Here is a 126,051-nt window from a genome sequence, read left to right on the forward strand (position 1 = left end):
GTGGTTTTCACAGCTGATGTACGTGTATCCCTAAACGTCTGCGCACCATGAGTGTCCGTGCAGATAAATATGCAAGTGTGTTTGTTTAAGAGAGTGAAGTGCATGACTCAGCCTGAGGTAGGCAGGCAGCTCATGTTTCTTCTGCTTGGCAGGCAGCACAGATAAGATCGAACTGAGCTGACCATTTAAGAAGCCCTGGGCTTTACCTCTGCCAAAAAACAAACACGGCCGACTCAGAAATCCTTATCTGCAAATGTTTAACTCCCCTGTGACTGGTTTGATTAAGTATCAGTTCACAGATTCAGATGAACTCAACCAAAAAAATATATATACAGATATACGGACAGATAGATACTACAGTGAGACCATGGCACTGTCATCAGTCTACCAAGTCAGATTTCACCACTGATGATGATGTCACATTGTTTTCTGGCTGGCACAGCCATGCCCTTGCAAAATTTGTAACTTTTGTGGTTTTAGGTTCAAGGAAACTCAGGCAGAGGCTTTCCCGGATAAGTGAATCCATTACTGAAAGCTGGTTACTATTAAGTTTCCCCCTGAAAAACCTGCTTGGTTAATGCTGCCATCTGGGCCCAGGGCACTCTTGCAAAATAGTTTTTGGTTATTTGCGTTATCTATGGTACAAGAATAGCATAAGAATAGCCATAGTGCTAAAGGCAGGTGGTTCCAGCTTGTTGGTTGGCTGGGTGGAGTATATAGATACGTCAACTGGTGACTCAGAATTGGTTGTAGGTGCGGGAAGTTGTGTGTCAGCTGTTACAATTGACACATAACCTCTTCCGTTTGTAGTCTTGTTGTCACTTACTCATTGTCAGTTAGTATGAGGGAGTGGATAATTGATGCAACCTAGTAGCTCAGTGATAAATTGTCAAGCTATTAAGGTGACAGTGTGTTTAAGTCAGTATTCGTTTTCCTTTATTGCAGAGATAATGGATTGATGCTGCTCTCATCTTTGCATGCTAAACATGAAGCTACAGGCAGCAAGCAGTTTGCGTTTCTTAATATATCAACAAGAAGCAGGGAGAAACAGCTCAGCAAAAGTTCACTAATTAGCTAGCACATTATGGCTTGTTTGTTTGGAGGATTAAATCATCTGTTACTTACTCTGCTCAGCGTGCTGGTAGGTTGATTTTTATTACCTTTTGGATGGAGCCAGGCTTTTTCTTATTCAATGTTTATGCTAAGCTAAGCTAACTGCCTGCTGGCTTTAGTCTTCTTTCATTTCAGGAGAGAAGTGTTTGATCAAGAGCAACCTCCAGGGCTGAAAAAAAGAACCACTGCTGAAGTCCCAAAACAACTGCAATTCGTCAAATGTGCACTTGAGGCTGACAAAAATCCCTATTCAGTCCATTATATTGTAAACTGCCAAACTTTACAGCAGAAATAATCATGAGTAAAATCTATTATATATATACATATATATATACATATATATATATATACATATATGTGTGTATATATATATATAACACCCAGCGCGCCCCTGAACTACCTCCAGATCAACACCAGTAAAACCAAGGAGCTGGTGGTAGACTTCCGCAGGCACAAGCATCCTCCACTGCAACCACTGAACATCCAAGGTATGGACATTGAGGCTGTGGACAGCTACAGGTACCTTGGTGTTCATCTGAACAACAAACTGGACTGGACTCATAACTCAGACGCCCTCTACAGGAAAGGGCAGAGCAGGCTGTACCTGCTACGGAGACTCAGGTCGTTTGGAGTAGAGGGCCCACTCCTGAAGACCTTCTATGACTCTGTGGTGGCCTCAGCCATCTTTTATGGTGTGGTCTGCTGGGGCGGCAGCATCTCTGCTGGGGACAGGAAGAGACTGAACAGGCTGATCCGAAGGGCCAGCTCTGTTCTAGGATGCCCTCTGGACCCAGTGGAGGTGGTGAGTGACAGGAAAATGGCGGCTAAGCTGTCATCCCTGTTGGACAACATCTCCCACCCCATGCAAGAGACTCTGACAGCACTGAGCAGCTCCTTCAGTGGCAGGCTGCGGCACCCACGGTGTGGGACGGAGAGATTTCGCAGGTCTTTCCTCCCCACTGCTGTCAGACTCCACAACAAAGACTTTTGCAGCTGATCAAACACACAAACCCACACATGTGCAATAAGACTGCTATATGTGCAATTCTTTTTCTGACAAAGTTGTACTTTTGTATTCTCCTACTCAGTTGTATATAGCATTTGTATTCTATTTATTCTATTGTACATATTATTTTATTTTATTCTATTGTATATAGTATTTTATTTTATTGCATTGCATTCCAGTGTTTTCTAATTTCTGCTACATAACTTTGCACTTTTGCTGTAACAAAACAAATTTCCCACCTGTGGACTAATAAAGGCCATCTCATCTTATCTTATCTTATATATATATATACACACACATATAAATATATATATATATACATATATATGTACATATATACATATAAATATATATATATACACACATATATATGTACATATATATATATATATATATATATACATATGTATGTAAAAAAAACACCCATCTCGCCCCTGCGGGCGGTTTATCCTTCAAACTCAGGCCCTCTACCAGAGGCCTGGGAGCTTGAGGGTCCTGCGCAGTATCTTAGCTGTTCACAGGACTGCGCTCTTCTGGACAGAGATGTCTGATGTTGTTCCCGGGATCTGCTGGAGCCACTCGCCTAGCTTGGGAGTCACCGCACCTAGTGCTCCGATTACCACGGGGACCACCGTCACCTTCACCCTCCACATCCTCTCGAGCTCTTCTCTGAGCCCTTGGTATTTCTCCAGCTTCTCGTGTTCCTTCTTCCTGATATTGCTGTCGTTCGGAATCGCTACATCGATCACTACGGCCGTCTTCTTCTGTTTGTCTACCACCACTATGTCCGGTTGGTTAGCCACCACCATTTTGTCTGTCTGTATCTGGAAGTCCCACAGGATCTTAGCTTGGTCATTCTCCATCACCCTTGGGGGCATCTCCCATTTTGACCTCGGGACTTCCAGGGTATACTCGGCACAGATGTTCCTTTACACTATGCCGGCCACTTGGTTATGGCGTTCCATGTATGCCTTGCCTGCTAGCATCTTGCACCCTGCTGTTATGTGCTGGATTGTCTCAGGGGCATCTTTACACAGCCTGCACCTGGGGTCTTGCCTGGTGTGATAGACCCCAGCCTCTATGGATCTTGTACTCAGAGCTTGTTCTTGTGCTGCCATGATTAGCGCCTCTGTGCTGTCTTTCAGTCCATCTTTGTCCAGCCACTGGTGGGATTTCTGGATATCAGCCACCTCCTCTATCTGCCGGTGGTACATACCGTGCAGGGGATGTGTGTGTGTGTGTGTGTGTGTGTATATATATATATATATATATATATATATATATATATATATATATATATATATATATATATATATAGGTGCAAGATGCTAGCAGGCAAGGCATACATGGGCGCCATAACCAAGTGGCGGCATAGTGTACAGGAACATCTGTGCCGAGTATAACCTGGAAGTCCCGAGGTCAAAATGGGAGATGCCCCCAAGGGTGATGGAGAATGACCGAGCTAAGATCCTGTGGGACTTCCAGATGCAGACGGACAAAATGGTGGTGGCTAACCAACCGGACATAGTGGTGGTAGACAAACAGAAGAAGACGGCCGTAGTGATCGATGTAGCGATTCGAATGACAGCAATATCAGGAAGAAGGAACACGAGAAGCTGGAGAAATACCAAGGGCTCAGAGAAGAGCTCGAGAGGATGTGGAGGGTGAAGGTGACGGTGGTCCCCGTGGTAATCGGAGCACTAGGTGCGGTGACTCCCAAGCTAGGCGAGTGGCTCCAGCAGATCCCGGGAACAACATCGAGATCTCTGTCCAGAAGAGCGCAGTCCTGGGAACAGCTAAGATATTGCGCGCAGGACCCTCAAGCTCCCAGGCCTCTGGTAGAGGACCCGAGCTTGAAGGATAAACCGCCCGCAGGTTCGTGCTGGGTGTAGATATATATATATATATATATATATATATATATATATATATATATATATATATATATATATATATATATATATATATATATATATATATACATAAATATATATATATACATTCTGCTATAAGATATAGTAGGCATGATTTTGTTTTATTTGTGTTGCTGGATCATTTTAATGCAATTATCAAATGCTGAAGCAACAGCCCATCTGCAAAGTCTCCTTCAGTAGTGAAACACTTGTATTTATACTAAGCACTAATTAGCGGCTATCTGTGTCTGAGCCATGCACCTCTCTAAAACACTTGCTAGCATTGGTTTTGATAACTTGAGCCACCTCAGGCTTAAAACGTTCATTGTTGACAAGGTTTATAGCTAGTCCTGGATTAGATGGCCCTGAAGCACCCTTTAATTTGCTGCTATAGGCTTAGGCTGCAGGTGGACCTCCCAGGAAGCACTGAACACTTCTCCTGTTTTCCACTCCTCAGTTATCAGATGCCACTACTGAATGTCATTCAGTTTTGCTTTCTCTCTCACACAGTTTGCATTTTAACTTGTTGTCTTTCTGTGCTCCTCTGCCTTTTGTTTCTCTTCACCACCCAACCAGTTGTATTAAGCTACAGACACAGTAGGGAAAACAGTGGTTATATACCAAAGCACAACCATATGCAATCCAATCACCTAGAGACCGAACATGGTTCAATTGTTGTGCTGACCAGTCAGTCAACACAGCTGCTACTCAGTCTACTACTAACAGCAAAAAGTTCAACACATTTACTCCCCTACAACCAGTTTATCTTGGTCACATGCAGGTTGCTGTTTTTAATCGGACGTAGGTCTTTGATAGCTGTTTCTGCCGGGGAACTTCTTCCTCCACACCACAACCCCAGTGATCCAAACCTCATACTTGGATTGTTGGAGTTCCCTTTTTAATATTGCCTTTCACATAGAATTAAAAAAAAATGCCTTAAGATTATATTGTCGCTAACTCACATTATATAAGTTGAAAATAAAGAAATAAAGCTTAATTAATTAAAAAAATTAATTAAACCACTCATCAAAATATCATCCCTTATTGCACGTTACATACAGCATGGCAGTGGCAAATATGCTAATATGCTTTTCTCAGTGGCTACATGGGATCTTTTAAATGCAGTGGGTTTGATTCCCAGCCATTGTGTCTCTTAGTACTTTGATGGACTGAAAATTTGACTGGAAAAAAAAATCACAGGCAATGAATGCCAGAATTGGTTGCACCGCCCTTATAATACAAACAGGTATTAAACATGTGGCAAAATAACGATACCGACCTGAAAGCATGCTGTTTGAGACAGAAGTAATCGCCATTTCACACTCACCAATTACATGCCAGCTTGCTATGACATAATTAGTACTTAATGTTCCTGCTGTCAAATTAACCCCTTAAACCACTTTCATGCGCAGACCCTTTATTTAACACAGGATTATTTGAAACCAATTTGACCAATTTACCAATGAAACTGCTGTCAAGGGTAGGCGACATTACTCTAATGCCCACCATTGTTCCATAGAGATAATTACACACAATTCCCATACCTCTACCAAAGTGTTCAGCCAGTTAACACTGAGTGCTGCAATTTTATTTCTTAGATATTTGTAAGAATTACTTTATTCTTTTCATCTGTTAAAAAAGGCCTCTAAAAACCTGTTAAAATATGCAAGAGAACAGTAACAATTATGGTTTAGATGACCAGCAGCAGACTAATAGCCTGAAGGTAGAAGTGCTGCTCTGGTAAGCACATATTAATCCCATAATTATTGTTTTAACATGTGTTAGCACCTTTTCATTAAAAGTAAAACAGTGTTAAATGCATTCAATGCCCAATATGTTAATATTAGAATGAGTTGTTCGTTGTGAGACATTCAGATATTATTAGAAATCCTAAATCTGACTGCTACTTCTCCAACAACTCTGAAGAATAACCTGCAGTGTACATACAATTTATTGCTTGGTTTATACTGAATGTAGGTAGTAAACACAATATAGAGTAAAGGTAAATGATACATGTGAATGCAGCTCTCAGGATGATCCTCAGTGTCTATAAAAATTAATAACATTTTGCATGGAGTGCTGCTCCTTTGTTACCAGCTTGGATAATGATGTGATTCAGTAATCTGGTGCTGTATTAACTCTGCCTCCAAAAGCCTTTATTGCCCACATGCTTTCTCTTCCAGCCATGAGTCATGTCAGTTTTACATGGGTTGTGCGGTGTGAATGAGTTACCTTGCTCTGCAAAGCAAATGCTCCAGTAAATGTGACCATGACGAGCAAATAATGTTTTGTAGCCTGGAGTTGATAGATAGCATCTGCCTTTGTTGCTGTTACCCAACAGCAAAAAAAAAAAAAAAGAAAAAGAAAAAGGACAAGTCTGTACCTGCGAGGGATGATGATGAAACGCGTGTGTTGTTGTGTAATGTCGTTGGTGTTTTGGGGCGTAAAGTCCAATGATTTCCCGAGCTCACCTTGATGCTCCTGCCTTCATGAGCTATTCCCTGAGAATATCTCGCCTGTGTGTGCCTCAGTTTGTGTGTGTGTGTGTGTGTGTGTGTGTGTGTGTGTGTGTGTGTGTGTGTGTGTGTGTGTGTGTGTGTGTGTGTGTGTGTGTGTGCATAAGAGAGAGACGGGCATGAACCAATGAATAATGCATGACATTCATCTGTGTTTGCATGTTGGGCAACACCCACATAATCAAGAAGAGAAAGAAAGACAAAGACAGACAGAGAGAAGAGAAGAGATGAATGCAACACAAATGCATGAAGCCTACTACAATTACTTTTAATGAAGATCCCAGAAAAAAAAGAGTTCTGCTGCCTGCATTGAAGAACGAGTGTGCACAGCTGTCCTTCATTGAGACACAGGAGGATTTTTTTTTTTATCCACACTGCTGCCAGAAACTACCGTAATTGTATTTGACTTGTTCTGCTGCTGACAATGTGTGTATGTGAACACCTGGTGTAACACTGTGTAATTTTACCTACAGACTAGTCTAGCCAGGCTGGGTGAAAGCATCTACTGTGGTGTCCAAGGATTTGTTCATTTTATCAATAACAATCACGATTCATATTTAACTATATATATATATATATATATATATGTATGTATGTATATAGTGCTCCGATTACCACTGGGACCACCGTTACCTTCACCCTCCACATCTTCTCGAGCTCGTCTCTGAGCCCTTGGTATTTCTCGAGTTTCTCGTGTTCCTTCTTCCTGATGTTGCTGTCATTGGGAATCGCTACATCTATCACTACGGCCATCTTCTTCTGTTTGTCTACCACCACTATGTCCGGTTCGTCAGCCACCACCGTTTTATCCCTCTGTATCTGGAAGTCCCACAGGATCTTAGCTCGGTCATTCTCCACCACCCTTGGGGTCGTCTCCCATTTTGACCTCGGGACTTCCAGGCCATATTCGGCACAGATGTTTCTGCATACTATGCTTGGTTATGACGTTCCATGTATGCCCTGCCAGCTAGCATCTTGCACCCTGCTGTTATGTGCTGGATTGTCTTGGGGACATCTTTACACAGCCTGCACTAATCATGGCAGCACAGGAACAAGCTCTGAGCACAAGATCCATAGCTTGTTCCTGTGCTGCCATGATTAGTGCCTCTGTGCTGTCTTTCAGTCCAGCTTTGACCAGCCACTGGTAGGATTTCTGGATATCAGCCACCTACTCTATCTGCCGGTGGTACATACCACGCAGGGGCTTGTCCTTCCATGATGGTGCCTTCTCTTTCTTGGGTTTCTGCTGCCTGAGGTATTCACTGAGCACACGGTTGGTTGGAGCCATCTTGCTGATGTATTCATGGATGTTCACTGCGTCATCCTGGACTGTGGTACTGACACTCACTAGTCCCCGGCCTTCTTCCTTCAGCTTCGCATACAGACTCAGGGTGCTGGACTTGGGGTGAAACCCTCCATGCATGGTCAGGAGTTTCTTGGTCTTGATCTCAGTGGCTTCTATCTCCTCCTTTGGCCAACTTACTATCCCAGCAGGGTACCTGATCATGGGCAGGGTGTAGGCGTTGATAGGCGTTGATCAGGACTTGCCTGACCCTCTGCAGGTACTTGGTGGTTGCAGAACAGAACCACCTGCAAAGGTAAAGAGTGGATGGTTCCACTCTATTATAGTAATTACTACAAAAACCCATGTGCCCCTGCGAACCTGTGTTCACCCAAGCAAGCATGTTCATAAGAAAATGAACACTCATTCTAACACACGTATAAGCACCAGTACATATTATCAAGCAATCATGGCAATCAAAGCAAGTGTAAAGAAGCGAGGACATAAAGTCCCACAAGGAGAATGCAGCAAGGGAGGGAAATAGTCTAAGAAAGCTGAGGGATGGAAAAGGAGACACAGACAGATAGAAGGCCCAAAAAAATTGGTAGCTTGACAGTCATTTCATATTAATACTCTACATTAAGAGCCCCTATGATGAATAATTAATCTGCTGGAAAATGTAGTGATTTGTGCTCCTGGCAGGCTAATGCAATGTAAAATAAAGCCCTATGACTGAGTCTGTGGATGTACACAGAATAAGTTTGATGAGTATTAAGTTTGAGCATGAGGCTGTATATTTGCAGACCTTAGCTTGATATAAAAAAATAAATAAGTCATGCATTACATTTGGTTTATAACACAAAGGTAAAATTACATCTTTAACTGCACCAGTCACTGCGTAGTATAATAACAGGTTATCTGACAAAGCAGTATGCAATCTTTCAAGCCGATGTGAAGTGTGGCATGAGAAATTGGGTAGTATTACTTTGACTGTGCAGTGACTCAACCCACATTAAATCCAACATGGAAGAGTGGCACTTGAATCTAACTGTTTTGACCAAACTGGAGAGCTTATCCCCCTTTTTTCCTCACTTGAACCTGGGAGCCAAATATTACAAAGCATTCTTTTTAAAAAAATTTTTGGCATACGAAATGTTAGAGAGCACTTTCTCTGTTTATCTTTCCCTCGATCTTAACCCATCTGGATTATTTCCCCATTCCCCTTCTGCCTCGCTCGTTGTCTCTGTCTCGTTCCTCTTAGGGAAGCCTCTCAAAATAATTATAAGCAGAAGTAGTTTCAAAAGTTTACTGCACTTGCTTTCTGACTCCATCAGCACTTTTTTCCTCCCCCCATTCCCATTTATGTCAAAGATCATTTAGGTAACCAGATTCAGTGTATCCTCTGTGTACCCCATATTACAGTCAGGATTCATCAGCAAGTTGGGTGGGTGCACATCTGATTCCATGCTAGTATGGGACTCCTCTTTTCAAATGCAAGTTTATTATCTCAAAAAGCAGCTTTCTTCTGTAATTTAAAGCGACACCAACGTCTGCGCGCCTGCATTTCCATTAAAAGGATCCAAATGTTTGCACGCACGTGTGTGAGTGAACTGCCTCTTTACACTATCATCTGTGTAATACTGACGCATTCGTATGATGCAGTAGGAAAAAAAATGCTCGGAGAAACCTAATAAATCATTCATATATTTTCGAGACGTTGTATGAAAATGTGAGTATGATGAAATAAGTGAACAAAACTCCCTCGTTCCCCACAATGTGCCTCCCAGCTATACGACGTAACCTTGCTGACACCAGCTCAATGGATAACGCCACAGGGTACTGAAATAGTAAGTCCATAATAATAAAAGTAATAATAAGTGGGCCTGTACAAGTGTCAAACAGTGCGGAACAACTGAAAGATACTAATGAGAAAGCTGTGGCTCTCAAGGCATCATCTATAAGGGCCCTGTTATGAAGTACACATAATGCAGACTTCTCTGTTTCCATGGAGACCTATTGTGATCCCTAGCACATACTATACTCAACATGCCCCTCAAGCTTTTATTCTTCTATAAGCATGTGTTCGACAGTTGTGAAAACAGGTGCAATTGGGTCAAAGGTGAACTCGTCTTTAGCGCTGACATAATGCTAGGCTCAAACAATGCTACTCTGGCTTTTAGCTGCCTGCCTGTACAAAAACGTGGCCTCACTTGGCTGTGCAATAAGGGCTCTGCAGAGAACTGAGCTAATTTTAAGTGTGGAGCAAAAATGTAGATCAGGAGTAACACACATGCCCTACCTAGCAGGCTCTGTTTGGATGTGCATTAACGCAGCAGCACTGGACCTGGACAGACCTTTGGAAAAGCTGAAGCAGTAGTCCACATGCTTCATAGCGGTGTCTAATCCCATTCTCACTTACATTTTCTTGGCAGCAGCGTCTGCTAAAGCCTTTGTTTGCTCTATAAGCACTCTAAAAGATGTCTCTTTTTTCCCTCTTAATGCCATGACACAGTTTAGACAGAGGGAGAGACAAATAGAAGTATTCTTCCCATTAAACTCTTGTCTTTTAGATGTCATGTTGCGGTTTATTGACGCACTTGTGTTCTGTAAACATCTCTCTCTCTCTGGCTGTTGTTCAGGGCCCACACCCGTGTCACTGGTTGTTCGTTAAGTTTCATTTGAGCTCAAATCCAAGGCGAAAGGAGAAGAGAATCATTTTTACTGCTTTCCAAAAAAAAAGGTTTTCATGTTGCATTCAGGCGGTTTCGGAACTTGCAATTCCCAGCTGATGAAGAAAATAACAGATGGGTCCACTGCAATTGCATTTTTTTTTGTACGCACATGCAAAAGGCCTGCTCATTTATTTATGTGCTACACAGGAGGGAGCTTAGAGTTTTACTAAGTTAGAGCTTTTTGGGCTTTTCAATTCAATTTTTCAGAGAGCAGCTCTCTCACTTCACAGCTTCTCACCCGAGCAGTTTTATTCCACTTGTGCTATTTTCTGTCTCCCAGCAAACTCCCATTCACCCTGTCTATTTTAGATCCTGCTAATAATGCAGCAGCGTCACGAAAATCAATAAATCTGTGCTTATGTCAAAGCGATGCGTGGTTTATGTTCTCATAATCTGATTCAAAGAGGGATGGAGTTTCAACCTATGAAAGGTGAACTGCGTTTTTTTCTCAGATATTTTTCTGCAGTTCCCAACCAGAGTGGCACCTCATTATGTTGATTGCCAGTTGTGTGTAACGCAGGTGGTGTATGGAGAAGTGGGGTGAGGGTACAAAATCTGTCTATAACACGCAGACTGCTTTGTAAATTATACATGAGAAGGCGACATTTGTGATCGGCGCAAAATAAACAAACACCATCAAAGAATAGCCTGATATTTTATTTTTCAAGTGATAATCATGCGTTTAATATGCAGTAAACAGATGTTGCGCGAACAATTCGTGTCTGCCTCAAAAAAGTGGTTGAACTCTACCCTGCAAATAAAAAGCTTGGAAAAGCTAGCTTAAGGGGCTTAATTGCCCTCCACTCCGATTAACCTATTCAATCTATCAACGGCCTGCCCTAGAATTTCAATAAACAAATGCAAATGCGTCCTTGTCCCACTGCACCCCAGACCCACACGGCCGGGGCGTGGTTTTAGGGGTGGAGCAAGGCAGCACGCTTTCAAGTTTTCAAACTGGCAAAGTGCTTGGTCAGGCAGAAAACAAGGAAATAACCTCCAGAGAGGACAAGCAACGGGTTGGGTCGTTTCTTTCTGGGGATGAATTGTCTCATTTGTTTGAGCTCGTAAAACCTTTTAATAATCTTGTCAAGATTTAGACGCATAGTGTCTGAAATTAGGACACAATGCCCACTTGAATTGGCAATAACAACTTCAAATCACTTATTTTGGATTAGAGTATTGTGATCAATCTGATGTTGGTTTTTTATACAGAGTATAAAGCCTTGCTTGCCTCATCTGGAGCGCCCGCCCATTGGGCTTTCTGCGGAGCGATAGTGGAGAGATTGATTATAAGGTCTACGGGATTTGTCGTGGAAAAAACAGAGCCTGCTTGGACTGCTTGCTCGTGATTTTGTGCTCCCATCAGTGAAGGAGAAGGAAAATTATCCGGGACTTATTCCAGTCTGACTCCCAAAACCGTCAGCACTCCCCGCCCCCCTTCGGGTATCCAGATACGCAGGAGTCACGCCGGACTTTTAGTTTTTACTGAGGAGGCTGCGAGTGCGAATCGCCTCCGCAGTCTCGGATGCGTAGTGAGCCGGTGCTGCGAGTGAGTGGGTTGGGTCGCCTAGGCGCCGGGCATACGCACACTTCATCGTCAGCGATAAAAGCAGATAGGTGAGGGTAAAGGCGAGAGGAAACGACATCCAAGGCTTTTATTTTTTATTTTTTTTAAACAGAAGGACGTTGTAGAGAGGTGGGTCGCACATTTGGAAAGCCGCCGGCTGTGGATTTGACTCTCAAGGAAGCTTTTTTTTTCTTCCTCTTGCCTCCAGGGTTTTGTAGACCTCCTTATTTTCTGATTCAGGACCAGCAGCTGACCACACTGTCAGACTCCACCGGCTTCTCATCTAAAAGGAGGGGATATTAAAAGTGGATCAGCGGAGCAACACACACACATACAATGGCAACCGGTGCGCTCCTTCTAGTCTGTGCGCTGCTTGGTAAGTCATCTGAAAAAAGAAGGGGGAAAAAAGCTTCCAGACTGCGTTTGTTATCTGATTTTATATTTATTTATTTATTTTTATCAGTGCTCAGATTTCCGAGATAATATCGGCATCTGCTGTTTCTCTGTCAAGGCACACCTGTAAGAGACATGTCAATCAAACGGCTTTGCAGGCAGAGGAACTGGGCTAGTAGTCATTCTGAGTCAGGTGGAAGTAGACTACATCGGTTAAATCGCTGCAATAATAACAGATGCCCGTGAACAGCTGTGTGTGTGTGTGTGTGTGTGTGTGTGTGTGTGTGTGTGTGTGTGTGTGTACGCGGTGAACTAGGTTAATGTGATATTTGGTCTTTAGTTAGAGACTAAGCTTATACAGTCCTGTAGTGTTAAATGGATTGATCATATAGGCAACCAGCTGCTGTTGCCACACACACGTGTATCAATACATCCCGTATAGATGCACATAATATAGGCACACCTGGATCTGTGCATAATAGATTCTGATGTCACCCAGTGCCTGCTCTGCTGTACAGTAAGTCATCATCATAAAACCCATTTGTCACTTAACGTAATTTATGAGACCTTCCTGCAAATGCAAGTTTAGACACATTGATGACACACACACCACACACACATTGATGACACACACACCACACACACACTGACACAAACATTCATGCAGACATCACTGCTGACACACACATATACATTTCATCCTGCCTGTGAACTGTCCCAAACAAACACCAGATGGCTTTTCTGTTCCTGGACTGGGTGGCCTGTCAGCACTGCTGAGGGGGGGCACAGAGGAGGGGGCGGGCGGGAGTGGGAGTGGAAGTCGGCCTGCTGGAGGCCCCCACTTGGCCAAGAGGATTACCAGCCTGTGCCTTGCTTCTCTTCCCCCTTCAGCACATCGTGAGTCACTTTCACTAGGATCGGGTCTCTGTGGAGGTTTTCCCAATTCGAATGCGAGATGCGTTGGCCTTCACATGGTCACAGTACAGATGAGATATCGGTGGTAAAGAGGGATAAGAGAGGGGTTTTCATGTAGCATAATCATGATTCAATTTGGAAGCTCTTCAAGGTGGCGAAGAAGCTTTTGGGTGCAAGGAGAGAGACTGTAAAATGTAACAACTGTCTGTGTGGCTCCTGTTGAAGTAACAGTGTTTAACATGATACTAATGCTATTATTGCCAACATGATCAGTAATGTGAACTTGACAATTGGGACATAGTCCAAACCAAAGGCAGGAAATCACCACAACTGAAAAATTATAGACTCAGAGTAAATTATCTGGAACCAGTGTGTTAACAAAAATTCTCTGGCTCTGGCTCTTTAAATTGGAGTCTTTTCAGACTATTCTGATTGTTCTGTAAACAATGTCTGTGGGATTAGACTGCTAGTCAAACAAAAGCATGACATGTCGTTAGGCTTTGGTAACTTGTGATTGGTATTTTTCACTGTTAGCTGACATTATAAACCAATCCCCCTCGAGAAGACAGAAAAAAAATATTGGGGTGGCAATCAACCGGCAAGCAGTCAAGTTCAGTTATTCCAAAATAGAAGTGGTAATTTAAATCAGCATGATGGCATCAGGAACTTTTTTTTATTTTCCTACTTGGATCATCTCTGTTCACAGTGATTTCAAATTCTATACCTGTCCTGCACTTTGAGAGCCATCAGAGCCATGAACTAAGTAACTAAATAACGTGTCTGAAGGAAATATATGCTTATATTTCATATGAGCAGTACTGGTATTGCTATATTGATAATGCATCACTAGCATATGCACTGCCATGTACTTTCATATCATTTGTCTGTCTGCCATCTACTTGCATACACAAGCAGCTGTGGTAGGTTAGAGGTACTTGTCTGGCGGTGTGTGATCAGCTGTGTGATTCATTTGCAGTGTGTCAGCAAGCACATGTTTGCACTTACTTTTTTTATGTTTTTGTGTTTGTTTGTGTGTGTGTGATAAAGAAGAACATAATAAAGGTGGCTGACAGCTGTGATAGATGAAGGCTGTATCAGTCATTATTAAAGACAGAGGTGCCACTTACACATTTTTTTGGCAGGCAAATCTTATATTGGCTTATTTATGCTGCTGAGTTTGCAACCAGGTGTGTGTGTGTGTGTGTGTGTGTGTGTGTGTGTGTGTGTGTGTGTGTGTGTGTGTGTGTGTGTGTGTGTGTTTATTTGTGGCACCAGGGTATATGATATAAAGCTTATAAAAGGAGTCGCCTGAAGGAGTGAATATTTATTAGCTTTACAAACAGAATGTCTTCCTTCTCTCCTACAGAGAGCGAGAAAGATGTCATGCTTTTGGTGTGGTGTAAGAGTGTGTGCGCTTTGTGCGGGCGTTCTTCTGTTTGTGTGAGTATGTTTGAAACCGGGCAGCCAACTTGGTATCCAAGATGTTCCAGTTTATGTAACTAAACTGAAAGTGTGATATGTGCGAGGCTGGCTAGTTTAACTGCGAAATGCCTCAGTGGTTTCCGTTTACTGGGTTGATAGAAGAGCGGCCAGTGGATGCTCAGGTTCTGATGAGCTGCCATTGGTTCTGTTGAGCTGGTCTAAGAGCAGCTTCACACTGTTCAGAGCAAAATCCTGACGCCTGTGTGTGTGTTTCACATTTTGTGTCTCTGTATTTGTCGAATATCTCTTCCAACTTGCGTAACAAGATCTGCTTTTACCTTGTTCACATGATCCCTAAACATGTTATGAATTTTGCATAAACCTGCATGAGACGGTTAGTTATGGGGATGGGAAGGGAGTGATACAGGTTTTTCATGTGTAGTATACCTAGTATAGCTATGTCCGGGTCTCACATCAGGCACTACAAACTCCATACCAGCGATTTATGTTTTAGCTCACCCCCTACAAACTATGAAGAAGTGGATCTATAGTGTAGTGGTTTAAACATTTGTGGTTTACACATTGGCCTATCAAGTGTGCTATATATCTCAGATATGCTGATCTAGCCACTGCGGTGGGCCCTTAAGAGGGAGCACTTGAATGTAACTTGCTTCACAACATTAAACGTATAACCCTGCTGTAGCATCACAGTTTTGTGACTTTGGTGTTTTTTCTTTTTATGTCTTTCTTCTCATTTTAATTTTTTTCCCCTAACATATTGGCATGCTAATCATGTATTATCTGCATTCATTTTTAAACACGGAAAAGTAGCTTTTCAGGTCTGACTACAGTAAATTCTCCTTACTGGACTGTAATAATGGGGGTTCATTCACTCAACAGTCACTTCCTTCTGCTATTAGCATTGTAAGGAAAATAAATTCAAAAAGCAGAAATGGTATCCTTTGGGAAAAAGGTCAGCAGAAATATGAAGTTTTAGTGGAGGAAGTAAAACTTTCAAAAGTGATGGTATGATGGTGGTGTGTGTGGCGGCTGTTTTCTTTTTTCCTTTGAGCCATCTTCCTTCTTCTCTTGTGAGGATTTTGATGCTATTTTTTGATCACTTGTTTCAAGTCGGTAGAGAAAATGAAACCATAGCCTGTTATCCAGGCTCATTACAGTGCTATTGATTGAAAAGAGAAAAGTTTTAAGTACTTGTTGTAACACCATCAAACTTTGTGCTTATCAGCCGACTCTTTATCAAGCTGGCCCTCTAAAACCAGCCCAATCAAAGAACATGAAGGTACTTATAAGCTCATTATCAGTTTAGACATATCTAATGTGTAGTGTTCCTTTTTTTCCCCCCCTGTGTTTTTAACAGTAATAGGAGGGCGGTACTTGCAGCCATTCAAGTGCAGATTTGATTGTCCATATGGTGCCGTGACAATTGTCGCAAATGCTTGAAAGTAGTTCTACTTTGATCTCATTTTTCATTCCAGACAAGCTCATTACAATGTTTGCATTTCTTAATGTGAACAAACTGTATAATTAACAGAGAAAGAAATTAGGAATCTTGCATATGAAATTGACTCATCAAGACAATTGCACATAACTGTTATAAGTGATATTATGATGCAGGTTTCAAAGGGACCCATTACTTTCTTTTCCAGAATCTTTGCGTCATTTTAAATCATACGTCTTCAGAGTCATCCTCCCTGTTAAGCCAACTTTATTCAGATTGGCTGCCTCTTGCAAATAAAAGATTTGAACAGCAGATACATTACTGTGCAAAAGTCTCAAGTCATCATTCATTTCTCTATATGGAGTCATGAAGCCAGACTTCCTGTAGATTTTTAAGGTGTTCTTGAGCAATTGTTCACCAGACTTTCTGAAGGAATTTCAAAGTTTTTCTATGGACATTGGCTGTGTTTTCACTAATTTCAGTCCAATTATTGTGCCTGTGTTGACTTTCAAGCTTGTAAGAATTATACCAACTTGTTTATGGCTTTACATGTAGTATTTCCATTGCATGTTTCAATAAATTGCCTGTTTATTTCCCATCTTTGAAATTAGTTTCCACAAAGTTGGCCTCTGAACCTGACCAAAAATGGGTGTCTTGTATCAAAAGTTTTTTTTTTTTTTTTTCATGACATAGTTGTTAAAGTCATCTTCCAAAACCTATAACATTGCCATTTCAACTTTCACTGAACTGCGACCAAGATACACATTCATACATGAGGCCAACATGTTCAGATGCCAGATTAATGGGAAGAAGTACATGTCCCAAAGAGGATGTCGACATCATGCAGGTCAAAGAGCAGAAAATAAATCTGCTGTAAACTGAACATTTAAATTAGTCTAAAGCTTGAGCTTTTGACTCATATGGCCTACTTATACATAATGCTGACCTCATTATTTGAAACCCTGGCCTTGTTTACTATAAGCATCCATCATTACAACAGTATATATGTAAATAATGGGTTCCCTTTGAGGAGAAGTAAGATGCTACGTCATTGCATCATTAACTGTTTACAAATAATATGATTGAACCGCATTGTCAAAAACAAAAGTTGTCAGAGGAATACTTGATTTACTGAAAAAAGTTTCTTTTTAGTAGAAAAATTGATGAAACCACAAAATGTTTCATTTTCTTTTCTGTTTGTAACCATCTCAACCATCTATATTAAGAGCAAAAAGAAAAGTCCTTGGATATTCATCTTTTATTCTTGATTCATTCAAACTATCCTTACAGAAGCAGTATTGTTACATTATTAATCATCATCATCAATTAATAGCAGTGCTTTTCATGAAAAATGGACACATTTGAAAGTAATCCTTGATCATATAACTATATTTTAACAACACATCTTTTGCAAATGTAATCTTCTCTCATTAAACAGATTATACACACTGAATGTGATCCATTATACTCCCATGCTTTCAAGGACCGTGCTAATGCCACTGATGCTGACTCAGGCATTTCAAATTTTGTTGGGATTCAAAGTTTGCCGTGCCACTCCCTGATGCCCACCCCGCCTCTCCTCTGTCCCGAATAAGAACAACAGCTGAAAGCCCCCCCACCCGAAAATTACGCGCATTACAGCCCGTTTGCGGTCAAACCAGTGCGTCCTCATGCTGAGCACCTTGAGTCAGCTGTTACAGCACGGGGGAATGCATTTCATGTGTGTTTAAGCCTCAGCTGACACAAGAGACAGTGGTGTCTAGACACTGAGGCAGAAAGCAATAACTCATCGGCTAGCTGTTTGCATAGCTGATCTATGTTTATGGTATGGGAATTTTTGGTGCGAGTCCCAAGATTTGTTCCTCATTATTATTTTTTTCCCTGCTGTTGTCGCCAGAGTCAGAGGACCAATTTCTCTGTTAGGGGGAATACGAGCTTGTGCAGCTGTCTGATTGCAGTGCTGTTTGCTCCCCTTGTTATTTTCTGTGCCTGCTGTATTCTGTAGTTGCACGCACGCTTGTTTGCATCATAAACACCAGACCCATCTCTTTGTGTATACCCATGACAGGATGCCTTTTGTGCTATTGTTTTTTCATATCATAACATTGTTGACTCGACAGAGGGGGAAAAAAAAAAACTACCAAAGCAAAAACAAGACTGACAGCTTGGCTATCATCCACAAACTGTGTGATAAGTTCCCAGTAAATATTCATTAAAGTTGGGATGTATAATGAAAACAGAAGCTATTCGTCGGTCAACATTATGACTGAGATGTCTCATTAGGCATGGATCAATAGAGCTGCATGAGTGGTGTGATTCTGCCAGTATGGAAATGTTTTGTCTTCTGGGAACTTCCTGTGTCATGTGTACCTAAAAGCAAGTCAGATACTGGCTGGTATGCATGTCCTCAGGCCAAGGAATTGTTGCCCTGTAATAGACTCCACAGTCTACTACCCATTTGCTCGCACCCAATTGTGACCACAGTTTTCCTACAACATCAATGTTGTCTGTTGTCATTCGCCCTCCTCTGTCTGCATCGTCTGAGTGGTGAAAAGCTGCAATTAAACTCATGTTTCCTTCTAAGGGAACATTAGAAAGACATCAGGAAACTGCACAAACTTTTAGTGCTCACAATACATTTAAAACAAAAGTTCCCTATACGTACCCCCACCTCCCCGTGACCCACATCTGAGTTGTCTCTCTCCAACATGGGGAGATAAGTGACTGAAGACAACCAGAGTTCTTGTGGGAGACTTCCTGCCTGCCACAGTGAATGAGGAAAGTGGCTGGAGCTGGAGACAGAGCAGAGGCAGCGTCTGCTTTGTGTCTGATCTTAACTCTGCTGCAGTATCTCTGGTAAACTGTCAGGCTTTTCCTTACATCATAACTCTGCCACATTCTCATTGCCGGGCCTGTTCGCTTTTTCACGCCTCAGATCCAATCTCGTGCTTTGCGATAACATCCCAGCAACACCCCTTTAGCCATTCAGTTTGTAAACTGTTTAAGTGTTCTTTGGGGCTGATTTGCATACGTGCATCTCTGCTTTTCCTCACTCACACGCTTAAAAGGTACTCCAGCTGCCTCCCCCTCCTCCTCCTCCTGCTCCTCCTCCTCCTCCAGTGAATAGCCCCTGACCTCCATCCCCCACTCCATTTTAAACAATACTGTGCCCAGCCCACCCCTTCTTCAAAGAGCACTAATTAGAAACTGCCCTCAAGTGTGATCCAAACCAGATATTTATCTTTGGAGTTTCAGGGGAAGGTGCTATGTTTAACAATCGCATTTACGTGGGTCTATTTACATGCACCATTCTTGCTTAGTTATAAAACCAACAAACCCCCACCCCAAATCCCTGGGGGTTTTGCCGGCTCCTCCCGTTTTGCGATTCTGTGTGAGGAGTCATGATGACTGGTTGACAAGAGGATTCCACTTCACTCCTGCACACACACACACACACACACACACACACACACACACACACACACACACACACACACACACACACACACACACACACACACACACACACACACACACACACACGTACGTACAAGTACAAGTACCCACAGTACTGAGTTGCTGTCCTTCCATGCTGCTACACTCTCCTGCTCCCTGCTTGATCCTCCACCCGAGCAGATCCCACGCGGGTGGGATGCACACCAGGCGGTGTAACTATGGCGACCGCTCCCCATGCAACCCCCCCCCCCCCCCCCACCACGTCCTCATCGTCTGACAGACACTCATCTCTATGCCCGCGTTTAAAGAAGCACGTGCGCATAATTAAATGTCTATATGAACGTTTCTTTGCCTTCAACATTCCCCCCGCCTAATAATGAAGAGCGCTTGACTCCCTTTGCCGCTATGTTCTGTTACGGCGCTCGCTTTTACACATAAAACCAAAGATGTGCTGGCGTGTGTATGTGTGTTTGTGTGTCTAATTGCTTATACATAAATGCATGAATTTACAAGCGCATGTCTTTCATTGCCTGAGAGGCAAAATGACTGACAATGGCAGAAAAAGTCTGTTTGAAGTAGAGTAATTAATAGTTAATTAGTTTTCTTTCCAATCTGCGGCTTAATGCACAAACGTGGGAACTGATAGCAAGTTGCCAGTCATACAAAAAAAAAAACTAACCAGTGTACATAAAGTAGACGCAGCTGTCAGGCATAATTGTACACAAGTACAAGATGGATAATGACCAGAGATAGCTGTGCGGTTTTTATAGATACATTTTCTTTTGCGACAATTAACGCAAACATTCGACTCTTCTGTAAAAGTTAGTCACGACTGCATATATTGTGTACAGCTTTATTATTATTTTATATATTTCCTTTAGTCTTATTTTTGGAGGAATAGCTTGGTTTGGGCGTAGGTCTGAGACCACAATGCTTTGTCATTCAGACCGGGTGGGGGAGGTGTGTGTGTGTGTGTGTGTGTGTCTGTGTGTGTGTGTGTGTCTGTGGGAGGAGGGAATCAGGTTGGTTATGACTGGGGGGTTGGGGAAGAGGAGGTTAGTGTGGTAGCAGGTGTCCACATAGAGTTAATGCATTTGGGGTGGGGTGTAGATGGAAGCACTAAGTGCACTGAAGGTGTGTTTGTGTGTGTACACGTAGATATGAATGGCCCAGACAGACTACCTCTGTCCCCTGTCCAGACGCCTTTGTCTTCCTCACAGTGACAAACAGTAGTTGGAATTATGGCTGTATTTGCCATGGAAAAATTGTCATTTTCAGCTATTAATGTAGACACCTCAATGTGGCACAGACGGCCCTGCTTCAAGTTCTGTTCATCAGTCTACACTGACTGTAGCCATCTGTTACACTGTATGTGTTTACCCTGCCTTTCACTAACCAGGATTCCATAATTCAGGAGTTGCACATTTCCAGAAGAGCATTTCAAACACCTGATGTGGACCTGTTATATTTATATCATTTCCAACAGCATATTTTTATTCTTAGACTCTGCTTGCATTATTTAAAGTTTAAAAAAATCCATCTTTATCCCATTCTGGGCCTTGTTGCAGCCCCTTTCCCCCCTCTTTTTCAAGTTAACTGCCTTCTGATTGGCTTTCCCTCATAAACAGCAGATTTGAACCAAGATGACCATATTAGGACGCTCTCTGTCATCATCTCTGAGCCAAGAGTAGGAAAAAATAAGGGGAACCAAGCATTTAGGGAAGTTTGAAGCTTTTGGGTCACAGGGATTGCTTGTACATAGGCTGGTGTGAGTAACTGATCCTTTGACCACATTAAACACCATCATCACCAGTAATTACATGTTACAGCAATCATGTCATGAGATAGTGTTAAAAATCCAACTTCCTTCTCTTTTTTTGGTGATATAAATCATAAATCATAGAGCAAAGACACCTTGACTCATTAGCGATTCGTGAGTCACTGGTAAACAATGCTTTGGCGGGGAAAGAGTTTATGTGAGCATCCACTATTATAAAGGTTTATGACAGAAATTAGGAAATGCATGCATAATAGGTTCCTTTGAATTTACTGTAGCCTTGGCTGGAGAGTGGAAGAGAAAGCATTACTAGCCAGCTCTGTTTTTAATCATTATGCACCGGTGTTAAGGAATGACCTTCACGCACACGTTTAAGGTTTTAATTAAATTTATATGTCAAGCTGCTGCTCTAGCTGTGTATGTCACAGTAGTGACGGTGTGTTGATTATCCGTTCCGTATGATCTCTCTGGATAAAACAATAAAACTTAAAAGCTCTTTTTCCGATGTGGTCCAACAAGAAGGCGAAGCAGCTGAGGGTGTAGGAGGGAGGATGAAGAGGCAGCTGTTCTGTCGAGAAGGATAGATTGTGATCTGCTCTGCGCTGTTGACACTACTGACGAATAATGCCAGCACCGGAAATGGAGAGGAGAAAATATGAATCAGCCCACACACTGAAAAATTACATTTCAGCTAAGCAGGCCTATCCTTAATGCTTGGTTCCATTTATAGTGTAGTGGCCACTCACACTTCGAGCATTCAGTACCATATTGTAGGAAAAAAAAAAGAAGTAGGAATTAGGAACCCCCCCCCCCGGCTTCCATCCTGGTCTCACCAGCTGTTACGAGCAACGGCGCAGGTGGGGTCATGACTGCTACAGCCCAGGAGGCCCATAAATTAGAACTAGTTAGCATAGTGAGGCGCGAGGACAGCATGACCCAGGTGTGATTCAAAGCAGGAGTCCTAGTTTACACCGAGATTTGAGATTTGGATGGGAGTTGCATGATTGATTTGAATGCAGTGAGACTTGAATGGCATAAGAAAAAAATCGATTGTCTTAAAATCGTTGTCTTTGAATCCGGATACAAGATTGGATCCAGTGGCTATTTGTCTAGGCAATGCATAGCAGATAACTTTGTTAGTGGTGAATTAATTCTATGTTTCATCTCCACAATAATAATAATAATAATAATAATAATGATAATAATAATAATAATACAAGGTTTTGAATTCTACTACCAGATATATATATTTTTTTAAATAAAGGATGTAACACAACTTTCTGGAAAACTGCAATTTGGGCTTCTTTTGTGATGCGTTGGTCTGAAGGATGTAACTTGTTTTTATTTGTGAGCTTTATTTGTTGTTATAACCGAACAGTCAGACTAACCTAACTGGCTGCTGCCTGCGATCTTATGCTCACCACATTTACCTCAGGTCTCCTGAAAGAGCAGGAAAGCAAATAAGTATTCATTCACACACGGACATATTTGTATTTCACGAAATGTCAAACAATTTCTCGCAAAAATTGGCTCCGTCTCACTTGTGTTTCCCCCCTGCAAAAAAACCCAAACATATATACAAAATAAAAATAGAACTAAACAAGACTACACAAGATACTTGCCTGTGAAGTCTTTCCGCGCAAAGTTTAGAGGGAGCATAAATGCGTACACAGAATTGAAGTGCACACTTATTCACTTACATATATACAAAAATGTGCAAGTTAGTTTACGTCTGATCCTCTTCTTGCCCTCTGGCTTTGTTTTCTCCCATTTAACACATCTACCCCTCAGTGAATTCGGCCCTGTGTATCTGTTATTTATTATTGGTCTTTTCTTTCTTTTTTAAATCTTGCAGTCATTTCTTATGTACTACTAACATCACCTCTGTCTCTTTACTTGACACATACAAAGACAAGATGGTGACATACAGTTGAACTGCTGTTCTACCAACCCCGTGAACATCCTGCACTCTGTCGTTCTCGCTGTGATTAGAAGTGTGTGGGTGTAATGGGCAGTTGTTGTAGCTGTTTGTCAGCAGTTGGATTGACCAGCCGGCCTATGTAACTGACCTCTCGTGGAAGACGTAACACTTGCTTTTTCTTTCTTCATTTTTTTTTTATTTGCCATCTCTCCCTGTCACTCAGATGTTTGTTCGACAGTGCCTTGAGGGAAAACATTTAGTTTTTCACTTAAGTACAAAAGAAAAGACGCTCCCTCTTCTGTCATTAAAAAAAAAAAAGTCCCACTTAATAAATGAGGCTGTCAATATTAAAGATTCTGAAGCTGGAACAAGGGTCAGAGGTTGTTAATAACAGCCCTGCTGCAGCGATTTCTACAATCTGACACACGCCATGATTATCACTGCAGGAACGACACGGATGGCAAGAGGAGTAAGAGGACGAGGCCTGAATTGCAATATTTGATGCTGTCTAGAGCCTCTCCGATACGATGAGAAAACTATAGGAAATAAAGTCGGGTATTGTCATCAATCTATTGCTGGGTTTACATTTGGATGATTACATAGTGCCATGTGGAAAGCCTGACAAGCCGAATGCAGAGGCAACGGGAAGAATTTTAGTCTGTTAAATCACATTTCTTTTGCACAGACACTATTACAAAAATACAATTCGTGCTCTTTGCGGCGCACAATATGATTTAGCATGTAAAGGTTTATTTTGTTGGACAGTTTTGGGAAAGAGGGAAGAATTTGTATTGTAAGATGATCGTACCCTTACTGACTGCTAATGTACCCCTCTTGCATTAAAAAAAATCTCTCTTCATTGATCTTCTTTCCTTCTGTTTTGCCTCATCTTGGAATCTCTCTGTGTCTTTGGCACTCTTGCTGTCTCTGGTAATGATGTTAACAGGGTCAAATGCTTTCAGGGGCCTAGAGGGAGAAATATACAGAGTGATTTTGGAGTATGGTTAATGAGTGCAGGGAAGAGTGGACAGGAAAATATTCGTCATCGCTCTTTGGTCTTTATTTCTTTCTGTAAGCACATTATTTAGCAGCATGCCTACACACTCACTGGCCACTTTGTTAGGTACACCTGTTCAACTGCAGGTTAATGCAGATATTTAAGTAGCCAATTGCATGGCAGCATTTAGGCCATGCGTTTAAGCATGTGCACAATGGTAAGATGACCTGATGAAGTTCATGAACGCATCAGAACGGGAAAGAAAGGTGATTTAAGCGACCTTGAATGGCATGGTTGTTAGGATCAGATGGGCTCGTTTGAGTCTGAAATTGCTGATCTACTGGGATTTTCCTGCACCACCATCTCTAGGGCTTACAGAGAATGGTCTGAAAATGAGAAAATCTCAAGTGAGCAGCAGTTCTCTGGATGAAAATGCCTTGTTGATGCCAAAGCAACATGGCTAGACTGCTTCAAGCTGATAGGAAGGCAACGGCAACTCAAATAACCACTTGTTAAAACCAATGTATGCAGAAGAGAATCTTTGAATGCAAAAAGTGATGAACCTTGAAACAGACAGACTACCACAGCGGAAGACTACACCAGACGCCTCGCCTATCAGCTAAGAACAGGAAACTAAGGCTAAACTCACCAAAACTGGCCATTAGACGATTGGAAAAATGTTGCCTGGTCAGATTAGTCTCGATTTCTCCTACAATGTTCAGATGGTCTGATCAGAATTAGGCATTAAAACATGAAAGTATAGCTCCACAGTGTACCCACCCTCTGAATGCTATTTCCATCAGGATATTGCATCATGTCACAAAGCTCAAACCATCTAAAACTGCTTTCTTCAACATGACAATGAGTTCACTGTACTCAAATGGCCTCCACAGTCACCAGATCTCAATCTAATTGAGCACCTTTGGGATGTTGTCGAACAGAAGATTTACATCATCAGCTCCTGAGGCAAAAGGGGGTCCAAACCCCAAGGTGTACTTAATAAAATATATATTCAAAAGCTTTGTGAACTTCCCTTGGGCAAACTGGACACTGATGTATTCCACTTTTTTATATGTAGCATGTTCATATGTTTAAGTCGTATTTCGCTGAATCGTTAGACGGTCCCCTGTTCAACTTTCCTAAATAGTTTTTGCCGAAAAGCATTAAGGTGAAGTTTAAGGGCCGGCAGTATCTCAAACACTGGCTATAATCCCAGTTTAAGATTCAAACCACTGTGCGCTAAACTAAAATAGTCACAGAACTTATTTAGTTTTATGCATTGCGTATCTCCCTGTAATATTAATAATTCATGCTAAGTTGCAACCTTATTAGTCAATATTTCATGATTTCTTGTGGTGGAGATTACCAAATGATTGAAGGTGAAGTAAACACAAGTAAACCAACTTGCTGTGAAGAAAAACAAGGAACTCACATAGGGGAAACAGCAGTCAGTGGGGGGAGAAGCTAATCAGAGAACTGAGAAGTTCAACTGACACGTTATTAAAATTAATTAATAATAATACATAAAGTCATTGATGCAGTGGTGCAAAGGGTAAAAAATACATTTTTGCCTTTTTTGAGGCTGTTTTTTACTCCTTCAGTTATAGAGATGATTTTCTTGCAGTGAATACAGAATCAGTGTGTTGTGATGTCATCATTATTGTGGACATATATTACTATTGTTACGTCTTGATTTCTATCTCTACTGAAGAACAACAAAAAAGTCTTCTGTCTGCATCAAGAAATGATTGGAGCTATATGGTGGGATTGTGGTAGAGTGGAGTTTACATGTTCTCTCTGCGCCTCTGTGGGCTCTGAGTAGGTTAGTTTAACTGGTGATTCTAAAGTGGCTATAGGTACGAATGTGAGCGTGAATGATTGTCTGTCTCTATGTGTTAGCCCTGTAATCAACTAGCAACCTATCCAGGGTGTACTCTGCCTTTTGTCTGATGACAGCTGAAATAGGCTCCCGCCCCTATGCGACATAGAATTGAATAACCGGTTAAGAAAATGGATGGATGGATGGATGTTTGGAGTTGTGACCACGTTTTTCCACCTGAAAAACAAAAAAACTCTTAACAAAACAAACAACACAGAAATATAAAAACCTCTCATGTGAAAAAGCCAGAGCTTTTATTCTAGCTGAGAAAATCTGATAGTATCTACTCACTCAGAATAAGGCAATTGAATAAATGCATTTAAAAGGAGTCTAATCTACTTTTTTGTATTAGAGCAGTTTATCAAGTGTTATGAATTCACAATAATTTAGCCTCATATATTATATTAGTAAAGCAAGGCTGATGCCTCACCTTTATATCATAAACAGAGACATACTTTATTCAGTCCCACACTGGGGAAATTCACTTGTTACAGCAGCAAAAGGGAAAGGAAGAACAGGTGAATTGGAGATGCAGATGGTTACTACATACAGTAAAATACACCAAGATTTTTCTTTTTGATATAAACGTAAAGTGCAGTGGGAGTGATAATAATATACATCATTTTTAAACAGTATTTATACTGCGTGGGTATTGTACAGCCTGACTGCGGTTGGGATAAAGGAACTACGATAGGTTGATCATTGTTAGGTTGCTTAAACTTTTTATGGGCGTCCTTGGGTGCACATATAGAATATAATCTGTATTTACACGTGTGGGTATGTAATTAAAAATGGAAGCAAAGTGAGAATCGTTGATGGACAGCTCGGTTCTCTACATTAGCATGTGTTTGCACCGCTGTGAAAATGCCCTCTACATTACTTACGCCCTACAGTGTTTTTTATTATACACCTTTCAAGGTGTATAATTATCATGTGTCATAGAAGAGTGATGATGTGAGGTGTAGGTATGAATGAATGCGAGTGGCCTCACTGCTGTTTCCGCTGAGAATAAGACACTGGCCACGAATGATTGGATTAGTGTTTAACCCCCCCTTCTTCTTAGCTTAATCCTCTTTGCAGCTTTCTCTCTCTCTCTCCCTCTCTCTCTCTCTCTGTGTGTGTGTGTGTGTGTGTGTGTGTGTGTGTGTGTGTGTGTGTGTGTGTGTGTGTGTGTGTGTGTGTGTGTGTGTGTGTGTGTGTGTGTGTGTGTGTGTGTGTGTGTGTGTGTGTGTGTGTGTGTGTGTGTGTGTGCGCATTTGCAATCATTTGCTCCCATTTGCTGTATCCTCCAACCGATCAACAGGAAGGTCAGCTTGCTTGTGGTCATTCTTCATCACCTGACATGGGACACATGTTTCTGCTTGCACCAAAGTTGTGTAGGAAGCAATGGGCCAGCTATGATGAGGGATGAGATGCAGGAAAGGAATACCAGAGAAGGAAAAAGGTAGCAAAGCAGGACATCTGCGGTATGCAGAGATGGAGATGAGCGTTAATAATAGAATATCTGAGGCCTTGTTGAACAAATATGGGCACTTGGAGATCAAGGCAGCGCAGCCAGAGGTGAAAAAGTTGGGAGGTGGGGGGGAGGTTGCGGGCTCAGGATTACTGTGGAAGGGTGGTGGAATAGAGCGATCAGTTGAAGGTCTGCAGGGTTTGGTTTGTCATTGTCAGCCTTTCTAAACAGCCTGCAGAGCGATGGGCACTTTGAAGTTTCACAGAGCTGCTTAAATCCTGCTTGAAAAGATGCAGAGAAGCGTGAGGCACAGAAAAGAGACAGGAATATCCAGAGAAAGAGAGACTGCAGGGGCAGGACGAAGGGGAGGATTGATGATTGGTGAAACATGGAGGAAGGGAGTGAGCGTAATCAGAAATGAGGAGAAGCTTGTTTCATGAGGATGACAGGAGACAGGCAAGTGGAGGAAAGCTCTTAGTGCACCAACACAGTATGAGTCGTATGGTTTTTTTTTTTCCTCCTTCTTTTTCTGGATGTATGAGTAATATCTTTCCAGCAGTTCTAGGTGAGAAGCTGCAGCGTGAGGAGCACTAATGCAGCAGTACAGACTTGGATTTGGGTAGACCGGGTGCCGCCAGATTAGCACACTGACATCACAGCAAAGAAACACTGGGGGAACCAAGGTCTGAGTCATTACTGATGGCTCCTGCTCTTACATACTACATTCCATGCTGTGGTCAGCCAGATTTTGTCAGCACATTTCATTGTAGACGCTCTGTCTTGTTTAAGTCTTCAGTGCTTAATGCTTTCTCTCTGTAGAAACATTTTTATATCAAGTAAAAGTCAGTTGCCAAATTTCTAACAGGTTATGGTTATGATTCATTGCAGTCTGGTACAGCAGTATGTGCAGGTCCAAAAAGATGTGCAAAGCTGGCAGATTAGCAGAAAAAAGCTGACGGCACAGATTGCATACAAATTGGATAAACAAGTATGCAAGTTTATCAACGAAAATATAATAAATAATAAATGAAAACATGTTGAATTCCCTATCTGACTGGTGTGCGCGGTTTATTAATCCATTCCCGTGAATCCTCATCTAATTATTTTTCTTCTACCACATGACCCCCAGGGGGGCTCCACAGAAATCCGGGGATAAATATTTTGCTTAGTGACTTTTTAATTTTTTTTTTAATTCCTTTCCATTTCCATGTTCAAACAAAAGATGACTTGCCTAAATGGGTTGTGTGTTATTGATTGAATGTGTAAATAAATCATTGTCGATGTGTTATGAAAAATGACTCAAGACCGCATTCAAAATGTCAATATGATTATGACCCCCACAAACACTGCTTACGAGTGCAGCATTATTAAGAGTGGAATTGGAACACTAGTTTGTCATTTCAAGTCTTGTATAGTATTTCTATAATATTCGCACAGGAACGTAGCAAAGGCTTGGTGACCTTACCGGAAGCTACAATGAGATTCAGAACTTTTATCTTGTTTCTATAGTAACACAATAATATCACAACATAATTGTGCTGTTTGAACAATTAAACTTGAGTTTTTTTGCGTTTTGTTTTTCATTTCTCTTTAAAGAAAAGGTCAACCTATCTACAGTGGCTGCTTTCATAATTATGAAGGCATACAATGTTGAAATCCTTGCCTTGAGGAACGATTATTTTAATCAGTTTTCCCTTCAGTCTAACTGATTTCATAGAGTAATAAAGTGAGGGACTCACAATAATAGATTTGTAAAACTTGTTCATTTGTGGAATGTGCTCAGGAATCTCAGGAAGCAAGGAAAACAAAACAACACACGAGCTCCTCGCATAGATAACGATGCTTGCTCCGACTCTGAAAGTATTCTCCTACAGCAAAATCATCGTAACTTTTCCTCCCGTTCGTCTACGTTTCGCAGACTCTGCGAGCACGATTTGCAAAAGGACCTTTGTTTTTCTACAAGATTGACCTTTTTGTCGCGAGGCGTGCTCAGTGGATCACTTGGATAGGCAAACATGGGTGTTAATGGTCCCGCGCTAACAGTGAATGAAAGGACGGGTGTAGTGCAAGTGTGAGAGAAAGTTACTATGGTAAGAGTGAGGATGTTAAAGTTAAAAAGCTGTTCTAGTGAATTATTAATGCTGAGCATTGTGCCTACAGACACAGCCTCTTACAGAGTTTCTTTCTTACATGCCCACACACACATACACTCACATGCACCCACACACGAAAACACAGCTGCAATCCCCAGTTGCTTGTGCAGACAGGAAACAGCGTACTTGTCACTCTGTCTGGATTTGGGGGTATGTGTAAATGCTCTGTTGTCTCTGGCCCCAATGAGAGGGATGTTTGTAGTTGTTCCCTGAATGGCGAATGTTCTGTGTGTGTGTCTGCTATGTGTGGTTGTGTGTGTGTGTGTGTGTGTGTGTGTGTGTGTGCATGTAGGTGTATAAGGAGTTAAGGCAAACTTCACATATGCTGTACACCTAAATATAGGCTACAAAGAGTGATAATAATCGGTCTTGACAAGGGCTTGGTTTGCTCGCAGTTTGTTGCAGTCCTCGGTGCCCTGTGATGGTTTAGTTCACTAATTATTTTTGTTTTAAATGAGAGCAGTGTGTCGCCAGGGGGGAGATGTTTTAAAGCTACCTTCTTAGCAAATGACAGGCTAGTAGAATAACATGGTGAACAGTGTTGGTACTGGATAAATCTTGTATGATTTGACCTCAGACATTTCAATGTTAATGTGTGTAATTAATATACACTTTATGAAACTTAATTAATGTCAGTGAAAACGTTCATGATTCAAAGTAATGGCCACGTATATATTTTGCAGGATATAAAATGCTTAGTTACTCACAGAGAGTTTAAAGACTTGAGCAGCATTGTACATAAACATAAAACACCAGGTTATAATCCCCGCCCCCTAGTGAGTGAGAATTACTGTTTCAGCTTTATTTCTATCGGTGCTTTCTGGTGGAGGAACTACTAAATGTAACGACATCTATTTTCTAAATAGTTTATTTGGCGTTCCTGTATTAAAATTTCTTGCAACCACTGTATCCATGGATACCAATATGTTAATTATAATAAATTTGTTTGATCATATAAATTTATGATTTATGGGTTTGATTTTAATCCTTTTTCTGCTCACACCTCTACTCGTGATGTGGACTAAAGATTAGGGATGCATCAGGCCAACCAGTGTTTATTATCCATTTCAACCACAGCTGTAGTCTGTACAGCTTGACACGCATTTTACCAGCTCATACTGACCTCTGTCCTGACTCCCAGATGGCCGCCTCTCACCACAGTGTAGTACAGCTGCGGTGCTGTCCTTGTGGGGAAGGGTTAACAGGCGAGTGTGTGTGATTGCCGTGAGCGTGATTAGATTATAGCTGTGAGCTACTGTGATTTTTCTTTTTCTTTTTTCTAAGTGGTAACTGGTGTTCAAAACTTGTTCGGGTGAGTCTGTGTGCACACCTCGACCTTGGTAAGCACACCCGTGAATGCTTAGTTGCACATGTCACACTGTTTCTGTATTCCTGGGAGATGTGGGGGGCATAAACTCTGTTAATGCTAAATATTTAAAGTGCAGTTTTGTAACCCATGCGCTCTCTTTTCTCTCCCTGCCTTCACCCCGTCCACTCCCCCCTTGCTCCCACTACCTCTCCATCTCTAGCCGGTGTTGCTGTGGCTCAGCGAGTGGTAACGGTGCAGAGTGGGCCGCTCGTACGGACTGAAGGCTCACACGTGACCATCTGGTGCAACGTGACGGGCTACAAAGAGGGGACGGAGCAGAACTTCGAGTGGTCCATGTACCTCCCTTCAGTACCAGACCGGGAGATTCGCATTGTGAGCACAGCTACGAAAAACTATGCCTATGCTGTATATTCCCAGAGGGTGACTAGTGGGGAGATCTTCGTGGAGAAGCTGAGCAGTGACTCAGCTGTGCTGCACATCACCAAAGTGCAGGCCAAGGACCAAGGTCTGTTTGAGTGTTACACACCCAATACAGACGGGCGGTACCTGGGATCCTACAGTGCACGCACCAACCTCACTGGTGAGTCGCTACGAGCGCACGTGTACACACAGAAACAGGCTTATGCACACACACACGCAGTCAAACCACATCTCGGTACCACAGGTACTAAAACTGTGTGTAGCTGAGCATGAGCATGCAGCTAATGTGACATCTGTGATACGCATACAGCAACATAATAGGAAGATTTTATACTGAATTAGCATTCAGCTTAGGCAGAGGAGGTTTGCTTTGCACCTTTCAAACAGAGGTTCATTAGCACTAATCTAACCTTTGCAGCAGTGCAGTTTATGTGCCACTTCACAGATATACAGTACTGTGCAGAAGTCTTGAGTCACCCCTCATTTCTTTATATTTTGCTAGGAAATTGGGAACTAGATGCAGCGATTTATTGAAACGTGTGCACATAACATCTTGAAAGTCAGTATTTGGCATGGTATCAACTTTATTCTTCAACACAGCCTTTCTCGTCATTTCTTTAAATAATCTTCAACAATAGTTCTCAAGGCATTCTTGAGACATTCAAGGCTCTTCTTTGGCTGCCTTCTGTTTCCATTTCCTGTCAAGATGATCTCGAACTGCTTCACTAATGTAGTGCTCTAGGGAGGCTAGCCCATCGATGAACATGATGGATGATTTCATCCTTTGTGTTAGGTGCCTTTTTAATGCTTGAATGATTCGTAGGTCAGTTTTGAGTGGCTTAACAAACAAAAAAAAGCATTCCCCTGAAAATGATCAGGTACAAGAACTGGATGGAAAATTGGTGAAAAGGCTGGAGAAGAAAGTGTGATACCATGGGACCCAAATATAAAGACGTGGAGTGGCTTAAGACTTTTTCACATTACTGTATATTCTACTGCTTATGATGTTTACATATGAGAGACTTAACTGCTAGCAGAAATTTGAAAACTTTAATTTATTAAATCAAATTAGCTAAAAAAAAAAGCAACAAAAAAATCATCCATTTTGGCGTAATGATATAACAGTTTGATCAGTGACTGTTGGGATAATCATAATGGTAAAAAAAGCACCTGCGCACACTGAAACATGCATTGAAAGATTTTCCCCTCCACTACATTGTCATACATTTCCCACCTGTTTTGAACAGGGGGAAAACCAAGACGCATCCACACAGGTATTCCCACACCACCCATTTATCTATTGCCGTGGGCTCTTTCAGTGTACTGGCAGAATGCGAGACTGTAGCAGTCAGTAGTTTCCCCTCTCCCGCTCCTTATTTTCCAGAGTCATACACACATCTACCCAAAAGGCAGTACTGAAGACACAGCTGTCACTCCATTCCCCCCATAACTTCATGCCTTTATTTCTCTCACGACTGACCTTCCTTTTAAGGTCAAAGCAGATTCCGATGGGATGAAAGCACAGTATCACTGCGAGCTGAGAAATGCAAATATTTGCATACTTTTTGAGTCACCATTGCAAAGACATTGTTTGCCTAGAAGATCAATGGTTAGTTTAGCTTTCTTTTTCACTAAATAAGTTATTATTAGGACTTCAGTGGTTTGTATTTTCTAACATGAGCAGTATGATGTGAATGTGGGGCAGGGCTCAGTTGCAGGGCACTGTGAAACAGCAGTGCTGATAGCACACAGTATTTATAGATCAGTGTGTGAGAGAGAGCTAGACAGAGTATGTGAGCGGAGGTGTTGAGGGACTGTTATCTGAGCCTCTTTCTGTGTCTCTAACCTCTTAACCCAGTTTCTAGGGTCAGGGGTACGCAGCAGGGTCTCCATTTTTTTCCCTTTCCTCTGCTGTGCTTTTGAGTCCCTGTGTATTCCCCTGGCAGCTGCTTACCTCCCTGGACCGCTGTGAGCAAACAATACCTTGCTCTCCCTCCTCTTACCCTCCTATTTCTCTTCTATAGCACATTCGTCTGGCTTTCATATTGTCACGTGTCTGTTTCTATTCATCATCAACCCCGGCCCCTTTCTCTAATTTGCTCTCCCTCTGATGTATTTAAAAAACCCCTTTGCTGATGGTGCCTTTGAGGAATTGTGTTTCAAGGGTTGTGTCAAAGGATGATCGTAAGCAGGGAGTATTATGAAAGACATATAGGCATGTAGGAAGTGGGAGACAGAAGGGATATGCCTGTGTGAGTGTCTGGCAGTGGGGTGGCTGGGTTAATTGTAGGGTATGAAGGCTGCACAGTAATCTGTGCCCTGAGTACTGTATTAAGTCTTAGTCAAGGTGATATGTTTCATCCACTGTCATCTTTCTGTACAAAGAGCAGGGAAGGGTTTTAATGTGGAACTTAATACCTGCTGCCTAAAGGGAAGTAGTTTCAGTCATGAACCTGGACATTATTCCGCACGATACTGTGACCTTTTGTTTAACATCTTGTATTGTCTGTCAGATGGATACAACAACTGTGTGTTATTGACTACTTGAAATGTGATACCTGCTTCTCTTTTTATCTGAAAGGGGTTGTTTCTTTTTTTATGGAGGGGGTAGATAGAAAGTTTGTGACTTTTTTATCCTCCATGAAGGTAAAGCAATTAATCAACTGAAAAGGTTTCTCTGCTTGGTCCCAAAAGACCAATATTTCACCTGTGCAAATGATAATTAGCCACCACTGCACACATTCTGGATTATATCCACTAAATTATGGAATGGCTCCAAACCGCAGGAAGATCCTTAGTATGTAGGAGAAAAGGTTAGATTTGACATTTTATTATTTTCCTCTGTGCAATTGGATTGGGAATGCAGCTTGACTTTGACAAGATAATGTTCTTTCACACCTTTGCTATTTAGAAGTTACGTTGAATTCAGACTCATTTTCCTCTTTGCGAAAAATGGTACCAGCACAACCGCATCATGGCCCTTTGGAGGAGGTGCTCTCGGTCTGGTTCCAGTTGAGCTCTAAAAGGGTTGGCTTACGTGATCTCGATCTGACCCAGCTCGGGCGTACACTACATATTTGAACTAAATAACTACCGCATCCTTGAACATACAGCAATCTGGCTGTTGGAAAAGTTCTATAGATGTACACAAACTGTAGCATGAAATAAATGTAGATTGTTAAATTTCTCCCGATTCTTTGATCTTTGGGCTGAAGGAAGGACACTACTCGGTGTATCAATGCTCAATCAACAATTATTTATTCCATACAATTCAACACTTTATGAGCATAAACCATCCGGATGGGGAGACATGCATGAAGAGGGTCACAGCAAATCTCAAACTGGTGGAGGGTTTCTCAAGCTCTTATAGCCTCTAGTGGCCCCCACCTAGTCGTAAAAGCCTAAACATTCACATTCTTTCTAACTCCTAGCGAGCCTGACTTATGGCCTTGGATACCTTGGCTCCCTGTTTTGTCTCCTCCTGATGAGATGGGGCAGAAAACCTCTCCGGTATGCTCTGTTCTCTTCTAATCAGACAAATAAGGCGATGACTTTCTGACAACAGTATTTCTTATAACTCAGCAGTATAATGCATCATAAAACAATGTCATTTATTCACAATAAATCAGCAGTCTAATGTAATACAAATGAATTTAACAAATGTAACAGTTATCACCTTCTTCTAATTCAGGAGAATAATGCAAACTAAAACTACATAATAATTTCACAACCTTTAATTAGGGGTATAACATGGCATAAGATATTATCACAATCTCACAAGATTTTCTGTTTATCCACTAATCAAAAACACAGCACAGTCTTCCTGTATTTACTTTTGTTGCTTATTTCTGAGACCCTTCTGGCCAGTAAGCAGACCGAGTGTACTTCTGTGGGACATTTGTTCACTTGGATTTGTCTTTCTGTGAAAGGATACGAAACCAAGAGGTTAAAGTGTGAAAACACCTTAAAAATATTTTTTAGCCTTTGTTAAACACACAAGCAGAAGGGGACTGTGATCTTGTTTTACATTTTATTTAATGAATTGGTGGTACACTCATCGCAGCTACCCAACTGTGTTAAAATTGTAGATTTTTTTTTTGTTGCAGGGTTGAAAATGTGTGTGGGATGTTTTAGAATTCTGTTTGTGAAATCAAATTTAGTAGTTTACTATTATGATTCGAGTATTTGCTCCTTTGTGTCACCAATATGAATTTACTAGAGTCATGGTTGAAACACCATCTGTGTCTTTCTATTCAAGCATGTTGCTTATGATTTTATCTCCTTTTTTAAAAATAAAAACCAACCATGCTTCTCTGTTTTTACCTTAGTCTGTCTTAGCCGGAGTGTTAAACTTAAGTACGTCTAAACACTTAAGGGTTTATTACAGAAGCTTAATCACAGCTGTCTGCATGCACTTCACAGTTGCTGCAGGTTCTCCCACATCTGTGATGAGGTAAATGATTTAGTTTCTCTCATCAGTTAAACAGGAGCGCTGCTCGTGTTGTTATATGTTGAATGCTCGCCTGCTGCTTCAAACCTTCAGCTTTCAGTGGGCAGCTCTGATGGGAAGTCTGGACAGCAGCAGATGTAAAGCTCCACATGACTGTTTGACAGAGCAGTAATTATGATTCACACCGCTTTACTAGATTAGAAAACTGGGTTGAGTGAACCACAATTTTGCTACAATGAAGGGTGTATGTCGCATATATGCGTCACCATTTTTCCTATTTTTCCGTTTTTTAATCATGTGCTCGTTGTTTATGCATGCTCCTCTGTCATTATCAAATATCACAATAAGGCGTGCATTTAACCTGAGTGATGTGAAGCTTTGTAAAGTCAAAGATCACCTGGCATTGCCCTCTGTACACCTCCATTCTCTTAAGTTGGAGGCTGACTAAGCTCAGTCTGTTTCACTTGGGTGTATGCTCTTGTGTGTGATTTTTTTTTTTTTCTATGTGTGTGTGTGTGCTTGTGCCTGTTTGACTTCCTCCTACACATCAGATTGCAGAAGAAAAGGACAACAGCCTGACATGGCCGTCACGGTTGTCCTTATCCTACGCACCAGCCTGTGTGTGAGCTTGTCCAACAACTAGCAGAACAACAAGCCCTCGCTGAGACACGCTGCTCTCCATATACCCTCACTGCCATAGAAAACACAGGAGTCATTGTGCTGGCACATATACAGATTCTAGCCTCCATGCTTGGCAGAAGCCAGGACTGTAGTAACAGAGTAAAAAAAGATGGATAATCAAAGCCATGGTAAGTTTATGAACAAATGGCTTTCGGTTATTTGCCTCCTGTCCTCTGTGTAACATCAGAAAAAAATACAGAAGTAAAAGTTTCGATGTATGGTGTTTTTAAAGAAAAATAAAATAAGAAAAAAAGGCAGACATGAGGAAATTGGAAAAGAGTGGGAACAGGGACAGAAGCAGGCAGTATTGGGAATAGGTAGTGAAGCGCTGCTGGAAAGACTGTGTGACCAATAAATGATGAGCTCTTCGTCTCACTCCGATGTGATTGGTTACGCCTCCTAGAGGCATTACCCACAATACAACTGGCGCTATAGGGGTGCGTTTTTAAATAGTCTCTGCCTGATGTGACTCCCGAGGTTAATGCAGTTACCAACCGCCATGCAACTTCTAAATGCAATTAGCCAGCACAAATTGAGGCGTCTGAGAAGGAAAGAGGAAAAAGTAAAAGACTAGAGCTGAGACCTTGGAGATTCCCATTATTCAAATACTGTTGGGCAAAAAAACAAAAAAAACAAATTCACAACAAACCACAGCAAAATACCCAATTTTTCCAGAGTTTTTATTTTGGTTATTTTTATGGCTCATATTTCATTTATTTAATTTCTTTATTTTTTCTTGTGTGTATTCTCTTACCCAGCTCATATTCTGTTCTCTGGCATAAAAATGAACATTATTAAAAAACAGTTAACCAGTATTTTAAAGCAAAATGAATAACTTTATAAGTTAAACCATGACTTGAACAAATATTAAAAAAAAGACTGCCAACATTGCATCTGTGTAAGTGAGTTCATAGGATGCTGAACACTTGTATTCTCTTTACTATCTTTGTGCGTATGTTGCAGGCTCATTTTTTATTTTCCCAGCTTAAAGTTACCAGTGTGTGTATTTGATGTTTTTCCTACATTGTTGAGTTTCCTTCAAGGCTATTTTAGCGTGGTGCAAAGCACAGGTGAATGTCGGTTATCATTACATGTCTGTTAGCCTGTTTCTATTAATCATAATTCCCTGTACACCGACCAGCCACAATAAACAGCTGATCTGTCACAGTATGGACACTTCTGAAGGCGCCCTGTGATATCAAATACCAAGGCAGTAGCAGCAGATGGTCCCCTTCAGATGCATGTCTGCCATTGTACACATTCTAGGAGTGGACGGGGTCACCACGGGTACTCTGATCAGTCTTGCGCTCATTAACTGTCACTTCCAGCAGTCTGTAGTCTTCTGCATGCTTTGCAGTCTTTTTCTCTCACAGCCAGAGTTTCTTTTTAGCAGTTTGTGATGTTAAAGCTCTTTGGTGGCATTCTCTGCCAATCATGGTCACAGTCACGGTCACCAGTTTACTGGTTGTTCTTCCTTGTACTATTTTTTGCAGGTACTGACCAAAGCATACTAGGAAGAGTCCACAAGACCTGCTGTTTGGAGATGTTTTGACCTACTTGTCTGGCTATAACCATTTATCCCTTTAATATCCTTCACAATTCCTCTTTAAACATGATTAACTTTGCTTCCTGATGTTTCCCAATCCTTGACAAGTACCATTGTATTAGAAATAATAGTTAGTGAGCAGTGATACAGGCACAGTTCAAATAATTAATTTATGCAATTATTGGTTTGCAGATTAAACTAATCTGCAAAAAAACATGTTCATGTCCATTGCATGTAGGTTCTGAAGGGGATTACCTCTTCCCCTTTGTTGATCTGGTAGTAAAAAATGTGCTTATGTAGTGAAGTGATGCCCAACAAAGGTCATAATGCAGTTATCTTTTCTGTGTAGGGAAAGGGGAAAAGAGGAGTGTAGATTTTTGGAAGCATTGCTGAGACTGTGCACTGCTAAAAACATACGTTCCCAATGAGAGTGGCGGGATCATGCCTGTGCTGAGCTCAGCACTGTGCACGTGTCTGATTTGTGCGTTTCCCCTGCCTTTCTCTTCGCAGAGGATTCAATGCTGCCAAGCTGCACTCCTCTGCACTTCACTTAATGGGATAGACAGAACAGGAAAATGTCATCTCACTATCTTTCGTACAAAGACACCCCCCCTCCTCCCCTGTTTTCCTGTTCTCTGTGCCGTCTCCCCATCTGAATCCCGCTCGCTCCATCAATCTACAGAGTCAATTCCTACTCCAGACTTCAGCCCCCCCAGCCCATGTTTGTCATGCAGGTATATGGTTTTGTCAATACAGCTGTTCACTGAGCTTTATCACAGGAGAAAGCCGTAAGGGTGATTGAAGCGCAAGATTGTGGAGGAAATCCGTGATTGAATAAAGGCTGATGAGGAAAAATGGGATGAAAAATATGAAGGGAGGAATTTCTTTTTCTTTTCTTTTTTTTAAAGGGAAAACGGGAAGATGAAGCCCTGTGTCGAAAATAAAAAAGAAGAGTAAAATGTTTGCCTGTTGGGGGGAAAGGGGCGAGTAGGGGAGAGAAAGAGAAGATGAATAGACAGGGGAAGCTGTATCTCTGTGTCTCTTGGTATTGATCGGGAGCGCAGGCCTGAATGTGACTGGAGCTTTTTATCTCTTTTGTCTCTCCTTGCAGTGACACCTAAATTTCTTTCCTTCCCCTCAGATTTGCCTTAACAGCCCTCTGTTTCTTTTTCTAATTAGATTTCCTTTTCTTCCATTTGTGCACGCCTCTTGCACTTATACAGATCTTCCGGTCTTTGTGCGAGTGAACCATCACAGTTAAGGCATTCCTTTTGTGACCTTCAAATGGCTTTTTTGGCGGGTTAAATTTGGTTTTCAGGCTAGTGCAAAGGTTGTCAAAGATTTGGCTAAAAAGTTAAAGGGGAAGAAGCTACGCATTCTGGCTAAGTGTGTTCAAAAACAGAGAAATGTGTGTATGTGTGCGTATGCATGCACAAACTGGCTCTAAGCTGCCGACCAGGCAGGACTCCAGATGGAAAGAGATTTTATCACTGTGGCTGGCTTGCAATTTCTTGCACATCTCATCCACTTTAGCGGACGGGGTTTCCTGCTCGATAACATTACTGCCACTCTTACCCACCATACGCAGACACATTTACGTATGCACGCTGGAAACACAAACACAGCCACAGTCACACACTGCAGTGAGCTGTCAGTCAGGACAGATGTCGCACCCATAATTGAGTCTGAGAGGGATGGTGCTGTAGTGCTCCCATTGGAGGACACACTTTCCACTGAACATCAGTGAAGAGGGCTTTAACAACCCGGTGGATCACCATGTTAGACAATACAACCACTGAATCGAACATGTAGCACTGAGTATAATAGTGCTGAATAGGATACCTTGATTCTCTGTAGTCATGTAGGACAAGTCGGACTTTATTGTATGTACATGTGCAAACTGTGTAATGGGTAGATAAAAATGATTCTGAAATTATATTTTCCTACCAATCTATGGCTCTAAAACTGTAGTTAAGCAACTACATTTTAAATTTATCTTCAGACCTTTCCCAAACAGTCAAGATCACACGTCTTTCTGACACTAGGTACCGCTCTAAGATGCCTCTTAGGTCCTGCCAACTGTCTGACACTCGAGTGACTTTGAAACACTGAATAGACACGTTCAGTTAGAAAGCAGTTTGGATATCGGACAAATTAATTGTGTACATTGCCAAAGTCACAGAAGACCAAACTAATGAGGTTGCAGTTCCAACAGTTCCGATATTTTAGACTCAAATGCAAGCGGCTCAAACACTGGAACCTGACTTCCATAACATTATTTTTAAAGAAGGGATCTAAAATTGGTACGGTCTAAATAAACAGGATAACAAACCTGACCCAAAATAGTGTCAAACAAACAAATAAGAAGAGAATAGCTGTTTAAAAAATACAATCATGTTTTCTGTACTCAAAGTTTGAAACAGCAATTTTATATTGGGAACATTATGATAGCTGGGCTCTGTTCACACCGCTCTACCCTATTACAGTGAGTAAGGTTTGGACCAAATCAGGTCTTGGATCATGTAAGGGACTTGCTGTACCTGTGAAAACTACTAAGGTGTAGGATGGGCCAGCTATTGCTGTTATAAAGCTGAAAACCATCATTGCCTACAGACACATTTTGAGACATTCACTGCCTTGCAGATTTTGACTGTAACACTTACAAAAATATTAACGATGTCAGTGGTGCTCTGCATTTAGCTCATTGCCCTACACCACTGAGTTTGGCAGATGAGAAAGGATTTCATGTGTCAACAAATTAGAAAACTACAAAATGCATGTTTGTATGCACACAAATGCATGTGCACATGGATGCACATACATTTGTGTGTATTAATGTTTATGTAATGGGCTCAAGATACTCCACCGTTCCTCTGGTTGATTTGATTAGCTTAGCTAAGCGCTAACCCTCAGGGGCCTGCTGCCTCCTCTGTGAGATTAACGGAGCACAGCCACCGTTTGAATATGAATTCACCATGAATATGGATGTGAATGAATTTGCTAACGAGTGGTTGCATTCACGTTGTTAAAATGTGTTGGTAAAGAGTGGAACTTCTAGTGTAATATCCTCCAGCAGTCACACGGTTCTGAGTGCGTTCCAGGATGCTTCTGCTCCATTGTTTAAAGTTGGCGGTTGTTGGAAGCCTCATCTGAGAATAAAGGGGGGGGAACTTTCTCACTTCAGTATCTGATAACCCCTTTTAATATGGATGCACACCACCATCCGAATGTATTTACACATTATTTTATGTACAAGAGCATACACAAATACTGGCACTTACGGCCTGCCATGTGGCAGGGCTTAACACTTACACAACTGTAAAAGACATACTGTGTCCTGTGTGTGCAATGGTAGAATAGTGGCATTGTTGAGTTACTCTTTACTCCACCCATACAAATTTTTCATGCTCTGCCAACTAATCTTTGGCAACGATCTTACCATTTGTGCAGCACAACTGGCTGTAGTAGCAAGCACAGAAGCTACACTTCACGTGACTGGGCGTCCATGCTGATGGCTCATACATAGCATCAAGTACGTGGAAGAAAGACCACGCAGGATAAGAAGCTGTAGATTATGTTAAGTATCAACTTAATCAAAAGGCTCTAAGAATGTTATCTGCACAGAGCAAGTTGACAAGGATGTTGCACTACTTTAAGTTTTCATGGGTAACCCTGTTGTTTATAGTGCTGTATACTCTTAGCAGTCCTTATTGACAGGCATATGCAAAGAACGGCTAAAGGAGATGGGGACTTCATGGATACCGGTTTAAAGATTACCATCACACCCACCTCATTAGCATGCTAATCACGGCCTCATTATTTGCAATGGGAAACAGAGATTTAGTTAAAATGTCTGATGTAGTGGATTTGAGTGTAGGATGAATGCCACGGGCTATTTTTTAAGTGCTGGTGTAGAAGTGAAAAATAAAAGTAGTGAAGCCCGGGAGGCTTAACTCAATTTAGTGAAGCAGCACCGAGGCAAGCAAGCTCATTGCCTTCAAATTCCAACTCAGGGACAAAACACTATCTTAAATCTGCTGTACAGATTCTAACAATGTACACACACACACACACACACACACACGCACGCACACACACTTGCAAGTATCTAAAAGCTTTTGTAAGTACGGACTGACGCTTCACACATGAACAGACAGAGGCAGTCGGTTTCTTCCTCTCAGTTGACCTCAGAGCAGACGACAAACATATGCTGCCACCTGTGCCCCGGTGCCTGGGTGGCCACCTTGGGATGTGTGCAGAAAGAAGTGGGTGTGAGCGTGTGGGTGTGTTGCATGTGGGTGAGAGAGAGCGAGAGGGGCAGGGCTGGCACATGCCTAATTTCCCTCAGTGCTGGCAGCTCATACAGACAGTTGCTCCCTCATCTGCTGCCCTGCTGGATGGGTGCCTAGTGATTGAGCACTGCCCACCTCCCTTTGTCACCCATCTCCTTCAGTGATACCATTTCTGAAATGGTAACACAACACATGTACAGTTGCTAAGACTTTTCACCACTAATAGACCCGGACTCTGTCTTTAGCTTGATTCAATGTGGTGATACAGGAGCCACAAAGGAAGAGCCAAGCAAAGGCTCTAGATGACTATTCCTGGACTTGTATGCCAGTATATGCTTTTTAAGTGAGAAGGAGTAAGGAACTGGCCAAAAAACAAGGCTTTGTAGTCTGATTAAAAAGCACTGATATCTCTTGCAAGGCTTATACGTGCACATACACACACTAGAAAACAGAAATGGTCAGATGGCTGGGGCTATAACTGGTTCTATCCTCAGGGAAGTCTTTAATTGGTCACAGTGCTTTACCATCTGGGGCTGGAGTGACGATGAAGGAAAATGGTGGGAGCTCCTGTAAGGCAGGAGTAGAAAAGACAGCTAGTGCAGGACAGGGATGGAGCCTATTAGTTTTAATACTTCCACCTCCAGTAATATTGCAATCATAATATGCTTGATGAAAGCCGCTTGTAGTGTGCAAGAGGAAAAGGTGCGTGAATAATTGCGCATGTTGTATTCCTTTGCCCGGGTGCACTCATGTGTGCCTGTAGGTAGACAGAGTATTGCGTGGCAGCATCTGTGTTTGTGTGTAGAAGTGCTCTTAATTCTGGGATGTTATTGGCCGTCAGAGCAAAAGCCTGCACATGTGCTAACAACCTTCAGGACAGTAGCAACGGATAAAAACTAACAAACCCTCACTGGGATGGTGTCTGTTTATATTTCTCGTTTTCTGGGTGCAGAGTGTTTGCTGTAATTCATGTTATTTGAATACATGGCCAGATGGAAGATATTAAAGGAAGCGTATGACAGATGGAAAGACATATAAAGTTGGTCTTTAGCTGATGAAGAAGAGAAACACGGAGAAAGCGGGGGGGAAAAAGAGGAGGTTGATACCGAATCGGGAAGGGGTGGGGTAGAAGGAATATTTCATGTGTTTAGGCATGATGAGTAAATCTTTGATGCTCTAAAGGATTTCAGTCAACGATAGCTTTGCACACAGCTCTTCTCAAACGCTCTTAGGAAGATTTGTCTTTCATACTCCCACCCCTCTTCAGACTACCCCTCCTCTCACGCCTTGCCTTTTAATCTCTTGCTTACTCTCCATCTTCCATACTCACTCACTCAGGCTCATTTCCTGGCTGGTCCTCAGTAAGAGGTAGTGTCATATTTTGTGCATATGTATGCGCTCGTGTGCCCGTGCGTGTTCCTGTGCATCTTAGTTAGTCTTAAATCCCCCTCTTCTGCCTTTGTGTAAACACCGTTTCGTATTTGAAAGCTTCGTCTCACCGTGGATCCCTTTCTTATCGCAAAATTCAGCCTTTTAACTCTACGTCACCATTCTCCCGCTACAATAACAAAGCCCACTCCTTCACTCACTGCCCGTCTTTCTTTTCTTCTCCCACTTTCTCCTTTTGTTATTCCACTCCCTCTATGCCCGTGCTCTACAGCTCAAGAAAGTGAACAAATTCACATAAAGCTCATAAAAGCAAACTAGCGAGATACACTGGTGAATTTATACCAGACAAAATTGAAGAAAGAACTTAAATAAATGAGCAGAGAAAGACAATGAACACAGATGATTCCACATAGGAGCCCACATGGTACAATTAAGCAGTTAACATTAATTCATGCTCTGTGGCACGTATAATAATCCCGAGCATGCCTTGTTGGTTCTGAGGAAAAGATCTAAGTGTCTTTGAAAGAGGGCTCACTGTTGGGTTGGGGTGCTTGGATTTTTTAAGGCCACCGTTTCAGTTCATTAAAAAGATCAAATTAAATTAAAAAAAATCTTTTTACCCCAGGCATAATCATTTGATCATTGCTGGATTGTAAGTTTAACTCCATAATTCTAATTATTATTTATATTGTTATTCATACATGATATTGTGGTTATATTTCCAGTTTAGTTGTTACCTGAGAAATCTTAAATACCACAGCTTTCACCAGACTACCAGTGCTGTGTTCCTTTCTTAGACAGTGTAAAACATGGATGCAGCTTCCAGCCAGCCAAAAAAAAAAAAAAAAAAAAAAAAGAGTCTGTAAGTGTCTTAAACCTGCAGTCTATCTGAAAGCCTCCGGGTGGCAATAGCTGTGGCTGCAAAAAGACTTCCGATGTTTATGGGAAAACAGCTTCCTGACTTGACCTCTGGAAACAATTTCCTGCTCAGTTTATTGGCCTGTTTACTCATTTTTGGGTTATATCATTGAAAATGTCTAACTGATTTGTAAATCCTGGGCATGCTGCCTTAAAAAGGTGCCTTATCTATTATAATATTCATGCACATATAGGCCAACAATTTGATTGATATAAACTAATGAGCAAGCAGTTTTACAGTGAGACCCGCTCCTCCTCCTCACATCTGTTTTTTCTTTTTGAAACTGCACTGGCAGAGGTTTGGGACTTCAGAAACCAGTGGATGATGTTTTTCTTCTACTGTCTGTGGAAGTAGAGCTGGGAGGGATGCTGTTTTAGTAGTAGTGGTAGTTGTAGTAGTAAACGGGAGTCTTTCAGCCATCACAGGTGCTAAACTTTTCCTCAGCACATTCACAAATAGAACTTTCTCGTTTCTGTCCTTATTTAGTCACACACCACAGCAGTGGTAGTACATATTACAAGTTCGACAGTTTTATTGGCCAACTGTTTACATTCACTGCTGCCGTCTTCAACTGTGAGGTCAGAGTGACCTTTTTCAGTGTGAATTTGGACTTTAAGGGGGAGATCAAGATGGAAATTCTGAGTGAGAACTCGAGATTTCTGATACATATAGATGCTAATTGCTATTTCTCAAATGCTATTACTCAACTTTTATGTACACACATGCTGTTTAACCAACAATATTGCAAGAGACTCATAGTTAAAAAGTGATCTGTTTCAACAAAAAGCAGATAACTTGTGCTCCTGCAGTTGGCTACCATTTGTTCCATTTTAGCCATAGCTGTTGCATAACCCTCCTCCTGATTTGTCTCTGTTAACATTCATACACCGAATTGCTGCTCTTAACTTTTACAAGGTGTGTATGTCCTGACTCCTCTATTAGTCATGTAATGGAAGCTCAACTCGAGGAGCAATGTGGAGGCAGCAGGTGGGGCAGAGGTGTAGGTAGAGGGTTATTACAAGAAGGGAAGACTACAACTCACAAGAGACCGTGGACGTTTGTATTGCACATTCTTGGTATCAGAACCCCTGTGGTTGTTGCACAGATGGCAGGACATTCATGCTTTTGGAAAGCAACTCATGGTATGAAGTACTCAATTTTGATATTAACTTACACTTTCTTCTAAATTTTTATGTTGATGAGCATCATGCCCGTTAGTGCTGTGCATGATTCAGTGACCCATCACTGCTGAGTCACAGCTCTGGAGGAAATGTTTGGGCACACAGAGGGGAATACCTCAGTCGCTTATCCCCATCTATGTGTGTCAGAGAGCAGCTGTTCCCTCAGGCTTGACGTTCTGTGTGTTTAGGTGAGTTTATAAGAGAGGGAGAAAGTAGCAAGAGAGAGAGCGAAAGAGAGAGACCGCCCATCTTTGATGTGCATGTCCCTTCCACCTTTAGGTATAATGAGCTGAAATAGCTGCAGGGGCCTCGCTCTGTTTCTCCTTGTCTGATTTTTTTTTTTTTTTTTGCACAGTGTCATACTGAGAGGATGCCACTCATTAACTAGTTTAGAATACACAAGAATTTAAAAAAGGAACTGATTATTACGTGATGTAAAAAAAAATTATTTAAGTGGGATCGAGATGCCTTCCTGTTTTCTAAGGCAAGCATGAAAAAGATGAGCTGAAGGAGAAAGTCAGCTAAAAAAAACAAAGAAAGAAAATAAGTGATAATTAGGTGCTGACAAGCAACTTGTCTAACAAAAGGAAACTCACCAGATCGTGTGGTGGAGAGGGCATAAGGGAGCAGGCTTTAGAGTGAAGGTGTTGGTGTGTAGATAGGATGAAACTTGAGTGAGGAGAACAAATGGGACAGAGCCCAGACATTCATGGCAGAGAGAGACAAAAGAATGCTTGAGAGACCCCTTTATTAAACGAAGAGGCCTTTTTCCTTTCGGTCACCGTGACCTTTGTGTTACAGCGTACGACACACATCGACGCTCAAACACCCACCCAGAGTGATGTTCCAATAGCGGTAGAGCACCGACTCCTCACTGAAAATCTCATAACAGCATCTGTAAGATCTCTCATATCCTCTTACCCCTCTCAGCTCACCCCCCTGATTTCTATTTCATCTCTCTTCACATTTTTAGAAGATTGGATTTGGTGTGATATAATAGTGCAGTGCGGAGGCCTCTTTGATCGGTCAAGATAGCGTGAGATATTCCACTCATAGTGCCTGATTTGAAAAGCAAATTATCGACTAATTTGTTGTCTGCTTTAATAATTTTTCCAAATGAGGTGGTTTACACTACAGGGCTGCAATTTGTCAGCTGTGATAATAAACAATGGTTAATGCATTCATTATAATATATGAATTATATTATTTCTGCACACTCAGCTCAGAACATGCAATGCGTTCATCTGTAGAGGATATGATGGTAGTTAACAGAAGTTTGATACATTTCTTTTTAAACAGCACTTTGATGATTCAAAAATTCTGTGCGTGCTTATGAGCTCAGAAATGATGTTCATACACTTGTGTGGTAGTAAACACTATGAAAAACATAATGTTTTCTGTTATATTGAAATTATACTTTATAAATTATATTGTTTTATTGGAAAACATATATATATACATGTTCATTTTATTTTAAAAAAACATTTACATGTCTCTGACTTTAGCTTTATCAACTATTGGATTTACAAATGTGGTGTTCAGACTTCCTGAGAACAGGAAAGCTGCACACAAGCAGTAGGAGAGCACGCTCTCCGCTGAGGAGCCGTAGAAGGCCAGCAGCAGCTTCCGGTCCAGGTTAATATTCCTCAGGACACAGAGGACGTGTAGCCGCCGCTGGGCCTTCTTTACCGGGGCGTTTGTGAGATCAGTGGACATGTGGGGGCCCAGAAACCTGAAGGTGGAGACAGATTCCACTCGTTCTCCAATTATAATTAGAGAGGAGTGGACCCGTCTGTGTCTCCTGAAGTCCATTATGAGTTCTTTTGTTTTAAGGACGTTCAGCTTCAGGTTATTTTCTGAGCCTGATGAGCCCAACCACGGTGGTGTCATTGGCATGCTTGATGATGACGTTGGTTGGGTGGGTTGGTGTACAGTCATATGTGTACAGGGTGTAAAGTAGAGGGCTGAGAAGGCAACCCTGCTGAGATCCGGTGCTGTGTGACAGTGGGGGCCAAGTCGGACTGATTGAGGCCAGTTGGTTAGGAAATCTGATCCAGGAGCAGCTAAATGTGGGGGGGTCTGAATGTGGTCCAGTTTGGTGGTGAGAATGTCTGGGATTATAGTGTTGAACACTGTAGTATACAAAGAGCATCCTCATGTAGGTCTTCCTGCATCATCTGGCCATGTTTTAATGACCTGGGTGCTTGGAGGAGTTTGTTTCCTAAGGGGGATGTAGTCAGGGATGAGGAGCAAAGAGAGATGGTCAGATTGTCCTAGATGGGGGAGGGTTGTCACTGTGTGGGTCTGCTTGATGTTACTCTACACATGGTCCAGTGTCCTGTCCCCCTGGTAGGACACTTAACAGATTTCAAACATGCCTTATTAAAGTCCCCAGCAACAATACAGACACCCTCTAGATGCTCTCTCTGCTGTTTACTGATAATACGTTGGAGGTGGTTGAGTGCTGAGCTAACGTTAGCATCGGGGTGATGTAAACAGTCAGTACTGCACGTTTCTGTTTCCTTAAACAGAAACTTCCAAAATTTAGTTGAGAAGCCTGTGTGAGCTGCAGATGAGCCTGTCTGTCACAGCTGTCACAGGACACAAATCTTTAAATCTTATTAAGGTAGAAATCATTTCCAAAAAACCAGCAGAACACTTAAAAAGATGACCCAAATTACTTTTTTCTTTTTTTAAAAAACAATTATTGATTTAGCAGTTTTTGAGGAAAAAGTATCACTTTTTTAATGGGATACAATTGGGGAAAAGATCAAGCAGCTAGTCATTGCGCTTCCATCTTCAAGCCAGGGTAGTAACAGCTTGAGCACATCCCTAATCCCTAATTCTAACCCTTACATATGGAATCCAGTTTCATTAATCTGTATGCCTGAATTTATGTTTAAAGATGGTGCAAAGGAGTTCTGAAAGACTTTAAAACAGATATTTTTAGGCTGACTTTTTTATAAAGGAATTTTGTCAGGTTAGGAAAGTTTGTAAAGCCCTTGTTCCTTCAGTTTTTCCCTTAAAATTGCCAACACGCGTTTTGCTACTAAATTGTTTTCTAAGCTGTTGCCATTACATGACCTGAAAACCAAAAACAGACCATGCTAGTAATAGAACAGGAAATGCATTTCCAGAAAACTATTAAATTAACATTTTACATGGAAAAAAAACTAGTTAAACAATGTTCTTTAAAAAATTTACTGAACAAAAAGTATAACACAGAAACATAATAGTTTCCTTGGACAAGATATTTTAGGCCTGTGTTGTATAACACATGGATATGCAAAAACAGAAAACAGAATGGGTGGAAGGAGCTTGCTCCATATCTAAGATTCAATTAGGTACAGGGCTCATCTGATCAGAAGCTTATGTTGTATTATGGATGTGCCCCCTGCTGTGGACCCAGATCCCAAAATGACAGGCTTTGACTCCTGTCTTCTTCTTCTTCTTTCTTTTTTCCCCATGCTCCACCCCTCCTCTCGGATAAAGAGGGCTCTTGTGTGTCTCTTTTTCCCTCCCAGTCCTGATCCGTTCTCTGCCCTTGCTTCCTTGTTTTGTTCTGTATCGTATCCTTACTATCAGTGCAGGCTCTTGGGGACTATGTGTAGGCCTGAGTTCATCAGAGTTTGCTAGTTGTGCAGTGCTTCATGAACTTGCTAGATTTTTTTCTAGTCTCCTGAGAGAGTGCACTCGGTGTGTTTTTGTTTGTTTGTTTGTTTTAAATTTTGTTTTGATTTTGGTGCACTTGAAATTGTGCATTGATAAGTACACTATTTAAATATAGGCTACAAACACAATAATAATTTATTTATCCTGTTTTTTGTTTGCTTATTTTTTTACTTCTTGCTGTGAAATAACAAAGCATTGATGCTGATCCATGTGGTTGGGTGTATCAACCAAAAGAGCATTGTCCCTTTGTTTGTCTTTGCTTTTTTGCTCGATTTTCTTCTTTGTCTTCATCTTGCTGTCTTTCTTTTTCCTCCCACTTTACTCTCTTATCTACTCTCTCCCATTTTCTTGGTTGAACCTCTTCATCCCTCATTCTGACTCATCGACAGCTCTACAGAAAATAACAAAGGAGTGGAGGATGTGAATGGGCAGGATGTTGGGTAATAGGAATACGAAAGACAGGTGTAGGCACAGCTTCTGTATTTATATCTCTTTCTCCAACTTCCTGACCCGGTATGCCTGCAACACAAGCAGGCATACTGGGTCAGCAAGTGACGTCTGTTCAGCAAGGAGGTTGGACTTGCATGAAGTGGAGCGGCAGCTCGCCCACTTGCTTTGTTTTCCTCTCAGCAGTACTCTTAGTTTCAGAGAGTAATTAACAATAATTACCCTACTGGCTTTGCCAAATGGCCATTTGCTTTGCAGCAACACATGCACGCACACACGTCCACTCACACACACTCGCTCTCTCTCTTAAAGCTTTTACCCACTGAAAAGTGGTAACCATTTCAGCTGTGTCTAAACATCTCTAGTGCTATGTCTTGCAGTGCACTTGTGATTGACATAAAATATAGTGCCAAAAGTATTTATGGTTACACTTTGTTTGCTTTTGGGGGTTTTTTTGTTTCGTTTATTTGTTTATTTAATTATTTTGTGTGTGTTTTATATAATTAGTTTCAGTTTAGCTGTAGTCATGCTAGGGAAAATGATGATTGGTGTCCACGACACAACCAAAATTATTGCGACTGTGTGCAGTCACCTTACGATCTCCCTACTTTTGAAAAGGTTAATTGAAAGATGACGACCAGATCTGAGACCACTTGTAGTCAGTTGCCGTCTTCAACCCATCTTTGGGGCATTAAGATGGCAACAGAAGAGCAATAAGATGGAGTCGGTCTACAATCAGTTTTCAAATGAATGGGGTCAAGTTGGTAATTGCATGCAATCTGTTTGTGATAATGTACTGTGATGAATTGCAAATCTGTTGCCGTCTGTTGCTAGTTACATCAGATTTATAGTGGAGTCTGTGGGAACTCGCACCGGCGGACTGCACAAAATCCACACATAGGGCACAACTCTCAGAGATTGGGCCAGTTTTGCACTAACAAAAGAATAAACTGTTGGGTTGGCAGCATGGTGCAGCTACTGCGATAGGCTGATGGAAAGGAACAGCCACAATATTGAGTGAGAAGGTCAACTTTAATCTCACCATCATTTAAAGTAGGAACGTGTGGTCCATGATGCTGTAAAACATTTTTTGTTTGTTTATAAAATAAACAAACAAATAATGTGCTGCGCAGCAGGAAAGCATAAAAAATCAAACTGTTTTCTTAGAAATCTACTGTAGTGTAATACTTACTAATTCTTTAAACTGACAACACATTGTGTGTTACATTTAGACATTATTTCAAATTAAATACAGATGGTAAAGGCAAAACTAGTCAGTAATATCAGTAAGACAGGAGATTTGATTCTGGCATGTTGAAATATTTGTATTGCTGCATTTGACTCAGTGTCTGAATAGGAAAGTGTGATGCTGGGAACATTGCGCCGAGACTAATCTAATCACACTAACACAATCCAGCTAATAAATGCATTTTGACAGACATATGTTATGTAAAAGCGCCTATCGAAGGAAGTAAAAGACAGACAGAGAGCGCGCGCGAGAGAGAGAGATGTTTTCACTGTGTGCTGATCTCTGTGTAGAAATATGACTAAGAGCCTAAAACACTGGAACCCGCTCTACTAACTTTAAAGAAGAAAACAGGATGTATCCTTGTATCTGTCTTGCATTGGGATTCTCTTCCTTTCTCCCGTCAATGCTCTGTGGAGTTCAGCTCAGTTCTGATATGTTTCAATAAAATACCAATATTACTGTGGAGCAGAAATGCGTGCGGTTCAGCTCTAAATGCTCAGAGGTGAGCACTGAGTAAAGAATGACGGGGCAGAACTCACAGCTTTGAGCTATCCAACTGTGCCAGTTACGCACTGTTTCTGATAATATCTCCCCCTCTCATTCCAAATAAATACACACTTTTAGCAGCAACTATCACACACGCATTGGCCGTAAATTAAGACATGCTTTTTGGTGTTACATTTAGTTCAATTTACAGTAAATTGCCTGCCACAAACCTTAATAACTGACATTTGGGTGTTTTGTTATTTGATTGAGCAGACCAGTTGCGCTCATTGGCACGGACTGACTCGACTGATTGCAACATGTTGGCAGTGTGTCTGCATTCATAAATTAGATGGCAATTATCTGTTTTAGGCTGATTGTAGTCAGTCAGTCGGACTGAGACAGGTTGCCGCGCAGCGGGTGACCTGGGCAATAACCTTGTAACCAAAACCCTCAACCTCTGGGTGACCAGCTGGTCTTCTCAACTATTTGCAATCAGTGATGACAACAGTGAATCAGGCCTTATTACTAGCCAGTAATTCAATGTTGAATGGAAACTGTTCATTAGAACCACAGTTTGATCTTCCAGCTACACTTGAGGCCTTGGGATTAGGAGCACAACACTGATGATGATGATGATGTGGGTGGGACAAGTACTACCGCTTCACTTTCCCACCCAGATTTTATCATGCAAACATGTTTCTGTAACGTTTATGACTCTGTACAATGCCTTCAAAGAAAAGCTGAAGATGTCGCACACTGGCACCCATGATTTAAAAATGGTATCTTTGTGCGTGTATGCAGGGGTTATTTTATTTGCTGAATAGAAAGCAGGCTTTTGTGAGGACTGAAGATTTTTCTGTATCTTCCAGCATGGAGTGCTGAATGGTTGGCTCTTTACAATCCGCAACAACTCTAATGTAAAAAAGAAAACAACAACAACAAATGCACAACACTGCTGTTTGATTTGTTGCTGCTTTCTTTCGGTGAGATATCTTTTCTGGTCCTGTTACTTCCAAATCCATCCTAAAATGTAAAGATCAGGCTTCATAAATTATCATCTATTTTTCCATGTGTCATCTTTGTGAAATCCTTTTCCCCATGGTGGTGTGTCCCCATGTCACCCCCCACTTCTATCTCTATGTGACTGGACTTAAAAGGCTAGCTTGGGGGATGACAACCGTCACTCACATCAGAGAGCTGAAAGAGTAGGAAAAGATCTGGAATGGAGGGAGATGAAAGCAAAAATTGCAGATGAGGTAAAGCAGGAAGAGCGTAGTTTTAAAGATTTATCGAGGATTGACAGCTTCGCTGCCAGTCAAAAAAAAAAAAAAAAAAAAAAAAGGATAAGAAATGCAAACCATCCACACATGAAAACCTTCATCTCAAAATGTAAGATTACCTGATTCACTGGTGAAAAATGCATTTTTTGGAAATCCAGTCTCTGTCAATGTTTTGCAGAGGGTGGGGGGTATCTGAAATCCTTCACAAACCACTGAAATGTTTATTCATCCTATGATAATAAAGGCTGATTTGCAGGGAACGCATGCAGAGTGTTTTGCAGCTGAGAAATGACTGAATGTGATTTTTGATGTTTTGATGTTAATAATGAATTGAAATGAGTCACTCTCATCAATGTCAGCCTCATATCTCTGGTAGTTTTACCAGGGTTAAAAGAGAAATTCTTAAAAAGTTTATTAAAATCTTAAAAGATATTTTCCTATTTATAATATTTATAATATATTTAAATTTCAAATTTTAGTATGTGCGTGTTACATGTGTTTGTATTAATCCTATTTGAAACACATCAGCTCATGAGTCACATTTCTATATCAAGCCACTCCTGAACTAGAGATAACACCAGAAGCATCTTATCCAGGCTAAGGAGAAAAAGAACTGGACTGTTGCTCAGTGGTCAAAGTCCTCTTAGATGAAAGTAAATTTAGCATTTCTTTTACAAATCAAGGTCCCAAAGTCTGGTGAAAGCAGGGAGAGGCACAGTATCCTGTCTGTTTGAAGTTCAGTGTGAAGTCTCTCCACAATCTGTAATGATTTGAGGTCACCTGCAGATGTCTGTAGTAGCTGGTCCGCTGTAAGTTCGAAGTCGATCCACCCATCTACCAGGATATTTCAGAGCACATCATGCTTCCTGACAAACTTCATGGAGATGGCAATTTCCTTTTTCAGCAGGACCTAGCACCTCCCCACAGTGCCAAAACTACTACCAAATTTTTTTGGTGACCGTGTTATTACTTTTACTATTACTGTGCTTGATTGGGGTAGCCCGCTTGCCTGACCCCATGTGAACCTATGGAGTGGAATATGAGAAACACCTAACACAAAAATACAGACGAGTTGAAGGCTGCAAAGCAGCCTGGGAAACCTCAACGGTGCCACTCTCCTTTGATGCCAAAATTGGTGGATGTGGTTCAGGAGGTAGAGCAGGTTGTCCACTAATCGATAGGTTAGTAGGCTGGCTGCTCCAGTCTGCATGCTAAAGTATCCTTGGGCAAGATACTGAACCCCGAGTTGATCCCAATGCATCAGGTTTGAATGTGTGTGTCAATGTTAGATAGAAAGCTAGAAAGCACTTAGACACAGAAAGAAGTGCTTGCATGAATGTTGCATAAAGCAGATTGAGTTCTAAACGACCATATAAGAACCAGTCTATTTACCAAGCAATTTATGGTAAAGGATCCCCAATCAAGTACTGAAGTATATAAATGATTGGGATTGACAACATAGACAAAATGATACCACAACACTTTAGGGAAAGTTGTAATAGTGATATTTGTAGTGATACAGGGGGGAAAAAAAACTTGTTTTATTGGTGATTGCAGCTTACTGACATCAGCATGCGTAAGTGCAAACAGAATTATGTGCATTTTACTGCCACTGACCACACACTGTCTATTTCAAAGTGTGAAACTATTGCCACAAGGTGCCAGTAGCAAGTTGCTGTAAAATATTGTCACATAATAAAATTGAAATTAAAAAGTATTTTCTAACATGGCTATATCTTGGTTCAGATATTTTGTATTTTTTGTTTAAACCGGCCATCCTTTTTGTACAGTGTGACCACATCTGCAATTTCCATCCATCTTTCCGTCATACAGACCAATAACTATCTAAGTCATTTGTTTAATTTCAGGGTCGCACGTCACCTGCTGCTAGTATCTTCTGCTTGGGTGCCTTCATAGCCTAGTTGTATCCGGCAGTGTATTTTTGCTTTCAGTTTGTTGTTTCCATATTCAGGAACAGTTTTCCTGTTTGTATGAAAGTTTGTTCCAAGTTTTGTGCTTTGCTGGAGGTTGTTGAAGTGGCTTCCTTTTTGGGTTTGTTCTCAGACATGTCTGGACTTGTGTTGGTGCTGTGCATGCAAGGGAACATTCATATTGTTGATATCATGAAGAAAACGCGTTCTTTTTTTCTTCATCACACAAAACATGATGCTGGTATTATGGATATATGTGACATGGTAATTTTTGTTATTGCAAGTCTTTTCTTTCTTTCTTTTTTTCTTTTTTTAAGGAAACATTTGAATAATTTCTGGTGATATAGTGTGTATTTGTATTTATATGTATATTTATATGTATGTGTATTTTATTTCACTTTTTAAGAAATACTGTTATTTATCCCAAAAGCTGAGCTAGTACTATTTTATTGTTGGCAATACATTTAAAAAATCAATAAAATAAAGACAATATCACAAAACTAAACTAGACACCCTTAAATGAACTCCAGTGCCTGTGTTCATTGTGATGAAAATACTTTGCCTGGTCCAAAAGTGTGGGTATTGATGTTATAACAGCTCAGACAACAACTGAGGCCTTTAACTTCTGAAGTGAAAAGAAGTCAATATTTTTCTTCAATAAAACGAGTTATTTGCCCAAGCGCTGGGCTTTGGCTACACTCACAAATTCTGCTTCTGAGCTGTGTAGTCTTCAAGAAAAAACACAGAATGTCCTTAGATTCATTTCTAAAGGCTCTTGTAATATTTGCAATTAAGGACAGAACAGGTAAAATAAGTCCTCAGAAGTGTGTGTGTGTGTGTGTGTGCATGTGTGCATGCACGTTTTGTTTTTTGGGGGGTTTTTTGTATGTATGCCAGAGAATGCCATCTCACGCTGTTCCTAATCCTTTGCAGATTGAGGTCAGTGGTACTATTGGATGATCCCGGTGTATTTACAACTTCAGCCCGACTGCTGGAAAGGCTGAGATTGGCTCTGTGTTATCTGATTTGTTCTGTCCTCCCGACATATCCGATGTAGGGCTCTGATTGGCTCAGACGCCTTGAGATGAGGTCAAAAATATAAAATATGCCCACAATAAACGGGCCATCCGACAGGAGGAAGCAGCTAACTGCTTTCACCGTCCATTAGTGTGTCTACAGAAGGAATGCAAGTCGGTTTCAGGATTGTGTTGGTGGGTGCGGTTGTTATAGTAACTAATGACTGTTCTCACAGGCCCTCAGCACCATGTAGGAGGGTTGCTATGGCAATGCCAGGTTGTAGCGTAGGTGTGTTGTATGTGAGGTTGCTGTTCACTCATTGTTGACAGGAGTGTCAGAGTGAGAGGACTTTGCTACAACCAGTGTTTGAAGTGCAGAACTTTCATGTATTGAAAACACCACAGAGCAAAGAAGAGATATTAGATATTATTAATATTATTAGATATTATTAATGTTAGGGGAGTAACTTGCACTGGATTATGAAACTGATGTCCAAATTAACTAACCAACTCCAAAATTTATAATCAGCTACTAATTTATATTTTAATTTCATCTTTGAGAATCCATCATTCAAACAACACAAATTTTAGAAGAGTCCCATAAGATCACACCAGAGTGATTCTGCTGAAGTTCATAACTGATAATATTTAACAATTATTTCCCAGCAGTTACCATCATTACCACTAATTGCTCTGTTTCTAAAACTGTTACAAATAAAGTATTTGAATATAAACACTAATCCAGGCTCAGTAAGATTCCCATGTCAGTCATTTTATTATTGCAAGAAACAAACAAATATATCAGCAGGATAGCTTCATTATTCCTGCCCAAGGCTCCCATTTGCATCCCTTGCTGCTAGGCGGTTTTTCAAGCACTCAATATGACCTCTAGTGCACTTCCAAATTACCTTGAGTCAGACCTTGTCTGTGTTTTTGTAAGTATGCCACAAACTAAAGCAGAAACTGTTTATTCTCGTCTGGACTTTTTATATATCTTTACTTAATCCATTTCAGGAGGCAGCATCTTATCAGATTGTGGCCACCTGATTACTTACCGTATTTTTGTGCCATTTCTATCTCATTGTTTTCTTGTTCTTTGAGTGCTTTGTTAAACTCTGGGTAACCATATATCTAGTCTCTCTCAAAATCCTCTTTGCTTCTATGCACTTTTGTCCCTCTGATATCTGTCTTTCTTTTTTAAAAACAAATGACAGACATCACCATAGTGGCCTCTACTTGCATACATTCAAAATAATGCCAGAGTAAAGCTTTTCTTCCCCGTGCATCTACGCTTAGACACAGCAAGTTACTGAGCAGAGGCAGACTCAAACATGCTGAATTGTAATCTTCACAGTGACATTCCCTTAGGAGCGTGAATAGCCAAACACAATGCACTTCAATTTTCTGGCTTTTAAGAAGTGGTCACAGTCCCTGCATGGCAAAGCGCAGAATCCTCTGTGTGAATTATTTGCCCAATTAAATTTTGTCCAGTAACCTTTATTTCTAGCGTGATCCGCCCGCACACCCTATGACTGACCTTATTGCCTTTTGGTGTTTTTGCTCGTCTGTAATGCATTTAGTTTTGGAAGCTCAGATCTAATGCTGTCTCTATTTCAGTCTTCCTGACACACATACATAATGTTTTGCTCTGGTGCCTATCTAAAAATACCTCTTTAGCTATTTCAGGTTCCCTTTTTAAGGCTATATGTGTTTATTTCTGTCGGTGTGTAGAGTCACTCCATCTTCCTTTCTCAAATTATCACATTTTGATGTATCTTCTGCTTCCTTTCACCCCCCCTCTCTCTGATCTCTTCTGTTCTCAACCATCTGGCTTGGATCCCATCCTTTTTATTCTCAGTTGTATTGTAGATAGAAGGGGTTGGGCTGAATTTATTACAGTAAATTTATGTCTTGCTGTTTTGTATATTTACTATGCGTGATCCAAATGTTCCAAAAGTTTAGTGAGACGCTGTAAGATGACATTTTATTATGTTTTCTGTAGCCAGCCATATGGGATATAATCGGTCTGAAAGAAGTGCCAGAGGGGTCTCTGGAGGATTCTGTCTGTGTGAGATGAAAAAAAAAAAAATACCATCACCACACAGTGACATGTGAAAGTCATATATGGAAGAGGAAATGGAGGGCAGTCACCTCAGGAAAAAAGCAGGGCTGCATTTACACCTTTTCTCACACCGCATAAAATTAATAGCTAACAGTGGAATGGACTTTATCACATGTATAATAGCTGAAAACCCCCCAAAATGGCTTTTTGAGTGTATTTGGTTTTCCTTATTAATCAGCTTTCTATTTTTAAGGTATTTTTTTTTCTTTTCAGAGAGGTGAAGGGTTCATATATTATTTAAGGAAGCAGATGATGCTATTCTAAAATTGAGTAATTACAGAATAATTACCATTATACACTCTAAGTAATAATTGCCCCTGTTCTTCTGTTTGTTTTTCAGTTATTGCTGACTCTTTGACAGTAACAGCTCCGGCCCAGACTCTGTCCAAAGTGGAAGGTGACACGCTACAGCTTACCTGCGAGGTGGCTCGGACCACAGTGCAGCACACTCACTTGTCAGTAGGCTGGTACTTAAGGTCCCCGGAGGACCCAACCGCCCCGCCTCAGGAGTTAGTCACATTGTCAAGAGACTTCGTTTTGCGCTCTGGGGGGCCGTATCGGCAGAGAATGGCAGCAGGGGACCTCAGGCTGGATAAAACTGGCGCTACAGCCTACAGGCTGACCATTCACAAGCTGCAGCCAGTCGACCAGGGGCTGCTCTACTGCCAGGCTGCTGAGTGGATTCAGGACCCAGATGGAAGCTGGTTTGCTATGACCCGCAAGCAGAGCGACAAGACTCAGCTCCGTATTCAGCCCACTGGTGAGTGAATCGTAAATGGACTGCTTTAAAAAAAAAAAAAAATGTACCTTTGCATACACAGTGCAACTATCATTCAGCTCTCTCACTGAGCCATTTATCAGTGGATGAAGCTGCCGTCCAACAAGACCGTTATACTTATTCTCCATTAGCTTCTACTCGGCTCGACTCTACTCTGTTTCAGTCGTTTTCCATTACAAGTGAGTACCACCGCAATGTGGGTGGGCTCGACACAGGTCGTTTAGAACCCCAGCCAAGTGGATATTAAAAAAGGTACCTGTTACCAGGTACTATCATCTAATGGAACACCCTAAAACAGAGTTGAGCCTGGCAGAGTTGGTACTTACAAACACGGACATGAGGAACCGGGGTTTGAACCACCGACCTTTTAATTGGTGTGAAACCTAATTCCCTTTCTCTCTGCACCTCAGAGATAGGCCAAAGGGATCGTATTCTGTGGGAAAGAAAAGGAGGGGTGGTGGGCAGGGTAAAGATATTGGTTAGTGTCAGTCCCCTCTGTCCTCTTGACTGGCACACACTCATGCATGTGGGCCGGGTTCCACTGATTGCTGATCAGTATCTCCGGCTAAGCTCATTAGCTTTCTAAAAAGGGCTTAACTAAACCTCCGCAGATTCCCTACTTTTGTATTTGTGTCTGTTTGATGGGCAACATTACAAGCACATCCAAGAAAAATGTAACCAGCTCCAAATAGCGTGGGTGTTTGACACAGGAGACCTATGGCTTCCACATAAGCAGCTTCCCCAGCAACATGTGGCCCATGGTTCAGAAGGCAGAATGTGTTTTTCAGCCACTTCCTGCCAACAGTTTGTCCAGTGTTGATTGCGCTAGAGTGCACTGCTATGAGAGAGACAGAGCTTTCTTTTAATGCTTCTGCCAAATGTAAAGGAAGAGACCTATGGAAAGCGGAAAGCATTAAGGGAGTTTCCAGCTTAGGGAGGTAGAGCGGGGGTAGCAGTAACAAGGTTTGCGTGATGTGCAAGTGTGTGGGAGAAACAAAGAATGTGTTGAGTGGGCTCATATGATAATTATTTAATAGGCAGCCAACCTCTAGACCAAAAAGATGAGGAAAAAAAGGCAGCTTAATATCTCATCACATGTCCTTATAGCTTCTCACCCGACTCGAGCCCTTCACATTCATCGTCCTGCGCTCCACATACATAAAGTATCCCTTTGTATGCTTCCAAGAAAGGGCCAAAGAGATGGGTGATAAACTGCTTTGACATTAGCTCAGTTACCAAGAAGGCACGCAGTGGCGAATGTCTCATGCCAGTAAATCACTTCAAAGAGGAGTCATTTTGCTTTTCTCCATTAAGCATCAGATCCGCTCTGGACCAATGCGACTTGATGGTGCCCCAGATAGTCGTGCGTGGATGAGAAGGAGAGTGAGAACTCAGATGTAAAGCAGGTTTGTCAGATGAGCTCCTGCTACTTTAGTGAGGAGACAAAAGGCACAAAGAGCTCATCTCTAAACACCCTTTGTCACTCTCTGTCTTCCCTATAATCTATAATGGATGCAGGGTTGTTGCGTGACAAAGAGAATAAAGCAGTTGCGTTGTGCAGGCTATGAATGTAACTGCTCAAACTCAGTGTAATGCGTAAATTCATTTTGGTTTTCTTTTCACGTGCTTATTGCATGACGAAGGAGCCACTTGCACGCCTTAGGGCTGAACTGGTGTATCTGACGTTCCACCTGTCCAAGTGCATATTTGACAGAGAGCCAGGGAAATTTAGAAAGGAGAGGGAGCAGCTTCTCCATTAGACTCCTATTATAAAAGATGGAGTGGATCTCAAGACAGCCCCATCACTAGCTAATCACCCACTGCCGGCATCAGAGAGATGAGCAACAGACAGAATCTTAATGTACCATTCACTCTTTCTCCCCCCCACCCCTTTTTTTTTCCACCATACCTATCTTTTTTTGGTCTTTCCACTCATCTCCTTCCTTGTTCCCTTCTTTCACATAACCTCTCATTTTTCTGCAAACATTGCTCATCACTGCAGGTTTTTTTCCCTTCCTCCTCTCCTCCTCACTTTGGCTGCTTGTGCTTAGCATTTACTTCTTTTTTTTTTTTTTAATTACACCCCAACATGAATATGTGTTGGCTCTTTAAGATGATCTTCTACCAGATCTATACTGTATTAAATTAAAAAATAATCCCAATAATGAATGCTTAGTTTCCTAATATGTATTTAATAATATATTTGGATTTTTTTGCCAGCAACACATGGCAGAAGGCAGATTTATACACATTCATGTTTTGTATGTGTCAACAATATCCTCTTATCTCTCATCATAATTATCTCTGCGTAACTAGCTCCATACTAGGGGCAGGCTTTGACCTTTTCCACACGAGTGCATTTCTCAGAAATTCACTTTAAAGTCTTTGTAATTACTGCTTGGGGCTACCAACTCACTGAGATGTTTTGCAGCTGTCTCCGATACGTACAGAACTCAGCATCTGAACATTAATATAACAAACAGACACAAATGCAATTGCACATGCAGAGACAACAAGCATGATTTGGCCAGGTAGGGGGCCCTACCAGTGTTTATTCTGCTCTGTTGTTTTAGATCGTGCAGGAAACCAAAAGCGCGCCTGACTCTGTTTCAGACAGCTAACGAGAATTTTAATTAGAAGTGGGTTTTTTTCCTAATTGCAGAGGTGAAAACCAGAGAGGAGAGAGCAGGCCTGTCTGTTATGCCACTATCCCACCGAGTGACCTCAGCCATCTCTAATTTATATTCTTTTTCTCTGCACGAGCTGATGCCATGTTATTGCCCCATGGCTTTCCTGAATACATCAAACCCCACCTCTACCACCCATTGCTCAGTCTTCTTAACCCCTTTCTCTTGGGTAATGCATGTTCAGCTTACCAAGAAAATGAAGCAGCGCTGTGCGCTTCGGTTTCGAGCTGCTTTAATTGAAATCTCTGTGCATTTACTAGCCTTTAACCTTGTTGTTTTCATTTGTTTTCCTTTCGTTCAGACCGAGATTTCAGCATCCAGGTGAGCACGGAGCGACGGTCCTTCACGGCCGGTGAGCCGCTGGAGCTTCGCTGCACCATTGAGGCACAGAATGTCCCCGAGCGTTTCTTCTCGGTGTCATGGGTCTTCAGCAGCTCACCGGTGGCCGTGGTGGGCCCCAGTGCCGTGCCTACTCTGGGCCCCGATTATGTCGCCCGGGAGGCCGCCGGTCAAATGACAGTGCGCAAAGAGAGCGTCAACGTGCACCTGCTCAAGCTGCAGCATTTGCGCCCTGAAGATGCCGGGAAGTATATCTGCCGCGTAACAGAGCGGGAGAAGACGCCCACGGGTGACTTCATCGACCGCAGCAAGAGATCCCGCAATGTCCAGATCACAGTCCAGGCACTGAGTGAGTAATAATCTATTCACTGAAGCCAGTTGTGTGGCCGTCCTGTCCTTAGTTGTCAAGTTCACTAAGAATGATGACATTTTGATAATGGCTGTTTTATCTTCACTTAGTCCACATGTAATATCGTGCTGTGATCCTCTGCTGCGTTTCTCTGCCACCCCACCCCACCTCCCCGTGTCCTGTCCTTCTAAGGGTGGCTATAATGGATAGCTGCAGAGGTTCTATTGTTAGCTGTGAGTAAGAGGGAATGGGATAATGCTACTCTTATTCCTGATGTATTTTCTGTTTGAGTGGATTGCTAAGGATTGGTAATGCAGCATTATGGTCCTTCCCATTTCCTTGGCTTAGTGGGGGAGATGGGGAGGGTGGGTAACACTATAGTAGGATAATGGAGAGCAGAAGAGTCCTGAGTGAAGGAGGCTGAGCTAACAGCCATGAAATGAAAGTGTGGAGAAAGAAAAGAAGCAGAGAATGGCATCTAGCTCTCCAGGGCCCTCTAAGTGGCTCCCTAGGCTAAATTAATGTGTTCTGCTGGGGCAAACCTCCTCAGCTGGGTTAAGCAGGGCTAGCCAATGGGGTGATGTCAGCCTTGCAGCTGATTGATACAAATATACAGTTAAACCTTTAAAACCTTGTTCCCAAATCACTTCTGGTGGTTTTTCTTCTACACACTCATAGCATCTGTGTCATATGCTGCCTTCCCTTGTCTCTCTGTGCTACCATGCCTCTGAGGACTAGAACAGTGCATGGAGCCAGCCAACTGATACCAGCATAATAAAACATAATGGCCACAAAGTAGTATCTCTGCTCAAGCAGCCGATGCTACCTTATTCTGACCGCTCTGCAGCTCCTGTTAAATCACCCCAAAACAATGGCCCAGAGCCTGCAGCAGTCTCTTGGGAATATCTCTGTATGGAAGGTTTGTTTTTCCAACAAAAGACCCTAATGCCCTATAAAGGATGTTTATAGGGTTTACACAAGATAATGGGCATGGTTATTGGTGGAGAACTTTCATGAAACACAGCAGTAGTGTTTGGGGAGCGTGTGTGTCATACGCAGACTTTCCTTATGCCTCCTTTCTCTTACGTTCAGGCACAGACACACAGTTCTAAGATGTGCTTCATCACTTTAATTTGTGGAATTGGGGGAGAGCTGTTAATGGGTTGCGACAGGGGTTTATAGTTGATGATTCAGCGGCAGGCAGAGGTTACAGCGAAGGAAGAACAGGGGTAAACACTCATGACAAATGAATGTTGATGGATGGAGTTTACCTTTGCAATGAGAGAGGGAGGGAGAGCCCACTTGCCAGACTGAATCTCTATCATAAAGATGGAAGGGACAGGTGATACGGTGGGGAAAGAGAGTTGGGGCTCTTTGGGATTGGAGAGAAAAGTGCATTCTGTTCAGCACAAAGGAGAAGGAGCTGGTGGGTAAAAAACTTGGAAAAAAATAAAATAACAGGGAAAGGAAAGTTGACTAGACCAAGAGATTTTTAAGAGTAGGCAGGCAGATATATCTACATGTTACAATCTATTCTTAGCTGTGTAAGAAAACTATGAAGCCATAAGAATGAAAGACAAAAGAAAAGGATGAAGCATTTTCGCTTTTTTCAAATGTGAATCTGATAGAAATAAGAATTGAATTCATTTCATATTCACAGAGGACTCATGCTTATTAGGAGGGCCGGTGAGCTGAGAGGGAAGCAGCAGAGCTTGGCCTAAGGGAAGGAGGAAAAAAAATGTGAGAATTCTTAAGCCACACCCCCCCAAGAGAGCGCACTAGCTCCGCAGAGGGGAGGAGAGCTTATGGGTCAACCAGAGCTCCGTGATGTTTGATGGATGCTGAAGTGATGTGAGTCTAGATAAAGCAGAAAAACAGAGCAGAAGAGTCAGTAAAGACTTTTATCCTTCTCCTCTGAAGTGCCACTGAGCCCTGTGATCTGAACCTTCTTTCCTGTGCGTATTAAGGACTTGGTGAACAAGCTTCACAAGGTTCAGGAAGAGAATCTCAACCCACACACACACACAAAACTTATCAGTGTGTCTACTGTGGCTGTCACTCTGATGTGCCTGGGGCCAGTTACAAAACTGCAGTATCTTACCCTCACACACATGCTTCCATACACACTCATAAGCATGCAAACAGACGCACACAGCACTTTTGCAGTGTTGCACTCCAGGGAAAGGCTCAGCAATTTGATTTATTGCCCGTGGCCACCTCTGCTCTCTGAATTGTTTGACACAGAAAGAGTTATTCTAGCTATCTCTTGGATTCAGTTTGAGAAGGAGTTAAGATTTTGGATAAGTTCCTGTGTCCTAAAATCTGTATCAAATATAGTAGCTAGAGCCGATCACTTTTACTTTTTTTCTCGCTTTCTTTCTCTCTTTTTTTGGTCTTTTTGTGTATTTAAACCCTAATCGACACTTACACATCATTAATTTCCATCATTTAATTTCTATGAGCACAGTGACTGTGCTGGTGCAGTCATAGCTCTGCCTTGATGTGTGTTTTGTAAGCAGCCAATATTTTATCAGGATTGGGAACTAAACATGAATTATACAGCAATTTTCATACAAGGAAAAACATTCCCACTACAAAATGACCAGCCCCAGTCTTTTTTTTTTTTACTATGGAACTGGTTTCCAGATTTGGACCCAGCGCTGCACTAGTGGAAAAAAGATGAAAATGTTCTGAAAAACCTCTACTTTACACAAGTGTAGAGATTGTAGCAAAATTCTGGCATGGGAGTAAAACCTGTGGAGAGAAGTACGCCTAAAAAGATGTACAAATGCATATGCTATGATCCACAAGTGTAAAGATTTACAAATGTGCACAGTAATTTATGTGTAGGCTTTGAGTACTCACAGATGTGTGGTTCAATCCACGCACAAATGCAAAGTAAAACTATTTAATTTTATTTATATTATATTTTTCCAGAACTGAATGAATACTGATCATTTACACAACTTTTTAAGTTCAGTTTCACAGCTCTGATCATTTTCTCTTTCAAACAGCTTTCTGTGCATTTAAATGTCTAAAACTACAAGTAACATCCCTTTTCTAAAAATAAAAATATTGGGAAAATCAGTTTTTTTTTTAAATCTACAAATATAAGTCTCGGTATTGGTATCAGTCTTAGTTACCAACTGATAAGATTTTTAAGTAAGGTTTATTTATATAGCACTTTTCAAGAACAAAATTCACAAAGTGCTTTACAAAGCAGAAGTATGTATACACCGAGCTGGCTGACACGTTGGCATGTCAATCGAAACTAGTGCCAGCTTCCCCTCACACCTCTTGATTTGATATACTCGTTAGCCTCATGATCAACCAGTCATTTCCAGTCAAATTAAAAACAAAACAAAACAAAAAAAAGAACAAAAGGGCCCGGTGGCTTTCAAGAGAAGTGGGAGGCAGAGTATCTGATCACTAACATCAAAGGGTAAACCTCTTTGTCTTGTGTGCGGAGCCGATGTGACCATAATTGAAGAATATAGCATAAGATGACACTATGAAACAAAACACCAGGACAAACAGGAGGATTTGGACAAACAGCAGAATCTTCAGAAGGCAGGAGAGATGAAAAGAAGTTTGGTGTCATGGCAGACTGTGTTCACAGAAGCAAAATTTCAAAGAGAGGCTGCTGTTAAAGCCAGTTTTATTGTGGCAGAAGCAAGGGCCAAATCCGCCCGGTGACGAAGCGAGGAAGAGTTTTTGAAGCGCTGCATAGTTAAAGTGTGCAATCCCAGACAAAAAGCGAGCGTTTTTAAATACTAGGAATACTGTTACCGATTGTGTATGTGAGGTTGCCACCAATCTGCAAAAACAGCTGATGGAAAAAGGAGAGCAAATTCCCTTCCTGTGACACAGCTGATACTGCCCAGCTCTCAATCTTCACGCGTCGAGCTGACTCCAGGGGAACTGTTGGGAATTAAATCAATGCAATGGCACAACTACGGGAAAAGACATATTTGAAGCAGTTATCGAAGTGCGTAACTTAAATGAAGCTGCTTTGGGGGAACGCCAAAGGAATGACAACAGATGGACCGCCTGCGATATGTGGTGAAAAGAGTGGCTTAGTGGACAGGGTGTGGGAGAAAGACGCACTGGTGAAGTCACAGTTTATCACTGCCTTATACACCAGTAAGTGTTGTGTGGTAAAACCCTGAAAGTGGAACATGTAATTAGCCCAGTAACACCAACATTTATCATTATATGAACCAACGGTTTAAGAGATGATGTCTGGACATGAAGGCATGCCCTATCACACAGAAGCGTCATGGTTAAATGAAGAGAAAGTGCTGGAAAGATATTTCAAGTTGAGGAGACTTTTCAGTTTATGGAAAGCAAAGGGGAAGATGCCAAAGAGCTCCTGGATGAAAAATGGCTGCGTGAGTTTGAATTTTGGTGCGAAATACCAGTTCACTGTGGTAGGGGCAGCTTCAGGGGTAGGGCCATGTGACGAGGAAACATGTGAGAGCTTTTAAAGTCAATCTGGCCCCGTGGGAGACGCAGATGTTACAAGGAGACCCGAGTCACTTGCTTTCAATCGATGATGGAGCAGATCTGTACCGCTGCATTGCCCATTACACTTTTTGTTGAGAAACTGAGCAAACAAAACCGAGCTCTCAGAGCGAGTTTTCTGACTTTGGAGCCCAGAAAATCAAGTTTGAACTTCTCAGCAATCCATTTGCAGTTGACTGTTAAAAAGCACCTTTAAGCACACGCACACACACTCAAGTACACACAAGCTGCTCCAATGCTCTGCATGTTTGGCAGCACTTAACTGTATTTAGCTTCTTTCCTCTGTGATAAAGACGAACACCACACAGAAGTCTCCTTACTGGTGCACACATTCAGTCCATCCTGAAAATTTTCACAGCACAGAACCTGAACCAAACACTGAACTTGCAGTTTGAAGAGAAAAACAACGACCAGGCATCTGGCTTAAGCTGTTTTACATCACAGCAAAGTGTGGTTAAATATATATGCTTCTTTTTTTAAATCTTTCAACAGATTGATCATTAAAATGTTGTTTTGTTTGTTAGTGTTAATGAAATCTGAGTAATTTTAGACTTTCATCATGGAAAAAACAGTTTTAATAGTCTACGAGAAAACATTTTTTCTGGAATTGACTCAGAAAAAAGTGCATATTGAGAAAAATACATCAAAAATAAATTCCACTGATACATTCTTTCATTTTTTTTCCTCATTTTCTCGTTTGTTTGTTAGATATAAGTGTTCTTAATTCTAAGATGTTGTAGGAGAGTTAGAGTTTGTATTTCTGTATGAATAATTCATCATAATATAAATAATTCTAAAAAAAAAAATCATGGGTCAATTTAAGCCTGTTTTTTCAATAAAATATTTACCATGATTTGGAGCTAGCCCCTCTATGACTGACCTTGACAGCCCTTGTTGTTTAAAGGCCACTCATGAGTTAAAGACTGCTGATCAGCCACAACATCAGTACCACTGATCAGTGAAGTGAATAACATTCTGCTTTGTAATAAGATGAACAAACTTTGAGCCTTAACGTTAATGGCCTCAATATGGAGCACCTTTCGCAACACAGTGGGGGAGCTACACAATATTAAGCAGGCAGTTAAAATGTTGTGACTCGATGTATTAGAGCCCACTTGGAATTTGACATGACAAACAGACTCTGATGAAAGGGCTGAAGAAAACTTTTCTCTGGTCTGATGTGACAAAAGTGCAGCTCTTTCGTCAGAGCGGCCCTGTGACAGCCCACAGTTTAAAAAAACCACAGTTTACCCGTGGAGAGACCTGAAGATGTCAGATTTTAAGTCTGTTAAGACATGAACTTATTGAAAAACACTGCAAGCGATGCTGAATAGACTTTTGCAAAATTCTGAATTTAGTAATCCATCCATCGCATCCATTTTATTTTGCTTATAGGGGGCGGGTCACAGGGGCAGCATCCCAGGCAGAGAAGTGCAGACCTCCTTCTCCCCAGCCACCCCCTCCAGCTTATTAGTATTATTATTTATGTAAATGGGCGTGTGGATATTTTCTCAGTCAGCTTTCTTTCTGCATCACAATCAACTCACTGTCTATCTCTGTATTTTCTCTTCCCTCTCAGAGAGCAACATCACAGTGTTCTTGTCCAGTAACTCCTCAGTGGTCCTAGAGGGTGACGTGATCCAGCTGACCTGCACAGTCCACGCTACCACGGGCCCCGTGTCTGTTGTCTGGCAGTGGACAGACAGCAAAACAGCTTCACTGACCAAGGAAGTGGCGTCCATTGATCGGGATGGCACAATATGGCATAGCCCCAGCTACAGAGAGCGTGCCAGTTATGGGGAGATACGCGTGGAGAAGGTTCGAGCTGACACATTCTCTCTTTCCATCCACAACGCCTTACCCGGGGACAGGGGCCTGTACCGCTGCTCAGCCACTGAGTGGCTTCACACCGGCTCTGAACCTGAGCTAAACTGGGAGAAGAGTGAAGAAAGATCCGACACCAAGATGGTCAATGTCACAACTGTCGGTGAGCAATGTCATCCCAATCTGATCTGTATTCTAATATCTTCAAGTCAGTGAGGCAAGTAAATGCCCTGACAATTCCAGCATGTCTGTACACAGAATCAAAGGGACGCATATGGTTTGTGATTTGCTAAAGACTGACAAATGGCTCAGGAAAAACAGGAGGCCACATGGTAGAATAAAGCATGTTTTATTCATGCACTGCTTAGGGGCTAGAGCTATTATGACACACACACTCACACCACCTGCCTCATGTCAAGAGCAGTGCTTCCATGACACCCATGATAGACCCACACGCACACACACACACTTGGATTAGCCAGAATTATTAGAATGGAAATGCAGTGGAAATGTGTTTCACAGTCTGTGGGTCTCCTCTGTCATTGCTGACTTAAGCTGAACATCCTCAGTACAGGCGGAGGAAGCCACTGGAGCAGAGCAGTGAGGCGCTGGCAGGGCAGGAGCACCGGGTGCAGCACGCACACACGCATAGACACACAACTAACGGATTAGCTCCTTGCAGCAGCAGACAGTGGTGCTGCAGAGAGGAGATGTCAGTTTTTAAGTGGCCATTTGTTAAGTTTGGGCAACAACAGAAACATTTGTTTGAGGAACAAGGGACATATTATGCAAATCCAGGAAAAGGAAGTCCAAAGATTCTCATCTTTCTTCAGTTACACTTCTCGACAACCCTCTTCTCCTCCATGCTTGCTGATTAAGAGGCTTTCTAAATGGGCATGATAGCGTGACGGTCAATACGTGTGTTATGTCTGATTTGTTTTGGCCTGTGTTTTTCCTCACTTTAGCTTCCAAAAGCATGTTTATTGGACCTAAACCTACCATGTGAATGGAGCATTTGATTTAATTAAGCATTATTCTTTTTTTAAAATATATTATTAAAAGAAAACGAAAACCTTACGCTTCCATTCCTGAGCTTGAATTAGGCCAATAGTAGCATTTTCCAATTAAGACAAGGGATATACCATTGGACATGTATACTGGACATTCAAAACTCGCAGGGTTTGTCCCACCAAGCCTCTGACAACAACAAACACAGGATTGATTACTGCTTGTAAAAACAGTGACTGACAGTGTGGTCGGTGAAATTTCGTGCGGCCACTGTGACCATACCGTATTCTATATCATCCTTATTCACAATTCCCTTTGCTTCCTGACAAGACCCACTGAGAATAGCAAGTGGATGTCCTCTGGGACTTTTGTGTATCTGTTGCCACAGTGAAGACAAAGGTTCTCGGTAGAGACCTTATTTCCAGCTGACTGGCCTTAGGGGCCCTTATGGTGTTTCAGGTGGCCCACATAAGCAGACACAAACGACAGTGGAGGGTAGATATTCACACACACGGTGCTCCAAACAATCAAACACACTTTGTACGGTAATGGAAAGAAACACAATGTTTATTCACACAAAAACAGAGAGTTGTATGGGGAAAAAATGGATCAGCGTGAAATCCTCTTTTCTGTCACTGAGGCAGACAGACTGTGAGGGGAAAATGGAAGAGGGTTGCCAGGCGATGAGAGATGGAGTGAGAGGGGAGAGTTATTGTCTGTTAGAGAATTATGGCCCCAGGCGGCTGTCCCAGCTGTAGCCAAGTCTGGACAGAAAGCCATTGATTACATCCTGAAGGACGCTGAGGATGATGACTGTCAGAGGACAAGAGAGGGTGAGGGACGGAGAGAAAGCAACGATGCTGTCGACAAGAACATAATGGAGAATGCGCAAAGTCTCAAGGAAACGAATTATCCGATCTGGCAAAAGTCAAACTTCATCAACATGTCTTCATTCCACCTCACGTTTTCATTCTTTTTTAGTTGTTGTTGGTGTTGTATCTGTGTGTGGCCATCTTTCTCATTTTCAAGTGCAATCAGTCACATTCAATGAGAGCCCTGAAATAGGTGCAGCGGGACCAGAGAGAAAAGGGATTGTTTTTTTATTATTATTATTATTTGTTTGTTTCACCCAGTCTATCTCTTTTCTCTCTCCCTCTCTGATCACTCTTGTTTTCCAGTGTAGGTGTCTGTTGGCAGTAATATAAGGAGTTGGGAGATTGTTTTTAGCTTAATGAGGATAGTTTAGACTTGGCAAGCAGTTGAGCGTAGATCGAACATCGGCGCTTAGAGGAAATCTCTCCCCTGGGTTTTCTTTGTTGCATCACCGTTAATTTTGAGGCGCTCTCTCACAGTCAAGCACACAAATTCACACTCACGCACACACACAGCTGTCTTTTGACACCTGCCCCGTAATGATGCTGGAGAATACTTGGAGACTGAGAAATGCTTTACCTGTGAACTCTTAGATAAATATGGTCTTTTTCAGCAGTGGACTTTCTTCCTCCTGGTACCTATGATGAAAAAAAAAAACTCTTTCCAGAATGTGATTACTTTTTAAACTTTATTATGTAAAGATTTATCATTAGTCAAATAAAAAGCCCATTTGACTGTGTGCCAGCCTAACCTTCTTTCCCCTCTCCGTCCATCATCTAGAGTCCTCCTTCTCGGTGTCGGCCTCATCGCGGACACCATCCATAACCTTCGGAGACTCCTTCGATCTCCTGTGCCTGGTCAAGCCCCGCCATAACCCACGCGTCCCCACTTCCGTCACCTGGCACTTTAAGCCAGCTGGAACAGAAATCGATGGCGAGGCTGAGGGAGAGTTCAAAGAACTGGTGACTTTCACGCGCGAAGGCACGCTGCAGTGGGGGGAGCAACTGCTGGGATTGGGCACCCGCACCACCGTGGACCGCTCCCACTCCCACACCAATTTCTGGCTGTCTGTGACCCGGGCCGGGCGCCGTGAGGCGGGCAAATATCGTTGCACTACAGTCCTGTGGAGGAGGAACTACGACAACAGCTGGAGCAGAGTGGCCAATCGCACTTCCAACCCACTTGGCATCAGTGTCCTACAGCCAGGTAAAGCTGCAAGGCTGTGTTGCCAGGTTGACACACACCTAATTGGAATGGACACAGACCAGCACACAAACGGGGATAAACACAGATTCAGACATACAGTCACACACATACAGACACACACAGACTTATACACTTTCAAATAGGGTGAAGGCACCAGAGCTTAGAGGATTTCTACCTGCTCTAATTGCTCTTAGTCTGTGGTTTAGCCACTAATTGGAGTTTCTATGGATGTCCTTGTGTGTGTGTGTGTGTGTATGACTGACTATGCAGGGCAGGGTGGAGCCTCCTAATGGAGCGCAGTGAATGGATTGCTAAATATCCCACAGGAAGGGAAAACTGAGTGAAGGAGGGAGGAGAGAAAGTAGCAAAGGACAGAGACAGAGCGAGAGAGAAAGTGTGATAAAGGGAGTGAGCGATCTGTCCTTGAACCCTTTTCCTCAGCGGAGGCATTAAACTGTCTACACCGCCCTCATTGGCCTTCTGTGCTTCACAGGCGCACTCACATGCATGCACAGAACCCATTCAGACACAGCCCAATTAGTGGGCGAATGCCAACAAAAAACCCCACAAAGAAGCACAAACCCGCTTTGGCCCAATTTAGCCCAGTCTGGTGTACCTTAACAGTATGATACTTCATTTATTCAGGTGAATTTACCTCCGTAAAAAAGCTCATCCTGCTGATAAAATAACCCACTATTTTCATAGGATTTAAAGCAGTCCAACTAAGCGTTGTTGCACCTGCTGTACAACAGGAGATCAGATTTGTTGGATTTAGCAGGAAGAATGTCAGCGAGATGTGTGGGTGGGATGACAAGTAGGCTTTCAACGTGTTGAAATAATATCAGCAATCATTGAAGTGAAATACAAAGATTTGGTCTGCAGTGTTCTATATGTGACCGTGAACAATGCGTGCCTGCAGGCACCTGTTCAGGTGGGGATAAGTGAGATGCTGTATTGAGTTCAGAGGCACTTTGTGATGATCAACAGCACTTTTCAAGTGGGCCAGATGAATGTCGTCGCATGTATAGTATGAATAGTCTTTCATTCCGTGCTGCTGTTGCAGAAAGTCATACTGCAACAGATGAAACTTTCTTTAGCGAAGCATCTTATGGTGAAAGTCAGTTTGGTTGTTTTGACCAAGTGTCCCACATCCAGTAGAATTTCAGCAAAATCATATTTTCATCAGCACATGTTCTTGTCAGTCAGCACAATACACTGACTCAGCTTTCATACTTGATCCAAGGTCAAGATGACCCAGCTGAACATCACCTCTCTTCCTGTTCTCAAACTCAACTCAGACTTAATGTCTCTCCCGCTGCAGTCCTCAGTGTAACCCACGCATGCACCTCCAGATGAGTGCAGATGGGACTAAAACATGTAAGAAAGAAATACAAGCAATAAGAGTTCCGTTTTATTATCTACAATGCAGCAATACATAATGCAAACACATATTAAACAGACCTACAGAAACACCACAGTGCAGAGATGGTGCTTTACTTGCATGACTGATTCTGCTCTGACCTTAACCGCTCATGCAGAACGCGCAGAATCTCCAGCCCCTTCAAAAGTTATTTGGAAATCGACTTATCATCCTGAATGCTCATTTACCTCCCGCCCGTGTGCAGTTTACTTTGTTTATCCATAACCAGAAAAATGTAGAAGGACACAAACACACAGAGACAGACATTTCATAGCAATCAAGGGTCTCCTCCTTCCACTCTCTTTTCCAGCGGTGTCTGTCTCTAAGACAAAGTGATCAGTTAGCTTGGTAATGCCATTAGTTACCATGACGATGTGATCAGTTGCCGACTTCAATCCAATCAGTAACCGTAACGATGCAGTCATTCTGTGCATGAGGGCACTGTCACACAAGGGAGGACGAGCGACTGATTTCCTTTATCTCATTGGTTGCCAAAGCTTATTTCAGTCATGGTCATACCGTGTTCATGTCCACTGCCTCTTATGGGGTTTTCTATCTTCTTCTTCTACATTTCTTTTTTCGGTTGTGTTGTCAGACCTGCATTTAGGCCGATGATTCATTTGTCAAAATGTAGGACGTCTCTTTCTGCCTCACGCCTCTCCTCACCATCTGTTTTTCCTCACTGTTTTCCTAAATGTTAACCACTCCTGGCTAAATGAGCGGCTGGCATTTACTGTTCCTCTCCCACAGAAGTGGGATAAAGGAGAGTGTGTGTAATGAGGTGTGAGCAAACACAGCATCTGACCAGATACATAATTGAAAGACTTTAAACCATGCTTCCAGAGGTACTTTTTCAATATGTATGAGCTGCTTTGGCAGCGCACATACATACTGCATATGGGCATGCCGCACACCTTATGGTCAGCTTGTGAAAGCTTTCATGTGAAACATCCACAAGATTTAATACCTGACAGGTTGTTCATTAACACTGATCAACTTGTTAAGAAACCTTGAAATCTGGCTACTTTGACCTTTGACCTACTTTGATGTACCACTACATTCAAATAATAATAAATAATAATATATAATTTTTTTTTAGTGGCTTACCAATGTATAAAGAATCACCCAACAGAGAAACAGCTTCTCTCAGCTTTCTGATGGTCTATTATACCGCTATCTTTAATTCAGAAGAAAGGTACGTGTGTGCCAAGCATAGGGAGGTTTGTATATGTGAAATGGCACTCTTCATTAAAATACTGCTGAACTTCAAAAGCAGGGACTTAAAACTTGTTTGCCCTTGATCAACAGAAGAAAATAAAAATGCTGGAAGTCGATGAAAGCCGGAGCAAACCCTCTGAGAAGGAGTAGGCTGGTCAGCGTCATACACCGTCAAACTAGTGGGGTGCCTGTAGCCCAGTCCAGGCCTACTTCATTTTCCAGATTTCATTAACAGTACGATGCCTGTCCCATGGGTCATATCAGACAAGTTCACCACCATCTCTGCACACACATGCAGTTAATATGTTCATTGTGAGAGGCAACTCTGTGCAGCAGTTTGGCTTGAATTATCCACCACCTACATGGAGAAAACCATTGCTCACATAGGAGCACAACCATCATCATCCTATACAAGAGCACAGTGTGTATGTGTGCGCGTGTACACACATTTGGAGGGGGGTTGTCTCCCTGAGCAAAAGTGTAATTATCTTATGATGGAACATGATTCCGTATTAGCCCCCACAGCAGAGTATAGTCGCCAACAAACGGAAATAACATAAACACGCCGTGGCTATACAGCTTCACGTACAGTGGTAGTAATATTAGATTTCACCTGATTGAGTTTTCTCTTTGTATCTTTCTGAAACGCAATAATGGCAAACACATGTTCAGCATGGCAGATCACCGGGGAAGCCTCAGTCTCTCTAACACAATCTAATATCATCTACTCATAACGCAGACTACACACACACACACACTCTCGTACGCAAAAAACACAAAACTAATTATGCTGAATCTTCCCTAATGGAACGAGAATTTAGATTAATGATAATTTGGGGAGATCAATACATTTTTCTCATCACTGTAGTGTGTGCGTGTGCACTTTTATGCGTGCGTGTGTGTCTGGTATGAGGAGCGGGATATTAAGGCCGCCTGGTTATTGGCTGAGTTAGAATGATGATGGTGATGATGGGGTGGGGTGTCCCACTTAGAGTTTCTCCTCATCTAATCTCCCACACATGCGTTTCCCTGGCTACCTTTCGCTCACATGATCAAACATCGCAGTGCAGGAATGGATTCCTTTTTTATTTTTGCTTGTTCCTAGCCTCCTCTTTTGTTTTGCTCCCTTGTGGTTGCGCTTTGAGTTAGAGAATATATTCCTCATACCGTCATGTCCCGCCTTGTGGGCCAGCAGTTGGAGATGCCGCGTGCGCTCTCCTTTCATGCCACTGAAGTAGTTGCCTCCCAGGCTTTTATTGATAATGCTGCCTTCACTGCAGTGACTGGAGTATGCTGCGCATCAGGGAATAGATGGGAGCTGTCTGTCTTAGGGCCTGGCCTGTCACCCTCATGTCTTCCTTTTCTTTCTATATTGTGTTCTCACTCTTCCCATAAGTATCTAATGTCTTCTTTCCCCTTTACTCTCACTTAGCTGCATGTTTCCCTGCAAACGCCCCCAGCTTCTGTCTCAGTCTTGTGATTTTCAATATTTTATAATTCCCTTCTTCCCTCCTCCTCATAATTCTTCAGATAGCTTCTTCACCATTGTTAGTATTTCCTGTATAATAAGGATATGGAAGCTCTGCTTGTTTGTGCACAATAGAGGCTTTACCACAGTGTCATTGCTGGTGACAGGGTTGTAAATCTTTTTTGTGTCCCTTTCTTTTTTTTCTTTTTTTGTTGGCCTGCGATGGATGTAGTTTGGGATTGCCACAAGCTCACCTGAGGCAGAACTCTGCGTACGGGGCTGCTGCATCCATTTCTGCAACACATCACCTGCCTCCTCTACGCAAAATGTGTTCTTTGCATATGCAAATGTTCAACGTGCAGTCATGGGCCGTTTGTCTGCACACACGCGCATAAACGCGCAAGGTCGTGATGTGTGATAAATTAAGAGACTTTGAGGGGTGTGGTGAAACGGAAAATAATTTCGCAAAAAGGTTTTTTGATTAATCACGTCTGTTTCAGACATTCAAGGTCAGGTTCCCTCCGATCGCGTCTTCTTCTTTCTCACGCGAGCGAATCGTCACGTTCTCTCTCGTGCACTCACAACGGCACATTTTTCTGTCAAACCCAATCCAATCTCGGGCTCATTTCCTTGTTCGGCCCTATCTGCCGACACAATGAGATTCTCTGTGTTGTGTCTCTCCATCTCTCATAAGCACCCGTGTGTGTATATGTGTGTGTGTGTGTGTGTGTGTGTGTGTCCTGCTGCTGCTGTAATTGAAGTCGTAACTCAGAGCTAGATACAGTGCTGCTGCTCCCCATGTAAATCAGCAGCTAATAGTAGGAGCGAGCAGAAAACGGCCCTGCAGTGCTGCCTCCTGAATACACACCCGCTCTCGCCCTCCTCCATCCTGCACTAACAGAATGACCACTGTTCTGTGGTTTAATGTGCATAATGTGTTTTATGCTCATCGGCAGACCCCTTTCAAACACACACACAGGCAAGCATGAAGACACATGGCTCAGTCTGATACATCTTGTGCTCTCCCCTTTGTGCAAAGTTTTTCTGGGTCATTAATGTCCCGAACGTTGCCCTGACCCCAAGAGGATGCACACCTCTTGCGCATCCTGTTCCTGCTGTCCAGCCTGCTTACAACAGTCAGTCTTTCAGACAGGCAGGCAGGAAGTAGGAAATGAATTTGGTTTGACATTGTGTTTTACAACTAGCAATGAATATAGATTACATGGGTTTGTGTGCCCTGTATGTGGATGTGTTCAAGGCTGTCCTTATGTGCAGATATCCCTATAATAGGCCCAGTCTTAATGAAATTATTCAGGGGGAGTTGTGGAGTAGAATTGAGAAGTGGTAATATCCCTTTGACACAATGGGATCATAGATATATCATGGTCGTTAGCATAGACATTAGCCTCCTGGTTCAGAAGAGAAGCCAATTGTCAGTCGGGTGAAGCCTTTCCCTCGTTGTTTCTGACACTCTTATCTATGCCCCCACTGACAGAGGTCCAGACAAGCTGGCATTTGCAGCGTTTTATGTTGTGTGTGTGTAAAGTGGCAGGGGTTGGCAAGTAGCATCAGGCCGAAGCGTGCTGTCCTGCAGGGGATTGGGGTGTGTCTAAAGCCTTCAGTCCTGACATGCTTGGTGTCCTGGCTGTGGATAAGCCCCAGGCTGTGCTAAGGCTAATGCTAAAGGCGGAGCAGGCAGCCATTAAGACTATAAGTCCTCTGGAGTGGAGCTGGAGAGGCTGCCTGCTGCTTTCCAAAATCCCCCCAGGAGCATGTTCTCACTTTCTGTCTTTTACATCTCTCTCATCTTTTCCAGGCTCTCTTCCTCCCTCTGCACCCTCACTTTCACTTGTCTTGTGAATATCTGTTCAGCTGATGATTTATCCCTTAACTTTTCCATTTTTCTCTCATCCTGTCTTCTTTAAGAAAAAAAATCTCATCCCTCTCCGTGTTCGCCCTTTTTTGCTTTTATTCACTCCTCTTGCGTGTGGCTCTTTCTCCCTGTCTCTTGCCCACTTTTTCTCCCTTTAAAGTGGAGGCATTATATTGTGGCCTAGTAGAAAGCTTGTCAGCTCAGTGGTCATTAAGTAATCATTAGACTATTTTAAAAAAAAAAGAAGCCAAAGTCTTAGGCAGAGACCCAGCAGCACCTCTGGCGTTCACACTTCATTTACTGTATGCCTCATTAAAATTAATGTATCTACAGGTTAGTCTGTTGAATATTCATGCAAGCATCAGGTGATTAGAGAGACTGGCATAAATGACTGTAGGGCAAAGAGGTGATGACTGATAAATACAAAGACTGTGATGAAGGCACAGGATGAATCAGATTTTTTTTTTTTTTTTTTTTTAACCTGAAACCCGCTGTATTAAAAGACTTCATCTGAAGCGGCGACAGCACAAAACACACACGCAAAAAAAAAAAAAAAAAAAAAAGGAAAATGAACTGAAATTTTCTCCCTTGACAAAGAAAAAAGGATAACTTTTTTTCTTTGATTTACCATCTCCAGCTGTATTCTCCTCTTCTGAGCGCTCGGCCAGGCAGTTTTGTAGATCCTTTGAAGTTATCCTAAAATTTTGTTACGAGCATGTGCTTGTGTGAGCTGTGGTTGGTATGCTCTGATGTGCCACAGTAGCATCCTTAGCTGTACACTTCTCCTCCCCCTGGACTCAAACTTGTTTTCATCTGCTATGCTTCATAAACAACAATTGTGCAGTGCTGCTTTTGGGATTTGCAGTGCACTTTGCTATCCCCCTTTTTTTTTTGTATCAAAACTGGGCTGTTGTTTGCAGCCTTTATGTACTTGCCTCCACTGATGACTAAATGGAATAAAGACAGTTTTGTCTCAACTCTGCACTTTCCTGTAGCTATTAAACCAGACAATATCCGCACACATGGAGAAGGGATGAGATGAGGGTTCAGTGAGCCAATTAGTGACTGCACTGTGTGGATTTGTGTGTACTGTAATGACTGTACATGCCCAGCAAACTGCTGAAACACAGTATTTCCAGTAGAGCCGAGACAATTGTGGACTGAGCCGTGCTCTGTCTCTCATTACATCTCCATTTCATCAAGTCAAATTCGTTTCAGGCTTTCTGTGGAGCAAGAATCAGACTTTTTGATTAAACGTATTCAATCATGGATCCTGATGTAAGGTTTAACTGAGTTGTGGGGTTTTTTTGTGTGTGTGTTTTTTTTTTTTTTTAACTCAAGGATGAGCTCAGTGACATTCTTAAATATATCCTGGCCACCCTTGTTGATCATGAAGACAGCGTTGCCCTGGAAACCACAGAGGCAGGTGAACAGTGCGAGATGCTGTCAACGTTAATGCTCAAGGTTAAACAAAAAATAGCGATGTTTATTCCATGAGTTTAAAGAAGAGAATTCAAGTGTTGCTACATAAAGAATGCCGTGTGTTGCTGTTCACACCCGACTAACAACTTGACTGGCACGTGAACTAATGCAGAGCAGTGAGAACAAGTGTTTCCAATTACGGATTTGTCTTACTTCGTGGATGAACCCTTGAGGCTTATTAAAGAAACGCTGTAGCAAAAAACGTGTGATGACAGTTAAAAAAGGTATCGACAGCCTTGCTGACACACAAGAATGCAGAACTACTCTTGCTGTTTAGGGAATGCACATAGATGATAAGCATCCTTGTTAACAATCAACGCTTGAACTGCCTCCCTGTGCTGGTTTTCTTCCCTCAACATAATGAATCTTCCCCCATCAGTGCTGCACATAAAAAAAGCACTGCACACTGTGCGTACATCATACTGAATTTTTAGCTCGTCTGCTGCTTGCGTCAGCACATGCACTGTTGGTAGGAATGGCTATAGTGTAGCTGACAGAAGGAACCTCGCTCTCTGTGGGAATGGACACGTGTCAGGATTTGACAGGCTGATCTGTGAAGTCGCTTTCACAGCATGAGGATTCTGCAGGGAGCGGAGACTTAAGTTGTTTTGGCATATGAAAAGATGCATTTCCTTTCCTTTAATTTTTCTTTCTCCTTTTGCGCTCATTGTTCTCAGATTTTCTTTTTCTTCTACTTCTTTTTCTTTGTTTTTTTGTCCCTTCAGTGTATGCTTGAGTGAGCAATAATAACTTGTAATAGCTCATGATGCTACCTAATAGCTCTCAAATAATTAGCCTATTTTCGATTTTTAAACGGCATATCTGTAAACACTGATGTACGAAAAAAGGCTTTCAGCCCCCAGTTTTTCTCCTGGCTGCCGATTCAAACTTCAGAATGGAAATGGCAGAGAATTGCTTTGTCCTGTGCCAATCCAATCCTGCATGGTTCCACTTCAGGAGGTTCGGAAGTAATTCTCCTGGAAAAAAAAAGAAAAAAAGAAAAAAGGATTGCCAGGATTCCACAGGGCTCTACAGCAATTCCGGATAGGGACATTGTCGGGCTTCCTCCCAAGTCTAGTGGGTACAGAGGTAAAGAGGCAATGATGATGACTAATTTAAGATGCTAGCTTTACTCTTATGCAACATGGTGGTCTCACAACGCCTTGTAGACGGGCGTCTTTTGAATGCAGCTAAACACACGCATACTGAATGTACGCGGCAGCTTTGAAATATCACAAACGGCTCTCATTTTAGCATGCTTGCCAATCTGTGGATAAGGATGAGCCTCTCTAGGCAGATGGCTATGACCCTAGGCAGTCAATCATTCAGTCAGTCATAGCAAAGCCTAGCGTGAGCTAGAAGAGTGCATGAATTTGGAGATACAGAAGGTTGTTTTACAAAGGAGAAACATAAAAAGGAATTGGGAAGCTTTAAAAGGAGGTCAGATATAGTTCAAGTTATCAAACAGGGAACAAAATGTACATGACAACTCATTAACATCTAATTAATACAAATGCACTGTATATTGCACATCATATCTGTTTTTATTCACAGTTTTCTTTGCAGATATGCCTGCCTCTCAAAGCATCAATACCCAAATTTTCCTTTGAAAACAAATTTTTCAATAAAATCTTTCTTTTAACTTGGGAGAAAAACAAATGTCAAACTGTGCTTCCATCTCAAAATATAAAAAAGGTTTGGAAATGGTCGGACGGAGGATAAGTGCAAAAAGAATATGGATGTCATCCAGCATTTTATGCCAGCTTTAGGTACTTGACAGTTTTTGATATTCAGTAGAACAGATGCATTGCAGCATTGCCAAAACTGTAGGTTTGAGAATCCATGGTGCTATTTGTGACCTCAAGTATATGATATCTAAGTATCAATTTTGGGGGTTTTTTGTGTCTGTTTAATCTTTATGTTGTTAATTACAATAAAAACTGCATCTATAGATGCATTACAACAGGTAGTTTTTTAAAACTGCTGTTTTAATCCATCCAGAAATCACCCATGTCCTTTAAATAATGCTAGCTGATACCCCAAAATGTGTTTTACTCTCATTCTGGTGTGAAGAAGGATGGCATTTCCTCAAGTTGCATGTCTATAGCTGCCAACACGTACAAAAATCTGTTTCCCTACACACGAGTTTTACCAGTCAAATTGTTGTTGTGCAGATAAGATGGTTAAAACTAGTTATAGAGGTGGTGTGCCAATTCCACTGGGAAAAACTGCTAAAAAATAAACTATAAATGCAAAACTATGCAGACCTGTTTGGCTTAATGTATGCATATTTGATTGCTTGTAAGTACCCCTGTTGTTATGATTGTTGAAGACAGATCTTCACTGCATTATAACAAGTATTTTCATGTCTCATGTAAATTACAGAAGCTCTTACATCATGAAAAAATGTGCTTTTCACGACAGGAACGGAGAATTGTGAGGTGCAGGTGGACATAAGATGTATGAAAACACACGATTTGTGTCCTTGTGTTTTCATACATCCTATGACATGGATGTATATGTCTCCACACATTTGTGTGGGGGTTTTTTCTACATGCTTTGTGCTCAACTAATCCCTTTCCCCCCCAGGCATTTGACAGTGGGACTCTGGTTGCGGTCACACCTGATGTACCTGCAGCTAATCCTATCCCACAACCGATGTCACTGTAACCAATCCTGTCACAGCACTCAGGGCAGCCTCAGTTCCTTCCTGACATCTCAGTCACACCTCACTGTCGTCTCCTTCCTCTCCTATCTGCTCTCTTCCCTCCTTGCTTGACTTTATAAATGGATTCCTAGTTCGTTTACTTTCTGGCAGACTGACAAGACCCCACCCCACCCCACCCCCACCCCCCGACTGCTTTTGTCTTATATCTTACTTAATAACGTAGCCCTACTTTGCAATCCACCCCACTACCATTCACCCTTGTCTCTTCTCCTGTTCTGCATCTTATCATACATTTTTACTTTGATACCAGCAGACCTCCCATCCCTGCAGCTTGGGTTTTCTTGACATTTCCCTCTCCTTCCCGTTCCCTTCTTTCTCTCTTTCTTCATCAACCGCTGCACCCACCCACACATCACTATCTTTTCCTGCCCTGGTGCCACCAGAAATAAACCTAGCAACATGTCGTCTGTCACAAAACAGAAATTGCATTGTGTACCTGTCACCAGCGCTCACATTTTCCTATACCCATAGAAATGACTGTCTGCTCCTTCTCCTTTTCTCCCCTTTCCCCCCCATCTCCCTTCATTCCTTGCAGAGAGTAAGCTGAGAGTGCAAAAGAACAACCAGTCTCAGGTGTACCTGGAAGACAGCCGTGTCAGGATCAATTGCTCCATCACCTCCCAGACCAACCAGGACTCCCAGCATACCGTGATGTGGTACGTGAGACGAGCGACCGGGTCGGAGGCTGACGAGCTCCTGCTGAGGATCGAACGCTCCGGGGCCTTCGAATATGGCGCCTACGCAGATGAGGAGAGACTGAGACGGCGTGTGCAGGCTGAGAGGTTGTCACCCCGTCTGTATGTGCTGACGCTGAACAGGGCTGAAAGCAGCGATTCTGGCACGTACTACTGCTTGGTGGAGGAGTGGCTGAGTGACCCAGATGGAGTCTGGTATCGACTCTCCCGGGATTCCTCAGGGTTCACGCAGGTTCTGGTCAGAAAACCAGGTGAGCAAGCAGTGCTTTTCCCTTTAACCAAATCCATGTTTATTCCCACTGCAGCGAGGTAGCAGCTGCCACTTAAGCCCTACATTTTGTGATCCTTTAAACCACTTAACCATTGTTAACTCAATCCTTCCTCCAACTTGCTTTCCTCCCTCTATGACATGCTATGTCTCACTCCAATGACCTTACACCTGCCCCAGCCAGAGCTCAGGTGGAAAAAGATGGATTGAAGTCATGCCAGCTGATGGAAAACCCTAATCCTCTTGTCCAGAATTCAAAAACTTCAGCTTAAAGCTATGATGTTCCAACTGCCACCCACACTCTGACATCCTACCTCATTACAGTTATTTTAGGAACACTCCAACTTGTATCTTTTTCCTCTCCCTAACTGAATTTTCCCTTTTCTCATTTACCTAAACCCTCCTACTCTTCATATACAAAGAAACTCTCTGTCTCACCCCATAAATGCCAATAATAACTGAACAGTCCTGCTGAAGGTGACTTTTCAGGCACTCGGGGAGCAGTATTCATCTGCCAGGTGTGCTGTTTACAATGCAGAATTCATATCATTGATCAGGCATCTGTCCAATTAGAATGTGAGGATGAAAACACCTGGTGATAAGCCCGTAGAGTAAAAAGTGCTTAAAGTAGTATGTTTTTAAGTTGAATCTGGTCTACCAGTGTATAGCTGAAGCACTCAGCTACTCACGCAAATGAAAATATTTTGAAATATGTGCATGGTATACAAGGCTTGTTTTGAGGAGAATAACTCGTCCCTTTCATGCTTCAGAGATTTAACACAATTTATATGGAAACTCATCGTGCAACATGGACTGTAACTTTTATTATTCATGACCCTATAGATTTCAACTTTTATGGACATGTAAACATCTTCATAAGCTAAATATAAAATGCGGTATAAACTTCGTAGATGTTCATTAAGGTGTTAAAACATTCACCCAGGAAGTCATCCAGAAATCTGCTTGTCGAGAAAAAAGATGAGGGGAGACGTGTGCCAGAACTCTCCTTTTTTCCCCCTGCTTTCCTGCTGTGCTTTCTGCTTCTCATTATGCTTTAACAAGGAGACCGTTCCAAACTGTGTGTGAGAGGAGTCCAGGCATGCCAAGTCTGTACTGTCATTTTTTTTTAAAAACTGCAGTGAAACTGGGTCATAGTACCACCCCTGAAGGACTGTAGTATACCCGCACACCAGACACAGTAGCCTTGGGGTAGGATCCAACCCTGCTGGGAAGCTGAAAGACTAGTGATAGCTCTGGGCAGCGCTCTGAGATTTATTTATTTTTTCCTTTTTGTTTGTGCATTTGGGAAGTTTAGTGTCCCATTTTCAGAATCATTTGCTGTTTTGTAGTGTTAATTTCTTTGGATTTGTTCAAATTAGAGCAATGACTGGCATTTATTTTGATTAATTTAAAAAAAACATCTCTTCATGATTTTATCAGTAAAACACTGAAATACAGCTACCGAATGCCAAACTGACAGCAAAGAAAAAAGAAAATCATCATCACAGAAGCCTTTTTTGTATGGGGAAAGATAATATTAATATGCTGTTATTCTGAAGACTCCATCTTCAGAATAACAGCATGGTAACCTACTAATTGACTGATTTGTTTGTTTTGTATTTGAACTTGAACTAAGCTGAAATTATTAGAAATTTCTTGGAGAGCTTCAATGTCTTCAATTTCTGTTTATTTTCCGGACCCCTGCAGAGGTTCGCTTGCAGGTCGAAGAACTGGAGTCAAACATGACTGTGGAAGAGTCCGGTCCAATCCGACTAGGCTGCAGCATTCCCTCGCAGTCGTCCCGAAACTCCCGCTTCTCCGTGTCCTGGTATGTAGAGCGCCCTAAAAACGACAACAATGAGGATCAGCCAGGGGAAGAAGAAGGAGACCGGGAGTGCGTGTTCTCCATTGGACATGATGCCGTTTTTGGAAATGGAAACTGCAGCCCCATAGAGGAACCCGGGCCAAATTCTCGCTTGCAGTTTGAGAGGATGGCCTCTGATCAGTACAGCCTGACCATTCAAGGAGCCCGGCCGACAGACGGGGGCCGATACTACTGCCACGTCGAAGAGTGGCTGCTCAACCCCCGCAACGTATGGTACCGCCTGGCCACCAACAATTCTGGGTACACTATTGTCAATGTATTACAACAAGGTAAGCTCGTAAAAGACAAAATCTTTTGATCTGTCGTGACACTGAAGATTGCACAAAGCTATACTTTTATCATTGGCTGCCTTCTAACAGCATACTGGTAATTTATTACCAATTAGCTACTGCTTATTTGGAAATCTAGGCTTATCGTATGTATTGTGACACTGTGCAGTCCTAATATCTCCTAATATGTGTTTTGGTTCAGGCAAATGGAAACTAATAATAGGCAAGTTATGCAGCTCTTAGTTACTTTTTTTTTCTCCTAACTTCTTGTGGGATCTGGCTTCCTCAGTTCCAATTAACAAGTAAAAATGAGAGCCAGACATGGCCGCTTACTGTTTAGCACTGAAGCTGAGTCATTTACAGTGTCAAAAACTGTGCTGGTATTTAAAGCAGTAAAATAAATCCAATTACAAGGCTCAATAAATAAGAGAAGATGATTTAGAAGTGCAGAAAGTGCAAGCTGTAAGAGACCTGCACTCTGTAGTTATCAGTACTCAGCTATGTTTATTATTAACCCTCTGAAGTCTGACTCACATTGTCCTGTTTGCTGGTTCCCCTGGTTTCATTGTGTAAAAATGCTTGCGTAATCTCATTTCTGACAAGTACAATCTGGTTATATACATCTTTTCTTCAGTAAATTCTAGCCTATTCAAGTATCTGTGCTGCAGTGACACCAGGTGAACTTATAAAAGTTTATGACTACAGACAGAAAAGAGAAAAACTGAATGTTCTCTATTTACAGTTATTAAGGTCATTTTGTTTTTCTCCATTACAGAGGGCCACATCATTTTCCTTACTTCCAGATATAGACTAGCTGATCAAAAAGGCACTGAGCTTATCTAAGAAACCTCTAAGTTCCTTCTGTTTTTGCCAAAACTTGGTAAAACTATTTTAAAAGCTGGAAATCCTGTTAATTATTGTTTTGCACAAATTCTGAGGGGTGTAGTTTTCAATTTCTTTTTTGCTCCCTACTTATTCTCACATAACCACATATTCATTCATGTGACATCATAGCAACTTACATATGCTGGTACAGCAGCTTTTCCAGGAAAAGTAAGAAATATAATACGTATGTATAAATATCAGCAAATGGTGATATTTTGACACATGAATTAAGGACTTTTGAAAGAATAAAACAACTAACGTGTTTATTTTCTGCCAACAGTGTCCACCGTCCAGTCAGTGGTGTGCTCCAACAGCTCCCTCTTCTACTTTGTCTTTTTTTATCCCTTCCCCATTTTTGGCATCCTCCTCATCGCCCTGCTGCTAGTGCGCTACAAGAGCCGCAACAACAGCAAGAGCCAAGAAGGCAAGAACGGCGCCCCCCTACTGTGGATTAAAGAACCTCACCTCAGTTACTCTCCCACCTGCCTGGACCCGCCAGCTCTCAGCCTGCACCCCGGCTCGGTCGACTAAGCAAGGGTCCTGCCCGACTGCCTCGCTTAAATCATGGATTTAGCCTACACTATGCCAGGGAGCAGATCTGGACTCCACCTTCAGACCTTACTGTCGTTCACTGCTGTGTTGAATTAGTCAATCAGTTGATCAGTTTGAAAATTCACACCCTGGTGGCTGTCTGTTTTATGTTAAAAAAGTGTGTGTGTGTGTGTGTGGATGAGGTTGTGTCTAGTGTGTAAGCACAATTAACTGTGCACGTGCAAAGTGTGGGAAAGGAAATATCACGAGGCTCTCTCATTTTCTTTTTGTTTTGTCTTTTTTTTGTGAATCTTAATTTCTTAGTTGCATTTTTCTTACTCTGAATATTCGTCTATTTTTCGAAAGAGTGCGGGGAGGAAAAAAAAACTGTGCACATGAGATCACGGGCCAATCTAGGAAGAACATTTAAGAGAAGGAACTCTATAATCAACTCTGGCATTAAGAGTATGCCAAAAAAAAAAAAAAGTCTCCGCACTGATCCAGGAGCAGCTACAGCCTTGCCCACTATGCTGGTTGCCATAGTGATGCTCTGCGCCCACTGACTTCGTAGCTGCCGACTTGGTTGCCAGGCTGCATAGAGACAAAGGCTAGGACACACAAGTCTGTGTCCTAAGTGAGGATGTGTGTATGTGTGTTGGCCCACCTGCCTTCACAATGAGTTTAGCTTGGCAGACAGAAACAGGTCCTGGTGTGCCACTTAAACACTGCCAGACACTCTGGCCTTAGTGGGAGACTGTCCCACTCTTATTCTCCCAGAAAAGAAACTGCAAGCGAAAGAGTGGGAGATGGGGAAATTATGGAAAATAAATGAACAGCTCCCTCCTGCTGAGGATATATGTACTTTAACACAAGTGATTTCTTTTCAGTGCCAAGTCCTCCTTATTTCCTCAACAGCTACTCTTTGAAATTTTAAAGAGGGGGGGTGGGGGGTGGTTCAGAGGCAGATTGTAAATACGTCTTCTTACCTCCTGCTGTGGATTTATGGGACTTGTTGGCAAAAACAAAACAAAAAAAATGTACTTATGTTGAATCAGTTGAGTTGTCCTGGTTGAATTCCACAGTCTTCATTTCCTGACTGAAATTGAATTCTTGGACATTTCTTTCAATTCCCCCGTACGACCACTAAGTCCTACATCTTTAAAAGATATCAGATGCATATTTTTTTTTAAAGGATTTGTATAGCGCCACACTGAAGATTAAAAATGTGTAGATGTATCATAAACCACTAAACACATTATCTGCACATCAGAAGACCAGTTTATGATGACAAATGTTTGACTTTTGTGATTATTCTAAGGTTTTTTTTTTTCTATTTATTGTTTTATACTGTTTTGCATAGCTTTGTAAGATTTTCTTTTTTGCTTTGAATTTCAAAAAAGAAAAAAACTGCTTCTGCTTGTGTTGCCAGGCAACTGCACCAAGCACATATGTCAATAGCCTGTGTGTTGACAATGTGGTAGAAGTAGAAATGCTAGATTTGTCCTGCGCATTGCAGTCTGTAGCATTTCATACCAGGTTGTCAAGTTCGGTCAGTGTCAAAACACTGTATATCTATTACTATAATGAAATTTACTGTGGCTTTAAATGTACAATAGTTGACCAGGCAAGTCACAAAAATAGATTCACGTAAATGCTTATTCTATTTTTTTTTCTTTCTTTCATTTTTTTGTTGCTCGAGTTGCATTTATTTAGTGAAGTGTGATGTAACACCTTAGGTAGGATGTTTGGTCAAAGACAGCCGAACTGTTTAAAATGTCTTCTAATCAAGGATTCTGGCTGAAGGCATCCTCTTCAGCTCCCCTGACGCAAGGGAGAAGGATTGAAAACCTCTGTTGCCTTCTCTGGAGTGCCAGGGGAGGTGTGAAATCCTCTATCCAACGTGGGCCTGACCCCCATTCACTGCCAGACTGGACATGAGAACTCTTGAGAAACGTGACATTATTGTCGTCTCAGTCGTGTCAAACGTGTATATTGCATGACAATATTGCAGGAGGAAATTTGATGTTTTGTAAACTTCGAACTCTCTGTGAATTGTGTTCGTGTGACTGAGCCCAGCCCAGCCCCTCCCCCGTCCCCGCCCCCGCCCCACCCCAAACTTCCTGAGCCAAGAGTGAACACGAAGCCCCGGCCCCAGTCATCATTTACGATATCTGACTGCCAATTCTACATGCCCTTTGAGCCTGTGAAGTAGACCATTTCAAGAATGGATGTTGTGGAGACTGTGTTTGATATTATTGCTCCTATTGGTCTTTTTAATGCTTTGCTTTTATGCAGCATTTCATTAAACATATTTATGTCAAAAAAACAACAAAAAAAGAAGCTACAAGTATGTTTCCTATACTGTGACACAAGCTACACAGCTTCCTCGTTCTTTTAATTTTCTCCAAATGATCCTTTTCAAGTAAACAATACCATTTTAATCTGAGTGAGGCTGGGTTTAGAAATGTGATGCATGTGCAGCAAATACAGCTACAACTAACCTGATCAGTGTCATAACAGAACCTGGAGCATCAACTAGCCGTCCATCCATTATTATGCATATGCCAACACGATTGGATAAACACATTTTTGCGTATCATATCCGATCCCGGGTCAGGTGCAAGGTGCTTGGGGGGGAAAAAAGTGGCACACAGTGGAAACGAGACAAGTAGTACCAGCTCAAAGGCCAGCAATATAACGAGGCAACATTTAGATTTTTGAAACTAAGCAAATTCTACATGCATAAAACTGTCCTGTTTTGTATACATAGCGAATGACTTCAGTGAAAGATTTTTTCCCCCTTTTTTGCATTATGATTTCTCAATGGTCCTAATTTTCAAAGTATTCTCTCACATGAGCTTGCCTAACGAAGACCTCGGTGGTCAAAATACTGCCTTATTATTTTTGTGTTTGTTTACGACTACATCTCTTGACAAGATTTTAAAAAAAGTCACAACAGGAAGGAAGTCAGTGACATAAATAACTGGTGTGGTTTGACAAAAATGGTTTCCACTTCTTATGGGCTTGCGTTACCATCAGCGCTAAATCGAAAGCTAAGAAGGAAAAAACAAAGTCTACATGAACTCATTTGTTGGTTGAGTGATTGCCTTTTATGAATCCCAGACATTTCCAGGGATGCTGGATGGGTAAATGGTGCCCACAGAACAGCTGCTTCGGCTTTAATGTGTAAATCCCACAATCTGAGACTTAATTCATGCAACATTAATTGTATCTTTCTAGACTTTAGCCAGGAAGTGGAGAATGCGGTTGTGGTTTTTCATGTCACGTTGCTCACTACCATCAATAGCGCTGTACAGTCAGTCTCTAGTGTTTCTGTGGTAATAATACCACCCATAGCTGCCTCCCAAGATTTCTCCACACATTCTGACAGTCTTGTAGCTGTGTTTTGAGGGCTGCATGTTCTGGCTGTGTGCTGGCTCCGGATTTAGGTGTAAAACAGTGTGTGTTGATGTGTTCAGTGATGATTTATTTTCACTGATGTATTTTTATATGACCATGGTTAATTTATTTTATCCTTATGTTATTCTATTGAATAGTTACCATTGTGACCATTGAAGAGACACTTAGCTATTGTCAGTTTATTGCAATAAAAATACATTGATTGCCTCTTCCTGTTTTGCTTCCAACCATATACATTTTGCAGTGTTTGGAAATGTGTCATTAAACTGATATATCTATCAGTTCTTTTCACAACAGCCACAACTTACTGAACTGCTTTCTACACCCTTGCAAAACATCTGCATTTGCTTTAAATGATACTAGCTCTACAGGAGGCATGGTTTTTGTTTAGTTGGTGTAAGGTTTTGATTTTTGCCAGGCAAGAGTTGCTGTATTCTGTATGTTCTGTGTTTATTTTATGAATGTTTATTTATTCATTTCAGTTTGTGAGTAAAAGGAATTTAATCAGCATGTTAAAGTATATATCTACTGTAGATTGATATGTTTTTGGACACTTTTTTTGTAGTTTCACATCTGTACACTATTACAGTGGATTTTAACCAAACAATCAAGATGGAAGTGAAGTGCAGACTTTCAGCTTTAAATCAAGTGATTTGTCAAATGCACAGCATTAACTGTTTAGGAATTACAGCCAGTTTTATACAAAGTCCTCTATTGTCAGATGCTCAAAAATAAGTGGACAATTGACAGGCCATTTCATGACCTGTTCAATCGTTTTGAAATTATAATATATACAAGGTGTGAGGTCCATAAAGATGTAGATATAAGCGGAGGATGAGGAAAAAAACAAACCTAACACTGTTGTCAAAATCTACAGTCAAGAGATGCTTTCCTGAATGGAAATACAGATTTTACAACAATGTGCAAACCACTGACAAAAAGATTAACTTGTACCAGAATGATGAGAAGAGAAAAGTGTGGAGGAGAGAAACTGCTCACGGTCTGAATCCACATTAAATCAAACATAGTGGAGGCAGTGTTTTGGCCTGGGCATGTATGACTGCCAATACCAGTGAAAGTGATGGGATGAATTCTGAAGTTTACAGCTCTTTGCTCATATTCAGCTGCAAAGCTGAATATGAGCTTCACAGTGCAAAAGGATAATGACCTAAAGCATGCTGCAAAACAACCCAAGAATTTATCAAGTAAAAAAATGTGATGTTCTTCAATAGCCAAATCAGTCACCTGATCTAAACCCAACAGAGGATGACTTTCAGTTACTGAAGACAGAACTAAAGGCAGAAAGATGAGCACCTACCGAAAGTGGATGCAGTAAAGATCTAGCAAAGCATCTTAAGGAGTAAACATGGCATTGGTTGATGTCCACGGGTTCTAGGCTTCAAAAGGATTGTATACTTTTGTTTGTTCTATACTTGAATTAAAGCTGAAACTCTGCACTCCAATCACATTTATAGTAAAAACGTGTTGTGGTGGTGTACGGAGGCAAAATTACAAAACTTGTTTCATAACGGTAAGTTATTCTTGGAGATCCTCACGCAAATTAACCAGCAACTTAAAAAAAAAAAAAAAAAAACATTTCTGCACTTACATAACTCCAACACAGGTGGAATTTCTCCCTCTTTTACCATCACTCCCTCAAACACTGCAGCAGTAAACTGTCTTCAGTCAGTCGATGCCATTTGTTATTCTCTCTCACTTTCTCACAAATTCATATTTACCTATTATAATGCACAGGAATACCCAGTGATGCCAAGAATAAATTCTGAAATTCTTTCCATAAAGCACGGCCACAGAAAAAGAATTCACTGTGAGGGGAAAAAAAATTGTGGTTTGGTTTTCATCTGGTTTGTTATTCATGCAGATTCCCAACTTGCCTGAAAGGGAGGCCACCGTTAAAGATCTGTTGATGTAGATAGCTAGCACACAGTTAACACGTTGTTGATTGTTGGGGGTTTTTTTGTTTTTTTCTGGCAAGCTGTGTCGCAACTTCACAGGATGCAAAACACCAATTGTCCCCTTTTGAGCACTATTTCCCTGTCCCAGTTCCTTCAGGATTTGTCTGCTGTCTGTCTCCACTTTCTCAAGCATACCCTCTATGAGGAAAGATGTGTTTTGCATACAAGTTACCAATAATCACAAATCCATAGTTCTTGCAGAGAATCTAGACACCTAAGGGCACACTTGGGCAGACAGTACTTAACGATCCAGAGCAGCAGGGCAGTAGTCGGGCAAATATATTATGATTTATTACCAATAGAAGAGAGAAAGTGCTGGAGAGAATGCAAAGAAAGGACATTTTCTCTTCTGCTTGCACTATGGTGAGCTTGGATGCATAACAAACAAGGACAGGGATAAAAATGTTTGAAGATGGATACAGATCATGTGTGAATTTCTGCAGGGAGTATTCGCCTGTGTGCAAAAACATGTTAGCTTAATCACGGAGCTTAGTATCTGCTACAGACAGGTTGTTCGGTTCTTAGAGAAGAGACATAAGGGAGGCAGAGCTACAAAATTAACACCCTGTAAAGGGTGATTGGTAGAGGAGGACTGTGTACAGCTTGTTGCACTCACTGTTGTATGATACCACATTGCTTTGTGTAGTATGACTCACTCGGTGATATAAGGGTGAATCAGAAAGAACAGGCATGAAATGTTAATCTGCATACAGTAACATTTACTTCTCGAGATGATACATTAGCGTGGATGATGGACAAGAGGCGGTAAAAGTAGAAAACAGATGTGCCACCTGTACTCTTGAAAATTGCACTGTAATTTGCTATTGATGCCTCAGCAGCAGTCTTTAATCTGTGATCTGTGTAAAAGCTGCTTGAGAAAAGAATCAATAGCTCCATTCAAGACGTGTTTGTAAAGGTTGTCCGTTGGGGGGAAAAAGGTCAAGAGATTATCATGGACACTTACAGGCAAATGATGTAATGCAGCTTAGAAAAAAACAAGACACCTCTAACAACAACAAAAACCCCGATGGCCCCAGATCATTCATTATAGATATAAAACATTCAAACACACACACACAGAAATATTCTCATCTTATTCATAATTGATACACACAAAATGAGTGTACTTCCACTGGTTCGGCTAAGATGAAGTAAACTGGTGCTAAGGTTGCTGCAACATTCGCTTGGGACCCCAGCATTTAGTCTCTCAATTCTCAGAGGAAGCCGGGAGATTCAGATGCAGACCTAATTAAGATGAGCTTTTAAAGCCTGATGGATGGAATTGCCTTGCAAAATATTTGGTTTTTGTGAAAAAAAAAAAAATTAAGAAAGTCCACTTAATCTCTTGAGCTTTTCAAAGCACACAGAACTTTTGACTATCAGAAGGTGTGTTTATTAGATGTATTTTAGAACGAAGCCTTAGTGAGCAGGAAGAGCAGGGGTGAAGGTAGCGCTGAGAGAGTTTTTAAAAAGACTAGTGCTACCCATTTTATGATGCTGGAAGTACAGTGGTGGTAACATACAACAAAAATATTAGGTGAAGCTTTACTATATACACATTTAGCGTCGCATTTACACCATGAAAAGCGCCTAAATCAAGTGCACTGAGGTTGGCGGGAGCATGTATTGCACAAATTTGATCAGCTCTAAAATCATTTCGTTTAAAATAAAAACTGTGTCAGCCAGAGGAGGCTGCTAAATAGAGGCAGAGGAGATTTCTCCTCCTCTGTTTTCTAGAGGCATGAAGGAGATCAAAACATGAAAGAGTAATTGCTTGAAATAAACTATTACCCAAATTTCAGTATAATTTATAGATTTTTTTCTGCTCCTTAGACATAATCCATTCCACTTTTGATTAAAATGTTTGTTTTAACCCCTGCAGAGAAGGCAGGAGGGGAAACGACAGTCTGCATGTATGCATGGGTGTGTGTACATTGAATATGCAAAGGTACTGGACCACACCTCTTAATCGTTGATGTTTTTAGTCCTTTTGCCATTGGGGTATATAATAAACCAAGCCAGGCAGTTCAGCTCTACAACAGTTGTGAAAGAATGTGTAGCTCTAAAGATCTCACTTAAGTTCAGTGTGTGTAGTTGTAATAAAATGGCATCATTGCAATAAGGCCTATATATTTTCCTAGATATCTCGCAATCAACTGTTAAGTGGTTTCATTGCAAAGTGAAAGTGTTCAGGAACCACAGCAATTCAGTCAGGATATGGCAGATAACGTTGAAATCATGCTGAGGGGCATAGTCCATAAAAATCGCCAACACTCTGCTTACTCAATAACTTCAGAACTCCAGACCTCCAGGCATTAATATCAGCACAAAAATTGTGCCCTAGAGCTTCATGGCATGGATTTCCATAGCCGAGCAGCTCCTGTAGATGTAATGTGTAGGTGTCTCAGCACTTTTCTGCATATACTGTTAAGTATGTAAGAAGGAGCTCGTGTTGTCCTTCTGAAGGGGGATCCTGCATTAATTTAATGCATGCCATGACATGCACAACAGTGCACCAACAGAAAAAATCCTCCCTAACCAATCAACAGCCACAATACATTATTGACATGACAGTATGTTACTGATTCTCTGTACTACACTCTCTGTGAGTGCGATGAATGTTTGTAGAGACATAGAAGCAAAATACATTTAGAATTGTAGAGTCGTGATTTGTAACTTGCAAAAAAATTTTAAAACTACATTTTGCTTGGGCCTATTTCTGTGGAGTCATTTCTTTTTTCATTCTTATTTCTCTTTTTTTAGCGTTAGCTAGCTACTTGCATTAATCAACTGGGCAGTTAGCTTGTTGTAGCAGAGCTGATGCATTTTTTGCATAACGTACTGGCTGCTATGTCATCATTTGCTGGCTTCTACTGTCACAGCTGAGACTGTTATGGAGGGGCTTTAGAAAACAGTCCAAATTTTTCATGTGACCCTTTTGGAAGAAGGAATTGGCCAACCCTACTAAACAGTGCATATAAAAAGACGGACATAACCATACACCACCATTTTTAAACTGAATGTGATGAGTAAGAGGTAGACTGACTGAATAAGAGAAGGCCAATGCAAGATAATGGGGTCATTTAATTTAGAACTGAGCAATATGTTATATTTAATGAGCTAAAAAAGAAGATGTCATTATTAAAATGTTTTCTGAGGCTGTGGATCAATTTAGCCAACCAAGCAGAAGACTCGCCTCCTACTGGCCATTTGGAAAAATGCATTGGTTTCACTTTTCAGACTCAGAAACTACATATACAGATTGCAACACATCAAGCATTCCCACCAAGAACTCAATAAATAACAGTTTTAATGAAATCTAAAAGACTTAATCTAACTTAATCTTTTGTTGAACGTTAAAATGTAGAAATAGAGTAAGTTCCTTAGTGTAAAATAGCATGATAAGTTGGTTTTCCTCCTCTCCAATTTTCATCATTCCCCACTAATGTTAAAATCACGGAAGTGCAAAAATCTGTGAAATTGTCATTTAGGTCTCTAGGGTTTGTTCTCTGGGGTCTAATTATAATATTTCATGGCAGTCTATCTAGTAGTACCCTGACACCAGGCAGCTAAGACCATAGGCAGTACATATAGTTATATATATATAAAAAAGAGCTATATGCAAGCTAATTGTCACCTTCCAGAAAATGCATTATTTCACACATCAGTAGGTCCTATAGCAGGAGCTGAGAGGCAACAACGGTAACCCATACCTCCACCATTATCCATTATATCCATTATACATTTACAGTATATTCTATAAAGTAGCCCACCTTGATGAGAGCTGAAGCAAAAAAGATCTTTTGTAAATTTATCTTAGGCAAGATGTTTTTAATTGTTAATATAATGATGCACGTTCAATCAGATGAGCCCTTTATGCATAAGTAAAGTTGGTAAACAGCAAGCTAATCAGTGATGTGCATCTTGTTCTCCTGTGGGATGCCAAGTAATTATGAATGAGCAGGAGCAGGCAAAGCGAGTTCACTAATGTGCCTTTAGTGCTGAAGAAGACTGGAGGAGCAGAAAGATATAATTCTGCTATACAATAATCCCAGAAAAGGAGGAAAGAGTGAGGAGGCAAAGATGGTGCTGCGGGGAATAGATGGAACAAAATAAATGGCAGCAGAGAGAAGAGTAGGAGAGGAAAATACAGAAACATAAAAAACATATTCCCCTGTGACAAGCAAGCTACTTCAAAGGGCATCTTTGGATGAGCCAGTTGAGTATTTGACAGCATGTAGTAGGCTTTCCTATCTTGTTTTTCATCTCTCGTGATCATGCATATGGTAAGAGATACTGGTATCAGAATGTCTGAGACCCTGGGGTAAAATTTCCAGATGTAGATGTAGATACTCATACTCAAACCAGGTGTTAAAGCAGAACCCTGTTGTGGTAATGTGTTTCTGTGAACTGCAGTCTATCAAGACAGGTTCTGGAGGGACATGCTGTTTGCTGATCTGACCACCTTCACTGTTTGGTTGTACACCCTGTGGTACTCTGTTGAAGTCTGCAAACACCTCTGCCAGGCATTGAGACATTCAGCTCTCTGAAGATCAAAAGCTCCGCATGATGGCTGTCTGACTCATTTTTTTAGTGTAAAATCGTTTTGTGGACTTTCAACACCTGCTCGCGCGGGCGCTCTCAGCCATTCCCAGTGTGTGGTGTGTGTGTGTCCATTGTTTTATTTTGCACAAGACCAGTAGCATGCTGTGAAAGGCATAGGTACTTTACATGTGACTAGGAGGACAAGCCAATGGCTGATTGATCTGGGATCATTCTTCTCTGTGCCCGAGTCATTCCCCATCTATTATGGCCTTTAACCACAAATAACAGTACCTCTGGATGTTGTTGTCATGGCACCGGAGAAGGAAGTTTCTCGTGACTGACTTTGATCTATAAGTTAAGGGCCAGTATGTGAGGTGTGTGCATGTGTCCCTCTTTGAGCATCCTGTAACCCCCGCGAACCAGTTCTGTCCTTGTTCCCACTGCTGCTGCCAACATTTCTCTCTCTCTGCTTTTATAACTTTGTAACAAATCAACAAATGGTATGTAGATAGTGTGGAGAGCGAAACAGCAACTGTCAATTAACTAATAATGACACTACGACATGGCTTAAGTAGTGTGGAGCATGTGTAGGTGCTGACAACTCACTCACATTGAATTGTCTCTCATTTCCAAGTGGCAGCAACACAGGCATACAAAACGGCTGTCATCCTCTATTAGAACAGAAATCGGTCACAGGAGATTCACCCAATAATGCGCAAACACACATATAATACACAAACTCCCCTGTATCACGCTCGCACAGTATGCAAACCTCTATGTACACGTGTGCATCGACCCTGTAAGCAAAGATGATGACATTATCTGCCGTTATCTGTGATGTTAAAATAAAAATACAGATTTTTAGGCATCAATATTTCAGCAGCTCTGTGAATTGCCTCCAAGACATATGCTGCATTATTAAGAGTGAGCTGCTTGCAGTTTGAAGTATGTCATGGGTGATTCTCATTGACAGGAGGGATTCTTTCAGCAGATAAAGAGATGAGAGAAACCACAGATATGTCTCTGGTCTTTCTGGGTGTGCGGGAAAAACGAGGTTCTGCATCCAAATCCGACTCGAACAAATGCAATGCTACGTATCGATTCCTGGAAACACATCCTGCTCGTAAACTTGCATTTCTCCTTGTTCAAACAAATCAGACACTGGCACCACCGCGAGACAGAAATCAATTGAAAAAAAATAGCCCCCTTTTTTCAGCGTAATGATTGAAACTGACAGGGCAATAAAAGTCTTTGAAAAGCAGTCAAAGGTTAAAGCAGTGTTGTCAATATGCACAGAGACAGACGGCTCCTCTTATTCACAGCAATCACTCTGTGTCCAATTATCTGCTGAATTTGTAGCATTGCTGTTCCCACTAGTAAGCCTGAACGCACCATAGATTACAGCACAGAGTTTTTAATCTGGAGGCTTGTAAAATATTTGTTCGTGTTTGCAAATGAATAAATACACCCCTGACTATTTAATCAAAAAGGTTTTTGTCCAAACTCGCCATCTAGTGTACGAATGGGAGAGGGGGGAAAAAATCAGTGGAAGCCAGTCACGCAGCTTGGATCATGTACTCTATATTTTCTCTGTGGAGGAGCCATTAATCTCCTTCCACTTGAGTTAAAAGAGCTGTGGAAAATATACCCAGTGACAAGCAGAAGTCTAACACTGAAAACCTGAGTGAGGATTAATAAAACAGACTTAATATCAATAGTAGAAGAGATCGAGCAGGCTGCTGCAGTGAAATGTAAGATTTAATTGTCAACTTACAACACAAGGTTTTATGACAAATTCAAATCTTGTAAATGTATCGCACTAACAAAGAATAATAACCAAATTGCCCAAGGAAACAAACTGCTCTGAAATCTGGTAGTACAGCATTGGATCCCTCCTCGTTTTGCCAGATGGCAGCAGGGTAAACAGGCTGTGGCTGTGGTGGGTTTTTTTTTTAGTATCCTTTGGGCTGTGTGCAGATATCTCACTGTTAACAGTGATGCTCAATAGATGGATGCTGGTGAAAATCAAAGCATTTTGTGATGCTTCTAGTTAAGATGCTCTCCACTGCTCCTGAGTAAAAGTTAACAAGAACCTGACATGAAAATTCAGTTTTCTTAAGAAGTACAGTCACTCCTGAGCGTCCTTAACCAGGCAGGTGTGTGCCGGCAGTGACAGGTTCTCTGCGATACTCATTCCCAAGAACTGAAATATGTTCACCTGCTGTTCATCAACTCCACTAATATAAAATGGGGTTTGAATTCAAGATTATTGCTGCAAGATTAATGTTTAAGGAGCACCTTACAGTTCTGTCTCATTGAGGCAGCTCCAATTTTATATCTAAAATATTTACAGTGTGTTAAATTATTAACATTTGTTTCTCTTTCATACTGCTGCAGGCATTACTTTGAAACATGCATCTTTACACTGAATTATTGTATTTAGACTGGATTTGCAGTAGCCTGTAACATGGACATCCTTCTATTTGCCCAAATAGAGAGAAGTGCCTGCTGGATAAAATTCAGTGTACTTCACATTTTTGACTTGCTTAGAGTTTCAACCATTTATACAGGATCACAACCTACAACACCTTTCTAGCACCGAGTTGGATGCCGATGAGATCTGGTAGCCGTGGAGACCATTTGAGTACAGTGAGCTCAGTCTGCTCAAGAAAGCTGTTTGAGATGATTTGAGCTTTGTGATGTGTTATCTTGCTGGAAGCAGCTGTCAGAAGATGTGTACACTGTGGTCATAAAGGCATGCATATAGTCAGCAACAAAACTCAGGTAAGCTGTGGTATTTAAACAATGCTCAACTGGAATTAAGGTGTCCAAATGAGCCAGAAAAATACCCCCCCACCATTTCAGCACTACCACATACCTGTATTCTTGATGCAACGAAGGATGGATTCTCCAAAAGTTGATTCTGTTCATCTGCACGTAGCGTTGGGGAAACCTGGGGAAACCTGCAGTCAGCTGAGACTGAAGAAGTCACTCGGATGAGTGACAAAGCGTTTCTCCCACTGAAAACGCTACGTCCAGATGAACAGAATCAACTTTTGGAGGTTTACTTACCTGGATGATTAAGCATGCATCAAGACGAAGGATGGATTCATGCTTTCATGTCATTTATGCTAAATTCTGTCCCTGCCATTCAAATGTTGCTGCAGAAATCAAAACTCATCAGACCAGGTTTGAATTCTACCATCAGTTTCCTGTTCTTATCTGACAGGTGCACCACCCAGTACGCCTTTCTATTGTTATAGTTTGTCTACTTCGAGGGTGGACGTGTTGTGCATTAAAAAAATGTTCCGGCATACTTTGATTGTAGCAAGTTGTTAAATTAATGCAGACTTTAATCTGAATGAGTCTAGCCATCTGAGTCCTCCAACCTCTGACACAAACACGGCACTTTCACCCAGATAACTGCTGCTCGCTGAATATTTTTGGACCCTGAAAACCCTAGAGTTGGTTGTGTGGGAAAATTCCAGTAGATCAGCAGTTTGTGGGGGGAAAAAAAAAAAAAAAAAAAAATCAGACCAGCCAGTCTAGCACCAGCCACCACACTGTGTTCAAAGTCACTTAAATCACTCTTCTTCACCCATTCTAGTTCTTTATGCCTAAATGCTTGAGTTAATACAATGTAATTGGCTAACTAGGCATTTGTGTTGTTAAGCAGTGTACCCAATGAAGAATGCACCTAATGTATAATACACATTTATGGTCAAACTGCAAAGAACACACACTACCTTTCACTTAAAACTTTTTAATCTGCAAAATCAAATTTCATGGTTTGATTTAGTGGTGTACAATACTTCTACTCAGTATAACAGTAAACAGCTTGTGATTTCAACAACAATGAACGAGTCAAAATTTTATTTTTTGATGTATGAACCATGATATCTGGGCCATTTTATTTCTGTGATTCATAGGGAGAACACAGTGGAAATCAAAACAATACTCAGGAATGTTTACAGAGTTTCTCAGAGTAGCATTAGCTCCAGTCCTGAAATAGATGTTCCTATGCTGAGGTGAGACTCGTTTTGAGTTAACCATTCAGGAGACTGTGGCAAAAAGGATGAAGTTCAAGTTTTAGGAGGCACGACGCAAGTTCACTCCATCAAAGTGATTTGGATTTGGCTGTCAACACACACCCTCCACTGAAGCCCCCTGTTCAGACTTGGACCCTCAACCTCTAACCCAGAAATGTCCATATTGATTCCTTTCTGCTGGCTGCTGTGGTGGTGTTGCTGGGACAGGTGGGTAAAGCAACCCTGTGAAAACCATAAATAGAACATCTCAGCGGTCCAGCGAGCGTTTCTGGATTGCTTCGGCCACCACGGTGCGCAGGAGGGCGATGACAGAACGAGGGTCATCACTGCCAATCACAGCACTGCCTGACACAATCATGTTAGCCCCTGCCTAGAGCAAATGGGAGCAAACAAAATGTAAGAAAACCTTAAAGCATATATATTTTTATTTTAGATGGTTATTTGATTAGCCTGTCATGTTTGCGTCATTTACCTCTGCACACTTGTGAATAGAGTCAGGACCGACCCCTCCGTCTACTTCAATATCTAATGATGGGAACTGACTCCGCAGCCAGCTTACCTGGTCACACATACACAGAAAAGAACTCAAAATGTGCCAAATACAATTTTCACAGATTAGTAGAAGAGCAAAGGCACACCGTAATACCGGTTTAATCACATACACCCCTCCTCAACCAGACCACAGGCCAAACAAAACCACTATATTGTGGTAAATATCTGCTTCAATAATGACTGAATAATGTTTTCAGAACTGTCAACAACCAACAGTCTGCACAAATCATACAGCGTGTGCCTTGGATCAGGTTTTTGCTTTTTACACCAAATTTTCACCCACACAAGAGGTCCTCCTCAAAATGGAACTAACAGATTCATCTGAAAAGCATCTGTATGTGATCATTACAAAGCCCCAGCAGCACTTATACACCACATACTTCACATATACCTGAGCCCATTGCACTGCTTTTTTTAAAAGTCTGCAATGCAATATTTTGTATCAGCCTGCTGTGGGCTATGCTTGTGGAAAACCAGCATTGCCCACAGCAGGCTGGCTACAAGGAATAGTCATGGTAAAATACACTATCAGTTCTAAGTGTTCTAAGGATCTGATCCTTGCTTACAATTATTTTAATACAAGCTCAGGTGAGCAATAATACACTGCATATTATACTGTGTCATTATTCATTTAATAAAAACAAAGCCAAAATACAGAAGCAGCGTGTGACAATGATTCAGTAGTTTTTAGAAGCACCTCTAGCAGCAATAACTTGAAATTGGCTGTATGATTTTATCAGTCTCATACAGTGTTGAAGGAATTTTGGCCCATTTTGCTTTACAATGTTGCTTCAATTTCTTGAGGTTTGTGGGTAATTTATGTGCAGCTCTTTTAAAGAGCCCACCGCAGCATTTCAATCAGTATGAAGTCTGGACTTTGACTAGGCTATTGCAACACCTTGATTATTTTCTTTTTTCAGCCATTCTGTTGCAGATTTGCTATTGTGTTTTGGATTATTGTCCTGTTACATGACCCAGTTTGGGCCAAGCTGTAACTGTCAGATAGATGCCGTCACATTTGACTAGAATACTTTGATATACACAGGAGTTCATAGTCGACTCAGTGACTGCAACATTTCCACATCCTGTGGCTGCAAAACAAGCCCAAATCGTCACCCCTCTGTCACTGTGCTGATAGTCAGTATGAGCTGTTTGTGCTGATATGATGTGTTTGGTTTTCACCAAATGTGGCTCTGTGCACTTTGGCCAGACATCTCCACATTCGTCTCATCTGTCAAAAGGACACTGGTCCAGAAGTCTTGTGGTTTGCTCAGATGCAACTTTGCAAAGATGACCTGTGCTGTCATGTTCTCTCTAGAGAGAAGAGGCTTTCTCCTGGCAACCCGTTCAAACAACCCATTCTTGTTCAATCTTCTAATTTTACTGTCATGAACTTTCTCACAGAGGCCTGTAGAGTCTAAGATGTAGCTTTTTGGGGGTTTTGCAATTTTTTTAAGGATTGCACCCTATGACCTTGGGATAAATCTGCTGGGACATCAACTAATGGAAAACTGACAAGTGCCTTCAATGTTTGCCTTTTATGAGTAAACTTTCTCCCTGTACAGACTTCAAATTGTTTGGAAATGACCTTATAACCCTTCCCAGATTGATGGATGGCAATAATCGTTTCTGTAAGATCATGCTGTTATCCTTCCTCCTAGAGATTGAATTAACACACACCTGAATCCTCCAGACCAACAAATTAACAAAATGCCCACTTTTACAAAGGTGCTCACACTTACTGATGGTCGGTTAATAAAGTGTGTTTAATTAGCAGCACCTAGCTGCTACGTACCCTCTTAATTCATGTGGAAGCAGTATGAGTGCATGCTTTCTTTTTACCATGATTATACATTCTCCTGTGCAGTTTTTAATGCTATGACCATTTACTATGTATTTTTATTTGGATAATTTTAGGGGTACAGAGAAACGCACACTGATTTTTTAATGCATATTCCTTTAATTTTCTTTCTTAAACTTCTCAAATAAGACAAACAATGACCTCACACCTCATATGCTAATGAAGAGTATAGAAACTGCACTGTGCTAAATTGTAAATTCAGTAAGTATGACAAACCCAATTTGTTCTGTTTTGGTGATGTATAATGTTTTTTTGTTTTTGTTTTTAGAAAGGTCATTCCTCCATCTTTGCTTTACCTTACCTTGGGCATCATGTCTTCCATAAACTTTTGTCCCCCAAAACCAGGTTCAACAGTCATTACCAGAGCCATGTCGATCTGGTTAGCCCAGGGAGCCAGCTCTTCAACAGTAGTACCAGGCTTAATAGCCAAACCCACCTGTAATACAAGTGAGCGAGGGTCACTTTAACACTCGCATGTTTATAACAAATGCCGGGGTTTTATAATTCCCTATCACTACAATTATACAATTACACTATAATTATGCAGATGTCTTTTTTGTCAAGGCAGTAAATAAGTAAAGCAAGTCTGTCTCTTCTTTTGGGGTCTTTTCCTCACCTTCATGCCACTCTCTCTAATCTCTTTAATGAGGTTTCCAGGGTTGGTGGTGGCCTCTAAGTGGAAGGTGTACTGATTGGCTCCTGCTGCGGCCATAGGCTTGACCCATTGCTCAGGCCGAGACACCATCATGTGCATATCTGCAACATTCACACTGTCCCAATACTGTGCGGCACAACAATACAATAACAGTGATTGTTTTATCATTAAGTCTCACCAAAGAACGGGTCTTGGCCTACTGACTTCCTCAAACACTCCACCATGGGATGGCCAAACGTGATGTTGGGTACAAAGTGCCTTAAAGAGGAAACAAAGAGAAACTTTTAGATTGCAACTGTTGTGCTCTTTATCTTGCATAAAAAGCTTACACTGACGTCTTGCGTAAGTGTGGAGAAAGCTAACAATGTCAAAACTTCCACGGAGAAGTACAAGGCAATAACACTTTAAACACAGTAGTGTAGTAGTTTAGCACCCAGGAGGTTTGAACCTTCCATTTAAACCAGTTACACAACTATCGCCTCCCCAGCTTAACTTTTGACAAGCTAGGTTAGCTTGTTGATGTTAGCCAACTTTGGCTCTCAAGTACTGAGCTTGTAATTGGCTTGCTAGCAGCTAGCACGACAGGTAAAATACATGCTAACAAACTGACCCATCCATGACGTCCAGATGCAGGTAATCCGCCCCACACTCCATCATCCTCACACACTCGCTGCCCAAACAGGACAGGTCGCTGCTCAGGATGGACGGACCGATTTTCGCACTGTAAGCCATGCTGTTAATGCTGTAGTGCTCTGCATGCAGCCTGGCACCTAACAAGACAAGCTCGCCGTAGCGTAAAACTCAACTTCCGCTGATGACTTTCAAAATAAAATCCAAGAACAGGAGCGAAACGTCGTGTCGTGGAAAAAATATTTCGCTAGGCATTTCAAGTGCAGCTTGGAATACCTAGCGAAGTATGCAAGTCTGTGTTTTATGCTAAGAAGAAGCTAGATAAACGTGTGACTGTCTTTAAGACGTTTGTCTTTTCATTTGTGATATTCGACCTGTCGATTTATATCTTCGATGTCTATAGGTTGACGTATGTATTAGCACATTTTTATGGTTAAACAAACTTAAGGCAACTATTCACATTTTTATAAAGTACTAAAATCATGAATGAATAAAGACGTATTTTTGTAACATCTTAATTTTTTTTTATTTCCTGTTTTGCTCTAAGTGTCAATGGGTAGTTTGATAACTTTCTCTCACATGTTTTGTTGTCACACTTCCGCCTTCAGGTTAAGATAATGTGTGCTTTTTGACACTAGATGGCGCAGAGCTCATGGCAACGAGCTCCTACGTATATTAGTGGCCTTTATCTGAACAGCAGAGGGCTGATTGGGGGAAGAAGATCACAATAACAAAGCCTCTTTAAAAAAATGGTTGAAAAAAACTATAATAGTTATTTCCCCTACAATGTAATAACTAGGTGCAACAATTTCTAGCAAATCTGGAGGGGTCTTTTTTGGTATATTTTTAGAACAAGGCAAATGCATTTCCTGAGACATCACAACAGATAATTATGCAAACACAAATTAGTAAATGGGCTGCACTTAGATAGCTCTGTTCTACTCAATTTGCACACTCAAATTGCTTTCTTACTGCAAGCCTCATTCACTCATTCTCACACATATGCATACAAACACTTTTTCTATGCCTAAGTGCTTTGCCTAACATTCGCACAGACTCACATAGATGCATTGGTGGCAACTCGGGATTCAGTATCTCGCCTAAGGATACTTAAACACGCAGACTAGGGGAGCCAAGGATCAAACCAACGACCTTCCAATTAGTAGACGGCCTACTCTACCTCCTGATCTGCAGCTGCCCCAGTCACTTTAAGTAATTGGATGGTGCTGTAAAAAGTAATTGGATGCAGTAAATGGTGTAAAAAAGGCCTGAAATTGTTAAGTTATGTGTAACCTTTCTGAATTCTGATTGTTTAGCATGCTTTCTGCTCCCGTCTTTCTCTCGGCAATTTACCATTGCTTTATGGTTGAATCTCTCTTAGATTTAGCAAGTGTATTCTTAAGACCTCTGTCTGTCATAAATATATGTTAGCATGACTCAATCGCTAGTTTGAAGGCATTAATAGAAGTCTGTCTGGGCTAGTGTGAAGAAAAGAGGTTTAGTTGGTTATTATCGAAATAGGCTGGCTTTCAAGTTACTGTTGTCTGCCAAAAATATTTTATGACTCTGTTCCTCAAAAGACAGAAAACTTCATGCAAAAATGAAACCAACAAACCCAAAAACAAAATACATGTAAGTCTCCTAAAAATGTCCCGCAGGACCTGACAGCAGCATAGAAAACTTACGTCTCCAATATTGTATTTACATGTTATATCCCATTAAGTATGCCCCCATTCATGGTTAGTTGGCACAAGTTGGTATAGAAGCTTAAATGAGTTATAATTCATCACAGTTAACTTATAGCTCCCCATTGTGTGATTTGTTTGTTGCTTTCACCATTCTGGATGCAGTCCCCTAAAATAGTTTGAATATTTTTCCAGATGACTGAGTAAGCTGCTGTGATTTATAACAAGCAGAAAGCTGAGCTGAGCCTCTCTGCAGCACTCTGGAAGCCACAAGAGTTGCGCTGTTATACCCGGATAGGCTCAACAGAAATTGACATTTAGGAGTTCTGGCCAAGTTTTTGCATTACCACCGCAATGATGGAAATACTAGAGGCATGGCTTATCCTGATTGACAAGCGGTCATGATACACACAGATTCTAAGTAGGGCTCAGGCAGGATACGTTTGTGCCGCAGAGAAGCTGGGGGCCTCGAGAAACTGAAGAAGGCATCACAAAAAAGAAGCTTTGAGGTTTGAAAACCATATAATGGGCTGGTGCAGTTGTTGAAAGGGGCGTTTTATTGGTCGGCTCATGCAACAGTCCTTCACAGTTTTTCTCTGTGCAAAGTGTCTCACTCTCTCAAGAGCAGGTCTGATGGGAGAGGTGATTCACTGCAGCTCGTTAAGTGATTTTGAAAAAATTTAAATTTAGGAGTGCTTGAAAAGTCTCTTTCTACTTGGGTCACACTCAAGGTCAAACCACTGCCGGCAAGCCCAGCTGATGAATTTGTGTTTTAGGCTGAAGAGGGAGTCATTCTTTTTCCTGCAGCTGAACCAAAACAAAAAATGAAAGAAAAGCATTCTTTACTTTTAAACAGCTTTAACACCATGCACATACTTTCAGCCAACCATAAGCCTCTGTTTACTGGGGACACACACCTTTTTATGGTTAAGAGGAGGAGGAACTGTGAGGAATGTGACTTGCAGTCATTTGTCGGATGTTTTCAAGCTGTTCTCGCTCATTCTTGATGTATTCTTAAAAACAAAACAAAAAATGTTGAAAAAACAGCTTTGTATCAGCCGCATAATGTCACATATGTAGTGCATAATCACTGATATGCATGTGATTATACATGCATATCAGTGATTATGCACTACATATAATGCAATTTCCCAATAAGCATTTTGAGAAATAATATTATTTTCCCAACACATACAATGTTCATGTTGTCATATTGTCAAGTTTTTATGATACATTGTAGTCATCAAAGCATGAATGAAGCCATTAGCCATGTTTGTTTGCTTATAATACCACACCATCTCATCTTACCTACTTAACACTAAAGTGAGAGGGTGGACCTCTCCATAGACTTCAAAGCACAACTTATTTCAGAGTCTATTTGGATGACTGAAAATCCTTAAATGCATGTCTGTAGCCTCCTTTATATTTTCTACTTCTTCATGGTGAGTGAAATACACGCTGTTATCTCAACGAGCTAGTGGATGAAAGTTCTCTTGTTATATGCGTTCCTGCATCTCACTTGCCTGTGAAGACTGTTTAAAAAAATGGCTTTCCAGCAGCACATCAGGACAATTAGGAGCTGATGTGGAAAAAAGCTGAAGACTAATCAATTCCATTCCCCGGTCTAGTGAGTCAGTGTGTGTCCGTCATATTTATAGTTGCCATTTTTAGAAATTTCATGGTTGGACAGTTACAGGAATTAATGTTCTTTGTTTTCCCCAGTAAACTTGCCTCGCATCAGCATTCAAGGTGTCAACACTTTTTCAGTAAGTTGGCATGCGGCTTCATTGGCAGCAATAATAACAGTACGTCCCTGCAGATTAGGACTTTGGCGTTGAGGTTGCTAATTAACTGGCACCCAGCAGTGTGTGTTCCCGAGCATGTCTGAACGTGTTTAAAGAGCTTAACAGCCTTTTGAGGTGAATCATGTACCAGAATTAATTATATACAGTAGCAAATCAGAGGCAACCTCAGCTAATGCCATCATACTGGTAACACAACATAATGAAGACAGCCTGTCCTGTAACAATTAATCATCTGCAGGAGGGATGGTGTGTTCATAAAAGAAAAAAACAGTCCCTGTGTCTGTGTTTTAAGTACTCTTCCAGATATCGTATGTGCATGCAATTTCAGCAGCACATATGCATGTTTATGCATAAGCTGGGTTTGTGACCCTTAACCCTCCACAATTAAAACCAGGAAAACAAATGGTGACCATGCTGCTCAGTGTTTTATCGTTTTTCCTGTTCTGTTGTTGATTATTAAGAACTTGGTGCAACTCCAAACCTTTTATGTATTATCTTGATTGAAACCTTCCTCCTTCATCTCGCTAGGAGTTGAACTCTAAAGGCCTGAACAAACAAACAGGAATTAGCCTTTTTGTGATGGTCAGAAGGACAGTGTGGAACGTATCTTTTTAGCCTCTCCCTTCCTTGGCTTTATGTCATCGTGGTCGGGGTCCATAAGTGGAAAGGGAAGGGTTGGGTGGGCGCTACCTCCCTCTGCTAGGTTAATGCTCCTGATCAACTTTGTTTCCTTCTTTTGTGTATGTATCTTAAGTTTAGACACTTTACAAGGATGCTATGTGACATGTGGGCAAAGGTACATTAGAAAAACAGTATATCAGACAAAAACAGCTTGAGTAATTCTAACAATCTTCAAAGTCAATATTTGATAAGACCACCTTCATTCTGCAACACAGCCTGAGCTCTCGTAGGCAGATTTTTCTCATTTCTTTAAGCTGTCTTCAGGAATAGTTCTCCTTTCAAAGCTCTTGTCTTGATGTATGCTGAACCAACCAGGTAAGGAAATCCCAAAAAGTTGATTCTGTTCATCTGGATGTAGCGTTTTCAGTTCACTCTTCACTCATCCAAGTGGCAAATCAACTTTTTCGGAATTCAAAGATCTTCTTTGGATTTTTTGTTCTATTTCTGTCAAGATGATCTCACACTGCTTCAGTAATTTTAAAATCCATGATCTGGGGACGCCTATCCATGGCTGACGGTGTTCGATTGTGTGTTTTTCTGTCCAGGTATTCTTTTATGGCATCAGTGTCTTTGGGATCATTCTAATGCTGAAAATGAAACTGTTACCAATCAGATGATTTCCTGTTGGTATTACATGCTGACATGAAATGCTGATGGTGTTCCTCTGCATTTAAAATTTCAACCGTTTTGTCAAGATCCCCAAACTGACTGGCTGAAAATCACAACAGAGCCTCCACTGTGTTTTACAGATGGCTGTAGACACTGACTGTTATACATGTCTTCTCATATCCTGTTATATAATAACAAAGATTTAAACAAAAAGGTTTAACATTCGGATTAATCACTACATAAGACCTGTTGCCATAGATTCTCAGTCCAGTTGTTGTGCAGTTTGGCATACCTCAGTCTTTTCTCCCTTTTTCCCTTCAGTCAGACTGACTTCTTGACAGCCACCCTTCCACTGAGACCATTTTAAACTGTGTCTTTGGCCTTCAAATTATGTGTTTTTGCAACAGGCCATTGTAACAAAGTGCCTAAAGATACAATTTAAAATTGGCTCTTTGCTAATAATAAGTCTGTTATTGTAGACATAACACTGGTTCCCTTGAGTTTGGTGCCGTTTTATGCTTGAATGATTCATAGGTCAGTGTTAAGTGGCTTAACAAACAAAAACATTGATCTGAAAATGGTCAGGTACAAAGACCAGACTGAAAATAGTGAAAAAGCAGCCAATGTTAGAAGCTCAAGACCACTTTAAAAATGACCAAAAGTCTGGCTCCTTGGAAAAAAAGAAAAACAGAAATGAGGGGTGTGCACAGGATTTTATTTAAACAGCATCACCCAGCATACGTCATGGTTTGTATTCTTTGACATGACCTCGCCATGTGTGCCCTGACCACAGCACACTTCCTAGCGCTAGTGGCAAGCATAAAACAGTAATTGCCTGTGAAAACCCCTCTCCAGGGAGAAATGCAGTCTTCCATGAGTCGTAATTTAGTGCTTCATGCTGGACTTGTCACTTCAAAAGACCAGAAGTTGGAGCATATTTTTAAAAATAATAGCGTGGGGTTATAGGAGAATAAAAACGCATTTATAGAGAATATTTTTGGTGATTTAATATCAGTAGCCCACAGAGAGGTTAATCTAAGCAAAGATCACCTCCTGACTTCATAAAAAAATATAATCCACCTGATTTAATCTTTCATATTTGAAGTCTGGATGCAACAAAACACTGCCAAGTTTAATATTTTTCCTCAGTGTGTGCCTGCAAAGTGCAGAGGTTTGGTTTATGAAAACTGTAAATCCACTTCTAATAAAAATGCTTTCCAAGATCAGTCCTATACTATATGAGCATTCCTTTCTTCTTCTAAAAAGGTGTGCCAACTTTTCCTCCAGGTCTTCATAAAGCAACTTGTTTTTGTATCCATATTCTGCCTAAACTGTGAATTGTGACTATTTTCTCCTCTGTTGGAAACAGATTAAATGTTAAAAGGAACATCAGCTGCTAAGCATGACTCAGCTGTGGAGAAAACTCTTTGGCACTGAGCTTCCATTTCCTTTGGACAAAATAAACTTATTGCGAAAAATATTTGAGAACCATCACTATCGCATGATTTAAGTGGGAGGATGGATTCTGACCCATCTGGTGTCTTGAACAGCTGCTGGACCCACTGTGGAGCGTTCTAAAGAGCCAAGCAGTTTAAACAAATTCGCCCAAATCCTTTTTTCTCAGCGAGGAGCAATTTAGGGATTTCAACTGCAGCACAGGGAAAGGTAAGTAAAAAGAATGAATATATATATGCAGTTATGTGTGTGTGTACAAGTTCAACCATATGCACTTGTTCACATCTTACGTGGACACAGACGCTAACTCTCTGTGACATTTTCTCTTCCTGTCGTTCAGGTCAAATGCTCTCCTGACAGGATTTTGACTATGATGGCTCTCCAGGGAGGAGAGCAGTAAGTGAACTATGTCAAACTGCCTAAAACAATCATTTGTGAATGTTACTACTTTAGTGGGGGAAAAAAGAGCAAAAAATATAAGTTTTTAAGCCAAAAACTGTCTTCAGAATGTTCTAATCATCAAAAGTATTCACTTTGAGAAAAATGGTATTTTCAATGTTTTAGAGGAAGCGGAGTAGATTTTAAGACTTCAAGATTTTATTTTGTAATATTTGGAAACAATTTATACATTAAAAAAATATAACACATTAAAACATAGTGTGGGTCTGAAGTGGTTTGAACTGGGCCTATAAAACAGTATAATTACCTCAAAATAAAACTATGAAAACTATGACTACTATAACCAACGATGACCACTGTCTTCACTGCCAGCTCTTAGGCAAGCTTTCTTGTGAATTCTCTCCGTAGTCTTCAGGGAGAGGTCTCCAGTCTTCTTGATGGACATTCCAAAACTCGTCTTTGGATGTTGGCTGCTGTTCACGCTGTTTTGAGAACATTTCAATCCGGGCTCTAGGGAGGCCGATCCATGACTGATAATGTTTCATTGTGTGCTTTTTCTACCCAGATGTGCTTTTACTACCCTGGCAGCGTGTCTGTGATGCTGAAAAATTAAGCTGTTGCCAATCGGAGTCTTTCCAGATGGTCATGGTGGATCAAAATCTGATGATACTTTTCTTGGTTCCAGATTCCATTAATTTTGATATGATCCCATTGAACACCATTGAATTGATCTCTCGGTAAGACCTGTTGCCACTGATTTTCAGTTCAGTTCTTGTGTAGTTTGGCATACCTCAGCCTTTTCTCCTTCCTTCCCTTTTTTAAGACAGCATCTTGACAGCCACTGGAGATGGGTCAGTTGAAGGGCCAGATGCATCTTTCAGGTCCTGTTTCAGGTTTTTGCTGGATTTTTTTTTTTCCTGAAAGTCATGGCTTTCAGGTAGCATTCATCTACTGTAGTTACTTTTTTTTAGACCTGACTTCTTGGGTTTTTTTCCCTTCACTTGTCCAGTTTCTTAAATTTGTTGAAGGACACATCATATATATATGCCAAGTGTTCAGCTAACAGCTCTTTTTATTGCTATTGCTATTTTATAGCAATGTGTTATCTTTGGCATTTTTCATAGATTCAACTAAAGAAATATGAACAAATTATATGCTTTTATGAAAGACTGTTTGTAACAAAGATATAATTTGAAAATTGTTCTATGCTGTTGTCAGTTATGTGTAGACACAACACTGGTTCATCCTTTGAGTTAGGTGCCTGTTTTTTTCTTGCATGATTCATAGATTAGTGAAAACATTCCTTTGATTCCAAAAGGTACAAACACTGGACTGAAAATGAGTGTTGCAGCCAGTGTTGGATGACCTTAAGGTAGACTGGACACCTATTGCTCGAGACCACTTTAAAAAAATAGCAAGAGCGTCTGGTTCCTTGGACACAAAATATAAAGAACAGTTGGTTCAAAGGCTTTTCCACAGTACTGTACATAAGCAAAAATAAACGTATTTATATGCAGAAGCCAGAAAACTAAAGGGAAAATCCAATAAGCCTCTCAAAGTCACCAACTTAAGTAGGTGATAATATATTTGTCTCTTCTAATATTAGTGTACTTTTCACTTATGACTCATCTAACACTGATAATTTCACTTAATGTCAGGATCTTTCTGATGTACCTAATGCTCATCCCTTTCAGTCTCTGACACTTAATGCCAGGTTGCCAAGTAAAACATTCAAGGCTTTCTCTCCAGATTCACCACAGTTTATTAATCCTATCTTTAGTCAGTTAATCTCATTGAGATCAATACCTCTTTTGTATGAAAGATCATATTTAACAGTCACACAGGGCAAATTTCAGCAAAGAACAGACAGATCCTTTCTCAAATCCTTAGGTCTTAATGTTTCATAGAGCAAGTAAGTAAACGACACTGTCTCTCTCTGTACATTCAGCTGAGAGGGAAAGCCCAAAGTAATTACACGAAATGTATGATAATAACTCTCCAGATACACTTCATCAACAATGATCCTTGTCAGTGTAACAACATGGATTTCTGAGTCTTCAGCTTGGCATTGTAACAGCCAAGCGCCATTATCAGGGGAAATTGCTTTACGTTCCATTAGAAAAGAAGAGTGTGTTGTGTGTTGGCCCTGCGACAGACTGGCGACCTGTCCAGGGTGTACCCCGCCTCTCGCCCTATGATAGCTGGGATAGGCTCCAGCGCCCCCCGCGACCCTGAAAAGGATAAGCGGAAGCGAATGGATGGATGGATAGAAAAGAAGAGGGCTATGTGAATGTCTGTGTGGACTCACATACACACACATACACACATCCTGACAGAGTGTTGTCCCACTGTCCAATTAACCTCACACAGGGAACGGACGGAAGTGAGAGCAGGAGTGTGATGGGTCAGGACCTCCTGGAGGCACACAGACCTTTAAGAGCACTTCACTGACGTTTCCACAATCCCTGTGTTTTCATTCAGCCTCTAGATATCCTTTCAGACATTTTTTTCCTCTTCTTTTATTCAGTGTTTTTCCTGCTGCTGGTTGGCAGCATAAAAGGCTAATATTGACTTTACTGACGTATCTTTGTTTGGCATGGGAACGCTTGAGGCTTTGGCTGCTGCTGGCCTCTTTGAGTGGCTTACCAGAGAGGCCTGGCAGAAAGCCAGCATGTATAGCAGCTAATAATGGACTCTGCTACACTGGTCTGCTCATCACATGAGAGAAAAGCGAGGAGAAAGAAACAGCTATATTTGAACAGGACAGGAAACTGTAATTTGGATTATTGCATGTACTCAGCACTGCGATAAAAGTGAATAATGTTGTACACAGTGCTATCCATAAAAGCCAAATAATAAAAAAAGTTGCATATATTTAAGAGCATTTGGCTTCCTGAAGGCTGCTCCGAGCAAACACTAGAGAGCAGCTTCTTAGGGGAAAGTGCTTTATCTTCGTTTTTTTGCCAGGAAACATGCCCCGACACTGAGAAAGTAGAAAAATATGTCTAAAAATTGAAGAGCAAGGATCAACGGGCACTATTCCAACAGGTTTCATGAGCAGCTTCATCAACAGAAACGGAGGCACGAAAGGGAGTTCCACAAATCCACACGAGCCTTGACAAACAGTTTTTTCACTAATGCAGAAACTATCTGAGAGACAAATAGAAATGCTGGCAGTTCTGAAGAAGATCCACCCAGCAATGAAATTCAGCAATGTAACAAATCAAGGCTGTTTTTCAGGCTGTGACTGGGTGTTCCCTCTCTGGGTTATATAAAGTCTACCACTGGAAAATGAAAGCTGTTCATTGGGTTCATCAGAGTGGTTTTTCCTTGAGTAAAATAACCAGTCCTGTGGGTAACTGTTTAATTAACTATGTTACTCTAACTTATTTTTATCGCAGAAACATGAATCATTACAGTTTGCCTTCCAAACCAATAAACTGCAAGTTTTAAATTGGGATTGTGTGGAAATTGACTATAATATTGTCCAAAAATACTGTCAGAAATGTCAGTGGATTTCAAATAAACAGTGCACTTTGGTTTTCTTGCTGAGCACCGGGGAGATGAACACAAAGGACCAACAAAGCACCAAAGCTGTAGCTGCCTGCTGTTAATGACTGGCTGCGGTTTTCCTTTGATTTGGCTCCAGCTGAGCTGCTGCAGGTTATGAAGGTCATAAATATCAAGCTGCAGCCACGGGGCAAATAGCCCGTGGACATGAGGAAACGGCTAGCTCGTCTTTGTCTGGAGGCAAAATCCCATCCACCGAGCAAAAGATGTCAAAATATTCTTTCAATCTATAATTTATAAGCTGCTAAATATACAAACAGTGTATAAGAGGCCCTGCTTCAAAACGGAGAGCTGGTTAGACATCTAAAAAGGCAACGTGGAAGAGATTCAAAGGTTAAAATTCATGCCTTAGGATGTGTTGTAGCTTTGAAAACTGTTGTTTGAGCCCCTCATCAAAGTTGAATGCTTAAGTGTCCTTTGGCAAGATACTGAGCTCCAGAATTGCGTGACAGGAGAAGAAACGTATGTGTATAAATCCTTGTGTGGGAAAAATGTATAATATACTGTAAATGCAGGCTGTTTACCTAAAAGAAAAAAGTGAATGCAACAGAAAATGCAGCACTAATACTGTATTCAGTCCTCATTTGAACTTAGACAACTAGATTCCTCATGGAATTAATTTGATCCAAACAAATACTCGTTTGTTTTGGGAAAATGTTTGTTTGCTCGCTTATGAGGATAGCGTAGCATTTTAATTTGCTTTCTTGTTGTATGTTAACATAATCCAAGATACGATAAGAGACCACACACGTTTTGTGGTGGTTTCCTAAAGACTTGTTGGCTGTAAACAAACAACAGAGTTATTCAAATTTAAGTCTTTACTGTTCCTACATTTAGTGTCCTCTGCTGTTCGGTAACAAATCGGAACAAACAGAAACGGCAGCAGTAACAACCACAAGGCTGTCGGGAACAACCTGAGTTTATCTTGCACCCTATCTGCAGTTGTCTTGACAGTCGAGTGAATTTTAGTTGTGCATTCCTGTGGTATTAAGGCACTCATGGATCCCTGGCAGGAATTTCCCTCAGCCTTCTCTTCTGTTTTTTCTGCTGTGTCCCTGCCCTGCCTGTGGAGGTGAGAGAAAGTTCATCCACATAAAATCTGAAATCTGAAAGAGCATCTTTAATTTTCATATCCAGTGTTCCACTTCCTTGGGTGTGTATGTATGAAATGCTGTATGTATGCGTGTGTGTGTGTGTCAAAACCATAAAGAAACAGGATAACTGTTCTATGGTATTGACCAACGGGAGTATTGGTTTACTTCCAGACAAAGGATACGAGAAACCTGTGAATAACATTTTCATAAAACACCAGAAAAACAAGAGTTGATTCATGTCATTGCCTTGGCAGCACCTCTGTGTTCCACAGTGGATTCTTTTGTTATTTTTCTACCAAAGATGAGCTCGCCATCAGGGCCCAATTTTCAGCTTTCTGTCCAGAGCTGTCTTCAAGCCATGTTCCCCAGATGATTTATGGGTAAATGTAGACTACAATCAATATCACCTTGACTCTGTAAAGATGTGTGAAATTTTCCATGATGGGCTGATATTTTCAGAAACGCAAAGATCAAGAAAATGGAGACACGGGTGTGACGATTGGTTTCCTGCTGCGTCATTACTGAGATGAGGTAGTAGGCTATCATGTCCAGATGTTTTTCCAGGTTACAGTGGACGCTGTGATACATTCTCTCTGTGCATGACATCTTTCCTTCCATGTGTAGCACAGCTGCAAACTTCATGGAAATGACGAATTAAATGACTTCACTCGTAAAAGCCTTTTGAAAATAAAAACTGTTTAAGCTGCTAAGTGTAATAAGGTGTTGCTGCTGTGGAGTTATCGGCTAATGCTAGCGCTGGTTTAGCATGTTTAGGAGCTCATGAGATGCTAGTTTTGGCTTAAAATGAAATGTAGCTTCTTCTGCCAGAACTGAACAGCAGCTAACTCCTCTGAATTCCTTTTAGTGCAAACAAATGCTAAACTAGAAGAAAGGGCAGCCACCTGTTACTCAAACCTGCCACATTCCTGCTGTTATAGCTGTCGTCAAGCCTTTGAGGAAGGTACTGCCCACTGTTGCCTCTCATACATAACAACAGAAAAGAACTGAGACACTTCCTGAAGCTTTTACACATCGGATGTGTAAACTTTACACCAATATTTTGTGTTTTAAAAATATTTTTCAGACTCACATATTTTTAATACACCCATTTCTAATGACCGGGTGATTTTCCTGGACAACTTTTCTGATGCGAATAAATAGATCTGACCAATCAGCCCACTGCATTTGGCAACAAGTGCAGCTCAAACCACCACCAATACCCACAAAATAGTACTATTTTACTCTAGACACAGAGCTAGACACTGCTTAAGGTCAGTTGGCTCTCTCGATTCAAGTGTTTTCAATCGTATGACCACGAGAGTGTATAATATCCATGGAGTTTGCCTTTACAAAAGGGTCATTTAAAAGGACACTGAATTTAATCATGGTGCTGTAATGTAAAGTCAAGAGAGAGGGGTCACGAGTGCTGGGACGTATAGTGCGTAAACCTTCCGAACCTCCTCTCACATTGACATCAGCACAAAATGTGTAGCACTTTTTTGACTGTAGATTTTTGTTTTTTTGCTTTTTTTACAGGATCAAATTCATCATTATCTTTGCAACATGCACAGAGGGACAAGGTGTTTATGGAAAAAAAAAAAAGGTCTGGAAACTAAGCATTCACTACTTTTCAAGCACAGTAAACAGCTGTTAAAGATGGACGCTTGACGAAATCCAAAACAGAGCTGAATGTGTGTTGACATGTTCACCATATCAAAGGTATCACGCATATGTGAAATCCTCTGTGAGGCCTTCACATATGCGAGCAGTATTATGACTCTCTTTGGTCTACGGTGTCTTTCCACTTCTTAAATGTTGACATTATCAGGCTCCAGAGGCTGATTAGGGTTATTTGCACACTTCTGCTTCTGGTTTATAAGTCAGCAGTATGTCCCAGCAGAGCCACCGCACTGTGACACTACTTTCATCACCACAGCATTCAGCTTGCTTAGAGCAGCAGTCGTCACTCTGGGCTCGCAGAAGACAAGACATTAAAGAAGGCACAGAACAGGCCAAAGTTTACACATCGCAAACTGTCACAGTTATTTGATTCGTTCTTGTGCGTCACAGCATTCACCACTCCTGGTACTCATTCCCCACATGGAAAAGAAATAGCAAAAAAAAAAAAGAATTAAAAACATAAAACTAATAATAACTTTGCCATTAATTCTGAATATTTATGTTCTATTTGCAAGTCTTCATAAGACTTGGGCTGTATGTGTCACTATATGATTAACTAAACAGGGGCTCCTTTCACATTTTTCTCATACAACATTATGTTTACTTGATTCATACTTAATTCATTCTAATCACGTTGCATGAGAAAAATGCAAAAGAGGTCACATTCACATTAACCCGTAGTTTTTTTTCTAGTTTTTTTTCCATATGGTTTTGTTCAGAGGTTTGAGTTTTCATCAGGCAGCATGTGGCAGCTATGCCAAGACTCAGCTGACTAACTAAGAGTGAAAGAAATCAGTGACAGTTTATTTTATTTTTGGCACTCTGGGACTGCAGGACAGACTTCAGATACACCAAATGTGAGAGTCTCTCACGACTTCTGGAGATGACAGCACAGACAGGACCTTAAAACACAATGATATTAGAGGGAAGTGAGAGCTGAATGTGACTTTGACATTGTCAGATTTCCCTGTTGTCATTAACTGAATGTAACATGTGTTTTTATTAAAGACGGGCTAAAGAAGGGCAAAACTGGCTCTCCTTTGTCACCACTCTGGACCAGTGTTGTATGAGCTTCATAGCAAGGCATGGGTTATCATCCAAACTGTGATGCAAGTGTTCCAGAAAATCTGTAAAAGAGAACTGTTCTGCTAAAATCTTCTAGTTCTCATCCAGGAAACAAAGACTTTCATGAAAATTTTGGACACTTTTTAAAGTATTGGGTGCTTTCCTTTCTTTTCTCCAGAACTCATTAATTATTTGTTGCACAGATTCACCATGATACTGGAAACATTCCTCAAAGACTCTGGTCCATACTGACATGATAACATCACACAGCTGCCGCTGATTTTTCAGCTGCACATCCATGATGCAAAACTCCACGTTGCGGTTAGAAATGGGCAGAAATGGTCAGACAGACATCTTGTGCATTCATACATGCTCTTCCCTGGTATTTTGAGTGGGTATTTCAGTTACTGTTGCCTTCCTATCAGCTTGTAGCAGTCTGTCCAATCTCCACTGATCTCTGGCATCAACATGGCATTTTTGCTTAGAGAACGGCTGCTCACTGGATATTTTCTCCTTTTCGGACCATTCTCTGTAAACCCTAGAGATGGTGGGAAAGTCCCAGCACTTTGTGAAATACAAGCCTGTCTGGCACCAACAACCGTGTCACACTCAAAGTCACTTAATTCACCTTTCGTCCCCATTCTGATGCTCACTTTGAATTTCAGCTGGTTGTCTTGACAGTGTCTACATCCCTAAATGCTCTGAGTTGCTGCCATGTGATTGGCTGATTAAATATTTACATAAATGAGCAGTTGTACCTAACAAAGTGGCCAGTGAGAGTATATAAAGCATTTTCATTAACCTAAGACCATGCACCCTGCCAAGAACCATGTCATGGGAACACGGCCATAACAAGTCAACTTGTGAATTAAAGATAAAGTTGTTGTGTGGAATCACAAATCTGTAATTTGACAGAGCTATTCGCTTTAATATCTTCAAGCTGACCTAAAACTGAGCTTGTTACTGTGAGAAAATGTAAACTCTGCCGCCATGTGTTTTCACCTGCTACGTGACATGCATACACATATTTCCAGACACGCACGCATGGACGCCTGCACCTTTACACCCTCAAATGTCCAGACACACATATGCTCAGGCACATCTGTGAAACCCACAAGTCCTGATTAATGAGTGTAGAATTTAAAAGAATGGGTCTAAGCCTTTGATATCTCTGTGTTTCTGTTTCTATTACCAGGCCACCTACTCAGCACTATTTATACAGTGTGCTGCTAACATAATCCGTATAGCGGGAGAAGAAAGAGTCTGGAGAGAATGGGTTGAAAGTAATGGAAAAATGTATGAAGATTTAATTAAGAATATGGATTAAGGAGTGAAAATCATTACATGGGTGAGAGGAAAGGGAGGGAGCTGAACTATTTTTAAAGCAGGGACCTGTGTGTGACTGTAAGTGACCTGTGTTTTATGTTTGTTTGTATTTGGGCACCCCAGCTGGGGTGGATCGGCTGAGCTGCTTGTGTGCCTCATCCATGGAGCCCCAGTGGGAGGGCCAAGTTGATGGATGATGCCTGGAAGCTCAGAAACTCCAGTGTGTTCACAGAAGAGCTCTATGAGCAACTGCTAGACAGTTACAGGTGGTCGATGCTTTAGAGTTTACATGCATGTGTACATGAGTTTGGGTGTACATGTCTATTGATGGCTTGTTGTGCTTTAGGTGTTATTCTAACATTACTGATTAGACAGGCATGTGAAGGAAAGCTATTTAATACTGTAGCAGAAAGCAGTGAAACACACACCTATACAGCCTCCTCCCTTAAAGGTGTTTGTTCAACCCCCCCTCACCTCCTATAGAGTTACAAACCATATACCAAGTGTAAGGTCAGGATGGGAAGCTCAGTTTGGGTTGCAGTCTTTAGCCATGACATTTCAACCTCAGCGAAAATGTTCATCCATCAACCTACAGCATAGACAGGTATACGGTTACATACCTTGTACATTGTTTGAAATGTATGACAAATTTTGATTCCCACAAAGCCATCTCTATTTGGAAGAGTTTTGAATAACTTACAAACAAAAGTACAAATCTTGATCCCTGTTTTTTTTTTTTTGGTGTTTTTTGTCATTTCCGTCTTTGTGTTCTTGAATGAAAACTGATTGGTAACTTTTTGGCTGTAAACCCCGATGATACTAAAAAATGTCCAAAGCCATGCAGCTCTGTGAGATTGTGCTTCAATATAGATAAAACTACTGTTTTCTAACAAACTCACAAGCTAGAAGCTAGTAGATAAAATACATACTTTTTCTCCAAGTGTTAAGTGTTAGTACCAGTGTCAGGGATTAGGGGGAAAAACAGATCAGATTCTGGATGTGGAAATGTATGGGTTCCAGTCCCACCTACACTGTGTAAAATGCTAAATACTAAATAAGTACAACTAAGGACAAGACAAGAATGCAACCGTAAAGTACAAACATGAAGTGCATTTCCTCCTTCATAGCAGGCAAACTTGTGGCAAGGACTAAACTTTCATGAGTGAGTTAAATTACGAGACTTATAACTGAGAGATATAAAAGCCTAACCCAGCTGTCTTAGGGCAATAGGTAGTGTACACCCTAGACCAGGGGTGGGCAATTCCAGGCCCCGAGGGCCGGTGTCCCTGCAGGTTTTAGATCTCACCCTGGGTCAACACACCTGAATCACATGATTAGTTCATTACCAGGCCTCTGGAGAACATCAGGACATGTTGAGGAGGTAATTTAGCCATTTAAATCAGCTGTGTTGGTGCAAGGACACATGTAAAACCTGCAGGGACACCGGCCCTCGGTGCCCACCCCTGCCCTAGACCAGGGGTGTCCAACTCCAGTCCTCAAGAGCTACTATCCTGCAGCTTTTAGGTGCATCCCTACTCCAACACAGCTGAATCAAAGGGTTGGATTACCTCTTCAGCATGCCATCAAGTTTGGTAAAGGCCAATTTGATGGCAATTTTTCATTTGATTCAGGTGTGTTGGAACAAGGATGCATCTAAAAGCTGCAGTACAGTAGCTCTCAAGTACTGGAGTTGGACACCCCTGCCCATAGAGACATTTGCACTCACACCTATGGGGAATTTAGAATCACAACCTAACCCCACGTCTTTGGACTGTGGGAGAAAACCAGAATAAGTAGAGCAAACACTAGAAGAAGACTCTGGCATGATGGTGGAATTGAACTCAAGACCTTCTTGCTGTGAGGCAACAGTGCTAACCACTGCACAACTGGTCATGTAGCACAAGGTCTTCCCATGTAGAATAAACAGGTACATAAAACAGGATTTAAAACATAAGCACTGTAACGCACAAGTGATAAAATACGGTCAAAATACATTTCATAAATACAAACTATATGGTGATTACCTTTAAAGGATATTTTCTTCTTTTAGTGCATAGACATTTCATTCTGAATCCATTTAGTGAACCATCCGTTATAAAGATGACCAGCCTCAGATGTACTCAGACACATAAAATGTCTCACTGTTTCCACATTACAAAGAAATGCTGCACTAGTGAATCAAAGAACATGTCATCACACCACAGTCTAAAAAATAAATGTGTAACCTTGTCTATAGGAAGGCTGTAAAATGGAAAGATTCAGACATCTGGCTCTGATGAACTGAACAATTCTTACTCTTTCTTTACCCCCCCTTTCTAATTGTCAGTGGGCCTGTTGTGGCCCTCAGGCCATGTGTTTAACATCCGTGGCCTAGATGATGTCTTTGAGGGACAACCCCAACACTTGTTAGTGTGATACATTTTCCAACTAGCACTAAAAAAGTACAGCTGATGTTATGGAGAATGTCATTAGTTAGTCACAAACTAGCAATTCAGCAACAGACATAAAGAGAAGAGTGAAAGAGGCTGAAAATTAAACTTCCCTGATATAAATTATAGTCATTTTCATCCTTTCATTGCCAGACATGAAACTAAGGGGGTTTCCACTAAAATGAGCAAATCTTAAACTAAAAAGCTTTCTCCACCTCATTCTCTCCTTCGCTGTCATACTTATGGCATTTTTTGGCTCCCAGCACCAAATCATGACTGTTTGGTGCTTTGTGTTATTGAAGTAATATAATTAGATCATGGAGCAAATGATCACACAGAAAGCAGCAGGGTTGTTTTTCTCTGTGTCTTCATGTTAAATAAATCTTCATTGTCTGCCAGCCTCGCCTTATCTTTTAGCCAAACTTGAATTTTTTGGATAGCTCTCCTGTTAGTTTAGAAACATTATTGCAAGATAAACTCGGTGAAAGGTTCCTGCTGTTTTCTGCCTACTGAACAGGGAATCAGGCCGATTTACCACATCTATGCCACAGCTTCATGCTCTTGATGTTAGAGACTGGAGCTCCTTACGGGTTTCTCCTACAGCTCTCCCTTTCAAAGTTCCGTTTGGAACAATACAATAGCTGCAGCTGTGACAACAATGGTGACTTGAAGGAAATAAAACCAGCAACTGATACACAGAGCAACTCATGACCAGTGCAGGGGGTAAAAGGGGGCAGAGGATGAAAAAAAAAGCTTGTTTAGCTTCTGAAAATCTCCCGCTCATATCTGAATGCCAAGAGGGAAATACAATCCGCTGCGTGTTTTCATTTGGTCAATTGTGTGGGTGAATGCTGAAATTTGGTGTCACGCAGTGTGTGTCAGCTCTCAGTTTCCCCACCTTAAACCACCCTCACTCCCACCCGGAAACTACAACTTCCTTTCCCATTCATCTCAGTCTAATTTTGTTTTATTTCTCAGGAGCCATTTTACAAACTCATTTGTTAAGCTACATAAAAGCATCTCGAGCCCCGTGAAACCAAGCTTAGGAAAACAGTGGCAAGGAAACGCTCCTTTTCAGACAAAGAGACGGATTAAAGAAACAGCCATCACTTATTGTAGGTATTGAGCTTATTGTACTGGGGCCAGCTGCAGCAACCCTCCAACACAATGAGACGCAGACGTTTCACAGTCAGAACCTGGGCTGGAACCTGCAGGGAAACAGCCAAAGGTAGCCGACTGTGTTTTTTGTGGTTGACTACTCATTATGAATTCCTTCTTTTCGCGGCAGGGTACACGACATAAATCACAGGTTGCTCGAGCTACAGGGAACTTACAAGCAAAACAACATAATGGAGAAAGAGTTGAGTGAGTTCCAGGGAGGCAGTGGAGGTTTCACTCCTGCGGGGGCAGTAAGTGGGGTGTTATGGAGGATGACGAGTACCTCTCATTTCAGCCAAGACGCTCCAAGGTGGCTGCTGAGTGACATGCAGACATTCGTATTCACCTCAGGGTGTAAATTTTGTGCACGTGTGTATGTGTGTGTGTGCGTCAGTGATGGTTTGAGAAACTCCCTGTAAACTGATACCATGCAGAGTCTATCTGTCTTGCTATCCAGACAAGAAGAAAAAGGGAGCAGATAGGGAAGGAGATGGAGATGTTTTTCTTTCTTTTTCGGTGACAGACAGGCATAAACACATCATCGGTGACAGGACGCGCTGAACTAACATACAATGTAAAATGACATGTCAGATAGTTAATGGGTAAAGACTGAGAAATAACATTTCCAGGGAACATAATCCCGGCAAAAGTTGAAAAAAATAGATCGATAAAGCACACAGACCATAATTCCTTGTAGACTGCTGGCAGGACCTTTCGTTTCAAGTCTTTGTTCTTGTTGTGTTAACTGAAACCGTCAACACCTTTTACAAATACAAAGCTTTTTTTCTGCTAAAACAATACTATATACTCACCCCTTGGCTCTGTAATGGAAAGGGCAGGTACAGGGAATGAGCATATGCAGTTATTAATTCCTGCAATCATTTTCATCCCGCCCCTTGTGATTTTTTAGAAGATGACCCCCTCGGGAATATTGCTTTACATGCACTTCCTATAAGAATTCAGGTGTTCTAATGACATTTAATAATTCCCAGAGAAAACTCGGATAAGTTGAATAACATGTTTGGTAACGCGCACGCTGTTGCGCAGTGCACGCTGTGTAGTTTTGTAGTCTGTGGTGAACCGAGGTGGGGCGGGGGTTGTTCAAATAATACATTTCACCTTGGGTTAGAATGCGGTAATGAGAATATCAGAATGCAGGCGTACTGAAATGCTATTGTGTGCTGAATTAATGTGTGACTGGCAGCTATAGTTTGGGGGATTTCCAGATTTTCACCATGCTCCAATTTTGTAAGGAAGACCTTACGTAGACCTCGGTTTTATATACTTTGCAAAGCCAAAATAAGCTATTATTCTGATGGATGTGGCGTGCCTAACAAAGAAACAAAGGCAGAAAGAAGAGGCAGCAGCGAGTTTATGACGCTTATTAAACTGAGTTGTAGTGCAGTGATGTTATGTGGGCTCGACTGGGACGCCCAGCTTTTGTCTGAAAAAATAACAGGCGTGTGTATTCAGTGGCATGCCAGAGTCTGACCCCAGACAGGAACCAAAGGAGGACGTTTGCCTGCTCAAACATCATCACAGACAAAACATCACACGCAGCCAAAAGTTTGCCATGTGTGTGTTTTTGTCACTTCAGAGGGGCACACAAATCCCGCTTTAGATTCTTGCCACCTCTGTTAACACAGCCTGTCAGTTGAAGTAAAGGTATGTCATCGCCTTTATTCTATGGCTCCCTCTCTGGGACCAAAAATAAGCTTTCATTATCTGTAGTCAGTCTCAAAGTGTTGCTGGTAAGTCATTCATTATCCATCCAGGAAAGACGGGGTGATTAGACAGCGTGAAACACTATAATAAACATGGGAACTGTCTTCTAAAGCAAGATCTGTAAGCGTCGGGTGTTAGCCTGAATTCTTTGTGTTACAGTGTTATGCCTTTTATTCTGTGCATATTATCAGCACAGCAGAGACAGAAAACACTTAATATGATATGATAAGAAGGCAGGTGATTTAAATAAACATTTCAGTAACATACTTTCAGAAGACGCTATAATCACCCTTCTCTCCAAACATATTACTGGGTGCTCTTAAGATATATGACAGCAAAGTGCTTTGTATCGATGTGTGTGCCTCCATAAGCCAAAAAGCAGCTGCCTTCAGTTCTCTGGCACGTCTCAGAAGTTTTATTATCGGCTCTGACACGAGCGTGCTGCTGAGAAGATCGAGTGGAGGATGAACCTAAAGCTGCACATCAGGCTGAGCGCCTAAAGTCGACAGGAGGATGAATGAATTAGGTGATGTCTAAACACCGGATCCGTAGCTCGGGCACGAAGGGTGGTATAAATCAGCCCCCCAAAAGATCAAGCCTTCACAGCCATGTGTGCTGTGCCTATACAATTACATTTGAGAATCTGGAAAAGATTAGAGCTTTCACACTAAGAATAAGCCACAGGATAGTTTATGAGGGGTTGGAGTGGTAGGTAACAGGAGAGAACATTACATCCCATTATTCAAGGTTCATGCGAGGCTTATTTTGGAGCACTCTAATCTGTGTCTAATCTGTGTTTGCTCCATAAATTCAAGTTGCAGCCGAGCAGTATGGCACACTGAGTCCTCCATATTTTTTACATTTTAAAGGAAATCAATCAGTTTTTCTGTGACTAAAAGGAAACCAAGGAAAACACACTCTTCGGGAGAACTTTTAAGCACCTTTCAGCTCATTTTTTTTGTTTAACTTCATAAACTTTAGAAGTATAAACAGCAAAATGCAGCTTT

At 41.4% G+C, this 126,051-nt stretch overlaps 2 protein-coding genes across 4 annotated transcripts; one reads left to right on the plus strand and one right to left on the minus strand.

The window, feature by feature from the left end:
- The first annotated feature begins 11,555 nt into the window (after positions 1 to 11,555).
- Positions 11,556 to 90,572, plus strand: igsf3 (immunoglobulin superfamily, member 3). Of its 3 annotated transcripts, none has more exons than XM_039600306.1 (10): positions 11,556 to 12,258; positions 12,338 to 12,505; positions 31,484 to 31,864; positions 58,706 to 59,125; positions 62,132 to 62,518; positions 68,622 to 69,029; positions 71,528 to 71,953; positions 82,678 to 83,088; positions 84,813 to 85,259; positions 86,425 to 90,572. In XM_039600306.1, exons 2-10 carry the CDS (start codon positions 12,466 to 12,468, stop codon positions 86,673 to 86,675), a joined length of 3,171 nt encoding a protein of 1,056 aa, XP_039456240.1. In that variant the 5' UTR covers positions 11,556 to 12,258; positions 12,338 to 12,465; the 3' UTR covers positions 86,676 to 90,572. The 3 variants fall into 3 exon arrangements, with proteins under 3 accessions (XP_039456240.1, XP_039456241.1, XP_031594480.1); XM_039600307.1 differs by having other exon boundaries at positions 11,556 to 12,179; XM_031738620.2 differs by having other exon boundaries at positions 11,556 to 12,505.
- Positions 90,573 to 100,363: 9,791 nt separating this feature from the next.
- rpe (ribulose-5-phosphate-3-epimerase) lies at positions 100,364 to 104,521 on the minus strand. The gene is made up of 6 exons (XM_031738598.2): positions 104,344 to 104,521; positions 103,912 to 103,991; positions 103,695 to 103,834; positions 103,380 to 103,514; positions 101,138 to 101,224; positions 100,364 to 101,035 (listed from the first exon to the last, which is right to left on the minus strand). The coding sequence occupies exons 1-6, from the start codon at positions 104,463 to 104,465 to the stop codon at positions 100,913 to 100,915; spliced, it is 687 nt and encodes a 228-aa protein (XP_031594458.1). The 5' UTR covers positions 104,466 to 104,521; the 3' UTR covers positions 100,364 to 100,912.
- Between the last annotated feature and the right edge of the window lie 21,530 nt (positions 104,522 to 126,051).

Source organism: Oreochromis aureus, linkage group 16 (assembly GCF_013358895.1).
Source record: "Oreochromis aureus strain Israel breed Guangdong linkage group 16, ZZ_aureus, whole genome shotgun sequence".
Lineage (NCBI taxonomy): Eukaryota > Metazoa > Chordata > Actinopteri > Cichliformes > Cichlidae > Oreochromis > Oreochromis aureus.

What these genes read in the sequence shown, in the direction of transcription:
- igsf3 (XM_031738620.2), top strand. Translation starts at nt 12,466, where the DNA reads ATGGCAACCGGTGCGCTCCTTCTAGTCTGTGCGCTGCTTG. An exon ending in GCTCCGTATTCAGCCCACTG is followed by an intron (nt 59,126 to 62,131) that starts GTGAGTGAATCG and finishes CCTTTCGTTCAG; the next exon opens with ACCGAGATTTCAGCATCCAG. An exon ending in GGTTCTGGTCAGAAAACCAG is followed by an intron (nt 83,089 to 84,812) that starts GTGAGCAAGCAG and finishes GGACCCCTGCAG; the next exon opens with AGGTTCGCTTGCAGGTCGAA.
- rpe (XM_031738598.2), bottom strand. Translation starts at nt 104,465, where the DNA reads ATGGCTTACAGTGCGAAAATCGGTCCGTCCATCCTGAGCAGCGACCTG. An exon ending in AGGCCAAGACCCGTTCTTTG is followed by an intron (nt 103,835 to 103,911) that starts GTGAGACTTAAT and finishes TGAATGTTGCAG; the next exon opens with ATATGCACATGATGGTGTCT. An exon ending in TTAGAGAGAGTGGCATGAAG is followed by an intron (nt 103,515 to 103,694) that starts GTGAGGAAAAGA and finishes CTTGTATTACAG; the next exon opens with GTGGGTTTGGCTATTAAGCC.